At 43.4% G+C, this 118,335-nt stretch overlaps 4 protein-coding genes across 5 annotated transcripts; 2 read left to right on the forward strand and 2 right to left on the reverse strand.

Annotated features, from left to right (window-relative positions):
• Window positions 1-41,496: 41,496 nt before the first annotated feature.
• On the forward strand, window positions 41,497-52,914 carry Araf (A-Raf proto-oncogene, serine/threonine kinase). Its single transcript, XM_077107714.1, has 16 exons — window positions 41,497-41,541; window positions 43,260-43,414; window positions 43,586-43,689; window positions 44,601-44,703; window positions 44,792-44,946; window positions 45,058-45,156; window positions 46,403-46,544; window positions 46,646-46,673; window positions 46,770-46,915; window positions 47,018-47,220; window positions 49,705-49,881; window positions 49,981-50,027; window positions 50,532-50,650; window positions 50,876-51,007; window positions 51,964-52,098; window positions 52,325-52,914. Exons 2-16 carry the CDS (start codon window positions 43,319-43,321, stop codon window positions 52,457-52,459), a joined length of 1,821 nt encoding a protein of 606 aa, XP_076963829.1. The 5' UTR covers window positions 41,497-41,541; window positions 43,260-43,318; the 3' UTR covers window positions 52,460-52,914.
• A 372-nt stretch (window positions 52,915-53,286) lies between these two features.
• Syn1 (synapsin I) lies at window positions 53,287-104,854 on the reverse strand. Of its 2 annotated transcripts, none has more exons than XM_077107712.1 (13): window positions 104,481-104,854; window positions 95,219-95,276; window positions 94,831-94,922; window positions 93,757-93,913; window positions 93,190-93,279; window positions 58,744-58,806; window positions 57,846-57,988; window positions 57,679-57,753; window positions 57,463-57,565; window positions 56,132-56,278; window positions 55,624-55,711; window positions 54,935-55,526; window positions 53,287-53,990 (listed from the first exon to the last, which is right to left on the reverse strand). In XM_077107712.1, exons 1-13 carry the CDS (start codon window positions 104,852-104,854, stop codon window positions 53,855-53,857), a joined length of 2,118 nt encoding a protein of 705 aa, XP_076963827.1. In that variant the 3' UTR covers window positions 53,287-53,854. The 2 variants fall into 2 exon arrangements, with proteins under 2 accessions (XP_076963827.1, XP_076963828.1); XM_077107713.1 differs by having other exon boundaries at window positions 53,925-53,952.
• Timp1 (TIMP metallopeptidase inhibitor 1) lies at window positions 63,680-67,828 on the forward strand. Its single transcript, XM_077107265.1, has 6 exons — window positions 63,680-63,766; window positions 64,683-64,811; window positions 65,981-66,060; window positions 66,245-66,371; window positions 66,622-66,746; window positions 67,555-67,828. Exons 2-6 carry the CDS (start codon window positions 64,691-64,693, stop codon window positions 67,723-67,725), a joined length of 624 nt encoding a protein of 207 aa, XP_076963380.1. The 5' UTR covers window positions 63,680-63,766; window positions 64,683-64,690; the 3' UTR covers window positions 67,726-67,828.
• A 4,551-nt stretch (window positions 104,855-109,405) lies between the features above and the next one.
• Window positions 109,406-115,309, reverse strand: Cfp (complement factor properdin). The gene is made up of 9 exons (XM_077107217.1): window positions 115,191-115,309; window positions 114,954-115,104; window positions 113,259-113,434; window positions 112,635-112,805; window positions 112,312-112,503; window positions 111,936-112,109; window positions 111,493-111,684; window positions 111,224-111,335; window positions 109,406-109,647 (listed from the first exon to the last, which is right to left on the reverse strand). The coding sequence occupies exons 1-9, from the start codon at window positions 115,252-115,254 to the stop codon at window positions 109,491-109,493; spliced, it is 1,389 nt and encodes a 462-aa protein (XP_076963332.1). The 5' UTR covers window positions 115,255-115,309; the 3' UTR covers window positions 109,406-109,490.
• Between the last annotated feature and the right edge of the window lie 3,026 nt (window positions 115,310-118,335).

Below are 118,335 nucleotides of genomic sequence, written 5' to 3' on the forward strand. Positions count from 1 at the left end.
AAATACCTTTGGAAACTGGGGTTTGGATTTAGGGTGTAGCTCAGTGGTAGAGCACCTCCCTAGCAAACAGGAGACCCTGAGTTTAATTTCATTTACTTGTTCTTATAATTCAAATAATAAAATGTGATATCTAATCATTGTAAAAGATTAGAAAGGAGAAAAGATCATCTTACAGTCCAATCTCCAAGACTTTTATCACTCTTGATGTTTTTGTGTATATATTTATAGTTGTGAATTCATCTAAAAACCCAACATTGTTCCAAAAATCTCTAGTGTTATTTTGAAGCCTACTTTTAGAAGTGTTTAATTTTAGCGGGGCATGGTGGCACATGCCTGTAGTTCCAGAAACTCAGAAGGCTGAGACAGAAAGATCACAAGTTTGAGGCTAGCCTAAGCAACTTAGTGAGACTCTGTCTCAAAATTTTTAAAAAGGGCTGGGGTGGTACCTCAGTAGTAGAATACCCCTGGGTTCAATTCGGGGGGGGGCAAAAAAAGAGGGGAAAAAAGAAAAATATCAAGAAATCAATGGGAGCCAGGTGCCATAGTTCATGCCTGTAATCCCAGGGACTCAGGAGGCTGAAGCAGGAGGATTCCATGTTCAAGGCCAGCCTGGGCAGTTTAGCAAGATCCTTAGCACTTTAGCAACACCCTGTCTCAGAATGAAAAATAAAAGGGCTGGGGATGTGGCTCAGTGGTAGACCACCCCTAGGTTTAATCCCCAGTACCAAAAAAAGAAACAAATAAATGTGGAAGAGCATAACAATGATCAGATATTAGATTCCTTCATTTAAGTAGATGGGCCTCATAAATACCATTTCTTTCTTATTTTTGACAGAGAAATACCATGTGTTCCTCGTTCTTAAACACTTATTTCATATCCTAATATATTCTGGATCAGAACTTGATGTACAGTGAAATGGAGTGGAGAGAGAAGTGTTGGAGAGGACTGGGTCAGTGGGGTCAATTATCAGGGTGGCCTGCGACATAGGGCACACATAGCCACAGACAATTACAGAAAGGAGGGAAAGTGGCAAATGTTGCTCCTTGGTCACCACGTTTCCCTCTTCCCAACCACCAGTCTAATTGCTGAAGGCGGGGATCTGACAAGTCTCCTGCCCCGCTGCCAGGAACAGGAAGTAGTAGAGACCCAGCCCCTCCCTTTGGTCCCTGAGTCACTGCCAGATCCTGACTCATCCCTCCACTTAATCTAGTCACTGTGACCAGTGGAAAGAGAAAGGACACGCCAGATGAAGAGAACACAAGAGGACAGCACTTTCCTGGGGAGAAGAAGAGTGGGGGGAATTGAATCAGGAAGGGTAGCTTCCATTTCTGACCTATGCTCTCCCAGTTTATTTTTCTGCCAGGTCCATCCCATCCCCCAGGGAGCCCAGGTCTCTTCTGATCTCGGGTCCAGCAAGCAAGTGGGGGAAAAGGCTGCTTTCCCACCACCTTCAATGGGGTCAGCCCTGCTGTAGCCAAAGCTGGCTAAATCAAGTTCCTGGCAGAACAAGAGAGCACTCTTTCCCTTCCTCAGTCAGTTAGAAGGGTAGAATCAGTGTACACTTCACATTTGGACTGGAGAGGCCACATCTTCCTCCTTATGATGCTGTCTGCCAAGTTTTTTGTTCTGCACCCCTGTGGGAAGCATAAGAAAGCAGATCCCTCAATTGCCACTCTGGGCCCAATATAATCAAGTGGAAGTTACCTTCAGAGGCTGTAGCCTGGGTAGTGCCTAAAAGTGACTATAGAGTGTGCTATACACTTCAAAATTAATTGTGCAATTTAAAACTTTCTCTGTCAGTTTGCCAATATTTTCACTTAAACCGGTTGCTTTTTTTGTGGGGAGGGGTACTGGGAATTGAACCCAGGGCCATTGAGCCACATCTCCAGTCCCCTTTTTATATTTTATGTAAAGACAGGGTCTCACTGAGTTGCTTAGAGCCTCTCTAAATTACAGAGGCTGGCTTTGAACTTGCTATCCTCCTGCCTCAGCCTCCTGAGTAGCTGGGACTCCAGGCATATGACACCAGGCCCAGCTAGATGGCAATTTAATGATTATTTCACAAAGATATATTGAGTACCAGACATGTTCATAGCACATGTTATCTGTGTGTCTCTTTATTTAAGTTCCATCTGCAATAACAAAAGCCTCTATCACATGGGTGTTCTTTGCTCCCCATTAGGGCACTTGAACTCCCCTGAGGTACCCAGTAGGATTTGGGAATGGAAAGTTGCCTTGTTTTTCTGATACATATACATTAGGGAAAACTGTAGTTGCTAGGAAATTACTGAGAAATTAGAGCCAAAATTTGCATGTTTCTAATGCATTTATCAATTCATTAAGATATCCAGAGATTCATAATTATTTTGAGTACAGAAATGTCAGTAGGAGACTATTTCAAGAGGAGTACAGAGTAAGATTTTAGGTTTGGGGTGTTGGGGGGTAAGGGGTGGGGCTGATTAAGGATAAGGGATTGCTGGACACAAGCAGAAGGGGAGCAGAGATGTATAGGTGTAGGCTAGTGACAGCTGAACATGGCTTTAGTGGGGAGCCCTCTTCAAGGCCTGCCCAGACTCCCCTTCCCACCTGCCACAGCCCAGATTGCAGGTTGCTTCCCTTTATTTGTAAAAAAGAAAAGCTTCACTTTAGTTTAGTATGAATTCATCCACACTCTATAAATTCAAAAGATCTGGAAAAGCATTTCCATACCTATAGAAAACTATTGTTCATATTTGGGGGGAGTTTTATTGTCATCCTTTTGTATATGCAGTTGACATTTTTATATGGAGCTCCATGTGTAGCCTGTATTTTCCCCTTTTTAATAGTATATGAAATTCATTTTCCCATGATGTGACAGGGTTGATAAACAATATTTTAAACCGTTTCATTAAATTTTTAGGGAGACTATCTGGGTTTTCTTAATTTCTTAGTTCAGACATTTCTCTTTGTACAAACAACACTTGGATTCAAATGTTTCCCTTTTTTTAAACAAATAATGGTTAGATAAACATCTTTAAACATCTATCTAGGGGCTGGGGTTGTGGATCAGAAGTAGAGCTGTCGCCTACCATGCATGAGGCACTGGGTTCGATATTCAGCACCACATAAAAATAAAATAAAGATATTGTGTTCACCTATAACTAAAAAATAAATATTAAAAAAGATCTATCTATCTATCTATCTACCTATCTATCTATCTATCTATCATCTATCTCTCTATCAAGAAAAGTTGAGAATGGAGAACATGGAGGAGACTAGGAAAGACAAGGGAAGGCTACTCCGTCCTGTAGCAAACCCAGTCCCCGGTTGCGCAAATCAGCGACAACCACTGGGACTGTGGAGGAGGTGCGAGCCTGGAAGGGGCCCCGCCCTCGGACTGCGGACCTTGCGGAGGCGCCCTTGCCGCATTGGCGCTTGCCCTTGGCCTCCGGCGGTCTTTGGCGCCCCCTGCCGTTCATGCTGTAAACTGAGCCGATCCGCTCTGCCGCCGCCTGCTCCATTTTGCTTCGCCCTTCCTCTCCCCTTGCACCTCCCTCCCTTTCTTTTTTCCAGTCCTTCACGTTTTAATTCAGGTGTCCCAGCTCGAGGAGCTCCTTGCAGAACTAGCTGCTGTCGTTAGATTCAGGGGGAATAAGCAGGCGGAGAGGGGCCCCCAGCGGGCGGGGACAACAGGAAATAGAGGGCCAGCTGGGCTCCAGGCTCATCTAGGCGCTGTTGGGGGAGAGGAGCTGTCGCCCCGCCCCGGCCGAACCTTTTTATTGGAGTTTCTGGTGTCATCCCCTGTGGTCCTAGGAGGAAGGGCCAGAAACGATAGAACCTGGGTGCCGGAGGGTCGTGGACCCACAGTTCCCTTTGGGTAGAGGAAGTGGAACACTCCTCCCCCACCCCCCGCCAGAAACGGGGACTTATGTTTCCCGACCCAAGACCCCAGAAATGCCCCAGAATGGCGCAGTGAAATGGCAGGACAACCGTTCAGGAGCAGAGAGAGCCTTGTTGGAACAGGAAGCAGCCACCTCCCCAAGTCCTTTGCACCCTTTAGAGGTCTCTAGAGCTTGGGCTGCCTTGGACAGACACCCTGCACTCTCACCTACTTTCCATTGCTTTCCTCCTCTTCAGAATAAACTAAAATCCTATCAGGGTTTCTAGTCCCATAGCCTTCTCTTTGTCCAGTTCCCAGGCAGGATAAATCCAGGAAGCACCTCAGTGATCCTCCACAAACTGGTGCAAGGTCACCACAGGTAGGATCCACTTAGCATTCGACTCACCCACCCCATTTACCGTGCCTCTGTGTACTTCTATTTGCTTGGATCAGCCTCTCTACTCCTGCTGTCCCAGACTAAGAGCTGTCACCAGGGGTATTTTGAAGAAGTCTTAGGGCAACAGGGTATTTGACAAAGAATTTCTAGATGTTTCAGGTATTGAGATACAGATATTTATTTAGGAAACAGAGGAATACACATCCAAGAGAGAATGTGGGTCACCTCAAGAGCAAGAGACATTTTGGAGGTGCTTGGGTTCTTTTAAAGGAAACTTGATGAAAGGTGGGTATAGGAAAGTATGTGGGGATGATATCAGTCTGATGGTCACAAGAAGGTTATGGTGGTCTGGCAATTCTCAGGATCTTTAGATTGATCTGATCAATAGATAACTTTGGGAGAGTGCCCTACATTATACTTTTCTGGGGAAGTACCCTATAATATAGAGTATCACCCTTTGCTCAATCTATTCTAAAAATGCATGTATTCGTAGGCCAATTAACAGTACTCATGGCAATTTTCATCGGTGTATGAATTTCTAGTAACTTTAAGATGGTGAGTGAAGATCTGTAGGTTTTCCAGAAAGTTGGAATGACAGGCGTGAGAGAGAACTGGCTTAGGGGTGAAGTTATGAGGAGCTTTAGCACAAGGCTTTCTGATTAAAGTTAAGATTCTCCTTGTCCTTCCTTTTATATTTTTAACTTATTTTTTGTTTCTTTTTTTGCTTCCTATATCAGGACTGAATGGCCTGACCCAAGACTTCCAGGAATGGTTTTCAGGCAGGTGATGACCTCAACAGCCAGAAGTGAAAGCTAATTCCAGAATCCACCCAGCTGCTGCCCCTGAGACTCTACAGACCTCCAAGTAAAGCCAGTTCACCTGGAGGGCTTCCTGGAGGAGAAGAGAAGCTGGAAACACTGGAGCTAGTGATCCCCATGGGGACACTAATTCATTTACATAGCTTTTATCTTAGAACCTAGACCACTGACTGAAGCTCTCAAAGTCTCAGGATCCACACATATTTTTCCCATTTATTCTTCTGTGTACATATCCACCATGCATGAGCAGAGCTCCCTAGCAGTTGAGATGCAAAAGCTCAGGGGTATTATGGTTTGGATATGAGGTGTCCCCCACATACTGTTTTTTTTTTTTTATTAATTTTTATTGTTGGTTGTTCAAAACATTACATAGTTCTTGATATATCATATTTCCCACATACTGTTAATGCAGGCATATTCAGAGGTAATTGGATTGTAAGAGCTGTAACCTAATCAGTCCATTCTAGTTTAAATGGACTGGGTAATAACTGTGGGCAAGTAGGATGTGTCTGAAGGAGGTGGGTCACTGGGGATGTGCCCTGGAAGAGTTCATCTTCCCTGCAGTCCCTTCCCCTCTCTGCTTCCTGGTGCAGTGAGTAGGACAGCTTCCCTCTGCCACACTCTTCCACCATGATGTCCTGCCTCATCTTAGACCCAGAGCAATGGAGTTGGCCATCTATGGACTGAGAAACCATGAGCCCCAAATAAACTTTCCCTCCTCTAAGTTGTTTTTATAAGGCATTTTGGTCACAGCAAAATTGGAGGAAAGAAGGAAGATTTTATTATAGCCAAATGCAGTTAGGGATGACAGGGGGAGGGGATTGCTGGAATGAACCCTTTTCTACCCATCATAAAGGATTCTGGCCAACATTCCTATAACCAAAGACAGGTTATTAAGATAAAAGCATAACAGGGCTGAGGATATAGCTCAGTTGGTAGAGTACTTGCCTTGCATGCATAAAGCCCTGGATTAAATCCTCAGCGCGCACACACACACACACACACACACACACACACACAACAGAGAGAGAGAGAGAGAGAAGCATAACAGATTTCTTTGATCGTAGTTTTACATGACATGGGAGCCTTTGGATTAAACCAATGACTCAGGGTAAATAATTCATTTTTATGCTTAGGTTTGATGAAACATGAACAACCATCCATATAGAAAAGTGATTGGACAGGGGGCTGGGGTTGTGGCTCAGTGTTAGAGTGTGCACTTTGTGTGTGTGTGAGGCACTGGGTTTGATCCTCAGCACCACATAAAAATAAATAAAGGTATTGTATCTGTCTACAACTAAAAAATATTTTTAAAAAGAAAGGTTTTGGGACAAAAAAAGATATAAGCTAATGATAATAGACTGATGGGAAACCCCAGCAAAGTTTATTCAAATTTTTCTTCGCTCCTCAGTTGTAGCATGGCTTCCTTCTGGGTATGGGGTAGACTCCCTCTTGGATGAAAGTCTTAGTTTCTTTTTGGCCAGCTCCCCAGAAAGGTGAGATGAAATTAAAGTAATAACTCTAGTTTTTGTAGCTGGCTTTGAATAAAAGTGTCTTTAGTTCTTTTTACATTTTTTTTAATTTTATTATTTTTTTTAGTTACACATAACAGTAGAATCCTTTTTGATATAATTATACAAGCATGGAATATATCTTATTCTAATTAGGACCCCAGTCTTGTGGATGTACACAATGGTGAGATTTACTGTGGTGTATTCATATATGTATGGTTAAACACCCCTGGGTTCAATCCCTGGTACCAAAAATAAAAATAAAAACAAATAAAGCTAAGGGGAGAGTTAAGACTACTGTTGGTTGTTGATCCCTGGAACAGAAAGTGATGATCTTTCTGCCTTTAGATGTCTTTCACCATGTTTCTCCCATACTTCAATTCCATGATAATTTTTTTGTACATTTGGCAGTTCTGGGGCTGCAAGCATTCTAACACTGAGATTAACCACAGTCCCATGAAATTCCTAAATATTCTAGTGCTCCATTAATCTGAGGACGACTCATTTCTTCAAAAGTGTTTGTGGTACTGGGGATTAAACCTAGGGGTGCTTTACCACTAATTTACATCCTCAGCCCTTCTTTTTTAAATTTTTTTTTAGTTGTAGTTGGATACAATACCTTTATTTTATTTATTTTTATGTGGTGCTGAGGATCAAACCTAGCGCCTCGCACGTGCTAGGTGAGCATTCTACTGCTGAGCCCCAGCCCCAGCCCCCTCAGCCTTTCTTATATTTTGTTTTTCCTTGATTTGGGCATCTGCAGGCGGGGGTAGCTCAGTGGTAGAGTGCTTGCCGAGCATAAGCAAGAGCCTGGGTTTAATTTCCAGAACTACAATACAATATAACAACTATTTACATAGTATTTATGTTGTATCAGGTATTATAAGTCATCAAGAGATAATTTAAAGTATACAGGGATGCTTGCGGATTCTATGCAAATGCTATGCATTTTATATAAGGGATTTGAGCTTCAGAGAACTTTGGCATCTGCAGGTAGGGGAAGATACCAAGGGATAACTGTACCCCCTTGCAAATTTCTTGTGAACTTTGAATGAGATAAGCTAGAGAGAAGCAGCCACAAGGGAGCTGGCCTAGAATAGGCATCAAATAAGTGTTAGGTTGCCACCCTTCCCCTCTCTGAGGCAAGTTTGGTGAAAAAGCAGGCACGTGGGTGTTCTCTATGGAGTTAGGCCAAGATGAAGGCCTTGTTTCAGCTCCTAAGACTAAGGCAGAACTGAGTTCATAGCCTAGTGTGTGGCTCAGAGAAGCCAAGAGGGTTTGACCCCTCTGTCTGCCAGGAACTCCATCATTATAACTCACTCTGGGCCTCCCTGAGCACATTGTGAAAGACCAAAGCCTGGGGTAGGCTGGCACTTGAGGCCCTCCTTTCCTCTCACTGTAAAAAATCAGTCTGAAGTTGGGCCAGTGTAGCAATGAGAATGGCTTCATTCTTGCCATCTGTCCTTGGTTCTTCCCTATTCACCACTCCCCAACCAAAAAGGAAGACCCTCTGCACTCACCCCTTGTATATTCCCTGTCCCACTATCTCACATACAAGGATGTATGGACATTAATGTGACAATTTAGGTGCTCTAGGTGCTCTCCTAGCTCACAGATGAGACAATTTCACCCCCACACCATCAGCTTTGCAATAGTCACCCTGAATTCCTGTCACTCTCTTGCCCCCAGGTCCAGGGTCTCATTGTCCCAGGGCTCAGTCTTCTGGAGCTCTAGAATCAGAGGGAGGGAACAGCATGCTGCTCTGTGCCTGAGGGCTGGGTGGCCCAGGCCCAGGCCAAGACATGAATATCCAGTGAAACATGATTTTGGAGTTGGGCTGGGGGTATGGCTTGGTGATAGAGTGTTTGCCCAGCATAGCAGGGCGCGGGTTCTATCCCAACACTTGAAAAAAATTTTTTTTAATGTTAAAAGATTTCTCTATATTTTCTCCCCCATTCCCAACTTGGCTACATGGCTACAGCAGATGGATTACTGGGCCCAAGGGTATGGCTCTCCTTAGGGTTTTGTTGTTGTTTAACTGATAAATTTCTTTCCAAGTAAGTCAGTTGTTGTATGCTCCCAATCTGCATTACACTCCATCTTTAGCGCTGAGTGTCATTATTTTAAAAAATATAGCATTGAAGGAATAAGAATTACTCAGTAGAAGAAAATGCAGGGGAGTTTTACAGCAAGAAAGAACAGCAGGAATCAAGGCCCTAGGACATGAATCAGCACCAGCTACAACAGATCCATGAAAAGGCTGAAAAGGAGTGTATGGCAATGGCACATGGTTGTAATGCCAGCTACTCTGGAGGTTAAGTCAGGAAGATCACAAGTTCCAGGTCAGCCTGAGCAACTTAGTGAGACCCTGTCTCAAAAATGAAAAATATAAAAATGAAAAGGGCTGGTAATGCAGCTCAGTGATAGAATGCCATTGAGTTAAATTTACAGTACTGAAAAAGAAAGAAAAAGAAAAAGCTAAAATGCAGAGGGTGAGGCTCAAAAGATTGCCAGTTCAGAGAGGCCAGGAAAGGAACAGCATCAAATTCCACTTAAAGGGCTGGGATATGGCTCAGTTGGTAGAGTGCCTGCCTCATGCACAAGGTCCTGGGTTCAATCCCCAGCACCACCAAAATAAATAAATAATTAAAACACTTCACTTAAAGAAGTTTAGAACAAAGCTGGGCGTGATGGCACATTCATAGAATCCCAGCAACTCTGGAGCCTAAGGCAGAAGGATTCCCAAGTTTTACCAATTTAGTGAGACCTAGTCTCAAATTTTTTTAAAAAAGTGCTGAGGATGTAGCTCAGTGATAGGACCCCTCTGGGTTCAATCCTCAGTACAAAAAAAAAAAAAAAAGGGCTGGGGATGTGGCTCAAGCTGTAGCGTGCTCGCCTGGCATGCGTGCGGCCTGGGTTCGATCCTCAGCACCACATACAAACAAAGATGTTGTGTCCGCCAAAAACTAAAAAATAAATATTAAAAAAAGCAGGAAAATCTATTTTGACACCCAGCCTAGAGGTCAGAGGTTACAGTCCGTGGTTGCTTGGCCCTGTTGCTTTGGGCCTGTGGCAATACTACATCATGGTAGGAGCATGTGGCCAAGGAGGCTGCTTGCTTCATGGAGGCTGGGAAGCAAAAGAGAGAGGAAAGGACCAGCATGCCAATATCCCCTTCATGGGCATACCTCCAGTGACCTAACTTCCTCCCAGTGACCCTCACCTCTTAAAGGTTTCACCACCTCTCAATAACACCAAAGACTAGGAACCAGAACTTTAACACATTGGCCTTTGGGGGACACTTCCAAAACTTATCAGCAAGCATGTAGGTAGAAGTTTAGAATACTGAGCAAGGGGGTAGTTGCATAAGGAAAGAAAGTAGAGAGAAGACAGAAGTCCGGGGAACCCCACATGTAAGGACTGTGCTAATATGATAAATTCTTCCAAAGAGAACCAGGTGCAGTGGCACACGCCTGTAATACCAGCGGCTCAGGAGGCTGAGGCAAAGGGATCATGAGTTCAGAGCCAGCCTTAGGAACTTAGTGAGGCCCTAAGCAACTCAATGACACCCTGTCCGTAAATCAAATACAAAAAGGGGTGGAGATGTGGCTCAGTGATTGGGTGCCCCTGAGTTCAATCCTCAATACTACCCCCCAAAAAAATTCCAAGGAGGAGCTACATTCCATAGAAATGCTGGACCTATGAGTACAGGAACTCTGTCTAATTTGTTCACTGCTATGTACTCAACCATCTAGAACAGTACCTGGCACAGGCTAATGGTTTAATAACTCTGATGAATAAAGCGTCAAATGAGTTACTCGGACAGGAGTGTGGAAACACAGGAACTAAATATCTAAGGAACCATGGGAGTGATTCTATCACCTTTACCATGCCTCACATCAAAGATATCATTCTTGGGGCTGGGGGTGTGCCTCAGGGTCAGAGTTCTTTCCTTGCTTGTCCAAGGCCCTGTGTTTGATTGTCAGCACCACAAAACAACAAAAGCAACAAAATATATACACATATGTGTGTGTGTCACTCTTATAAACATATAAGAAAACATGTACAGAAAGTCTGTATTTAATAAATGAGCTATTTCACCAGAGGACACAGGAGACAAGAAGAAGGGATGGCAAAGGGACAGGAGGGAAATTTTTGGAGTGAAATATATGCTATCTTGACTGTGGTGATGCCATCACTGAGGCATACATCAAACTTATAAAATAGCACATTTTACTTTTATTTTTTATTTTTTAATTTTTTTTGAGAGAGAGAGGGAGAGAGAGAGAGAGAGAGAGAGAGAGAGAGAGAGAGAGAGAGAGAATTTTATTATTTATTTTTTTAGTTTTCAGCAGACACAGCATCTTTGTTTGTATGTGGTGCTGAGGATCGAACCCAGGCCACACGCACACCAGGCGAGCACGCTACCGTTTGAGCCACATCCCCAGCCCCATTATTTTTATTTTTTAAATTTTTTTATAACTTTATCTTGTTTATTGAATTGTTTATGTGGTGCTAAGGATCAAACCCAGTGCCTCACATATGCAAGGCAAATACTCTACTGCTAAGCCCCAGCCCCAGCCCCACATTTTATTTTATTTATTTATTTTTAAATTTTTTTTTCTTAGTTGTTGACAGATCTTTATTTTATTTATTTATACATGGTGCTGAGAATCAAACCCAGTGCCTCACACATGCCAGGCAAATGCATTACCACTGAGCCACAGCCCCAGCCCCCCCAACATTTTAAATATAAAGTAGTTCCCCATTATCTGCAGTTTAGCTTTCTATTGTCCTATACACACAAAATCTGGTAAGATTGACTTCTTTCACTTAGCAATATGCATCTAAGAATCCTTCATATCTTTCCATGGATCAATAGCTCATTTCTTTCTAGTATTGAATAATATTCCATTGTCCAATTATTTGACATTCTGGGAATTGAAAAAAATTGGAGACAGTAAAAAAGATCAGTGGTTGCCAGTGGTTGGGGAGGAGGGAGGGCTAAATAGGAGGGGCACAGAGAATTTTAAGACATTGATACTGCTTTGAGTGGTACTATAATGGTGAATACATATCATTATACATTTATCCAAACACCGAGAGCAACTCCTAATGTAAACTGTGGACTTTGAGGGATAATGATGTGCCCATATAAGTTCATCAATTTTAAAAAAAATGCACCACTCTGGTGGGGGACATTGGCAATGGGGAAGGCTATGCATGAACAGGGGGTAGGTTGTTCTAAGTCAAGGCTGCCCCTCATGTTTCCTCTCTCTGCACACACCTGCTTGCTCTTCTGTACTCTTCCATGAATTGAGGCAGCACAAGGCCCTCACCAGATATGATTGTCATATCTTGGACTTCCCAGCCTCCAGAACCATGAGCCAAAATAAACATATTTTTAAAATAAATTACCCAGTCTCAGGTATTCTGTTATCGCAGATCTGGGGGTCTCCTTTGAGTCAGATGGCTGAAAACCCCAGTGCTGGCAGCCTCTGATTCCTTGAGAATTTTGTCACTGAAATCCCAGGAGGATCCAGGGGCAATGTGAAGCCATGATAATCTTGCTGGGAACAAAAGGCCTCAGCAACCCAAGCAGGTGCTTTTCTCCCTCCTTCTCTCCCTCAATACCTCCCATTGAGCCAGAGTACCACCTGCTGCATCTTCCAGGTATCCAAGAAAAATCAAAGCTGGACAGAGATTGAAGGGAAAAAGAAATTTTTATCCCTTTATTTTATTTATTTATTTTTATGTGGTGCTGAGAATCGAACCCAGGGCCTCACACATGCAAGGCAAGCGTTCTACCACTGAGCCACAACCCCAGCCCCAGGAAAAAGCATTTTATTCAGGACTACTGCAATAGGAGGAAAGAAACCTCAGTATAGAACTAGATTAAATTTCAAGTACAACATGAGCAAGTGGGAATTTAGAGTATCAGAGCCCAGAACACAGCACCCCAAAAGTATAGTGCTTGGCACACTGGGTACTTGGAACTAAAGGCAGGGGGTTCAGAAGCAAGGTCTTTCTGACCTTCTCCTGCCCTTCTCTCTCTTGCTCCCCTTTCTCCCCAAAATTAGGTCATAGAAATGAGAAGCCCTGTCCTTCAAAGCCAGCCATAAAACCTAGAAACATCATTGGAATCTTCCTCCATCTTTCTGTATGGGAGCTGGCCATAAATTCTCTGACCTACCTTTGAAAGATAATAAGACCCTCATTCCAGAGGGGTCCTGCCTCATAGTATAGAGAAAGGAGTGCCACAGAATGCCAAGACCAGCCTGAACAGACAGGCCTTGCTGAATTCTCTTCTCAGGCCATGACATGAGATCATTCCTCTTTTTTGTACAACCCTATTTGTACAAGACTGTTCATGCTACATCTAACCTATTCATAAAAATGGACAGTTTTCCCTCAGTCTTTGGGTCTTCATTATGGAGGCTCCTATGTCATATAAAATTTTGATCAATCTTGGGAGACTGAGGCAGGAGGATTGCAAAGTTCAAAGCCAGCTTCAGCAACTTAGCGAGGCCCTAAGCAACCAAGCAAGATCCTGTCTCTAAATAAAAAAAATATATAAAAGGGCTGGAATATAGCTAAACACCCCTGGCAAGTTTTGCTAAAACTTTGATCAAATAAATTAGTATGCTTTCTCCTGTTATTCTGTCTTTGTCACTTTTATTTCAGACTTTATCGGCCCTCCTAGGAGTGTTGAGAAAACTCTTCCTCCTCTAAATTAGCCAAGGAGCAGGGTAGGGTGCCTAGAGATAGAAAAATTCTAGAAGGAAACATGAGGAGGTAGGAGGGATTTTGACTAAATGAACCTAACAGGAGTCTTGCTGATGACAGGCCAAGGTGATCACACATCATCTGGGGGATGGTGGAGGATGAAGAACCTGATCAGAAATGGAGTGTTAGCTTTTTGTTGCTGCAACAAAATATCTAAGAAAATTAACTTAAAGGAGGAAAGATTTATATTGGCTCATAGTTTCCAAGATTTTAATCCACAGTTTGGTCAGTCACTTTGGGGTCTGCGGTGAGGCAGTACATCATGGCAGTGGGAGCATGTGGTGGAGGACACTGGTCACCTCATGGAGGCCAGGAAGCAAAGTGAAATGGGGGCGAGGGCCTGGGGTCCCAGTATCTCCTTCAAAGGCACTCCCTCAATGACCTAACTCCCTTCCACTGGGCCCCACCTCCTAAAGGTTCTACCACTTCTCAACAGTGCCACAGACTGGCAACCAAGCCTTTATCATTGGGGCCTCTTTGGTAACATTTAAGATCAAAACCACATGTGGGAATCAGATATAAAGGATGGAGCATTTTTGCTAGATGAACTAAGCAGGAGTCTTTATAAAGAAGTGTACAGATGGACTTTAGGAGAAGGTTCAGGAGCCTGACTTTGGTCAAGGGAAGAATCTTTGTCAGGGGCACACCCTGTACACACCCAGATCACTCTCCTGAGCTGAGCTTTGCCAGGAATTGCAACTCCTTTAGCCTGTCTCCTCATTTCCAAAATATAGATGATTGTATGAGACCTCATGAGGTCTTAAAGGACAGGGCATAGATCCACTGCTCAGATGGTGGCTGGCATTTTCTAAGACTTCAGTACTGTCCTGTTCATGAACTATGAGGTAAGGGCTGACCGGCCCTCCTTGCAGCTCCCCTGATGCTCCAGACAAGCCCAACACCTGTCCCCAAGGGCAAAAGGACCAAGAAGGAAGGCTGTGCTGCCAGATGCACCCCAGGTCTTTCTCTAGGGACAGGTGGCACAAAAAAGAAGCACCCTTTGACTCGATAGGATGGGGACCCAGAGAGAAAGAGTCTGCTAGGGTGCTGGAAGAAAAGGGCGAGGCTGCAAGAGAAAGGGGCTGGGATGACGGGGGGGGGCAAGACAGGAAGGTGGTGGAGGAAAGGAAATTGGTGCCCAGGATGGGTGCAGGTGACCGCAGACCAGCAGGGTTGAGGTGGTGAGGGATCTTGGCTGTTCTAGGACACATCCCTCGGTTCTCCACACCAGGCAGTGACTTGACAGAATAGGAGAGTGTGACCTGTCACAGCAATCACACAAGCAGGCTCCTTGCTCATTAACAGAACTTATGCCTGCCCTGCAGAGCAAACTCAGATGCTCATTTGTTCAGCTCTGAAATCTTTCACAAACTCTCCCACTAGGTCAGCAGTTGGTCAAGTGTAAGCTTACTCCCCCTGGGGTGGGGCACAGGTGCTACAGAGAAGAGTTTGCTGTGACTAGAGGTGTATCCAACTGTGTCTTTTATACACTGTCTATTAGGAAAAGTTGTGCTGCTTCCTGTGGGGCATGGAGAGAGTATCTGCTAACCCACATTATGATTTTTAAATACTAGGAAAGGATACAAGGCTCTTCAGAGAAATGACTGACTCCAGGGTTAGGGTAGGGAAAGATAAAAATGAGCCTCAAACTTTTGTGCCAGAAAAGGATGTGCTCTAAAAACCACAGGGACATGTCAAAATGATTGAGGAGCCAGCTGCAAGAGCCTCACCCTGAGCCAAATCTGGAAAGTTCAAGCATCAAAATAAACAATACCAAGAATCTGCCTGAACTGTGGCACACACTTGTAATCCCAGAGACTTGGGAGGCTAAGGCAGGAAGATCACAAGTTTGAGGCCAGCCCAGGCAACCTATCAAGACCCTTATCTCTAAAAACAAAAAGAACTGTGGCTGTAGCTCAGGGGTAGAGTACCACTGGGTTCAATCCCCAGTACCAACAAATAAACAAACAGAACTTCCCGCCTGGTCAGGATGGAGTAATCCATCTTCCAGACTCCTTCCTCTTACAATGAAAAATCCCTGGGGGCTGGGGATGTAGCTCAGTGGTAGAGCACTTGCCTAGCGCGTGTGAAGCACTGGGTTCAATCCTCAGCACCACATACAAATAAATAAATAAAGGTATTGTGTTCATCTACAATACACACATACATATATATGTTGGAACATATATATATATATATATATATATATATATATATATATATATAAAATGTGGAAACATATACATAAATATGTACATATGTGTGTGTGTGTGTATATATATATATATAAATCCCTGTATAGAACATAACTAACAAACATAAGAAGACTCTGAAAGGTGGGAAGGAGGAGACCTGGGAACTTCAGGACTTGAGGAACAGCACAGCAATGAGTTCCTCAGCTCTGATTGCTTCCCTTATATCCTGGAAAAGGGGCTACAGAAGCCTCCAATCTAGAAATGCCAACAGGCACAGAGCAAGGGGGTGAGGAAAAGGTCCAAGGAATGCCTGTTCCATTTAGCCAAAGGGTCAGGAAAAGGGTGGCCTAACAGAAAACCTTTGGGATAATAACAGCTCTACATTAGCCAAATGCCAATGGACAAATCAAACCCAAACTCACCACTCCCATGTTTTTGAGTGGGGGCACAGAGAGCTGTGAGCTGAACATCCACCCCCATCAGACATCAACAGACAACAAGGCAGTGTGAGTGTGTCTAATCAGGTTCCACATTCCTCTCACTTCCATGTTCATGGATTGGAAGACAACATAGAAAACATGTTAGTTCTCCCCCCAGATTAATCTATAGGTTTAAATGCAATTCATGTGTGTGTGAGTGTGTGTGTGTGCACTTGCGCAGCTGGAAATTGAATCCATTACCTTATAATGAGGCTAAGTACATAGCTTACCACTGAGCTGCACATCCCCAACCCTAATGAAATTCTTATTAAAATCCCTGTGAAATATTTTGCATATTGGCTTTTTCTAAACTTCATATGGAAAGGCACAGGTCCTAGAATAACTAAAACAATCTTAATTAAAAAAAACAAAAGGAGTTGCTGAGCTTAATATTAAGGCTGACTACATAGCTACAATAATCAAGACAGTGTGGTATGTTGTGGTGTGGAAGAAGGGATGGACAAATGGGTCAGTGGAATAAAATAAAGACCTAAAAATTTTTCCTATATGAATGTGACCAATTGATTTTTGGTAAAGATGCAAAAGCAATTCAATGGAAGAAGGAGAATTTTTTTTAACAAATGATGTCAGAGCCTTATGATGTCCTTCAGCAAGGAGAAACAAAAAAGGAACCTGGACCCAAATCACACTTTATATAAAAATTAACTCAAATGGACCATGGACTTAATTGTAAATAATAAAACAATTGCCAGGTATGGTGGCACCCACCTGTAATCCCAGCATTTGGGAGGCTGAGGCAGGAGGATCACCAGTTCAAAGCCATCCCCAGAAACTTAGCAAGGCCCTACGCAACTCAGCAAGATCCTGTCTCTAAATAAAAACAAATAAAAAGGGTTCGGATGTGACTCAGTGGTTAAATTCCCCTAGTTCAATCCCTCATACCAAAAAAAAAAAAAGTCAAAAAGTGGAAACAACCTGTCTTCGGCAGGTGAATGAGTAAACTGTGGGACATCTGTGCAGTGGAATATACTCAACAATACAAAGGAACAAAATGTTGATACATGCAACAACTTGGATAAATCTCCAGAGAATTAAATTGAGTGGAAAAAGTCAAACCAAAAAGGTCATATGCTGTATTTTTTCCATTTAGACAACTGTCTTGAAATGACAAAATTCTAGAGACAGCACAGATTGGTGTCTTGGGTTAGGGGCATGGAAGCGGAGGGGAGGTAAGGATAATAAGCATGGTCATAATAAGGGCAACAGGAGAAATTCTGGGGACTGTATCCATGGCACTATCTTGGCTGTGACATTTTACTGCAGTTCTGAAAACTGTCACTTTTGGATGAAATTGGGGAAAGGTCACATAGGATTTCTCTGTGTTGTCTCTTACAGCTGGTGAGGCAGAGGGTGCTGGGGATTAAACCCAGGGCCTCAACCTGCTAAGCACATACCACTGAGCTACACCTCCAACTTCCAAATTTTATTTTTTACAAATTCACAGTTTTCCCAGGATGATTGTGCATCTGCTTTAGATCATGGTTACACAGTGCTAACCAGAGGGTGATGAGCATAATGTGGGGTAGGATGGAATCTTCTGGAGACAGAAGAGAAGAACAATCAAGAGGGATTGGTGAGAGCTATGTGGCCTGGGGTAGAATCTTGCTTGCCACATGCTTATGGCAACTGCAACCCTGGCTAACTAAGTTCCTTCCTCCCTCCTTCTGTGCCTCAGCTTCCTCACCTGGAAAATGTGGGTGAGTTAATCTATGTATGTCACTTACTGCAGCACCTGACAAAAGTCAGTGCCCAAGGCTTCGCTATCACAGTGATTCTTTTATTTCCCCCAGGAAGGAGTGCTCAACTGGAAATGCTAGGTTGGCATCTTCAAGTTATCTGTGAAGCCACATGACATGAGGACTTACCTCATGAGAATAAATAAACTCGTGAGAATAAATAAATAAACAACTAATTTATGCACAGTATTATGTACAATCATTTGTATGACTATTTAGAGTACCATTTTCTTCTTGTATTAATTCTTTCTTCATCTTTATCCTAATTTGTGTAATGAAGATAATATTACAAAATTAAAATTGAAATATAATAACTATAAAAATTTTAACCCACAGAATGAAGTAGGGGACCATGAATTCATACTGATATATATATATATATATATATATATATGAGTAAATTGAAAATATAATGAGTAAGAGGATATTTACCTGACCTCAAAGCCTCTCCGCAAACTACTTGTGAATTACAAAGGGAAAAAGACCAACTTAATGGTAGAGAAGCCTAGCAGACCGGCTTTCATCAGGTGACCACAGTGAATGTCATTGCTAGTGGGACAAACTGAGATCAGAGGCCACCTGACCAGATGCACTGAGGACACAGCATGGCTTCTGTGACATCTCTGATAAACATAAATACCCAGAATCTAATCCTGAGGAAGCACCAGGCATGTCCAAATTAAGGGACATTGTATAAAATAACTGCCCTGTAATCTCCAAAAAGTTACAAAAGACCAAGAATGACAGAGGAACTCTAGCTATTGAGGAACACTAACGTGATGCCTGCTGAAGGCTAAATGGAATCCTGACCAGGATCCTTAGCTATACTGGACTCTAGTGGAACCACAGGTGAAACCTGACTGGGTTCTGGCTGGTAGTCATGTGGGTTTCTTGATTTTGCTGGTGTCCTGGAGTTATGCAGAAGGTCTTTGCACATAGAAAACACTGAAGCATTCAGAAAGATGGGGCAGCAGGCTGCCAACTTACTTTCAAGTGGCTCAGAAAAAAAATGGTGTTTTTACTACAGTTGCAACTTTTCTGTAAGCTTGACATAGTTTATTAAAATGAAACAAAAGAGGCAAGGGGTACAGCTCAGTGGTAGAGCACTTGCCTAATATGTGTGAAGCCCTGGGTTTAATCCTTAGCACTGCAAAAGACAATAAATTAAATTAATTTTAAACTAAAAAAGCAAAATGAAACAAAATTCTTTCACCAAATGACACAATCAAAACAGTAAATGAAATTCTTAAAGGAGTCTTAGGGAACATCTTGGAGAAGATATTTTATGCATATAATAGAGAAAGGATTAGTAACCAGAATATAAATATTATTAAGAGGAAAGATGGGCAAGAAATTTAAAGAAGCAATTGAAAAAAGGAGCAAATAATCACATAAAGATTCTCAGCCTCATAATAAAAACTCATGGCTGGGAGTTTAGCTCAGTGGTAGGGCACTTGCCTAGCATGTGCAAGGGACTAGGTTCAATCCCCAGTACTGTAAAATCAAAAGAACAAAATAAGAAAACCTCACGAAGAACCGATAGTAGTATTCCTTATGTTATATGTCCATTACTGAAGATTTTCCAATACTTTGAAGTCTATTTGATGTGGAAGGATTATTTTCCTCAGCATATATGCATCTATACACACATATGATTTATTATTAATAAATTCAATGTCATATATGATTAGATGTAGCTGAAGTATCTAAGAATATCTTAATCTTCCTAATGATTCAAAACTGTTCAGCAATATTTTCCTGCCCAACAATTTTACCCAACAAATGGATAAATACACTACAGTTAGCTGCCTTCCATTGTGTTGGCTCAAAGTCAAAGAGCAAAATTTACTTTCCTTGTGATGATGACATGATGATGACAACAATGATGAAGAAAAGATATGTTTCCCAAGGTGGTCTTGAACTCCTGGGCTCAAGCCATCCTCCTGCCTCAGCCTCCCAAATAGCTGGAGCTACAGGTGCATGCCACTACACCCAGCTATACTATTGTTTTAAATGGCTCTTACCAACTTACAAGGAGGCAATGAAAGGATTTTTTTGCTTACCCACTTGGAGCTTTTTTCTTTTCATTTGTGGTACTAGGGATTGAACTTGGGTGATGCTCTCCCACTGAACTCTATCTCCAGCCCTTTTTATTTTTGAGCCATGGTCTTGCTAAATTGCCCAGGCTGGCCTCAAACTTTTGATTATCCTGCCTCAGCCTCCCAAGTCACTGGGATTGTAAGTATGTTCCATTGCACCAGATGATGGAGAGCTTTTGATACCAAAATAGCATGTATCAGAATGTCAAGTTGCTGCACCTTTTCCCTATTCAAGTAATGTCCTGACATCATTCTATTTTTGATACTAATTAGATTAATTACCTGTTCTATGACCTTTTCTTCCACCTGTCACCACTTACAAAACTGCAGATATTTAAAGGGTTCTAAAATTGTTCTTCCATTAAAAGTTTCAACTTCTCCCATATGTGCTATTTTCTTCAGAAATTCAAATAAATTTCAAATATTTCTACTGTACCCTAGCTGATACTTGGGGGGAAAAATAGAAAAACAAAACTTCATATTTATCTTACTTCTCACACCAAAAAATATTCCACCTGGGTAGAAGCTTAAAATGTAAAACAAAAACCAAAATCTAAATTAAAAATAACATAATTTGGAAATATTAAAGCAAAGGCAGGGGCTGGGGCTGGGGGCTCAGTGGTAGCGCATTTGCCAAGCACATGTAGGGCCCTGGGTTCAATCCTCAGCACCACATAAAAATAAATTAATAAAATAAAGGTATTGTGTCCAATTACAGCTAAAAAAATAAATATTAAAAAAGGCAAATATTTTTATAATTGAAAAATTAGAAGTCATGAAAGAAAGGTAATTGTTGAACTAGGCCTGCTAAAAATTTAAGTATATCTAGGCATGGTGGTGCAGGCCTGTAATCCCAGTGACTCTTGAGGCTGTATCAGGAGAAATCTTTGAAGCCAGCCTCAGCAACTTAGGGAGACCCTGTCACAAATTTTAAAAACAAAAATTAATTTTAAAAAATTTAATTGCTACCAGGTACAATAGTGCATGCCTATAATCCCAGAGACTCAGGAGGCTGAGGCAGGAGGATTGCAAGTTTGAGGACAGCCTTGGCAATTTGGTGAAACCCTAAACAACTTAGCAAGAACTTGTCTCAAAATAAAACATAAAAAAGGGCTGGGGATGTGACTCAGCACTCCCCCTCAGATTCAGTCCCCTGTACCCAAAAATATTGTTTGCATATGCTTATATGCAAGATATAAGTAATATACCAAGATAAGTTTTTTTTAATGATGATATTAGTGAGTACTTATTCACTTGGCCACAAAATAATGGCATTCTCCCAAGTTTGTGCATTCCTTTTAATGAATGTATTAGTATCTCATTATATAGAAGTCTATACTGCGATATATTTAGTTACTACTCTCTTGTCTTTTACTAGTATCTTAAATAAATAGGTTTTATGAGGAGCAAATAATGAACCTACATCAACATTAGTATTGTCTTAAAATTCTTATCCAAGAATTTCAAGCTCCCAATCCAATGGCTTTATGACATTTTCTGCTCCAACATGTAGCTGGAGACAAGTGACTCAGAGAAGAAATGTGCCAAGTCACAGAACATATTTTACTCTACCCCAGATAGATACAAAGTTTAATATTTTAAAAATTCAGAGACTGGGGATGTGGCTCAGTGGTAGTGTGCTTGCTCTCCATTTATGAGGCCCTGGTTTCCTTCCCCAACACCTCAAAAAAACAAAACAAAACAAAAATTCAGCCTGGTGCTCTGACATACACCCACTATCCCAGCAACTTGGGAGGCTGAGGCAGGATGATCTAAGTTCAAGGCAAGTCTGGGCAATTTAGGGAGAACCTGTATCAAAATAAAAAATAAAAAGGACTGTGGATGTAGCTCAGTGGTAAAGTGCACCCTGGGTCCAATTCCTAGTACCCATAAAAAATAATCCACAGGAGTTTATTAAGATTCTGAAGATAACAAAGTTATGGATGTTGAAAATTACATAGTTAGCCTTCCAGAGTGATGGGGAAATACACCATTTTAGTCAGACACTTTTCAAAATAAACTTACATTCAGTACATCTCAGGTATTGCAAAAAAAGGAGAGGGAAATGAGATTTCTAATTTGATGGGCTAAAGATATCTTCCAAGCTGTTTCCAACTTGCATAGGAACTCAAATGAATACTTAGCTGTTTTCTTTGTTTCTCAGAATTTTGCCTTCCCCACAGCATTTTTCTTTCCAGAAAATTCCCTGGATGGAGTTTTGCACAGAGCCCAGCAGAGGGCCATTTATTCTGAGCCATAGTCATACATAGGAGACACTGTGGACAGCAATCAGCAAATCAGGAATGAAGACTTCTCTCCTCCCACACTCCACCCACAGGGCTATCAGGTTCCAGTTCCAGCTGGTCTGCTAAGGACAGATGGTGTCTGCACTTCCTTTTAGTCATAGAGGCGGTAGAAGTGGTTTCTAAGAATAACCAGTGGCTCAGGAAAAGATTCCCATTATGTGAATTAGCATGCAAGTATTTTATATTACAGCCTTTATTCCCCTGAGATTCCTATTCTCATTTTAAAATGTATTAAAAAAAGAGATATATAAATGCTTAGAGAAAATATATCAAAAAGAAACACATCAGAATGGTAAACAATAATGATTACTAGAGAGACGCTGGCTAAATTTGTTACAGTTTTTATTTCCCAGAATTTTACACAGTTAGCATGTTCTTTTGTTTTGCCTATCCTATTTTCAAGAAAATAAAGTATAGAGGTTTTTTTTAAAAAGGGGATTCCAAGTAAATACATGTTTAAATAGTGGCAGAAAGATGTTATCCCTTTTCTCACTCATCATACGGATCATGAAAACACCCCCATAACAAGACAGGTTAACAAGAGAAAAGAATAATAAATGCATTTAATCAAAATCTTACATAATATAGGAGCCTTGGGATTGAAAAACCCAGTGACCCGGAGAAAACTCTGTTTTCGTGCCTAGGCACAATGAAGAATGGACAACTGTGTAGAAATTTAATTGTACAAAAGAATATGATCTAATTATAATTGCTCTAATTTGAATTTGTGTGTATGTGTGTGTGTGTGATATTGAACCATCTCTGGCACTGAGATACATTCACAGCCCTTTTTAAAAATTTTTATTTTGAGACTGGGTCTCACTAAGTTGTCCAGGCTGGCCTTGAACTTGTAATACTTGTGCCTCAGCCTCCTGAGTACCTGGGATTATAGGAATGCATCACCATGCCCAGTTTATAGTTTGGATTGTAAGTGTCCCACAAAGGCCCATGTGTTAAAGGCTTGGTCCCTACCTTAGTGTTATTGCAATATGGTAGAAACTTTAAGAAGTGGGCTCTAGTAGGAGTTTTTCCAGAAATTGGGGGGCATACCCTTGAAGGATATAGTATGACCTTGTTGCTTCATCTTTCTCTCTTTGCTCCCTGGCCACCAGGAAGGGAGGGCTTCCTGTGCCAAGTGCTCTTACCATGATGTGCTGACTTGCCACATGTCCAAAAGCTTCCAAAGCTGTGAGTCAAAGAAACCTTTCCTCTTTTTCAGTTGATTATCTCAAGTATATTTATTACAATAACAGAAAGCTGACTAATATGTACACCAAATGGGGAAACCCAGCAAGGCTTCTCTGTTCAGATTCTTTCTGGCTTCTCCATGCAACATTATTGCCTCCCAGATACAGGACCCCTGAGGAATGAGGGTTTTATAATCCACTTTTAGGTAAGGTAGGTCAGAGAATTTGTGGCCAGCTCCTACATAGAAAGGCAGCAGAAGGTTAGAGTAATATTTCTAGGTTTTACAGTTTGCTTAGAGGAAGAAGAGTTCTAGTTTTCATGATTTGAGAGAAAGAGATGCCAGAAATTTAGAGTAAGAAAAGGTCAGCAAGATCTTGCTTCTGAAATCTTTTCAAATTCATTCAGCTCAAAGCACTCAGCATACCAGTGTACTATACTTTGTGATACTATGTTCCTAGCTGGGACAGTAGTAAGAAATTTCTTTTTAAGCAAACCCACACCAGGCACAGTGGTGCATACCTCTAATATCAGCAACTTGGGAAGTTGAGGCAGGAGGATCGCTAGTTCCAGGCTATCCTGGGTGATGTAACAAGACCCTGTCTCAAAGTAAAAAAGACCAGGAATGTAGCTCAGTGGTACAGTACCACTGTGTTCAATCACCGATGACACAAAACAAGACAAAAATAAAAACTTAACATTGCACATATTAAATAAAAATGCTATTTATTTTACTATATTAAGAGTTTTATTCTAGAATAAAGAGACAAGCCAAAGAATGTGAAAAATGAAGCTATTCTTATCCATAATGTAAAACTGCAAGTCAATATAAAATCAAGAATCCAATGAAAAAAGGGTGTATCAGTAACTCATAATTGAAGAAATGGAAATGGTTTATTGCTGTGGTTTGGATGAAGTTTGTGTGTGTCCCTCAAGCCTTCTCGTGCTGAAATTTAATCGCCATTGTGAGGTATGAAGAAGATAGATACGATGTGACTATGATGTTTAGAGGTAGGGTTTGGGGATTATGATTCGATTAAGTGATCAAGGTAGAGCCCCCATGATTGAATACTCATGGCTGTTATAATAAGATGGAAAGAGACCAGAAGAGATACACACACATTACCTGTCTCTGGCCATGTGATGCTACTTGATACTCTGGGAATTTACCAGCAGAAAATCCTCACCAGATGTGGCCTCTTGGCCTGCACCTCCAGAACCACAAACCAAAATAAATCATTTTTTCTTATTAACTACCCAGTGTCAGATATTTCATTATCCTAATGAAAACAAACAAATACAGCTAAATATATAATATGCAGCTAATATTATATATTTAGATCACATCTCAAGTTGTAAAACTTTAAACTGGGCACAGTGGCACACATCTATAATCCCAGCAGCTCAGGAGGCTGAGGTAGGAGGAACACATTTTTGAGGTCAGCCTCAGCAACTTAGTAAGACCCTTTCTCAAATTAAAAATAAAATAAAATAAAAAGTACTGTGGATGTAGTTTTGTGGTAAAGCACCCTTGGGTTCAATCTCCAGTACAAAAAAACAAAGCAAAATAGAAATTTTGGCTTACTGTGAAATACATGCCTTTTGAATGAAGGAATAAATTTAAAAAAATATTTTAGTTGTAGATGGACACAATAACTTTATTTTATTTATTTATTTTTATGTGGTGCTGAGGATTGAACCCAGGGCCTCACACATATTAGGCAAGTGCTCTACCACTGAGCCACAACCCCAGCACCGAGGAACAAATTCTTTAATTCAGCTGAGATTTCTGTTAGACTGTACAAATTCTAAAGCACTCAGACTGTTGGATTGCACCTGAAAATATAGACACTGATTGTAAAAAAAAAAAAATGGTGCCCTAAAAATGTACAGATTTTTATCTGAATTAATCCCATATTGAGCATAGTGGTGCACTCCTATATTTCCAGCTACTCAAAAGGCTGAGGTAAAATAACAAATTTGATGTTGATCTAGGCAAAATAGGGAGATATTGTCTCAAAACAAAATAAAAAGGGCTGGAGGTGTAGCTCAGGGGTAGAGAACTTGCCTAGCACTTGTCAGGCCCTGGATGTAGCACCCAGTACTACAAAACAAAACAAAACAAAACTCACACTTAGAAAAAAAATAGTTTTCTTTATCTTAGTCTTTTTGTTTCTTATACTTTTATATGACTCAAATTTTAAGATTTATCTGTATATAAACATTTGATAACAAAGTAAAGAATCTTTCTGAAATAGAAATGATTAGGGCAATATAAATGACTAAATCTCTATTGAGATCTTTCAATAATGCCACTAGAAGGCCTGAACCTTAGGGGATTTGGGGGTAAAGTAAAGGCTTCTAGGTTTAATAATTGCTGATTTTAAGAGCCTTGAAAAGTTTAAGATAGAAAATAACTTGCAAGACTAGGTAGGGTAGCACATGCCCGTGACTCTGGAGGCTGAGGCAGGAGGATCTCAAGTTTGAGGCCAGCCTCAGCAATTTAGTGAGGCCCTAGGCAACTTAGCAAGACCCTTTCTCAAAATAAAAAGTGTATGGGGTGGATTGGGGATGTTGCTCAGTAGTTAAGCACCCCTGGGTTCAATCCCCAGTACAAAAAAAAAAAAAAAAAAAAGAAAGAAAGAAAATGAAAAAGTGAGAGAGCTATAGAGATGGACAGTCACAATGAAGATCAATTGTGCAATGCATAATGTTTCAAAGACAGACCACATATATGACAGGGGTCCTAGAAGACATAATGAAGCTGAAAAATTCCTACGGCCTAGTGATGTAGCTGTCAAAATGTCCTAGTGCAATGTTTTACTCGTGCTTTTGGTTATATTGATATAAACAAATCTACTACACTGCCAGTTGGAAAAAAGTATAGGACACACAATTATGTATAGTACATAAGGCTTACTAATGAAAATCAATGACTCTATTCCTAGTTTATGTATTTACCATACTGTAGTGAACTATTTGCCATTAGTTTAGAGCGTTGGCCTAATTACACTAAACAATTTCCTGTAAAGCATTGTACATTGGCAGAAGCCTCAGACATCTCAAGTTTACTGCTTCCTTCGATTGCAACATTTTCTCTTGTGCTTAATTTAATCTCATGTTTTTTTTTCACTGTGGCTCAAGGAATGACAGGCTATTCTACACACACACACACACACACACACACACACACATACACACACACATACACACACACACACATCATATAACCTAGGTGTGTAGTAGGCTATAGCTAGGTTTGTGTATATGTACCCTATGGTGTTCATACAGTGATGACCCCCTCTTAATGACATATTTTCTCAGAACTTCTCCCTGTCGTTAATCAAAGAGTAATTGTTACTAGGTAATGATGGGCTACACAGAAAGGATCTTAAAAGTCAAAGATCTAGCTAGGCTTGGTGGTTCATACCTGTAATCCCAGCAACTTGGGATGCTGAGGCAGGGTGATAACAACTTCAAGGCCAGCCTGGGCACCTTGGCAAGATCCAAAATAAAAAAGATCAGGGTTGTGTAGCTTAGTGGCAGAGCGCTTGCCTAGCATGGGTGAGGTCCTGGATTCAATCCCTAGTACTGCAAAAAAGAAAAAAATATATAGGGCTCCCATGAGAATTGACATTTCCTGAAGGGCAATATTAGTACTGTTAGGCTCCTAGACTGTTTTTTTTTTCCCCCCCAGTACTGGGGATTGAACCCAGGGCTTCACCATGCTAGGCAAGTGCTCTACCACTGAGCTATAGCCTAGCCTATGGGTACCCTAACTTTTGGGTTTTCTTTTTTGTACCGGGGATTGAACCCAGGGCCTCTTAACTGCTGAGCCACATCCCCAGCCCTTTTAAATATTTTATTAAGACACAGGGTCTCACAGAGTTGCTTAATGCCTTGCTAAGTTGCTGAGGCTGGCTTTGAACTCACAATCCTCCTGTCTCAGCCTCCTGAGTCACTGAAACAAAAATTTTGAAAAGAAATTCACCCTTCTGTGGCATTTTTTAAAAGGAGTCTCACTTTGTTGCCCAGGCTGGCCCCAGACTGCTGAGCTCTAGTGATACTCTGCCTCAGCCTCCTGAGTAACTGGGACTCCAGGCCTCTATCGCTTCTGACTCTGCAGAATTCTTAATAGTTTCAGCAACATATATATTTTAGTATCAAAGTTATTCTAATACTATAATATAAATGACAGTATTTTAGAAACAAGATTGAGAATAAAGGAGAAGACACAAATTTCAGAAGCTAACATAGGTCCTGCTGGGAAAGATGGATCTAGATCCCTTCATTCTGTCCCTGGAAATTTTGGTCCCTTCATCCTTGGTGTCAGTAAGTGAAGGGGATTTCTTTATCCTTGCCTTCTCAACCTCATCTTTTCTAGCTTGTGCCTGTACTGACACTAACTTTGAACACTCCGCTCTACATTATTACCACAAAGCATCTCTTTTTCCTTCTGTATTAAAAAAAGGAGCTAGGCACAGAGGTACATGCCTGTAATCTCAGCAGCACAAGAGGCTGAGGCAGAAGAATCACAAGTTCAAAGCCAGCCTCGCAATTAAGTGAAGCCTTAAGCACCTTAGCAAGATCCTATATCAAAATAAAAATTAGGGCTGGGGATGTGGCTCAGTAGTTAAGTGCCCCTGGGTTCAATTCCTGGTACCTGTCCCCCCGCCAAAAAAAAAAAAGTGCTCATGAGCTGGAATATTTACACTTCAAAATTAAACATCATCTGTAAAACATAAAGGTTTGCAAGTAAGTATGTATTTTTTTAAGAGATTTCCCAAATCTCTTTAAAAAATCACTGGGGGGAAAAAAGACATTTTGAATATTGTCCATCCATTCCCCTCACTTTTTAGTCTGTTTTGCATTGCTATAAAAAAATACCCTAGGCTGGGTACTTTATAAATAAAAGGGGTTTGTGTGGCTCATGATTCTGGTGGCTGGAAAATTCAAACAATGTGGTATCAGCATCTCAGTCAATTCTCCCTGGCTTTGTCACAATATGGTAAAGAAGTAGAGAGGAAAATACCCAGGTATAGAAGAAGCCAGGCATGTAGGGTGCCTTTGCTTTATTGATGTCTCACTCTTGGGATAAATAACACAGTCCTTCAAGAATATTAGTCGCTTGGGGCTGGGGCTGTAGCTCAGCAGCAGAGGCACTGGGTTCCATCCTTAGCACCACATAAAAATAAACAAATAAGATAAAGCCATGAGGCACTGGGTTCCATCCTTAGCACCACATAAAAATAAACAAATAAGATAAAGCCATTCTGTCTATCCACAACTACAAAAAAAGTTTTTTTAAAAAAATATTAGTCCCATGTATAACCACAAAAATAGGATTTTTAATTAGAACAAGTTATATTCCATGTATGTATAATATGACAAAATACACTATATTGGGCTGGGGTTGTAGCTCAGTGGTAGAGCACTTGCCTAGCACATGTGAGGCACTGGGTTCAGTCCTCAGCGCCACATAAAAATAAATAAATAGGGCTGGGGATGTGGCTCAAGCAATAGCGCGCTCACCTGGCATGCATGCAGCCGGGGTTCGATCCTCAGCACCACATACAAACAAAGATGTTGTGTCCGCCGAAAACTTAAAAATAATATTTTAATAAATATTAAAAAAAATCAATCTCTCTCTCTCTCTCTCTCTCTCTCTCTCTCTCTCTCTCTCAAAAAATAAATAAAAATAAACGTATGTGGGCTGGGGGTATAGCTCAGTTGGTAGAGTGTTTGCCTCACAGGTACAAAGCCCTGGGTTCAGTCCCCAGGACCACACACTAAAAGATAAATAAATAAAGGCATTGTGTTCATCTACAACTACAAAAAAATTAAAAATGCTCTCTACTGTCATATATATATATACATATATACACACACAGTAGATATATATTTGTATATAATATATATTAGTATATATATATATATTAGTATGTGTGTATATATATATATATATATATATATATATATATATATATATATATATATTAGTTCTTTCTGAGAGTTGAGCCCCCATAACCTAAACACCTTCCACCAGACTCTTTATTTCCTAAAGATCTATCATGTCAATACTGTTACATTAGAGACCAAGCTTCTGCCACATGAACCTTTAGGAGACAAACCATAGTTCAAACAGTAGCACTAATACCATCTTTGATCATGGAGTTACTGAGTATATGAATCTGAGAGCAAATGGTTGTGTACTCTAGAGGCAAGAAATGTTTCCAGATCCAATCCTTGAATGAGAAATGTGGTATATTCGTCAGCTAGGGCTACCATAATGAAATGCACAGACTGGATGGCTTAAACATCTCAAGTTGATTTTCTAACCATTCTGGAGGCAAGAAGTCCAAGATCAAAGTGCTAGTGAGGTGGATGTCATTCTGAAGCCTCGCCTCTTAGATTTTAGGCAGCCACCACCCTGTTGTATGCTCATCTAACCTTTTTGTGTGTATGCTGAGAGTAGGAGCTCTCTGATGTCTGTCCTTCTGAGGACACTAATCCATTTGATCAGTACCCCACCTTAATTGCCTCTTTAGAGCACTCATTTCCAAACATAGCTATACTGCAAGTTAGAGCTTCCACATTTTGGTTCTCTCTCTCTCTCTCTCTCTCTCTGAATCTAGGGGTATTTTACCATTGAACTACATACACAGCCTTTTTAAAATTTTCAGACAGGGTCTCACTAAGTTGCTTAGGACAATTTCCTTCCTTCCTTCCCTCCTTCCTACCTTCCTTCCTTCCATATTGGGGATTGAACCCAGGGCCTCACACAAGCTAGGCAAACTCTCTACCACTGAGCTACCTCCCTAGCCTTTTTAATTTTGAGACAAGTTCTCACTAAGTTGATCAGACTGGCCTCAAACTTGCCATCCTCTTGCCTCAGCCTCCTGAGTAGCTGGGATTACAAGCAAGTGCCACTACATCTGGTTGGCTAAATTTCCTTACCTCTCTCCAAGGCCTCTCTTCCTGTTTTACACATGGCCACCTTCTCATTATATCCTCACATGGACCTTTTTTCTGCATGCACATATTTTGGGTGTTTCTTCCTTTTCTAAAGAGGACATCAATCTTATTGGATTAGAGGCCCACCATTATGACCTCAATTAACTTGAATTAACTTTTAAAGGTCCTATCTTCAAATATAGTCACTGGGGATTAGGACCTCAATATATGGTTTTTAGGGGAACACAATTTAGTCCACAACAAACACTACTAACCAATGCTGGCTGAGTTGGGTAACTCAGGCCACCAGGATTGCTAAAACATCTGTCAGTTTTTTAGCTTTCCAAAATGAAACTAGATTTAATATTGGATTCTTTGGGGGTGTTTAATCTCTTGCAATTCCATTAACGTCCTTGAACTTGGATCATACAACAAGTTCTGCCAAGGGATATAGATTTTTGCTTTGATACTTTAATAATATCAATGGTGATCATGGTCATAGCTGGAATAGCAATGCTTCAGGCATTGTGCAAAGTTTAATATAGATTAGTCCTATGAGAGTGGAAAGTTATGATCCTTTCCCTGCCCATTATAAAGGGTCATGGCTTGGGGCTGGGGATGTAGCTCAGTGGTATATCACCATTACATGAGTGAGGCCCTGAGTTCAATCCCCACAACACACACACATGATTTTAAAAAGGGATCATGGCAAACAGCCCTTTAGCAAAATAAAACAATTTCTAAAAATAAGACAGATTAACAAGAGCAAATCACAACAAATTAATCTGATGTTAGTTTTACATGACCCAGGACCCTTCAGGCTGAAAACCCAATGACTCAGGGTAAGCGATTCATTTTTTTAAAAGATATTTATTTTTTAGTTGTAGTTGTCAATACCTTTATTTTATTTATTTTTATGTGGTGCTAAGAATTGAACCCAGGGCCTCGCATGTGCTAGGCGAGCGCTCTACTACTGAGCCACAACCCCAGCCCCAAGCAATCCATTTTAATGATTAGGTTTGATGAAGCATGGACAGTTGTATAGAAACATGATTGGACAAAAAGGATGGATGGATGGGGAAAACTCAGTAAGACCTGATATTCCTTTGTGGCCTCTCTGTGTAGTGTATCTTCCTCCCAGGTACAGGGCATGAACCCTGTGGAATAAAGGTCTTATGATAAAGTAGGTCAGAGAATTTCTTCATGGCCAAATCTTTCACAAATGCAGGTGAAGGTAGACAATTTCTGGGTTTTATGGATTTGAGGGTTTTAGTTTCTATGCCTTGCCTTAGTAGAGAATGAGGGTGGGAGATAAGAGGATAAAAGAAGATCAGAGGGGCTGGGGATGTGGCTCAAGTGGTAGCGCGCTCGCCTGGCATGCGTGCAGCCCGGGTTCGATTCTCAGCACCACATACCAACAAAGATGTTGTGTCCGTCGAGAACTAAAAAATAAATATTAAAAAAATTCTCTCTCTCTCTCTCTCTCTCTCTCTCTCTCTCTCTCTCTCTCTCTCTCTCCTCTCTCACTCTCTCTTTAAAAAAAAAAAAAAAAGAAGATCAGAGAGAAACTTTGTGAGACCTTCACTTTGGGGCATCATTTTCTTACCCCCAACAGTTCATACAAATTTATAACCCTATAGTGAAAGTATTCTTAAAAATATTAAAGATGATGGGGTTGGAGATATGGCTCAGTGGTAGAGCATTTGCCTAGCATGTTCAAGGCCCTGATTTTGATCCCCATCAACACACACACACACACACACACACACACACACACACACACACACAATTAAAAATAAAGTAACTGAGACACTGAGAGGGTAGGCAACTTGTCCAGGGTCATACATGACAAAACACACTCTTCCTAAATGAATGCTCAAGTATTAAGGTATTCTGGGTAACTGCAGAATAGATTTTCATGTACCACAAGATGTATACAACATTTATATAGGTGGCACAAAAAAAAACTGTTAGAAATTACTTTCATATGGAAAATATTATAAATAGATACTGTATCAATAACAATATAGAAAAGACCTCATGTAGTTCATTTATCCAGAAAATTATCTGGAGTATGTTTGTCTGAAATCCCACTTGCAATCATTTTAGAAGTCGAATAGGTATTTGTTAAATATGTGAGATGAAAACCAACAGATGTTAAACTATTTTTTTTCAGCTAAGACAGGTGGTGAAACCCACTGTGGGTTGGTGTATGCATACTTGAAATAAATGTGTTAACCTCAAGAAATTTGTTACAAAAATGCATTTCTAATCAAAACCAAAAGTACACATTTCAGAATCACTTGCTTTGGGGAAATTAATTTTTGGTTCCTTGTTTAATTGATTAATTATGATTTTAAAATAATGGCTCAGTGTACTGAATTGCAATCTCTATCAAGGGAGTTACCAGAAAGAACCAGAGGTCTCTGTCGATGGTCAAATCCTCTCAAAGATTGTCTCCACTGCTCCGTGTTTGTAGGTTTACATTGATCTCTTTGCTTGACTATTAAATGTTTTTATAATTCAAATTTTTCTCGTGGGTGGGGTATGCATCTCAGTGGTAGAGCACATGTTTTTCTTATGCAAGGTCCTGGGCTCCATCCCTAGGACCAGAGTTAAAAAGTAAAAATAAGCTGGGGTATGGTGGCACTTGCCTGTAATCTCAGGGGCTCAGGAGACTGAGGCCAGAGGATTCCAAGTTCAAAGCCAGCCTCAGAAACTTAGTAAGGCCCTAAGCAACTCAGTGAGACCCTGTCTCCAAATAAAATAAATAAAGATATTGTGTTCATAAAATAATAAAAAATATAAAAAGGGGCTGGGGATATGACTCAGTTGTTAAGCAACCCTGGATTCAATACCAGTACCAAATTCATCATCATCATCATACCAAATTATGTGCTCACAGAGTAAGTTTGTTTTTTTTTTTTTTTTTTTGGTACCAGGAATTGAACTCAGGGGCACATCACCACTGAGCCATATCTGCAGCCCTATTTTGTATTTTATTTGGAGACATGGTCTCACTGAATTGCTTAGTGCCTCACTGTTGCTGAGGCTAGCTTTGAACTCTTGATCCTCCTGCCTCAGCCTCCCGAGCCTCTCTGCAACTGGCAGAGAGAGTAAACTTTTAATAATAAAATTATAAGGCTGTTATTTGTTTTAATTATTTTTTCCACTCATCTGATCCTTGGGTTTGGAAATTGAACATATAAAACCTGCATTTCGGGGGCTAGGGTTGTAGCTTATTAGTAGAGCACTTGCCTAGCACGTTTGGGGCACTGGGTTCAATCCTCAGCACCACATAAAAATTAATAAAATAAAGCTATATAAAATACAAATAAAAAAACTCTACACCCTTGTTTAATTTTGTGAAAATATGAAGGTTCTGTATATAACATGCAATGAACTTTTGAAACTTTTAAAACAAAAGAACCCTCTCTGTTGGTTTAATGGTTCAATTTGGAACACAGCAAATTCAAAATACTAATCAATGAATTTCGTTAAGACTTTAGCCTGTTGACTGGAGAGCTGAGGCAGGGGCAAGGCTCTAAGCAAATTAGCAAGACCCTGTCTCAAAATAAAATAAATAAATAAATAAATAAATAAAAAGGTTCCAGGATGTGACTCAGTGGCTAAGCACTCCTGTCAATTCCCAGTACCAAAAGAAAAAAAAAAGACCTCTTTAATAAGGAAAATTAAAAAGTCATTGTTAGGTTCATTTGTAAATGTTCTACACTTCAAGCCCCAGGGTCGCATATTTTAAAAATCTCTTCAAGGAATATCCAGAAGTGGAAAATTCCATACCCTCTCTTCATTAAGGCTTTAGACAGAGCAGTTACAGTTGCCTTACCACTAATTAAAAAGTAACATTAACTCGCTGGTTTGTAGCAAGGCTCAGGCTTGCAGCACTGCCCATTGGCTGGGACGGTCCCAACGCTCACCTCCTGTGCATAGTTATTCGTCTGTCAGTGGACTCAGAGCTCAAGTACAGCCTATCAATGTCCGTGATATCCCAAGCCTGCCTTCCATTGTGCTGTCATTGGTTGATCTAGCTGCCAATCAGGGACCTGGCGCGGAGACAGGCTACCTGAATGGCTGCGTTGGTCCAGTGCAGATTGTTCGGGTCGCCGAGTCAGGCCTGTGGTTTGTGCCTCAGGGAAATGTGTATGCGCAGTTATCCTCTCTGAAATGAATAGGGAGAAGACAGGAGGCGATGCTGTGGGGTCTGGGAAATGGCGCTCTTGGAAGAAGTCCTCTAGCATGCAGGACTGCTGAGGTTGATCCGAGTTTCCTTAAGGAGGTGCCCTTGGGCTGCTCCATTTAAAAACACTTATCAAACTTGAATTCCTGGAGCACTCTCTTCGTCCCTTTATTTGGGGCAGCCTGAACCTCAGTTTTCTTCAACTGTCAAATGGGTTGCTTTACAACAGCAGTTGGTGGACATTTCGGATTTAAAATTTCTTTCAGACATGTTTCTGAGAATTTCAAATTAACAATAATTAAAAAAAAAAAAACAGAAATTATCTGGGCGTGGTGGCTCATGCCTGTAATCCCAGCAGCTCCTGAGGCTGAGGCTGAGGCAGGAGGACCATGAGTTTGAACCCAGCCTCAGCAACTTAGTGAGGCCCTGAGCAGCTCAGTAAGACCCTGTCTCCAAATAAAATACAAAAAAGGGCTGGGGATGTGGCTCAGTGGTTGAGTGCCATTAAATTCAATCCCTAGTTTAAAAAAAAGCAACCACTTCTTTTAAATATTTGAAAAGTTTTAGGTGGATAATTAGGAGGGAGAGATTGGAAAACCAGTCAGCCTGTTTGGGTTTTCATTTTTGTTTTAATACAGATGGCCTCCAACTTAGATGGTTCAATTTAAGAGTTTTCATCTTTAAGACGGTGCAAAAGAGATATGCATTCAGTAGAAACTGAACTTCATTTCTTTTCATTTATTTTTTAGTATTTTGTTGTTTTTGTTGGTACTGGGGATTGAACCCGTGGGGCATTTTACCACTGAGCTACATCCCCGGCCCTTTTTAATTTTTAAAATTTGGAGACAGGGTCTCTCTAAGTTGCTGAGGCTGGCCTGAAACTTGTAATCCTCCTGCCTCACCCTCCTGAGTTGCTGGGATCACAGGCATGCACCAGTATGCTTGGTGTAAGGGTTTTAATGTGATGATGAAGATGCTGATGATAAAACCCATGTCACCTTAAAAGGCCTTCATGTCTTGACAGGTACTTGCAGGGTCCTTGGCTGATGTCTTGCCATTGTGAGGGGGTTGGAGTGAATCTATGAGATAAAGGACTGCCCCTGAGTCAGCTGTGCCCCCCAACCCTTCCATCCTATCTCTACCTTCCCTCCCTTTTTTAATTTTTTTTTTTGAGAGAGAGAGAGAATTTTTTAATATTTATTGTTTACTTTTCGGCGGACACAACATCTTTGTTTGTATGTGGTGCTGAGGATCAAACCCCGGCCGCACGCATGCCAGGCGAGCGCACTACCGCTTGAGCCACATCCCCAGCCCCTACCTCCCCTCCCTTTACCCCGCCTCTACAGCACATGGGTAGTGAGCTTCAGAGAGGATTTTACTCATCTTTTTGTAAATATTGGGCAAGAGTCAGAAGTCTATCTTCAAATACTGCCTCAAAGCAGCGCGGGCTGCTTTGTTCTAAGTTGCCACTAAGTCGCCGCCAAGTCGCTGCCACCAACCTAACACTGCCTAGAAATTAAAATTTTAAAACAAATTCAGTCATATTTAAGTGATTTAAAGTTAGAAATATACTCCCCCTCCCACTTGGAGCCCCTCACTGAACTCCAACAGCAGTTGTTTCCTAACCTTGAATGATACTGAGGTGGCCCTGCACTGGGACATGGGAATTCATGGGTCTGGGCATTCAATTTCAGAAAAAATATTTTTATGAAAGTTTCTAACCTATAAGAATTTTCCAGAAATCAAAATGTTTAGAATTATGTTTGAAGCCACTTTTTACCATGCATTTTTATTGAGGTATATTTTACATACAATAAAAACGTATACCCATGGGGCTGGGGATGTGGCTCAAGCGGTAGCGCGCTCGCCTGGCATGCGTGCAGCCAGGGTTCGATCCTCAGCACCACATACAAACAAAGATGTTGTGTCCGCCGAGAACTAAAAAAAAAAATATTAAAAATCCTCTCTCTCTCACTCTCTCTTTAAAAATAATGTATACCCATTTTCAGCATAGAGTTCAATGAGTTTTGATAAATACATATAGAACATTCCACTCAACTCCAAAAATTCCTTCATGTCTTAGTCTGTTCTCTGTTACTAAAATAGTACACCTAGGGCTGGGTAATTTATAAAGTAGTTTATTTTGGCTCATGGTTCTGAAGGTCAGGAAGTTCAAGAGCACTGTGCTGGCATCTGCTTGGCTTCTGGTGAGGGCCTTATGGTCCACAGCAGAGGGGAGGAAGGTAGGTGGAGAAGAAGGGAGGCGAAAAGGGGGCCAGGTGCTTTATAACAACTGATTCTCAAGATCAAGAAAGACATTCATCCCTCTTACAGGCTCCACATCCCAACACCCCTACATGGAAAACCAAATTTCACCATTGGTGAAGGCGATCCCCCACTCACTGTCTTGACAGGGTCACAGTGAGAAAAAGTGCTGGCAAAGCCACTCTCCCACTGTCTTGACAGGGTCACAGTGAGGATGAATGCTGGCAAAGCCGTGCTGGTTGGTGGGAAACCGAAACCATGAGACCCTTTTTTATGTAAATGGGACTTTTCATTTTCATGCTCATGTTCCTGACAGGAGGCATGAGCATGTTAAATGCCAAACAAATTAAATTTCAGATGGCTAGAACATAACAGGTAGTTCATGCCTTGAAGGCTGTTCTACTACCCCTCAACATATCAAGGACAAAGTAGAAGGCTGTTCTTCTATCTCAGTACATTGAGAACAAATCTGATAATGGACAACAATCATCCTCTGAAAGGTCATGAGAATTTTAGGCACCACATTGATTATATCAACTAGAACCCAAGCCCATATTTCCGGCCTCTTAGAAAACCTAATCATTATGCTTATTTTACAAATTTTACCACATGCAGTCTCATTTTTGATTAAGGAAAGTTATATTATACACCTAGAAAAGTTAAAACATATAAAGATATATTCTTCTCTTTTTATAAACCCCTTTTTTACTTTACATAGGGATATATGATGAGCATAGTTAATATTGGTGGAAAGTGGATTGATGTTTAGAACTTACTTTCTATTGAGAAAGATTATAAAGATATGAGAGCTAGTGCACCTTGACTGAGAAACAAAGAAACTCTTTGAGAAAGCAGCTCAACCAGTTTTATGAGAATAAATTTAGGAATTAATTAAAATAGCTTTATAAGACACTGTTTTAGAATAATGTTAGAAATATTATTTTATTTAGATTCTTAAGTTTAGAAATTCTTAAGTTTTTAGTTGTATGGGTTTCTGATATGTTTTAAGAATGATTTATAAACTTTAGGATGTTTTAAGTATAAGATTTAAGGGGACTTTTTTAGATGGGAATTTTAGATTAGAAATAAAGTACAAATGTACTTTAAACTTAAAGGTTAATGATTGGTTAGGAGACTTAGAGTCTGGTTACGTAGTTTGGCATTAGTTAATAAGAAAATAGCATATCTTGGGGAAAATAGTAAATCTTGGGAAAATCTGAAAAATGTAAATTAGTGACGTATTTTATTAATGATTCTGTACTTTTAATAATTAAATAACTAAAGGTCATATCCTGGAAAAATGTAAATTAATGTTACATTTTTTTGTACCCCCAATCATGGTTAAGGAAATGTCATGTCTTGGCAAAGTTTTAAATTATATAATCAATGACATATTCTGAATCTATAATGATGAGAAAAATTGTAATAAAAGATGACCCAGAGAAAGCTGCATTAGAGCTCTCTCTCTGGAGAGTGCTCCAACGAAACGACTCCTGTCTCATCTTTTCGCCAATGCCACTCATCCTTCAGGACTCCCTGGACCCCGCTAGGGCAGGACCCCAGCACAGCATGATTTTGGGTGGCGAAAAACCACATCCAGACCACACCAATGTTCTTCATATTCTCCCCCAAGACAGAAAGTAATCTGATTCCCTTCTCTTTAGATTCGTTTTGTCTGGTGTAGAATTTCATACAGCAGAATTTCTCTTTTGTGTCTGGCTTCTTTCCCTCCACATTAGGTCTAAGAGATTCATCTACACTGTTCCATAGTTCGTTCCCTTTCATTGCTGAGCAGTATTCCTTTATCTCTGTCAGTTCTTTTGTTAGATACCTAGGCTGTTTCCAGTTTTTTTTTCCTAATATGAAGAAAGCTAACTGAACATTTATGTAGAAGCTTTGGTGCAAACATTTTGCAGCAGCATCCTGTGGCTAGCTCATCAGAACCTACTTTGTGCACCTCTTTTCGACTCTGGTTCAGTGATGTCATATTGGTTGCTTGAAATAGCCACGGTGGGAATCTAAATGCCACAACTAAAAAATGCTACAAGGAAGAGCTCTTTTTCTTTCCTGCTAACATCAGCATACCACTGGACATATGTTTTCAATTTTCTGAATTAAATACCTAGAAGCCATATTGCTGGGTTACATGGTAGGTTTATATTGAACTTTATACAAAGGTGACAAACTGTTTCCTAAGAGGTTGTACCATTTTACATTCCTGATATATGAAATGCTTCAGTTGCTCCACATTCTCTTCAATCCATGGTATTGTCATTCTTTTTAATTTTAGACATTAAATGGTGAAGATCTGAACAAAAGGGGGGAGGTGGGAAATGGAAATTATACGAAGGCCTGGTAAGTAGAACTTCTAAACTTCTATTTGTTTCTTTTTTTTTTTGGCTTGGGATTGAAACCAGGGGAACTTACCCACTGAGCCACATCCCCAGCCCTTTTATAGTTTATTTAGAGACAGAGTCTCACTGAGTTATTTAGGGCCTCACTAAGTTGTGAGGCTGGCTTGGAACTCAAAATCCTCCTGCCTAAGTCTCCTGAGCCACTGGGATTACAGATGTGTGCCACCGCACCTGGTTTCTATTTCTTTTAATAGAAAAAGTACTCAGTGAAGCAAGTTGAGGCCTGCTTACCGATTGACCTTTCTCTCTTCTTTCTCATCTGGAGCCAGGCACATGGATGAAACTCCTAAGGAGACAAGGAGATAGGGATATTGTTTATATTATTTGCATTTCAAAGAGATGGCTCCAATGTTCTTAAGGAATCAAAAAGGGATGCTAAATCTTTAAACAGGACAATGTTATCACTTCAAAGACAAAAGGCCATTCAAATCATTGGGGAAATAATTAAAAAGAAAATCTCCTGCCAACCCAGTAAAGACTCTCCACAAAGATAGAAAAAAAATGAAAAATTTCATTAATGTATAAGCATTAAACTAGGCTGTGATTTGTATCACAAGAAATCTGATAAGACATTTCTTTTTTTGGGGGGTGGGGTGGGGGACTACTGGGGATAGAAGTCAGAGGCACTTGACCACTGAGCTACATCCCCAGTCCTATTTTGTATTATACTTAGAGACAGATTCTCACTGAGTTGCTTAGGACCTCGCTAAATTGCTGAGGCTGGCTTTGAACTCACAATTCTCCTGTGTTGGCCTCCTGAGTCACTGGGATCACAGGCATGTGCCACTGTGCCAGGCTTGCTAAGACATTTCAAAGACAGAAAGAAATGTCATGCTTTTATGTAGACAGGCAGATATACATGTTTTCAAAATAACTAATAACTTGTCCTCAAGTAAGAAACTTGACAGCACCATTTGGGACACAGAGTTCATCCCAAATTCAATTGGGATTGCAACCTGTTAATTAATTTCCTTTATCCAAAGGAAAACTAAGACTCTTATCTCTGTGACATTTGGATAACAACTTGGAGTTAGGCATGGAGGCTGAAATTCCCTCAGAGGCAGGGAGATAGGGATGTTACTTTCATTGTTTACATTTCAAGTGGATGCCTCCAAGGCTCTTACGAAAACACAATTGTCTTTATCCAAAGGAAGACTAAGATTTATATCTCTATGACAAGCCCGTTAACAACTTGGAGGCAGGAATACCGAACAAAATTCCCAGAGAGAAGGAGATAGGGATGTTATTTTCATTCTAAACCTTTCAAAGAAATGGCTACAAGGCCCTTAAGGAAAACACTCTGCAACTGTAAAACTGGCAAGACATCTACTTAGCTTTTAAAATGATTTACATACGTCTCAAACCGTCAGAGAAAAATTTATAATTTTTTTCTGAAGTAAATGATCGAAGAAAAGATGGCCTGGGGAGGGGTCTTTTTAAAATTTTTCTTTCAGTTGTTGATGGACCTTTATTTTATTTATTTACATGCGGTGCTAAGGATCAAACCCAGTATCTCATACATACTAGGCAAGTGCTCTACCACTGAGCCACAACCCCAGCCTGGTCTTTCTTTTTTGATACCAGGAAATAGTTAACTTTCATTTTTTTTAATTTATCCTACAATACGGCCACACATTGACTGCTACAGTGCTCTATTCCAGATCCACGTTTCCCTCTTCACCTATCTTTCAAAATCCTCATCAATCCCTTTACTAAAGGAAGCATCCCAGAACTACTGTTCTGGTCACCTCTCCAAGGGCCAGACCCCCAGCCCCCAGTCACTCCAGAGGAACCACTGTTATCAAAGGCTATGACTAGTTTCCTAGAGCTGCTAAACATTGCACATCATTTTGGTCTGATTTCAACCCATTTCAAAAACAGTAAAACTGAGACACAGGAAAATCCTAAAAGGATGCTCCCCAAATTGCATTTAAGGATTTCAACGCTTAGACTCCCAACCGCTAAGGGCAGCCTCAAATGACCAGGGTGTGTGTGGAGGAGAAACCTTCATTATTCCAGGGCACAATCGAGGGTGAAAACCCTTCGCACGCAGTTCTCGCCCGACTGCGCCTGCGCGAGTCAGAGCGTGCGAGTTTGCCCCAGACACTGACGTTACTGGCCGCCCCTCCTAATCCGGAACACGACCAACATTCCGCTGGTCCTGCCTTGACAGGCGTGGCCGTAATCCAATAAAAATGGAGGGCTGAGTCCCTCTGAGCCAATGGCAAAAGTTTGAGGGGAGGTGGAGGCGGAATGTGAGAGGAAACAAGAAGACAGGCCCAAGATGGAGGCGGTGGCGGCAGTAGCGGCGTGACAGGTGAGGGCGGGCCCGGTAGATTTCGTTTCTGGAGCGGCCGCCAGGCACAGGCACGGAGCCCGGACCAAAAGCTCAGCTCCAGGATGGCTGCGCCTGTACTCAGGCGCCCCCCGCCCGGAACTGGAGGAGTGGTTTGACCCAGGGCGAGACCATCATCAACAGCGGGGGCGGGGTGGGTAGACAGGAATAGGCGGGCAAGGCTGTGGGATGGTTTCGCCTGCAGCGAGTGCCCGCGCGCCTGCGCAGAGCCCGAAAACCTTCGGGAGGCGGGACCAGGCCAGAATGGGGTCTGGATCGTGAGTGTGTGGTTTCCAGATTCAGTCTTGAACTCCTTAGAGTGTCTGATAATTTTCTTACTAACTCCAGAGACTTGGTGGAGATGCCCCCTCGCTCCTTGGCTTCCTTATTCTGGATCAATGTTTATACTCCTAGGGAAATATCTGAGTATTCCATTACCCCTCTTTCACCTTCCCAAACTCCTCCCGTGATCCACCACAGAATTTACGCCAGTAATCTGTTTGTGACCCCTCATTTGTTGTCAGGGGGAATTTTGGAGACTCCTCACCCTCACCTTACCTCCATTTTCTCAAATCTACACCATTATCTTCCTTTTCTTTTCCCTATGCCAAATGTCTGGTGAGCCACCATTACCAACCCCGTTTGGCCCAATGTGTGGTGACTCCCATTATCCACCCTTCTCCCCATTACAGTCCCTAGTGACTCCTATTACATACTGTCTGGTGACCTCCATTAAGCACCTATCACAATGTTTGTGATCCTGCCATCAACTTTATACCCCAGGGCTTAGGGACACCCATGATACCTTTATTTTCCCAAATTAAGGGCAATATCTGATAATCCTCCCATTTCCTTTCCTCCCCCTGTGACTGCTCCTTCACCACAGTGGTCACCCCCTTCTCCATTAAAAGGCCAGGACAGCCTGTTCATGCCCATTATGTAACTGACACCCCCAGTGCAGTGCGTGCTGACTTCCCCATTAGTCCCTGGCACAAAGTCTTGTATACTCCTGTATCTTCCAGGACAGTGTGTGCTGCTTCTCATTGTGTCCCTGCTGCCTCTCTGCTGCAGTGAGTTTGGAGATCTTGTCACCCAAGAATGAGACAAACAGCAGGAGAGTCTAAGCAGAAGAGGGACTGAGTAGACTTCAGATGTTAACAGGATCCTTAGGCTGTTGTATGGAAATTAGGCTGCAGAGGACAGTGGGAATCTGGAGATGGAATTTTTTTTATGGTACTGGGAATTAAACCTAGGGACACTTTACCACTGAATTGCCTCCCTAGTTTTTTTGCTTTATATTTTGGGGTCTCACTAAGTTGTTGAGGCTAGCATCAAACTTGAGATACCCCTGCCTCAGCCTTCTGAGTCATGGAAATTGCAGGCATACACCACCATGCCAGGCTAGAGGTGAAATTTTTATGTATTTATTTGCAGTGCTAGGGATTGAAACCCAGGACACTCTGCCACTGAGACATATCCCTAGCCCTTTATTAATTTTTAAATTTGAGACATGGTCTTGCTAAATTGCTGAGTCTGATCTTAAACTTGCAGTTTCCCTGTCTCAGCCTCCTGGTTCACTGGGATTATAGGCATGAACCACCGTACTGGACTGGAGATGGAATTTTATTTTATTCCCTGACACTTTGCTTGTAGAATCATTGTTTGACCTCTGAAATTCTCCTCTGTTTATTCTCTCCTAGGAGCCTCATGGCACCTGCCCAGCCTCATCTCAGACCGTCTTGACAAAGTCTTAGGCTCCATGGAGCCGCCACGGGGCCCCCCTGCCAACGGGGCTGAGCCGTCCCGGGCAGTGGGCACTGTCAAAGTGTACCTGCCCAACAAGCAACGCACAGTGGTGAGTCACAGAGGTGAAATTCTTAGGGATTGTGGATGGACCCAGTTATAAGTTTTAAGATTGGCAGGGTGACAAGGGCTTGGGAGTGGCCATTGCAGAGGAATGGGATTATCAGCTGGGGCTGTTTCTGTTGGGCGCTGAGGGCCTCTACCTCTGCATACACACATACAGGTGACTGTCCGGGATGGCATGAGTGTCTACGACTCGCTAGACAAGGCCCTCAAGGTGCGAGGCCTCAATCAGGATTGCTGCGTGGTCTACAGACTCATCAAAGGGTAAGTGTGACAGTAATAATAAGTAAGTGTGGGTGAGCATAGTGGCACACACATGTAACCTCAGTGACTCAGAAGGCCAAGGCAGAAGGATCACAAGTTTGAGGCCAACCTGGGCAACTTAGCAAGACCCTATCTTATAATAAAAATTTAAAAGGGCTGGCATGGTACCTTAGTGACAGAGTTACTTGCCTAGCGTGTGCAAGACCCAAAGTGTGATGCTCAGTACCACAAAAAAAGTGACTCCCATGCCACCTACTTGTTCTCCCCAGAGTCATCCCTTTCCTTCTTCACTTTGTTGTGAAGCTTTGCATTAGTTCACTTAACCTATAAGCTTATCCATCTTTTGTGTCATTACTTCATTAGTTCATTGACTTGGAAAGTCTGCAACTCATTATCTTCTTGGCCCCAAGTCCTCACCCTGCAGTCACCTCCTTGCAGAGTTCATCTATTTTACTTTTTCACGATTTCATGAACTCATGAGCTTTCTCCTTCCTCAGCTTCTCCATTTGCTGCTGAGTTGGGCTTTATTGACTTTCCATAAATTCCCCTGTTCTGGGGTTTCTTAATTTTTTATCCTGTTCATACATTGCATTTTATATTTTTAACTCCTTATCAGCCCCTTTCCCAGGCTGGCTTGGCACTTCTTAGATAGTCTCATTTGCCTCTTACCTTGTAATTAAGACAATAGACCCTTCACACAATCTCCTGGTGGCCCCTGGCAAGTCACTTTCTCCCTCTAATCCTATGTCCCTATCTGTAAAATGAGGACAAGGATAGTGACTAATTTAATGAGAATTAAACATGCCAGATATTAGTCCATGGATCTGGAGCTTGGAGGGACTTTGGGGGCTTCTCTGCCTCCCATGATCCCTACCCACCTTCCTACTCATTGCTCTCCATGTCCCCTGCAGGCGAAAGACAGTCACTGCCTGGGACACAGCCATTGCTCCCCTGGATGGTGAGGAACTCATTGTGGAGGTCCTCGAGGATGTGCCGCTGACCATGCACAATTTTGTGAGTGAAGCGTGGACAGAAGCAGCAGGCCATGGGGGTGGGAAGGGCCCTTGACCGGGCCTCAACCTTCCCTGCTGTGTGGAAACAGGTACGGAAGACATTCTTCAGCCTGGCGTTCTGTGACTTCTGCCTTAAGTTTCTGTTCCATGGCTTCCGCTGCCAAACCTGTGGCTACAAGTTCCACCAGCATTGTTCCTCCAAGGTTCCCACAGTCTGTGTTGACATGAGTACCAACCGCCGACCGTGAGCCTGGCCTGGGGTGGTTGGGGGAATGGGGAGGGCAGAGACCAGCCATAAGGCCCTTGTAGACAGCTTATCCGTGTTTTCTTGTTTTACACCCTGAATGCCCTCAAGGATCTACCACAGTGTCCAAGATTTGTCTGGAGGCTCCAGGCAGCATGAGGCTCCCTCAAACTGCCCCCCGAATGAGCTGCTAACCCCCCAGGGTCCCAGGTAGGAATACCTTAGGAGCACTGGGGGAGAAAAAAATCTGGGGGTCCCTGCAGACCACAGACCATTCTTTTATTCATTTATTTACTTGACAAATATTTATTGAGCATCTACAAGAGTAAAGGTATGGAGCTATGGGATCTTGGGCAATTCAGCTAATCTCTCTAGGTGTCAGTTTTCCCATCTGTTAAAAGGGAATGATACTTTTTACCACGCAAGGCTCTAGTGAGGATTCAGTGAGGTAAAATGTGTAGAGTGTTTAGAGAATTACCTGGTATAGAATAAATAATCATTTATTATTATTAATTATGAACATATAAGCAGCTAACTACTACATTCATTCTTCTAGCATAACCTTGTGCAAACCTTTCCATTTTGAAATACATATTACTTACCATAAATTACTTTCCTTTATTTTTTTTATATTAAGTATTAAAATGATATATATATATATAGATGTATATAATATATAGATATGTATTTTATAATGTTCATACTTAATATGGTTTATTTTTATTATGTGTTGTATTATGGAATATTTTTCTATATATCAAACACCATATATTTTTTATAATACATAAAAGGGTAAGTTTAATTTGGGATATATGTGGATTAATCACCTCTGAATTTCAGAATAGTGAAAGAAACATTAGAAAATCTTTTCATAACATTATAATTTGTATAATCCACATATGGTATATGACATGTTACATGATGATATGTTTTACAACATTACCGTTGTAATACAAGGTATATTATACAATACATGTTTGAATATTATATGTCATTGTAATATATAATTATGAAATTCATATCTTACCTTTTTCCCCACATCTTTGTCCCTCACTGTCCCTCCTTTAGGCCTTCAGTGTCACCTTCTTTGAGAAGCCTCCCCTGACACCCCCGGGACACTTTCTGTCCTCTTATTTTGTTCTCTTTTTCCCATTCTTGCTCCTATCACCAGCGAACTCATTATATATTTCTTTATCTTGATTCCTCTCTTCCTCTGCTGGAATATTGGCTCCACAAGGGCATTTATTTGTTCTGTTCACAGTTTTATCACTTATACCTAGAATGGTTATCTGGTACATGGCAGGCACTCAATAGGTGTTTCTTGAACAAACAAATGCCAGTATAACCAGTTGGCATTTGCTCTGAATGAGCCAAAGGCATGTTTGGGGTGGCAGGGGTGGGCTCCCTGGGTTTTCTGCTTCATTCCATAGCAACTTCACAGCCTTTTTCTTGTCAGCCCCTGCACTCAGCACCATGACCGGGAGCACTTCCCCTTCCCTGCCTCAGCCAACGCCCCCCTGCAGCGCATCCGCTCCACATCTACTCCCAACGTCCATATGGTCAGCACCACAGCTCCCATGGACTCCAGCCTCATGCAGGTGGGTAGCAAGGGGGGCACTGGAGGAGCATGGTGCAGGGGCGAGAGCCATTTCTATTGGCCTCCACATGCTCACCTTGATTTCTGTCCCCCATCTTTCAGCTCACTGGCCAGAGTTTCGGCACCAATGGTGAGAGCCCACCCACCCCACTCCATGCTTACACCCTGTGCCTTCTCTGCCCTGCTACCCCACTTGCCTCCACTCACATCCTCTCCACAACTGCAGCTGCTGGTAGTAGAGGTGGTGGTGATGGAGGCCCGCGGGGGAGCCCCAACCCAGCCAGTGTGTCCTCGGGGAGGAAGTCCCCACATTCCAAGTCACCTTCAGAGCAGCGGGAGCGGAAGTCCTTGGCTGATGAAAAGAAGAAAGTGGTACACTCAAGGGGGAATCTTGGGAAGAGGGCACTGCAGGCTGAGTGACATGGGCTGAAGGGTGTGGGCAGGCCCCTCAGATGATGCCCATCTGGCCCACAGAAGAACCTCGGGTACCGGGACTCGGGCTATTACTGGGAGGTGCCACCCAGTGAGGTGCAGCTGCTGAAGAGAATTGGGACGGGCTCGTTTGGAACCGTGTTTCGCGGGAGGTGGCATGGCGATGTGGCCGTGAAGGTGCTCAAGGTAGCCCAACCCACTGCTGAGCAGGCCCAGGCCTTCAAGAACGAGATGCAGGTGCTCAGGTGAGGTCGCATGTTTGTGTGGATAGGGTGGTGGTAGGGGGCATGGCAGGTATGGCCTTGGTTCGTCTCTGGGAAAAAGCCATGCTTGGGGTACTTCTTGGATGTCATCTACATTTATGTCATATTGGAACCATAGTCAGAAGTCATTTCTCTCTGAAGGATGTCCCTTTTCCCTTTGGTAAATGGGCATGTTTAGATGGCCTCCATATTAGAAAAAAAAAAACATATACCTTTAGATGACCTCTGATGATGCTGATATCAGCATGGATATTAATTAATGGCTCTGCTTTCAAATTTGAGTCTTCTCATTTGCCTACCTTGAACTGGGCCTGGGATAGGCTTTCATTGCCATGGTCATGGGCATGGAGGTGAAGAGCATAATGTTAAGTAACAGTAGCTCCAGGAAAGCTCATGGCTTTCCTTCCTCACTGTTGTACAGAACCATTCATGTTATATTTATTGTGTTGCAGGCTTGGTTTTGTTTTTATTTTGTATTTTTTCGTACCTGGATTGAACCCAGGGGCACTTAACCACTGAGCCACATCCCCAGCCCTTTTTATTTTTTGAGACAGGGACTTGCTAAGTTACTGAGCCTGGTTTTGAACTTGCCATCTTCCTGCCTCAGCCTCCTGATCCGCTGGGATTACAGGCGTGTGCACCCAGCCACAGGCTTGCTATTAATTATCATAATGCCTTGATGCAAAGAACAATATTGTTAATTATAATCATAACCATAATTTAATCATTAAGATTATAATTGCTATGATTAATGCCTATTAACATATTTAATTTATGCTGAGAAACTCAGGTGTTCTCTTTTTGTGCTACAGTTATTACATAGCATAGTACTATATGCCTCTGTATAAGCAGAATGGTATACATTTGTGTGTGTGTGTGTGTGTGTGTGTGTGTGTATGTGTGTGTGTGGTGCTGTTGATGGAATGCCAGATATACACCCTGTCATTGAGCTACACCTCCAGCCCCCAGGACTACATAGTTTCTGCTGCTCCTCAGGATGTCAGCATGGGCTCTTCCCCTCTGTCAAATGGACACAATTATGTTATAGAGTTGATATTTTCATAATTACTTGTTCTGTATTAATATTTATGCTGACAATGGATGGCACAGTAAGAAAACTTTTATTCTTATTTCCTCTCTGTGAAATGGCAGTGATTGGAGCATGTGGTAATTTCCATAGACTTACCACTATTAAGAATTGTCAGCTGGACTGGGGATGTAGTTCAGTTGGGTTCTACCCCAGGACCACACAAAAAAATAAATTAATTAATTTAATTAAATGCAGTACTGTTTTAAAAAAAAAGAATCCTCATCTGGGCACAGTGATGCACACCTGTAATCCCAGCAGCTCAGCAGGCTGAGGCAGGAGGATCTCAAGTTCAAAACCAGTGTCAGCAACTTAGTGAGGCCCTGAGCAACTCAGTGAGACCCTGTTTCTAAATAAAATGTAAAAAAGGGCTGGGGACATGGCTCAGGGGTTATGTGCCCCTGGGTTCAATCCCCAGTACCAAAAAGAATCTTTTTGTGCTCTATTTTTCTCCCTGTCATGATCAAAATTTCAGAGCATCATCAAAGTTATTTGTGTTTGTTTTGCCATTTTTAGTTAGTACTTTGATAAGGAATGAAACTTTTCTCATAAATTAGGGTAAAATGATTTGTGCCTGGTAGAGTTTCTGTGAGATAGACCCAGGTATACAGGAACAATGACAACAAGGACAGTAATGTTTTTAGAGTGCTTACTATGTGGTCAGCCCTGTTCTAAAGCACCTTACAGGTTGTTTACTCACTCATCTATCCCCATGTCCCTATAAGTTAGCCACTGTAATGATCTCAGTTTTACAGTTAAGGAATGTGAGGACCAGAGAGGTTAAATGTCTTCCCCAAGGTTGCACAGCGAGGAACTGGTGAAGCCTAGATTTGAACTCAGGACATGAATCTATACTCCAAGCTCTACCTCTAAGCCTCTCACAGTGATTAATCACTTTCACAGTGATTAGATACTATTAATCTAATAGTATCTGCCTGTCTGTGGGCTGGGATTGGGGTGGGACATTACACAGGGGAAGGCTATAAGCATTACATGATACCCATATTTTACCCCTGCATTGTCAATATAATGATGTCATGTCAATGAGGAAGGTTGGTATTCCACTTTTTCATTTGTAAAATGATCACAGTAGTCCCAGTCTGAGGTGTGGAGGGTGTTAATGATCAGAGGTGCTGCTGGTAGGCAGAGGGGTAGGGGCATTAATCCCTCCCTCTAGCTTTGGTTGGGAGACTCTCATGAAGCAACTCAGGATATAGGGCCCCAGCAGAGGACCATAGCCCAGTAAACATCTTACAAATTCATGGACTCTGGCAACAGTCTGGCCCTGAGCACCCGAAAAGCCTGGGGAGTGGGCCAGGCGGAGTATGACAGTTGTTGTTTGTCTTCCCAACCCCTGAAACTCCCCTTTCTACCTGCAGGAAGACACGGCATGTCAATATCTTGCTGTTCATGGGCTTCATGACCCGGCCAGGATTTGCCATCATCACACAGTGGTGTGAGGGCTCCAGCCTCTACCACCACCTGCATGTGGCTGACACACGCTTTGACATGGTCCAGCTAATTGACGTCGCCAGGCAGACTGCCCAGGGCATGGAGTGAGCCTTTTGCCTTGGGGACTGAGGAGGGGCAGTGGGGAGAAGGGTGAAGGAGGTAAGTAGCCTTCAGCTAACTCACTGCCTACCTCTACCGCACAGCTACCTCCATGCCAAGAACATCATCCACCGAGACCTCAAGTCTAATAGTATCTGCCTGTCTGTGGGCTGGGATTGGGGTGGGACATTACACAGGGGGAAGGCTTTAGGGGATGGCTTTTGTGTGGGGATTTCTGAGGATGAATGGGGAAGGGTACACGTTGCCTGGCTCCTTGTTGGATACCAGAACTGTGGCTGGTAAGGGGGCCTTAATGGGGTGCCCTTGGTTAGGAGTCAGAAGTGTGGCTGGTTTTGGTACTATTCTTGGGGACCGTGGTCAGGTTGTGAGATGTAGCAGTTGTGAGCATTATAGGGGAATTTCTGACCAGGGTTATAGATATGATGGGTTTAGGTGCCATTCAAGGGGCTTTTTGGTTAAGAGTCGAAGTGGGACCAAGTGTGGAGGGCATTAATTATGCATAGTTTTATGATATTGGGGGCTTCTGGTCAGGGTCAGAAACATCACTAATACCAGACGTTAATGATAACCTTCCAGTCAGGGTGATTGATAGGCTTGACTATTAGAAATCTATAGTGGCCCTTGACCCCAGTGGACATCTTCCTGCATGAGGGGCTCACAGTGAAGATAGGCGACTTTGGCCTGGCCACAGTGAAGACACGATGGAGTGGGGCCCAACCCTTGGAGCAGCCCTCAGGCTCCGTGCTTTGGATGGTGAGTTGGGTCAGGCTGGATGGGGAAGGGCATAGGGAGACACGTGTTCCTAGATTGGGACATACGGACCCAAACAGAGACAGGGATGCCTGTGACAGTTGTGGGTGTTATGTTTCACCTTGTGGGGGTAGCTCCAAGTTGTGCCAGTGTGGCCAGCCAGATGTGGAACTGTGGGCCACATCTGCTGTCCCTCATGCTTTCCCTGCCCCATCTGGCCTATGGAAGGCGGCTGAGGTGATCCGTATGCAGGACCCAAACCCCTACAGTTTCCAGTCGGACGTCTATGCCTACGGGGTTGTGCTCTATGAGCTCATGACAGGCTCACTGCCTTACAGTCACATTGGCAGCCGTGACCAGGTAAGCCCTACACATTACCCATGGTTTCCCTCTGTCCTTCACACCCCATATCCCTTGCTCTGCACAAAGAATGGTACACCTCACCCAGAAACCTAGAATTTTCTGGAATGAGAACTCCAAGAGTTAATCCCATAAGGAATCCTATGCCAACTTCCCTCCTTCCCCTACATCCACAACTTCTGGGACAAAAGCCTTGAAGCCCAGAGTCCTCTGAATCTTGTACCCAGAATGCTCTAGACCCCAAAATACTCAGAAGTCTTCCAGAGATTTCCTAGGCATCTACAGTCTTCTCTGGGTACTCAAAATACTACAGGTTCCCAAAACCCAGAATTCCATTTCTCTGAGAAATAGAATCCCCCATGCTTCCAGAATATTCACAAGTACTCAAAATCACCCAGACTTTGAGTATCTGTCAGGCTCTGGGACCCTGGTACCCATAATTTTGTAGGCCCCAGGATCTCATAGTTCTTTGGGTTCAGGGCCTAGAACCTCCCAGGCCCTCAGGAACCCAGAATCCTCTGACTAACCAAGGGCACCCCATTAAGGCCCCCTTACCAGCCAAGTGTCTGGGTGAAGGCTTAAGGGGAACACTCAGAGTCCTGCAGAAAATGTGGACTCAGACATTTAGGTCCCAGATTTCCATGGAAATACAAGTTTCCCCAGATTCAGAACTGCTTGTTTCCCCAAGACTCAGTACTTTCTAGATTCCAAGCCCCCTAGACAACTGTGGACTTAGTCCTATATACCTATAATCCTCAACAACCCCAAACTTAAATTCTTCTATTTTGTAGGCAGAGAAACCTCCCAAGTCTTCAGAGACTCATAATTTTCTGGGCCTTAATACTTGGAGCCCCCCTGTTCCCCAAAAATGAGCTTTCCACATCACTCAAGACCCCAAATTCTCTGCATCTAACAGCTCAAACCCTAAAACTACCCCATTCCTGCCCCTCCCTCAGATCATCTTCATGGTAGGCCGTGGCTATCTGTCTCCGGACCTCAGCAAAATCTCCAGTAACTGCCCCAAGGCCATGCGGCGCCTGCTGTCTGACTGCCTCAAGTTCCAGCGGGAGGAGCGGCCCCTCTTCCCCCAGGTGAGCTGGGTAGGAGGGCTGGATACCTTGATAGGGGAACTCCAAGGCAGAAGGAGAGTGGGGATGGAGGCAGATGTGAATGTGAATTGTGTCAAAGGCTCAGATACACTGTGTGTGTGTGTGTGTGTGTGTATGTGTATGTGTGTTTCCCCATTAGGCTGGGGCCTGGGGTGTTGGGGTGCCCATGGAGCTCTAGACACTCCTCCTCATCCCCACCTGCCCCCAGATCCTGGCCACGATTGAGCTGCTGCAACGGTCACTCCCCAAGATTGAGCGGAGTGCCTCTGAACCCTCCTTGCACCGCACCCAGGCTGATGAGTTGCCTGCCTGCCTCCTCAGCGCAGCCCGCCTTGTGCCTTAGGCCCTGCCCCCAGCCACCGGGGAGCCCACCTCAGTCTGCCACGCCATGGAATCCTGCCCACCAGTCAGTGTTCCATCTCTGTCTTGATACTGCCTCAGGATCCCCCATCTCTCACCCTGGGAGATGGTGGTGATCCCCTTGAGCTCTTCAGTTCCTCTGGAATTGGGGGACCCCCCCAAAGACTGAGACCCCTGCCTCTTCCATAATTTGGTTTACTCTTGGCTTTGGGGAATACTTCTAAATTTGGGGTGCACCGCCATCTCCACTAGCTGGAATTTGTGGCAGGGATTCCACATAGAACCTCTCTGGAATTTGTGCCTAATGTGCCTTCACTGGATTTTGGGGTCCCCAGCACCCCATATGGATTTGGGGGTCTTCTGTGTCTCCCCTGCCAGTCAAGGACTCCCCTCTTTCTTCACCAAGAAGCACAGAATTCTGCTGGGCCTTTGCTTGTTTATTTTGCTTCCCGACTCTTCTCTGGGGTTCAGAGCCGCTGAGGGGAGGGAGTCCAGGCAAGGAGTGGAGGTTGGGGGGAGGTGCAGACCACACAAACAGCGTCACTGCACGCATCACCACAGGCGGCACGATGAACGAGGACCACATATGCCAAGCACGGCACAAGAGGAGGCCACGTCAGTCACAGACACAGACATCACGGCAAAGGTGGGGAAGTGGGAGACCATTGGCCTTCCCTGTGCAAAGGTTTCTGGGTGGATGGGTGGAGTTTGCATATTTAAAGACAGCTGTCAGAGGCAGGAAACTCGGGAGTGGGGTCCCTGGGGGAACCGAGGGGTCCTAGAAGTGGGAGGAGCTCCCAGTGTGTCCAATGGTGTTGAGGGGAAGAGGGTGAAGGGAGATTTTTATGGAACTGTGGTGGGTGGCATTTGAAGATATGGGTCTCCAGAGAGATGGGAGATCCATGGAGAGGGTTTTAAAGGTAGGGGTTTCTCGGAATTGGAAAATTTTGATGAGGAACAAGGTGTGCTGGAGAGATTTAGGACCAGGAATAGGTTTTTCCAGGAGTTTCTGGACTCAAGGAGGGCATTCAGTGGTGTTAGGGCCAGAAACAGGTTGCCTGGTATTTGGGAGCTTCCAGGAAGGAAATATCCTTTGGGTTACTGGGAGTGGAGGTCTTAAGGAATTTGGAGGTTCTAAAACAGTAGATCTTGAGGTGACCAGGAGCAGGATTCTAATAGGACTTGGGGATCCCAAACGTGAGAACTGGATTTAGGACCAGGTGTCACAAGGGACTTGGGCATCTTGAGGAATGGTAAGTGGGATGTTGGAGAACCAGGAGAGGAGTTCTGAAGGAATTTGGAGATTCCAAAAGTGAATAATGGATTCAGGGCCCAGAGAGGGTTTGCCCAGGGATTTGGGGATTCTCAGGGTGGGGTGTCAGTCGGAGAAGAGGCTGGCGAAAGACTTCCTCAGGCTGCGGATGGTCTCAGCTTTCACCTCGTCCTGGCTAAGGCTGGGCCTGGGCGGGGCTGGCTCTGGAAGGTTGAAGGCATTGGTCAGAGACTGGGATTTGCTAGAGAGAGACAAGGTGGAGGCGTGGGAGGAAGGGGGGGAAGAGGAAGGGGAGGAGGGGAGAGAAACACAACGTTACCCCAGGCCCGGCCCCAGCCCTGCCCCTCTGATCCTGGGGCTGTACCTCTGATCTTGGGGCTATTCCTCTGACCTTCCCCCCCACCACCTCGGGCCTGAACCCTGATGGATTCTTGAGGCTGGGAGGACTTGTGGGGTGGGCGGAGCCCAGGGCCAGGGAGTTGGGATGTGGGGCCAGCTGGGAAGACTTAGATGTAAGGTGTGGAAGTGTGGGATTGGTGAGAAGAATCATTGGCTGAATCATATCTTTGAATTCTAGGCTACTTTGATATGAAAGGGGAGATGAGGTTTTAAGGCTAGGGGGAGGGGTTTGGATTGGACCAGAAGCAAAGAGAATGGTGTGATGATTTGGGAGGATACTGAGGTAGGCCAAAAGGATTTGTGGTGGACCAGAAACGAGCCCATACTTTAGGGGAAAGCATGAGGCTCTACTGCTGAGTGAAATGATACAAGGACTATGAGTCAGCCACGAGGTGTTTTAGGGATGGGTTGGGGGGAAGAGGCAGGGAGTTTGGCAGGGAAGTCTGAGTTGAGCTGGAAAGAGATTCGCTAAGCAGGGAAGTGCTCAAAATGGGTCTGCCAGGCGCCTGGGTTGGGCCAAGGACCTGGAATGGGGACTTTCCCAGGGCCTGTTGGGAGGAATCTGAACTGAAAGAATTTCTCTGGGATTCTGGCACCAAATCCCTGGAATGGAGACAAAAGGATCTGGGATGGAGGGGAGGAGTGAAAGCCCGGGGGAGGGGTTTGGCTTCAGCTCCCACTGAATAGGTCCACGGTCTGAGGAGCATGGGAACTAGGGCTGCCCTAATGGGGCCAGAGCCCGCTTTGTGAGCAGCAAGGCGAAGGCTGCTGTAGGAGTCCCCTTACTTGAGCTGGGGGTGAGGGGGTCCCCCGGCAGCGGCGGTGGCAGGTGGCGGCACGTCCTGGCTGGGTTTCTGGGCCAGCTGTGGTTTGGCAGGACGTCCAGCGGGACCTGGGCCGCTAGGCCTGGGCTGCTGCGTGGTGGGTGGCCCAGTGCGGGGTCCGGGACCTGCCTGGCTGGCCTGGCGTGTAGGACCAGCAGGGCCTGGGGGTTTCTGGGGAGGGCCTTGGCGCTGTGGCCCACCCGGTGGGGCCCCTGAGGCCTTTGGTGGAGCTGGACCAGAGACAGATGTTTGGCGGGTAGCCTGTGGGGGGCCTGCCTGGCGCTGGGGAGATGGGGAGGCAGGTGGGCGGGCTGCTGGAGGCGCCCCAGGGCCTCCTGCCACTGGCCGGGATTGGCGGCCTTGACCCTGGGTCATCTGTGCGGCCTGGGACGCGGGCTGCTGGGGTGCGGATGTGGGACTTGGTAGGCGCTGAGGCAGAGGGCTGCCAGCTGGGGGTCCAAGGCCTGAAAGGTGCTGCTGGCCCTGTGGTGGAGGGCGCTGTTGCAGTGGGGGTCCCTGGCGCTGGGGCCCTGGGCCAGGCTGTGGAGGGCCACCTGGGGGACAGAGAGAGAAGGCACATATGAGAGGGAGCCAGTGAAAATTGGGGTCTACTTGAGACCAGAGAGGCTGAGAAAGCCTGCCCTCACTTACCCTGGGGCGGAGGTCGCTGCTGAGCTGGAGGCCCTGCAGGCTGCTGGGAGGTCTGGCGGCCCAAGGGCAGGGCCCCTGGGGATGGAGTCTATGGCAGAGGAATGGAGAAGACAGGTTCAACATAGTTACCAACCTATGGAGCACCAGCCAAATCAGGGTGACATGGGTTCCCTCTTTGCTGGGTGTTGCCCCATTTGTGGCCAGATCAGGAGATATGGGGTTTTGAGGCTCCCACCCCATACTCAGGGGTAGAGAAGCACTCAGAGAAGTCAGGGTAGCAGTGATTTATCATTTTTTAAACAACTGGCAGTTGTAGCCACATGTGCATTAAGGTGATGCTAGTTGAACCTCTGGTTATAAAGTTTTAATTCCTATACAATTGCCAGCCTCTGCCATCTTAACAAAACTGATTATGCTCTGCCATCTTAGCCTACTGATTATGGGCTCAATGGGGTATCTTGACCAAGGGCTGGCCTCCCTGCCAGTAGCTCAATGCCAAGGGCCTTACCTGGCTGTGGGAGCCCCTGCCAGGGGAGGCATCCCTCTGCCGCTGCCGGGGCAGGGCCTGAGCCATCTTGTTGACCACGAGTTCCACGATGAGCTGCTTATCTTCATCCTGGTGGTCACCTATAAGAGGCATGGAGGATCCTACCACCTGGGGGATGAAAAGGGATCCAGTGAGTGGTGAGGCAGAAAGTGCATGTGAGGTGACAGTGAGAATACTTTTGCTTGGCAAAAGCAAGGCACTGCAAGGAAGTGAGCTCCAGTTTCTAAGTGGCCTTGATTATTCCCTGTGAGGAGGGCTTGTCTGTTATGAGGCACCTGACAGCTTCCTAGGTACATTAGAGCAGGGTCTGCAAATCAGGGCCCTTGGGCCAAATCTGGCTTGGTGTGCTGCCTGTTTTTGTATGGGCTGTGAGCCAAGGATGGTACCAGGGATTGAAGCCAGGGGCACTTAACCACTGAGCCACACCCCCCAGCCCTTTTTTAGAGACAGGATCTCCCCAAGTTAATTAGGGTCTCGCAAAGTTGCTGAGGCTGGTTTTGAACACGCTCGCGATCCTCCTGCCTCAGCCTCCCGAGCCGCTAGAATTATAGGTGTGTGCCACCGCACCCGGCCTGATATCTTTTAATGGTTGAAAAAAATGAAAAGATTTGATGACATGTAAAAAATAAGAAATTTAAATTTCAGTGTCCATAAACAAATTTTGGACACAAATACATACATTGTATCCCCATCACACTTAAGGTGTTTACATATTGTCTTTAGCTGCTTTTGCAGAGTTGAGTCACTGCAATAGACCGTATGGCCAACAAAGTCCAAAATATATACTGTCTGGTTCTTTATAGAAAATGTTTGCCAGTCCCCACTTTATAGTTTGCTAGGTGCTTTGTCTTTTACAACATGCTTCACCATTGGTCCAGTTTCACAGAACAATTTCAAGGTAACTAAGTGCTTTGCCATTCATCAAGATGTCTTGATTCACTGAGCACTTTCTAGTTTAATATGTTTTACCATTCACCAAGGATGTCCAAGTTCACAGAGCAGGTTAGTTTGGGGGTTTTTTGGTTGGTTTTATGGTGCTGGGGATGGCCCATGACCTTGTGCATGCTCCACAAGCACTCCAACACTGACCTACAAACCCCGACCCCAGCTTAGAGTTTAAGTGTTTTGACTTTTGCTAGGGATGTCCCAGTTCACAAGATATTTTACAGTTTACCAAACACATTGTCATTTGCTGAGGACTTTCAGAGCTGAAGAATGCTTCACAGTTCTGTGTGTTGATGCTATGGATGTGTTCCTCACTCTGTGCCCCACTGATCTCTGGGTGCTCCCACCTCAATGATGTGATCCCTTCCGTCCTTTCCATGCAGTGCTTCCACCGCGCAGATGTCCAGTCCCCCAAAGATCTCCGAGCATGTGTCCACCCACAGCTTGTACCTGCCAAGAAGAGGGGCAGGGCAGCCTGTCAGTGCTTTGCTCAGGTGGCCACACTCCTGCCCTCCCTCCCCTCCCCCACCCCACCCCCCCTCCTCTGAGTTCAGGTGCCCCACCTGTCAGACATGGCGATCTGCTCAAGCATCGCAGAGCCTGTGTTGGTCTTCCAGTTCCCTGACACTGACGTCCTCCTGGAAGACAAGAGAAGAGAGAGTCAGGGGGTCTCTGGGCTGCATGGGACAGAGCAGGGGACCCCTTCCTGAGCGCCCATCTCTCCACTCACATGTAAGCTTTGTAGTTCTGCCCAATCTTCTGGACACGCACATCATATTTGGCATCAATGAAGGGCTCAGCAGTGGCATATGTCTTGGTCAGCGCCACAACACTTGCAATGTCCTGAAAGTCATGCTGATTGTCCACTTTGACCTATGGGCATAGGAGTGGGGATCAGGACAGCAGTGGGGAATGGGTGCTCCTGGAATGGTGTGTACACATGACACACAGTACATAAAAACTAGGTGGGCACTCTAAGGCACTCAAGCATGCATAATTGTGGATCTCCTGTTTTGTCCATGGGCACAAACACAGAGTTGGGTATATACAAATCTATAAGCATGCTTTAAAAACCCACTAAATTGACCATTTTAAATGGGTAAGTTCTAAGGCATGTGAATTCTCAATAAAGATGTAAAAAAATCCTTTGTGTCCATACAGTATGCACAAATGGGCAGCCAGACACAGACCTGGTTGTATACACAATATACAAACATAGAAGCGGGACACACTCAAACTTACAAATTACAAGTCTGCTTATACACACACAGACAAAATCAGCTGGATGGCAAGCATACTGGACCCCAAGACCCTGGAACATAAAAAATGACATGGTGCATGTTCAGCACAGAGACATGCATATCCACACAGATACAGTGCTGGAGATGCTAGCATGGTAACAGGACGTACAAAATTGGCTGAACACACATTAAAAAAATAGGCTGACAAAATAGTTGAATATGAGAAAGCAAAAATCTAAATAGATGAAGACATCCCAGGACACACTGTCAAACTTACTGGTGTGCACCGAGCTCACAAAGACACATACCTACAAGACCACAGTGCCAGGAGCATTCCCACGGCAGATACGTGCACACCACGAGCACACACCCCAGCTGGAGACTCACCTTGCCCATTCCCGAGTGTGCATGCCCCATCTTCACAACCACAGGGTACGTTGTGCTGCTAAGCTGGAGGGGACAAAGGCAGAAGAGGCATGGTCAGGGAAGGAGTGCCAACCACCAAGAGTGAGTTGGTGTTCAGCAACCCCATCCAGCATGAGCCACAGTATGAGCATTTTGCAGAAAAGGTGGATTAGACCCAGTCGGGCAGCAGCTGGGAGTCACACAGCATCTCCAAGCCCAGATTCAAACCCAGTCCTGCCTGCCTGTCCCTCCCTCCACCCACTAAGTCCCACACTTCCTGCCCCTGGTTTCCCAGGGCAAGGCATGGGATGAGGGTGGGGGACTTTCCCAGAAAAGAGAAAGTTTGTTTTTATAGTGGATGGATGACAGTGAGGTGAGTGTGCATGTGTGTATGGGGGTGTGGTGGTTAGCATGTAGCAATCGGACTTCTCAGCCAAGCATTGTATGTAAGCCTCATCCACACACGTACACAACTTATGAGACACAAACCCTCAGACTTGATCTACCCAGCCAAACCCAGAGATGCTCAAGCACGTTGAGAAGACCAACCAACGTATGCCCAAAGCACACCTAACTCCGGGGCTGCAGAGACCCACACAGTCATTCCCCACAAGGTCATTCTGCCATCCAGGGGCTCAAAACATGGACAGAAGCCAGTACTCCTGAACTCAAATACACATTGGCGCCCTTGCCCAAACCTGACAGAGAGATGCACAGATCCTTTGGGTCACTCATACAATATAGAGGCTCACACAATTTTTCAGGCACATGCAACAGAACTGGGGGTGTGGTGGTTAGCATGTAGCAACACTTACAGGCACACATGGAACACTCCTAGTCACATGCATAACCAATAGAAGGATCTACACAACAAACAGGAGGAGCATACACTTCTAGGTCTTCACATAACCAGAGCTCCATAACATAGACCCATGCCACACTCTGGGGCACACAAAAAGTATATCAAGACACACACACACACAGCATGCCTTGCCATATGTGAAACACAGATATATGCACAATCAGAGATATCCACAACTCTCCTAAGTTTACAGACAACACTGCTGGGCATTCACACACACATTTAGGCACCCCAGCACATGGGCGCTTGTGCAGGGCCCCTGCCTCTTGCTGACAGGGTAGAGATGGCATTCCCGGAGGGGCTGCTGGGGCGGTGGTGGTTCCCAGTTCCCGACAGGCACAGGAAGCTGGCAGACTCAGGGTGACCAATTGACCTTCAGGCTTTGCCCTCCCTCTGCACCCCTCCTTCCTCATTTCTCAAATGACTGGCGTCACTGGAGGGGGGGCAGGGGGACTCAGGCATGGTGTTGAGACTGCGGATGGGGGGTGGGGTGAGAGGAATCCTCCAGGCATCATGCCAGAGAAACAATCAGACGCATGTGTGACATTCTACTCAGGCAGACGCATAGCACACACCAGTGGACGATGCATTCGTGATTGCATATGTGACCTACAACTCCCAGAAGCAAACAGCAAAAAATAATTAGGCATACCTGACTCTTAGGGATGGACTTACAACACACAGAGGGGAACACATGCAACTCCCAGCAGCAGAAACATAGCAGAGAGCTGTGTGTGCACATGCGTAACCAGCTCGGCTTGCCGAGGTTTCTAGGTCTTTTTCATAAACCGTCCTTGCTTCCCCTGGACCTGAGCCTGAAAACAATGCTGTGGATATGTGTAAGTATGTGCCCTTCCAGGTACACACTGCAGGGGACTTTGGATCCCTAGATTTGAATCTTTCTTTCTTTTTTTTTTTTTTTGTACCAGGCATTGAACCCAAGGGTGCTTTATCATGGAAACACATCCTCTGCCCTTTGTAAATATTTTATTTTATTTTAGAAACAGAGTCTCACTGAGTTGCTAATTTCCTTGCTAAGTTGTTGAGGCTGGCTTTGAAATCGTGACCCTCCTGCCTCAGCCTCCCATGCCACTGGGATTACAGGCATGTGCCACTTAGAGTCTTGCTCTGTTGCTCAGGCTGGTCTTGAACTCCCGGACTCGTTTGATCCTCCTAGCTGGGTGCAGTGGTACACAACTGTAAACCCAGCTACTCAGAAGAATGAGGCAGAAGGATGGCAAGTTCAAGGCCAGCCTCAACAATTTAGGGAGATCCTGTCTCAAGATGAAACAGAAGAGTTGGGGCTGTAGATCAGTGGTAGAGCACCCCTGTGTTAAATCCCCAGTAATACAAAAACCAAAAACAAAAAAAATCAAGGGATCCTCCTTTCTACCTTAGCCTCCCCAGTAGCTGGGACTTTCAGGCAGGCACCAATGGGCCCAGCTTCCATACTTGAATCTTGGCCTCTCCTCTGCCTAAGGCCATTTGACATCCCAGATAGTTTGGTTAACCCTTCTGGGACTCAGTTTCTTGTTGTGTACAATGGGCACAATCAGACCAAGCACTTGGTACATTGTGGGGATCATCCCTTGTATACATGACAACTGGTCCCTTTGGGCCACCACACCTCTCCAACTCCCCAGATGGTCACAGATTCAGACACCCCTCTGTGAAACCCACATCCACTCCATTTCAAACCTGTGCAATAAGCCAGATCCATACAACTCCTCAGAAGTAAATAGTCGGCAAAACTGAGTGCTGACTCAGATTTCAGAGATAAAGAGTTGGCGTCAGAAGCAGGGTCAGTGAGGAACCAAGACAGGACTTTCCCTGTCTTCACTTCTCCCTCAATCCTGCCATGGAGTTACTCAGACCCCTGTCTCATTTACTCTCACTCCCCGACTTTCACAATCAGCTTCTACAAATTTTTGGTTTTCTTTCCTTCCTCCTTTTATTGTCCCTCCAATGCAGTCATTTCTTCACCCTCATTCCCGGGCAGATGGCTTGACCCCTATTGTGTCTCAGTTTCATCATTGTGTAGTGAGTATATGAACCTTATCTAGGGATGTCGGGAAGAGTATCAGCTAGCATTAATGAACAAGGAGGTGGGTCACCGGGACTGATTGAAAGAGATAATGTACATACAATGGCTTCAGAGCAGCGCTCATGCACGGTAAACACTCCGTAAGTGCTGATAGTGTTTTGCATTGTGTTGTTGTGGTTATTGAACTAACCTCCCTAAGTTAACCAAACTTAATTAGCAAGGAGGTGGCAGACACTGAATGAGATAATTTACACTAAGTCCAAAGCCCACAGTACACAGTAAGTACTCTATAAGTGGCTGCTGTCATCATCCTCTCATCATTATTGGTCTATCCTCCCTAAATTGACCAAGAATGTTCATCAGCCCTCAGAACCCTCCCCAGGACACCCGGGAATATTCCTGCATCATTGGGAAGCTGGTGGGCAGGGGTTGCCTCATTCCACCCCGCCACCAGGGGTGTGGAACAGTTAGTGGGGTAGGCGCAGGGCAGGATGGGGTGGGGAACGGGTTTTTACTGACTCATTAACTTCTTTCACCACCATTCACTCAACCCCCCTCTTAATGCTCTCTGATGCTCACCAGCACCATTCCCTGCCTTCCAGTAGTACTGTGCCATACTTGGGTTGGGATCCCAGAGTCACTGAGCCTAGATTCAAACCCAGCCATGCCCTGTCTCCACTACCTTTATGTCTCATATTTCCTCATTTGTAAAAAGGGAATCCTACTTGTTTCCACCTTCAAGGCTTGTTGTGAGCTTGAAGTGAGATAAATATGCTGATTGCCTGGTACAGAGTCAGTGCTATATAAATACTATTTGCCTGAGAATGTGCTTTTATTTGTTTTTGTGTTTTTTATTTGATTTGCGGCACTGGGGATGCAACATAGGGATTCATGTGTGCTAAAACAGTGTTTTGCCACTGAGCTACACCCTGTCTTGTCTTGTTCATGTGTTTTTTGAGAAAGGTTCTAACCCAGGCTGTGGCTCCATGCCGCCCCTGGTTCCAGTCTCAGTTCTACCACGTATTAACTCTATGTTCTTGTATAAGTCACATAAACCTTTTTAAAATTTTATTTATTTATTTTTGTTGGTGGTGGTGGTTCTAGGGATTGAACCCAGAGATGCTTTAACACTGAGCTACGTCTACTTTTTTAAAAATATTTTTTTTTTAGTTATAGATGGACACAATACCTTTATTTTTATGTGGTGCTAAGGATGGAACCTAGTGCCTCACACGTTTGGGCCAGGCAGGTACTCTACCACTGAGCTACAGCCCCAAACTCTCCACGTCCTTTTTATTTATTTTATTTTTTAAAATGTTTTTATTAGTTATTGATGGACCTTTATTTATTTATATGTGGTGCTGAGACTCAAACCCAGTGTCTTGCACATGCTAAGCAAGTGCTCTACCACTGAGCCACAACCCCAGCCCCTTATTTATTTATTTATTTTATTTTGAGCCAGGACCTTGCTTGTTCGAGCCTCTATCTTAAGATCCTCGTGCTCCAGGATCACTGGAATTACAAGCATATGCTACCATGCCTGGGAAGTCACGTAACCTCTTGGTGCCTCACTTTCCTCACTTTGTGTTTCTCCCCATTTGCTTGCCTTACCTCCCTCCACCGCTTCTGCTTAATTTGTCCCCTGTCCACCCCCTCACCAGAACGTCAGACACACCAGGAATGGAAGGGGGTTTTATGGGCTCGGTACACAGTTGATGCACGATGTTGAAAGAATGAAATAAGTCGGGCTTCGGCCGTGGGGAATTTGGGAGATGTGGGTGATTGGAGAGAACTGGGCGATTTCAGGGACTTGGCGGACTGTCGCCTCTCCTAGGAGGCCGCTAGGCAGGAATGCTCACGACGTGGAGCTGGGGGAGGGGTGCGGCGGGCGTGGCGGGCGGGAGGAGCAGGCGGGCAGAGGAGGGTGGCTCTTTGGGCTGCCCTGCTCTGATGGTGGGCGGATGAGTAATAACATCCAGGAAGCCTGCAGGCCTGTGATTTCCTCGCCAACCCCGCCCCTCGCGTGGTGGACATTTATCCTCTACCGCTCAGGCCCTGCCGCCATCGCTGCAGACCCAGCGCCTAGAGATACAGCAGAGGTAAGCGGAGATCCGTGTGTCCTGGTGGGGCTGGGGCTGGGCCCGACTGGATCCTGTCCGTGTGCTGGCTGCTGACCTTTCTACTCGGGTGCCAGATACTCTGCCTGGCCTGCGAGTACCAGGACCCTGTGCTGGTTGGGGATGAGAGGGGGCATGGAAAGGGGGCGTCTGGAATTCTGCCCCCCAAACCGGCACTCCAAACTCCCTTGAACCCCTGGCATCCACCCCCAGCTTCCCCAAACCCATGACCCCCTAATACCACAAAGGCTCCCCAGCCTTCCAACTCCCTGGGATCCACTCATTGCCCCACTAAGTCCCCCACTCCAAACCCCTGCATTCCCTAAGCTCTCCCTATCCCCAAACTCCTCCTTCCCCAAACACCTAAATCTCAAAACTTCCTCTGCCCTCACATCCCCCAAGTACCTCCATCACCTTTAGCCCCCCACCACTTCCCCTAACCCATTGGACTCCCAAATTCCCCCAGCTCCCTAAAACCCAACCTCCTCCCAATTCAACTCTTTAAAATCCCCAGTCACCTATATCTCAATATGCATAACCCCTGACCTCCCCTAAACTCTTCTAGACCACAATATCCAAATTTCTCACCCCCAAACTTTTCAGCTTCCAGACTTTCCCAACCCCCTTAAATCCTCAAACTTCCCAGGCCTCTTATTCACCAAATGACAACCTCAAAATTCCCCAACTCAGTCCCCTAAATCACTTGAACTCCACAAATTCCTAAACTCTCCCAACTCTAAATCCCCACACTCCTCTGTGCTCCCCAACTCTCTTAAGATCCCCAAACTTCCCAACATCTCAGGCCCAAATCCCAGGCCCATAATTCTCCCTCCCCAGGCTGCCAGGGGTCAGCAGATCAGCTGGGCTGGGGGCCACCTGACATTTCTCTCCCCTACAGAAACTACCATGGCCCCTTTTGTACCGCTGGCCTCTGGCATCCTGTTGTTGCTGTCACTGATAGCCCCCAGCTGGGCCTGCACCTGTGCCCCACCCCACCCACAGACAGCTTTCTGCAACTCCGATGTTGGTGAGTTTGACCCCTTCTCTACCCACATACTCTGCTTAGCTTTCCCTCTCAGTTCAGAGGGTCTCACAATGGTGGTTAACTCTAGAACAATTCAGCTCACCCCTGCATATCTCTGTTGTGGCTACAATAGCATCCTGATTTCCATGGATGTGCTGGAAATCAGGATGCTATTGTATTTTGTGCTGGCTGCTCCTTCCACTGGTACACCCTTCCCCTCAAGTATCCAAATGGATGACTGCCCCAAAAGTCACCTTCTGGGGTGGATTTACCTGAACATCCTGATTAAAATGTTAGCTCTTGCCCCCTAGTCCTGATCCTCTGTTAAGGACAGATTATTCAGGACCATCCCAGTAGGTAAGGGACCATGGCAAGGGAATTTTGCAGAAGGGAAATAGATTGGGTTCAACTCCTAATATAGCATGGGTAAATGGGAATCTATAGCCAATGATCAATTTAGAGGTCAGTTAATGGAACATCACTAAGAGAAAACATCAGGAGTAAGGGAGTGAACTTCTGACCTAACAATGTTCTTGCTAAAGACAGGCCAGTGTGATCAGACATCATGGGGGGATGGGGGAAGAATGAGGAACCCCCACAGATATTGAGGGGAGTTAAATGAAGGTGGGGTAAACTGACCTAGCAGGGTTCTTTCCTTAAACTGAATTTTACAAGAAACTGAACAGATGGGCCTGGGAGAACATTCAGGAACCTGACTCAAGTTTGGTCAAGCAAAGAATCTTTGTCGTCTCTTTACCCAGCTCTGTAATTCCCAATTGCCCTTAACATCTTCTAATTCCACAAATTTATTTATTTATTTTTTCTTTTAAATCTGTCTCCTAGCTAGAATGTGAAAGGACTTCAGTGTTTTGTTCACTGTTGTACCTTTGAAGCCCTGAACAGTGCCTGACATGCAGTAGGCAATCTGAAATATTTGTTGGGTGCATGAACAGATGAATGTACAAATGAAAAAGGCTTAAAGTAGTGCCTGATGAAGATTAGAACTTCAATACATAGATGAATCAATTAACAGATGTATAAATCACTTAGCATGCTGTCTGGCACTCATTAATCCCTATTTGTATCTGTGCTTTACTGGTATTAATATGATGATGATTTTTATTGGTTAATGCTGTTCCTTTGACTCCTTTCCTTCCCCTCCTCTCCTGCAGTCATAAGAGCCAAGTTTATGGGGCTCCCAGAAGTCAATCAGGACATGGCTTACCAGCGTTATGAGATCAAGATGACAAAGGTATCCCCCTGCCCCCTCCCTAGCAGTCCCCAACATCTTCCTCCTCCTCAAAACAGAAGCCTCCTGCCACAGCGGGTTGGTGAGGAAATTGTGATCTGGGGAATTAGGTAGATGACTTCAGGGAAGAACGAGGAGTGGGAGGATTATGTCAGTAAAAGAGACTCTTCCCCTCATCCATCAACAGATGTTCAAAGGCTTCCAGGCCTTGGGGCCTGCCGCTGACATCCGGTTCCTCTACACCCCCGCTATGGAGAGCGTCTGCGGATACTTCCACAACTCCCAGAACCGCAGCGAGGAGTTTCTCATCGCGGGTGAGGCTCCACCCCTTAGCCCTGGGCCACACCAACCCGTTCTCAGAAGCTGCCCAGCAACCGGGTGGGGGTGAGGCTTTGAAAGGAATGGTCTCAGTTGAAATTGGGACCGCCCCAATTTCAGCCTATCAGAAGGCTGAGACTTTGCCTAGTTGGGGGTCTGTATGCCCAGGGCGCCAATCAGATGTCGTCCTGTCTCCTGACCGAGCCAATCAAAAGCTGCCTGTTGGTCCCCCTCCCTCCCTCCCAGGACAACTGCAGAATAAGCTCTTGCACATCACCACCTGCAGTTTCGTGGCTCCCTGGACCAGTCTGAGCCCAGCTCAGCGCAAGGGCTTCACCAAGATCTACAGTGCTGGCTGCGAGGCATGCACAGTGAGTGCTGAGCTCTGCCTTCCACCTGGACATTGTTCTTGGGGTTCTTTCCCAAACCGTGGGCTCATTTCTTGCCCCCTCCACTGGCTATTCCTTGTCCTTGTATCTGCTTCCCAAACCCATGAGCTGTCCCTGCTCTCTCTTGCTATTTTCCCAAACCTGAGATTGCTCCCTTGGAAATTCTGGTTTATCCTCTGCCCTGTGTCTGATAACCTTGGGATTGCCTGCTCCTTGTCGTCTTTACCTGCCCCTCTAACTCTCCCTGGTGACTATTCTGTAATCCCACTTCCAGTTCCTGACCCCTGGGATGGATATATATATATTTACTTCCCTAGAACATCTCCAACAACCCAAAGTGTTGTTCTCCATACCTACCAACTCTCCCCCAGTGCATCTCATTCTTGCCTTGCAGTTGACTGATCTACTCGCCAGGTGCATTACATTGACCTGGCTATTCTAAGACTGTTCCCTGATACCCCCAATGTCCTGTGATCCCAACGACTGAGAGGCCCTACTACCTATCTTATGCTTAAATTCCCTGCACACCTGCTCTTACCTACTACTGCCAATTGTTCCTTGCCCCATGGGAAAATTCCCCAGTCTGCCTGACTGATACCAAGGGACTATTTCCTAACTACTTTTCTAGTACAATGATCCTTTCACTGGCTTCCTGTTCCCCCAAGGGGAGGGTCTCTTCCTGGGTCTCTCCAGCAGCTCAAGGTTGCAAGGCAAAGAGGGGAATGTTCTCCACAGGAGGGAGGAGGAGAAGGAGAAGCCCTCAAAGGTGAACCTCTCTCCTTTCTTTCAGGTGTTGGCCTGTTCATCCATTCCCTGCAAACTGGAGAAAGACACTCAGTGCTTGTGGACAGACCAGCTCCTCGATGGCTCTGAGAAAGGATTCCAGAGCCGTAACCTGGCGTGCCTGCCCCGGGAGCCAGGGGTGTGTACCTGGCAGTCCCTACGAGTCCGGATGGCCTGAAGCCTGCCTCCAGTGGAAGCTGAAGCCCACATGGTGTTTGCCCCCTTCCAACTCCCAACTTTTTTTTCTCCAAGATGATGAAATAAAGAGCTACCACCCAGCAGACACTGTCTCTGTAGTGCTTGGGAACAAACCCATGTTAGTGATGAACTGGTGGGGGTACCTTGGGACCAATGAGGCAGGGAGGGATGCAAGATGTTGGGTTTGGGGCTGGAGGTGTAGCTCAGGGGAAGGATGCTTGCTTAACACACACAGGCCCTGGATTCCATACTTAGCAAAAAAAAAAAATGTTGGGGTTTTATATTTTACATAAAAGTTTATGTATTGGTAATATTTTTTTTTTGGTACTGGGGATTAAACCCTGGGGCTCTTAACCACTGAGCCACATCTTCAACCCTTTTATATTTTATTTTGAGACAGGGTCTCACTACATTGTTTAGGGCCTCACTAAGTTGATGAGGCTGGCTTTGAACACGGCAATCCTCCTACCCCAGCCTCCTAAATCACTGGGATTATAGGCATGTGACAGCTCCTGGCAATAATCTCAACATTGGCCTTAGAACTGCTGATCTGCAATATCAGTAATAGTTATTTAATATGCATAAACAATTCCAACTTAATAAATAGTTTCTCTACTCAACACTTTAAAATATTTTACTATAATGTTTTCTAATTCCTATTTGCCCAGGACTCTCTAGTTAATAAATTATCCCACAGCTGTAAATTCCCCTATTCACAAATCTCAGCAGTTCACAAACTCCTTGACAAAAGCCCAATCAATTGGAAAAAGCTCTCAGGCATTCTCCTGATGTTTGTTCAGTAGGATTCCCCACCCAAACCTTTGTCATGTCCCCACCCTTAGGCTTTGTAGTATAAATCTGTCTTGAGTAAAAGGGTTCCCCACTGTAACCCAGCCAGGGAAGAAGGGGTAGCCCTGGCCCTCCATCCATGGCCTGCAGAAGATTGCTTACTTAGGGGTTATTTGGGGTATAGAAGAGGTTGGATGGAGAGAAGGTATGATCCTGAAATCCCCAAGCTTTGTCCTAATCTCCCCTCCCTTTTCCTCCTCTCTATACTCTTCTGACCAACTCTGGAGGAAACTGTGACAGCAATTTAGTGCAGGCAGAGTTCACAATCTGGAACAACCAGATATATCAGCCCATAACCTCTACACTCCTTCCCCATGCAGCTGTCTCCTCATATAAACAGGTCTCTGGACCTGACCCTCACTTTTCTGGCTCATCTTCCTACATAGAACCTGGGTCTTGGTGGTGCATGCTTGTAATCCCAGTGACTCAGGAAGCAGAAGCAGGAGGATCTAATTTTGAGCAGCATCAGCAATTTAGCAAGACCCTATCTAAAAAGGGGTGAGGATATAGCTCAGTTGTGCCCTTGGGTTCAATCCCTAGCACTGCAAAAAAATGAAACAAATCAAAAAACTGAGTGAGAGAACCTCCAAAAACTCCCTTCCTAGGTCTCCTTGATCCTGCAGTTGGGCCTAGGCTCTGCTAAGCCTTCCCAGTGCCTGCATCCCACCTCTAGTATCCAAAGGTGCTGATTCAAGGGAGGCCGTAGGAGTCAGAATTTCAGATTGGGGCAAACACTCAGTGGAACACCCAAGTTGTCCCTTGAAAAAGGTGATAAGTTATCCCACAGCTGTGAATTCCTCTATTCACAAATCTCAGCAGTTGATAAACTCATTGACAATGGACTATCAATTGGCAAACAGCTCTCAGGCACTGTCCTGATGCTTGTCCAGTGAGGATTCCTGACCAAAACCTTTGTTACTGTCCCCAACCTTAGGTGAATGGGGAAAATATGTCTTCTTTGGTGAAGAAAAAATCCCCCCCAAATTCTCTCCCATCCAACTACGTGTTGCTCCTACCGATAAGAATGTGAGTCTTGGGCTGGGGGCATGCAGCTCAGTGGTACAGTACTTGCTTAGGATGCTCAAGACCCTGTATTCAATCACCAGCAGTGAAAAAAAAAAGGTCTCCTCTAGGGTATCCTGAGTCACCAAGCATGGGCCCCTCTGTCCTCTGTGGTCCTGGTGCAGAGCTTTCTACACTCCTAGGTGGTTACCTAGGCCCAAATTATGCACTGGATGAGGATGGGCAGATTTTAAATACCCACTTGCTTCAGGAGGGAACATCCATTGCAGTAACAATATCTGTGTCAATATCTGTGTCTCCCCAGGGGATTGGCCCCCAGTCTACTAAAAGGAGCAAACAGCAGCCTTTGCTGATTGATGTAGCTCCAAGGGAAAGGCCTGGGTCCTGTCTTGGCCCTAGTGACCTTGTTGCTGACAGTGAGACTTCAATTGTTCCTGATAATTCACTAAACCTTAGTACCAATTCCCTGCACTTTTGAGTTGCTCTATGATTTCAGGGCTCATTCTTTGAGCCCTCAGCTATCCTAGCCCTGGGGAGGAAGGTGCAGTAGAAGGTGGCAGGGGAAGGATAGAACCCAGTGTGGTGATCATTCTGATAACCAGTTTACCCCACAGATGGGTCCTGTACCCAGACCCAGTCCAGCATGGACACGGCTGACTAGTACTTCAGTGTACATGGAGACCAGAACAGCATACAAGGCTACCTCCTCAAGAGAACTGGCACAAGCTCCTGGCAGGATCTGCAGTCTTGGGATAATCACACCCCCACCATCCTTCTAGAAAATCCATTAAAGTGAACAGCCCCCAAGCATTCAGTGTGTCTCTGTGTGAATCTTTTTGGAGACTATGATGGCCAAGAGGAAGCATATGGAGGAGTCACAGTAATATGAGGTGTGCAGCATGAGATCTAACTTGGGGACTGGCCCTTCCCTTACCTGAGCCTCAGTCTTCCTGCTTAAAAAATGGGAATCACAGCCCAGTGCAGTGGCACATGCCTGTAATCCCAGTGGCTTGGGAGGCTGAGGCAGGAAGATCTCAAGTTCAAAGCCAGCCTCAGCAAAAGCAAGGCTCTAAGTAGCTCAGTGAGACCCTGTCTCTAAATAAAATAAAAAATAGGGCTGGGGATGTGGCTCCGTGGTAAGTGCCCCTGAGTTCAATCTCTCTGGAACCAAAACAAAAAGGGTATCACCAATCCCCAAAAAACCAAAGGCCAAATGTTCTCTCTGATATGGAGATACTAATACCCAATAAGGGGGTGGAGGGAAGAATACAAGTTCATTGGATTAAACAAAGGGGAATGAACAGAAGGGAGGGGGGATGGGAATAGGAAAGACAGTAGAATGAATCAGACATAACTTTCCTATATTCATATATGAATACACGACCAGTGTAACTCCACATCATGTACAACCACAAGAATGGGAAGTGATACTCCATGTATGTATGTCAAAATACATTCTATTGTCATGCATATCTAAAAAAGAACAAATAAAAATGGGCATCACATCTCTACCCAGAGTCCTTCAGAGGTTGAAAGATGATTATGAGGAGTATTTGTCCTTGAATATTTTTCAGGGTTCCATCCTGAGCACCACACATGTACAAACAATAGACAAACAAACAATCTCTCATAACAATAACTTAATGTGCAATATTACTGACAGTGACTTAATTTCTAGACAGACAGTGTAGTATACTGATTAAGACCATGAACCCTGGGCTAGGGATGTAGCTCAGTTGGTAGAGTGCTTGTCTCACATGCACAAGGCCCTGGTTCAATCCCCAGCACCACAAACAACAACAAAAAGCCATGAACCCAGGAGGTAGGTCATCTGCACTTAAATCCTGTCCCTGCCACGTCCTAGCTCCACGTCCTTGGGGAAACCATATTGCCATTCTATGCCTCAGTTACCACATCTGTAAAATAGGGATAAAGAGTGTGTCCAACTCATAGTGACAATGTGCTTATTAAATGAGATCATATAGCAGTTATAAGTAGTATTTATAGTAAGTATAAATTAATGTGTAACTTTAGTAGTGATAATTTTTTTTTGTGGTGGTGGGTATTGAGCCTAAGGGCACTCTACTCTGAGCTATAGCCACAGCCCCATTTTTACACTTTTTTTTTTCTTTTTTGGTACCAGGGATTGAACCCAGGAACACTTAAACACTGAGCCATATCCCCAGACCTTTTTCACATTTTATTTAGAGACAGGGTCTCACTGAGTTGCTAAGTGCCTTGTTAAATTGCTGAGGCTGGCTTTGAACTTGTAATCTTCCTACTTCAGCCTCCCAAGTTGCTGGGATTACATGCATGTGCCACCACAACCAGCTCCTTTCTTACTTTTATTTTGAGACAAGATCTCCTACATTGCTGAGGCTGGCCTCAAACTTACAATCTCCTACCTTAATTTACCAAGTCACTGGGATTACAGATGTGTGCCCCAATGATAATTCTTATCAGTACTGCTTATTACAATATTACAAATAATATTTGATATTAGAAATAGGGGCTGGGGATGTGGCTCAAGCAGTAGCGCGCTCCCTTGGCATGTGCGGGGCGCTGGGTTTGATCCTCAGCACCACATACAAATAAAATAAAGATGTTGTGTTCACCGAAAACTAAAAAATAAATATTAAAAAATTCTCTCTCTCTCAAAAAAAATAGTATATAAAACTGAAAATAAGGTATATTAGTAGCAACAATTTAATGCACTCTAGAAATCTTAGTTTAACTTTCAATCATGATAATCTTGAGATGTTACAAATATTTAATATGCTCATTTGAAATATTATTATTCTTATTACAATAGTTGCATAATGCTTTCCAGGGTGCATTTCCCTCCACCGACAAATATCAACATTTTCAAAGACATCTGAGAAAACCTATCTCCCACCCTATGATAATGTTCCCCACTATGCTGTCCTCATTGTGGACAAATCCCTCCTTTTATAAATCTCTACTGTTGTCAAGACTACAGATAACAAATCTCTAAGCCCTTGGTAAATCCTTCCTTTGATTAGTCCCCTCTCCTCACTGAGACAAATTCCCTCTTCACAAATACCCCACTAAGAAATATCTTCTTATTCATAAATATTGCATTGCCATCTCCCCATTGATCTCCCCTACTGACAAATCTTCTCATTCACAGCTACCCAGCAGGAATCTATTGCCTGCTGATGACCCCAGCCACAAATACCTCTGTTCATAACTATCCACCCATCGGCATTGCACCAGTTGAAAAATCTCTCTACTCGTGAATATTTTTTTTCATGAATATTTTTCTATGAAATAATTCCCACTGAAAGGCTCTACTGGCAAATCTTCCCATTCACCCATTTTGACCCACGACATGTCTCTCCATTGTCCAGTAGGAATGATAAACTCCCCCATTCATACCTGCCCAGCAAAAGGCTCCACTGATGAGCCCTCTCATCAGTGTCAAGTCTTTCCATTTAGAAATTTTCATTATTGATATTTGTATCATTGATAAGCCTGTTTTAAAAAATCTATTCAGCCTATCACAGTGGTGCTTGCCTATAATCCCAGCGATTTGGGAGACTGAGGCAGGAGGATTACAAGTTTGAGGCCAGATCAGGCTATTTATCAAGGACTTAAGAAACTCTGAGTGACCCTGACTCAAAAATTAAAGCATAAAATAAAAATAGCTGGTGATGTGGCTCAGTGGTAAAATGCCCCTGGGTTCAATTCCTAGTGTCAAAATAATAATAAATATAAAATAAACCTTTTTCTATTCCGAAAAACCTGCCTATCCATATATTCTTTATCAATTGCCCCTTCATCCTTAAATAATTTCATTTGGAAAACATTCCTGCTAGAAGAGCTCCCAACACACTACCCCATATGGTGAGCCATCTCTGGCCACTACCCAGTGACAGATGGAGAGGTCAATTTATATAAGACCTGCCTTTCCTTTTCATTAATTGTGAATGACACCAATATCTCACTATTCAGCTCTGGATACCTTCTATGCCAGTAGACGTGGTAAAAATCAGAGAACCAACCCTGATTACACGTAGAACCTCAACTAAAGAAATGGATAGGGCACAAGTTCCTTCTGGATGTGGGGGTGAAGCCTTAGCATTTTGTTTTTGTTTTGGTATGGAGGGTTGACCTCAGGAGAGTTTTACCACTTTCCGTTTCCAGCCCATTTTTTCAAATATTTTTTTTTAGTTGTAGATGGACATAATACTTTTATTCCACTTATGCATTTTTATGTGGTGCTAAGGATCAAACCTAGGGCCTCACTCACACGTGCGAGGCAAGCGCTCTACCACTGAGCCACAACCCAGCCCCTCCAGCCCATTTTTGAAAAATATTTTTTAGATGTAAATGAACCTTTATTTTATTCATTTATCTGTGTGTGGTGCTGAGAATCAAACCCCGTGCCTCACACATGTTAGGCAAGTGCTCTACCACTGAGCCACAACCACAGCTTAAATCCAGCCCATTTTTTATTTTTAATTTTGAGACAGGGTCTCACTAAGTTGCTGAGGTTGGCCTTGAACTTGCAACCCTCCTGCCTCAGCCTCTTTAGTCACTGGGATTATAGGCATGTGCCAATGTACCTGACTAAGCCTGAGGTTTTAAAAATTTATTTATTTATTTATTTATTTTTCAAAAAGGAAGATTGATTGAAAGTCGGTTTGAGAAGCTGTTAGAGCCCAGATATATTCCCAATTACCAATTCCCTGCTCCAGTAGAAGGCTAGAGCTACTATTCCCTGAGAGGGTAAAAGGGGGCTGGTTCATGTGGGCAGGAATGCCTTAGCTGTACCTCCCAATGTTGACTATTTATCGACCACTGAGCTTGGACCTCCTGCTAAGCCTTTGTGGAGAGCTACACCTCTGACCTAAGGAGGTGAGTCTCCAGACTCAGTGTGCTTTCTCCCCAACACACCCTGGGGGCCTTCCCCTAACCCTAGGAGAGCAATATTGTTAGATAGATGCTCCCAAAATACTCTCATGACTGGGGGTGACATGGACCATGGACATGTCTTTCTTCAATCCCCCATCCTCATGCCCTGCATGCCCCTGCTATGAATCCTATTTTCCTTCTGGCTCCTGCTTTGTTCCTGACTCTAAGACCACTCTTGGGAAGTGTAAAGTGCAATTCTTGTGAAGTGCAGGTTTTCAACCCTTGAAGAGCCTGGAGGGGATAGAGGTGGTCATGCCTCACTGACACCACACAGCATTATGAGTTCAAAATCACCAGGGTTGGGGGATAGCTCAGTGGTAGAGTGCTTGCCTAGCACGCCTGAGGCCCTGGGTTCCATTCCTAGCACTAAAACCCAAACCAAACAAAACCAAAAGCTACTGATAGGACTCAGACCCTAACCCTTAAAACCATAAATGCTCCTCAGTCCCAGTGTCCTCCCCTGTTGTTTCCCCCTCACAGTCTCTAATCAAGATCTGAATCTCTTATTGATAGAAGCACCCCCAAATAAAGAGCAATATTGTTTTATATGTGTTTGTGCGTGTGTGTGTGTGTGTGTGTGTGTGTGTGAATATCTACCAAGAACAACTGCAATAACACCCATGAAGAGAGGTTCCTTTAGGAATTTCTCACTGCCAGTCACTCAACCTATCCCCACCCTGTATGAACTCCCTCTGAACCAGCGCAGAAAAAAAGAATTTCCATCTCTGGAGGATTCTTGTCACCAGGTGCCCCAGTGAAGGTTACTGTACCTCCAATTTCAGTGGACCATAGCTAATTCCGTTCCCAACCAACAATGTCCTGAATCTTTGAGATTGGCCCCTTCGGGATCACAGTGTGTCCTAGTCAAGGGATATCTGGTCACATCTTAACTGACCCTCAGGGTATGACCTCTGTCTCCTGCAGACTCTTCAGGGGATGAACACCTGACCTTTACAAGATGCAAGAATGTGTCCTTGGAAGGGTCTCAAGGAGAAGCATAAAGAGGGCTTCCTGAATAGCCACAGGAAAGGAAGCAACTGGGCCTCAGTGGGTCCCTCAATGTTCCTGCAGTCACAGGTATCCCCTGGCTGCTCCAGCTCATCCCCGTTCTTTCTACTGCCTGCTTCCATTTGCTGTTCCCTGCTTCCTCTTCGCTTTCCTGGCTCCCTGTACCCTGCTTCTCCTGCAGGGTCCCTACCCTGTTCCTGCTCCAGTTCTCTATTCCCCACTCCTTGTTCCATCTCCATTTGTGATTCCCCTTTATTATTCCCTGTGTGGTTTCACTGTTCCCTGGCCCCTCTGCTTGGCCTTAGTGCCTGATGCCCTTATGACGACAGCATGTGAAGCAGTGCCATGCCTAAATTGCTTCCAGGGGCTTGGCCATTTCCCAGAATCCCAGTCTTGCACAGTGCCCAGAGCGGCATGTGCTTCTCTGAGCACTGGCAAAAAGCACATGAGGGACTGGGCTGTAGCTCAGCGATTGAGCGCTTGCCTCACATGTGTGAAGCACTGAGTTCAATCTTCAGAGCCACATTTTAAAAAAAAGAAATAAAATAAATATACTGTGTCCATCTACAACTAAAAAAATATTTAAAAAAAAAAAGAGGGCTGAGGTTGTGGCTCAGTGGTAGAGCACTCACTTAACACGTGTGAGGCCCTGGGTTCGACCCTCAGCACCACATAAAAATAAATACACAAAATAAAGGTATTGTGTACAACTAAAAAATAAACATTAAAAAAAAGAACATGAAACCATGAACTTGGCTGCCTTCCTTCGTGATCCGACGTCTGCTACTGAGCTTTCACATGCAATGACTTCCTGCTTTGGACATAGACTTCTATTTAACCACAGTGAGCTCGAGACTCTCCACCTTCCTCAGACTTAAATCTCTCTGATGCCATCAACCACACAACTGATGCACCACTGGGAGTCTCCTGAAGACCATCAGCTTCTAACTGTGCTGCAACTATGTTCAAGTACTGTTTCTTGATCTGGGTACAGGTGACAGAGTGTGTTCATGATGAAAATTCAACAAGCTGTACACTTAGGATATGTCCCCTTTTCTGAATTTGTCATATTTCAATAAAACTAGCCACTCAAAAGAAATTTCCAGGGCTGGGGTGTGGCTCAGTGATGGAGTGCTTGCCTAGTATGTACAAGGCCCTGAGTTCCATCTCCAGTATTGCAAAAGTAATTAATTAATTAATTAATTAGTTAATTGTTTTCCCAACTTATGAAAAACTATTCAAAAAATTGCCAGGCGTGGTGCCCTTGCTTTAATACCAGCTACTTGTAAGGCTGAGGCAGAAGGATTGCAAGCTCAAGGCAAACCTCAGCAGCCCCTCAAAATTAAATTTTTGAAAAAGGGCTGGGGGTATAGCTCAGTGGTAGAACACTCTTGAGTTCCATCCCCAATATGGTGCGTGTGCATGCGCATGAACACACATATACACACACACACAGAAAAAAGAAAAAAGTAACATCCCACCCCATTGACAGATCTCCCATGTGCCTCTTTCTAGCTCTTTACTCACTCCTTCCCTGTCCCCTTCACACAATTTTCCCATCCTTGACCCTGGTGATTCTCACCTTTGGTCAATGGATGCTTTCCTTTCTTTATTTCTTTTCTTTTCTTTTTTTTCTTTTGTTTTTGTTTTTTGTACCAGGGATTGAACCCAGGGGTGCTTAACTGCTAAGCTACATCCACAGTCCTTTTTTATTGTTTTATTTTGGGACAGGCTCCCACCAGGTTGTTAAGGCTGGCTTTGAACTTGACATCCTCCTACCTCAGTCTCCTGAGTCATGATAAATACAGGTGTGTGTCACCGCAACTGGCTGCATCTTTTCTTTCTTTCCTCCACAGGAAGCAGGACTCCTGGGTCCAGAGAAGGGACTGGAACCAGAGAGGCCTTGGAATTGGATACCATCTGCTACATTGTGAGCCCTCCGTAAATATTGCCTGCACCATAAATCACCTGATTTGAGATGGCAAGGGAAGGGGATTCCCTATTCCCAGAGAAGCCCCCACCCCTGGTCTGCATGACAAGGTTGATTTGAGCAGATCACTATGCTAAGGGACTTGTGGTAAAGAGAAGTTAACCTGTGTTTAACAGGATTGTTCCACATCTCCCCTGTTCATTGGTGACTATTTAGACACAACAGAGCTGAGCACCCCCCAGAGGATTCCTAGTAGCCTGCAACCTGGATAGAAATAGATGGACTATCAGAGTCCCAATATGTGACTCTCATCACAAGATGGAGACTGGGTGACCTTCCCAACAAAGCTTCAAAGTACAGGATGGAGGAAGACTGCTTCTACAAATTCAGACCCAGATTTCGTCCCTCCATGACTCATTGTAGGGCAGGACATGAAAGGGGAGAGGTGGTGGCAAGCTGGCTTGCAGGGAGTATAACATCCTTGCCATTTCCTACCATTAACTTTGTCCTTTTTTCCCAGACTCAGAAGTCCTGCTCTCTCTGTCCCTGACAAAAATAGCCTGTTCATAAGTATAGAACAGCCAAGAGGTATAACTGCCCTATCAGATTCAAGACTTAATGAGAAAATGTTATCAGGATGGTGTCGCATTAGTATAGGTATGGAAAAAGTGACCAGTGGAACAGAAAAGAAAGTACAGAGCCTTCCATACGCATATTTGAATTTTTTTATATAACAGAGGTGGCATACATGCTCAGTAAAGAAAAAAGGATTACCTATAAGGAAAAATATGAAGAGGATTCGTACTTAGCTGCTCTGGTTTAGATATGATTTGAGTGTATCCCCAAAGTTTCAAGCTTCCAAGCTTGGTCACAGTGTGGCAATGTTACAGTGTGGAACCTTTAAGATGTGGGGCATTGTGAAAGGTGGTTAGGTGACTGGGGATGCAACCCTTAGAAGGGATTAAAGTTGTTCTAATGGGACTCCAGCTAACTCTCTCAAGAGTGAGTTGTTATAAAAAGAGTGCTCCTGGCTAGGGAAGTAGTTCAGTTGGTAGAGTGTTTGCCTCACATGCACAAGGCCCTGGGTTAAATCCTCAGCAACACACACACACACACGTGATCCTCGTCCCCAAATCCCTCTGGCTTCCTGACTTTCGTGTGATCTCTCCCTCATGCAAGCATTGTTACCATGATGACATCTACCATGTTGTGATATAGCCAGAAGACCCTCACCAGAGCTGGTGCCATGCTCTTGAATCTCCAGAACAGTAAGATAAATAAACCTCTTTTCTTTATAAAATACCCAGTCTCAGTTATTTTGGTATGCCACACAAAACAGACTAAGTCACAACCTTATACCGTATGTGAAAATCAATTTCATATGAATGAAGAATTTAAATGTCACATATAAATCTTTACTAAAACATTCCTCTTTTCCCTAATAACTTGAGTTGACACTTTAATCATATAGTAAATTTCCAAATGTTACATAGATCTATATCTGGACATCAAAATTTTGTCCCTTACATCTGTCAGTCTGTTTATGTGTTAGCATCATACTGATTAAATTATAAAGGCTTCATGATGTGCTTGGTGACAGAACTGTTAGACTCCCTGTAGATTGGTAGGGTTAGTTTCCTCCCATTGCTCATCTTTCTCAGGGTTTTCCTGATTATTCTGACATGGTGGCTTTTCTATATGAATCTTACTATTAACCTTTCTAACTCCAGATAAAAGTAGTATGTGTATATTGGGGAATCATATTACATTTTAAATTAAATAAAGATCTGAGGAGGTGAACTGACATCTTTATGATGTCAATTCCTTCTAGCCAGGAATACAGAATGTCTTTCCATTTCCTTTTCTTTTTGTGGGTACAGGTAATGGGGATTGAATATAGGGTTGTTTAGCCACTGAACTATGCCCCAGTCCTTTTTTATTTTTAATTTTGAGACACAGTCTCACTACATTGCTTAAGGCCTCGCTAGATTGCTGAGGCTAGCTTTGAACTTTCAATCCTTCTGGCTCAGCCTCCAAAGTGGCTGGGATTATAGGCATGTACCACTATACCCATTCCATTTTATTAAATCTTCCTTTACATCTTTCAGAAGTGTTTAAAACTTTTCCTCATATAATTTTGCACATTCCTTGGGAATTTATACTGAAATATTGGGGGTAGATACTGCGGAGTGAATGCAGGGGCACTTAACCACTGAGCTACATCCCCAACCTTTTTTATTTTTTATTTTAACACAAGGTTTCCTTAAGTTGCTTAGGGCCTCACTAAGTTACTGAGACTGGCCTTGAACTTGCTGGGATTACAAGCTTGAGCCACCATACCTGGCATACTAAAATATTTTATGCTGGGATCAATCCCAGGAGCATTCTGTCACTGAGCTACATCCCAAGCCCTTTTTATTTTTTTATTTTTTATTTTTTTTAAACTATGAAGCCTTTTTAATTTTTTTTTTAAAGAGAGAGTGAGAGAGATAGAGAGAGAGAATTTCAACATTTATTTTTTAGTTTTCAGCGGACACAACATCTTTGTTTGTATGTGGTGCTGAGGATTGAACCCGGGCCGCACGCATGCCAGGCGAGCTCGCCACCGCTTGAGCCACATCCCCAGCCCCAAGCCCTTTTTATTTTATTTTTAGAACGGGTCTTGCTAGCTGGGCACAGTGGAGTATGCCCGTAATCCCAGTGGCTTAGGAAGTTGAGGCAGGAGGATCGCAAGTTCAAAGCCAGCCTCAGCAAAAGCAAGGTGCTAATCAACTCAGTGAGACCCTGTCTCTAAATAAAATACAAAATAGGGCTGGGGATGTGGCTCAGTGGTCGAGTGCCGCTGAGTTCAATTCCTGGTACCCCCCCAAAAAAAAAGAAAGAAAGAAAGAAAGGAAGGAAGGAAGGAAGGAAGGAAGGAAGGAAGAAAGAAAAAATAAAAGAAAAGGTCTTGCTAAATTGCCTGGGTTGGCCTCAAACTTCTGATCCTCCCACTCCAACCTTCCAAGTTGCTAGGATTATAGCACTATGCCCAGCTTTTGTTGTTATTGTAAAAATGTTTTCTCTTCCATTATATCTTCGATCTGGCTATTTGTGTATTTGAAAACTACTGATTTGTCTATGTTGATTTTTATAATTTTTTGATTGTTTGAATTAGCTTTTTTATTGGTTCTCTGGGGGATTTCTAGGTATACTATTGTATCATCTATAAGTGCAGACATTTTATGTCCTCTTTATCCATTCTTATGCGTATAATTATTTTTCCTAGTTTAACTGCATTGGCTCAATACCTCCAGGACAATATTAAAAAAGGAAATGCCTTTAGTCTTATCTAAAGTCTTATTTTCGAGTTGAGATATACAAATTTATCATGTTAATGTGGTATCAATTGATTTCTAGTTTTGAATGCTTATATCAGAATGAATGTTGAATTTTAGCCAAGTGTGACGGCACGTGCCTATAATCCCAGCTACTCAGGAGGCGGAGGCAGAAAGATTGCAAATGCAAGGCCAACCTGAGCAGCTCAGTGAGATCTTGTCTTAAAATAAAATTTAAAGAGGGGCTGGGGATGAAATTCAGTGATAAGATTGCTTGCCTAGGATGTACAAGGTCCTGTGTTCAATCCTTAGTACTGGGGGGGGAGGATGGATACTGAATTTTGTCACTTTTCAAATATCTATAGAAATAACCATATGATTTTCCTCTTAGATCTATAAATATGTTGTATTATATTAATGCATTATCTAGAATGAACCATTTCTGTATTTTCAAAAGTAAATTCTCTTGGTCATGCTATATTATTTTCTCCATCTTAAAAATAACTATATTATTTTCTTAATGTGGTTTTGAATTTGTTTGCTAATATTTTATTTAGGATTTTTGCATTAATATTCATGGGTGAAATGGTCCATGTTTTTCTGTTACAATTGCTCCAGAAAATAACATGTAAGTTTCTCTTCATTTTCTATTCTTTGGAACAATTTATATGGCATTGAAATAAAGGGGTCTTTAACCAGTGAATATATTGATCATGATGGAGGGTAGGGTTTGGTAGAATTCCCTTGTGAAACTATTTGGGCCTGATGGGTTTTTTATGGGGCAGTTCCTTAATAACTTACTCTATTTCCATTTTTTTCAGTGCTGAGGATTGAGCTATAGCCCCACACATGCTAGGCAAATGTTCTACTACTGAACTAAATCTCGAGCTCTCCATACCTTTGCAAGAAGCTTAATAAACAACAGTCCTGCAATTCTGGTGAAAACCAGCAGCCTAGTGTTAAATAAAAATGATAGGTGGCAATTGTTTTGAACTAAGCTCTTGCACTAGGCTCCAATAGACTAGGTTGAAAAATCAAAATGGCGTCACTCATACTAAAGCTTCCCATCATCAAACCAACACTAAGATGCTAGCTGATCTTCCAAGAAATCAGGAATGAGAACCAAATTTCACATAGACAGGTCTCAGTTGACATAATGATGAAGTTCCCTTTGTATTTTGTACAGGAGATTTAACCCATGGATGCTTTACTACTCAGCTACAGCCCCAGCCCTTTAAAAAAATTTTTTTTGTAGTTGAAATGGACAGCATGCCTTTATTTTTTTTTTTGTTTATTTTTTTATGTGGTGCTAAGGATTGAACCCAGTGCCTCATGTGCTAGGCAAGCACTCTGTCACTGACCTCAGTCCCACCCAGCTCTTTTTATTTTTATGTGTGTGCCATCACACCCAGCCCCCTCTGTTTTAATCTCTACAAAAAGTAACCTGAAGTAACCTGATATTAACCAACTAGTTATTTTTCTATTGTTCTGTGTACCTTTTAAACTAAAGTAATTTTGGAATGACCTATCCAAATTTTTTCTTTGTTTCTGCTTTCTTTAGCCTTTCATGATCTATAAGACTAATCTTCTCTGCACAGCTCATCAGAACACTTACTCTACTGTATAGGAAGAAGCTGACTGCTTCTAGAATTACAAATAAAGCCAATTGCAGATCTTTAGACTAAATTGCTGCAATTTTGTCTTTTGATACTAGAAACCACTGGATGCGATAGAACAGGGTTGGATTTCCTCCAAAGCCTCATTCCAAGAGAAGTGTCTGACCTTGAAGCTCTGCACAAGGAGAGAGTGAAGGCTAATACAAAGTTGTAAATAGCCTGACTGAGAATTAAAGGCATGCCTTAACATGCACACCAAGCTCATTAACAAAGGCTGGTGTTCCAGATATTTAAAGAAATGTCTCACCAATCATTAGCTAACCACTAAGCTAATGGAGCTGAGCCTTCAATGGCCACACAAAGAATACAGACTTTAAAGAATTAATTCAGGAAAATCACTGAAAAAGGGAAGCAAAAACAAACCCTGGGGAGGAAAGAGAATCTTTGCCTTATTATTATTATTATTATTATTATTATTATTATCATTATTATATTTTTAGTTGTAGGTGCACAAAATACCTTTATTTTATGTTTATACAGTGCTGAGGACTGAAGCCAGTGCCTCATGAATGCTAGGCAAGTGCTCTACCACTGAGCCACAACCCTAGCCCCCACATTATATTATTAAAAGGTCTAGTTTTAAACAAGAACTTTTTTTTGATCCAGGGATTGAACCTGAGTGCTTACCACTAAGCCACATCCCCGGCACTTTTTATATTTTATTGAGAGACAGGGTCTCACTGAGTTGCTTAGGGCCTAAGCCAAGTTGCTGATGCTGGCTTAGAACTTGCAATCCCCCTGCCTCAGCCTCCCAAGTCAGTGGGATTACAGGCATCAACATCACGCCCAGCTAAACAAAAAATTTTGAGACACGCAAAGAAACAAAGTATGGCCCAAACAGAGGGGAAAATTTAATCAATAGTAACTACCACTGAAGAAGCTCAGATGTTGGACTTAATAAATGGACTATAAATCAGTGATTTTAAATATTTTCAAAGAAATAAAAGAAAGTGTGTCCAATGAACTAAAGGAATGTGTGACTGTTGTCCTAATAAATAAAACAATATCAATAAATAGATGCAAGTTATGTGAAAAACTCACTAGAGGAATTCAACAGTGGATTTGAGGTGTCTGAGAAAAGAATCAATGAACCTGAAGAAAGGTCAGTTGAGATTATCCAATCTGAGGAACAGAAAAAAATAAACAAAATGAAAGAGCCTGAGGAGCCTGTGGAATACCATAAAGCATATCACCAAGCACATAATGGGAGTCCCAAAAGGAGAGGTGGGAGAGAAAGAAAGGTACAAGAAAGAATATTTGAAGGAATAGTGGCTTGAAACCTCCAAACTTGATGAAAACAATGATCCATGCATTCAAGAACCTCTCTGAACTCCAACTAGGATAAATTCAAAGAAACATCACCTAGACACATCATGAACAAACTAATGAAAGACAAAGACAAAAAGCGAATCTTCGAAATAGTAAGAAAGTAGTTACTCATTGTGCTCTCATCATTATTAGCAGCTGATATCTCATCAGAAACTTTGAGCTGGGTCCTGTAATCCTTGCTACTCGGGAGGCTGATGCAGGAGTACTACAAGTTCAAGGCCAGTCTCAGCTGCTTGGTGAGACCTTGTCTAAAATTAAAAGAAAAAGGACTGTGGTAAAGTACCTCTGGGTTCATTGCCAAGTATTGCAAAACAAACAAAAACAAAAAAGGGTTGGGGATATAGCTTAGTGGTACAATGCTTCCCCAGCATGTATGAGGTCCTGGGTTCAAGATAGGGTCTTGCTAATTTGCAGAGGCTGGCCTTAAACTTGCAATCCTTCTGCCTCAGCCTCTCAAGTAGCTGGAATTTCAGGTGTGTGCCAACATACTTAAACTTTTTCCTGATTTAAAAGACAACTACATAAGTTGCAATTACATTATGTGTTCATGAGCACACAATGTGTAAAAATGTCATTTGTATGATGGTAGTAGCAAACAAAGGGACATGAGAATAAAGCTATGTAAGAGCAACATGTTTTTTTTTATTATTGAAATTAATTTCGTATTAATTCTAACTACAGTGGTATAAATTTGAATGTCAATTATAATTTCCAGGGAAACTACTAAAAATAATTTACTATTTATTTACTTGTAGTGCTGGGACTAAACTCAGGACCTTGCACATGAGAGGCTTAAAAATAACTAAGAAGAAAAACAGAAAAGTGTCGCGTGTGGTGGTACACACCTGTAATCCCAGAAGCTCAGGAGGCTGAGACAGGAGTATGGCAAGTTGAGGCCAGCCTCATCAATTTAGCAAGACCTTAAGCAATTGAGTGAAACCCTGTCTCAAAATTAAAAAAAAAATAATAAAATAAAAAGGGGCTGGAGATGTAGTCCAGAGGTAAAGTGTTCCTTGGTTAAATCTCTACTAGCAAAATAATAATAATGGCAATAATAATAAGAAAGAAATTATTAAAATTATACTAGAAAAAAACTTATTTTACACAAAAGAAGGCATTAATGAAGGAATAAAGAAATACAAAATACATAGGAAACAAAGAGAAATATCAAAATGGAAAACATGATCATCAAACATAAAGCTGAAGGGTGTAGGTCAGTGGTATATTGCTTGCTTACCTAGCATGTGCAAGTCCTTGGGTTCAATACCCAGTACCACAAAAGAAAAAAAATGTTTGTAAACATAAATTCTACCATATCAGCAATTACATTAAATGTAAATAAATTAAGCATTCCAATTAAAAAAGCAGAGACATGCAGAATGGATGAAAGACATGACCCAACTATATGCTATCAATAGGAGACTCTTTTTTAAAAAATTTATTTTTCAGTTTTCGGTGGACACAACATCTTTATTTTATTTTTATGTGGTGCTGAGGATAGAACCCAGCGCCCTGCGCATGCCAGGCGAATGTGCTTGAGCCACATCCCCAGCCCAATAGGAGACTCTTTTTAGATTCAAAGACACAAATAAGTTCAAAGGGAATGGATGGTAAACGATTTACCATTCAAAGAGTAACCAAAAGATAGCTAGAATGCTCATACTAATGTCAGATCAAATAGACTTTAAATCAGAAATTTTTACTAGAGATAGAAAAGGGTATTTTATAACAATAAAAGTGTAAATCCACTGAGAAGCCATGACAATAAACGCAATGCACCTAACAAGAGAGACCTCAAATACATTAAATCAAATACATTAATCCAATAACAATAGAGACTTCAATGCCCCACTTTAAAAAAATATGTGAAAGAACTAGACATAAGATTAACAAAGAAAGACTTGAACATGCTATAAACCAACTAGATGTAACAAACATCTATAGAGCACCTTACAACAGCAGAGTATACATTCTCTTCACATGAATATGAAACATTCTCCAGACAGTCTATATGTTAAGCCAGAAAACAAATCTCAATATATGTAAAATAACGGATTTCTGCACAGCAAAGGAAACAATCAACAAAATAAAATGGTGCTGAGTGTGGTGATTGTATGCCTGTAAATCCAGCAACTTGGGAGGTTGGGGCAGGAAGATCACATATTTGAGGCCAGTCTCAGCAACTTAGTGAGACCCTGTCTCTGGGGATATAGTTGGGGGGTAAAGGACCTGAAAATAATAGTAAAATAAAATAACATAGAGACCTATGGATTGAGAAAAAAACCATTTGCAAACCAAATATATGAAAAAGGGCCAATGTCCAAAATTTATAAAGAACTCATACAATCCAATAAATAGAAAAGCAAATAACCCAGTTAAAAACATGAGCATGGCTGGGGCTGTAGCTCAGTGGCAGAGTGCTTGCCTAGCATGTGTGAGGCACTGGGTTCAAGTCTCAGCACCACAATAAGTAAATAAAGGTACTGTGTCCATCTACAACTAAAAAAATTTTTTAAAAGATGGGCAAAGGACATAAATTGACATTTTTCCAAAGAAAACATAAGTATATGTAAATATGTTCAAAATCATTAATTATCAGAGAATGCAAATCAAAATCACTAGGAGATATTACCTTACACCCACTAGGATGGCTGTTAACAAAAAGTCAATAACAAATTTTGATAAGGTTTGGAGAAAAGCGTTTGTGCACTGTTGGTGGGAGTGTACATTGGTATAGCCATTATGAAAAACAGTATAGAAGACCCTAAAGAAATTCAAAATAGAATGACTATATTATTCAGTAATTCATCTTCTGGATATTTACAAAAAGGAAATGAAATCACTACCTCATAAATCTATTTTCACTCCCATATACATTGCAGCATTATTCAAAATAGCCAAGATACAGAAATAAGCTCCCAACAACAAATGAATGGACAAAGAAAATGTGGTATACACTATAAAAAGAATATTATGTGGCATTGAGAAGGACATTTGCCAAAACATGGGTGAACCTGGAGAAACTTAAGTGAAATAAATCAGACACAAAAAGAAAAATATGGTGTAATATCACTTATATGTGGGATTTTTTTTATGTGGGATTTTAAAAGTCAAATATACAGAGATGGAGAATAAAAGAGTGGCTACCGAGGGTCAGGGTGGCAGGAGGAAATGGAGATATAACTCAGAGGCTATAATATAGCAGATACATAGGATGGACAACTCTAGAGATCTAATATATAATATGAGAATTATTGTTGTTAAAACTATACCATATTTGGAATTTTGGCTAAAGGAATAGACATCAGGTAGTCTCCCTAAAAAAAGAGTAAATATGTGAAATGGGATACATTACTTTGTGTAACTTAGGGATGATTTTTCTTTCTTTGTATCTATCTATCTATCTATCTATCTATCTATATCATTAAATATCATGTTGTATACTTTAAACATGCATAATGAAACTTATTTTTAAAAATGTGGCCAGGCATGGTGGCACATGCCTGGAATCCCAGTGGCTCAGGAGGCTGAGGTAGGAAGATCTCAAGTTCAAAGCCAGCCTCTGTATCTTAGTGAGGCCCTAAGCAACTCAGCAAGTCCCTGTCTCTAAATAAAAGATAAAAAAGGGCTGGGGGGGGGTGGGCATTGGGATTGTGGCTCAGTGGTAGAGCTCTTGCCTAGCATGTGGGAGGCACTGGGTTCAATTCTCAGCACTACATATAAATTTTTTAAAAAAGAGGTAACATTTGTCTTAACGAAACAAAGGGTCTGGGGATATGTTCAGTGGTTCAATGTGAAAGCACTGAAATTATACAGAATATTTGTGACCAAATGAAATGAAATTACAAATCAATAACAGAAGAAAATGTGGGAATCCACAAATATGTAGAAAACAACCACCACACTCCTAAATATCAATGGATCAAAGAAAAAAATCACAAGGAAAATTAAAAGATATTTGAAATGAATGAAAACACAACCAACTAAAACTTACAGGATGCAGCTAACCTGGTGTTTAGGGGAGATTCATAATTATGGACTTATGAAGGATTTATGATGATTCATCTTATAATTTTTCAACTTTACAATATGAAAGTGACAAACATTCAGTAGAAACTTTATTTCAAATCTTGAATTTTGATTTTTTCTCTGGGCTAACAATATGTGGGCAGCAGCAGTGAGCCACAGCTCCCAGTCAGTTATGTAATCAAAAGGATAAATACCTGGTACTCTACAGTGAACTACATTGCCAGCATTTTTTGATATTGTGTTTTGTGTTTTTGCATCTTATCATACCTACATACAAGATACACATGAGATATCCAATACTTTCTTATAAAATAAGCTTTGTGTTAGATGATAGTACCCATCTGTAGGCTAAGGTAAGTATTCTGAGTGTGTGTAAGGTAGGCTAGGTTACCTATGGTGTCAGGTAGGCAAGGTGTGTTGTATGTATTTTTGACTTATTATATTTTCAAATTACAATGGGTTTATTGGTAGGTAACCCTGTATGTATTAAGGGGGATCACCTGTATTTAAAAAGAAGAAAAATATCAAATAAATAACCTAATCTTTCATCTTAAGAAATGAGGGAAAGAAGAGCAAACTAAATCCAAAACAAACAGAAGGAAACAATGAAGATTAGGATGGAAAAAAATGAAAGAGAGAACAGAAAAACGATAGAGAAAATTATTAAAACAAAAATTGGTTGTTTGAAAAGATCAACAAAATTTACAAATTTCTAGACTAGAAAAATGATTGAAAATTCTACTAAAATAAAAAATAAGAGGGGCCGTGGTTGTAATTCAGTGGTAGAGCACTTGCCTGGCATGTGTGAGGAACTGGGTTTGATCCTCAGCACTACATAAAAATAAATAAATGAGATAAACACATTGTACCCATACAACTAAAAATTAAAAAAAAGAATAAAGGAGGATATTACTACTGACCTTATAGGGGAAAAAAAGGATTATAAGAGTATACTGTGAACAATTGTATGCCAACAAATAAAGAAAACCTATTTCGAAATAGACAAATTCCTAGGAAGACACAAACTACCAAAAGTGACTGAAGAAGAATGGAAAATCTGAATAGATTTGTAACAAGTGATGAGACTGAATTAGAGTAGAATAGAAAAGGAAGAAACTCTGTATTTAAAAAGAAGAAAAATATCAATAAATAACCTAATCTTTCATCTAAAAAATGAGGGAAAGAAGAGAAAACTAAATCCAAATTCTTTCTTTGAGAATAATATTATCCAGATAACAAAACCAAAGATATTATTAGAAAAGAAAATTACAGGTCAATATCATATATGAATATGGATACACATGATCCTTAACAAAAAGTATTACTAACTGAATCCCACAACACATAAAAAGGATTTATACCATGAACAAGTGAGATTTAGTCTAGAAATGCTAATGTCTACACTCAGACACATGATTAACAAGCTCATGAAACTATCAACTTCCATGAAAATCAATTAACATAATCCATCATATTAAAAAAAGACAAAATAACATGATCATGTCAACAAACACAATTTGACAAAGTCCTCATGTTAAAAACAACCAAGTAGGAATAGAAGAGGGACTTCATCAACATTTACCAATTACTATATGCCAGATTCACTGTTCTTAGCACTTTACATTAATTTTGTAATTTAATTTTTACATCAATTCTTTGAGGCAGGAATGATTATGACATACATTTACTAGACAGGTAAACTGAGGCATCAGGTGTTTAATTAACTTTTTCTATGTTAAGTAGCTAATAAATTGTGGAGGAAACATTTCCAAATCTGGCTACAGAGTCTATGCTATTAACCACATTCTGCTGTACTGTCTCTAAGAGAATGATAAATGATAATAATGATATACAATTTGAATTTTCTTACAATAAATGATTTAATTCTTATTGTAAGTAAATTTAATTCATAACACTGTTAATATGTATCAACAACCATAACATGCATTAGAGACAAAGATTGTAATATTAGTAGCAATGTGGGTAATGTTAAGTTAATGTTGATTATTTACTTGCAATTTAAGTCAGAAAATTGGTAATAATTATTTACAGAAGTAAACACAATTTATCACATTGGTAAAACCTTGCAAATTAGTTGTAAACTTTTATGGTATTAGTAACAATGGTTCAATTTTTATTTGTTACTACAATTTAATTTATAACTACAGTACTCATAATTTATAATATTAATCAGACTTTAATATTAGTAATTATTTATAATAGCAATTGGATGTTAACATTCTTATTAGGAAGATGATATAATTCAAAATATAGATAATCATGATTTGTTTATTTATTTATTTATTTTTGATGGTACTGCAGGTTTCATCCTGGGGTTCTTTACCACTGAGCAATATTCCAAACCCTTTCTATTTTGAGACAGGGTTTTATTACGTTGCAGAGGCTGGTCTTGAACTTGGGATCCTTCTGCCTCAACCTCCCATGTATTTGGAATTACAGGCATGTGCCATGACACACAGCCTCATGGTATTTATTAGAAATCTTTCTTTTTGCACTGTCAGAAATCGAACCCAGGGCCTCATAATTGCTATTCAAGGGCTCTACCCTAAATTACATCTTCAGCCCTTATGTTAGTAATCTTAATTTGTAACATTAGCAATAATCTGTATCTTACAAATATGATCTGTATTTTACATTGTTTGTACTAATTGTTTGACTTATTTTAGTAATTATAGCTTAATTTACAACACAAGAACTAATAATTTATACTGATAAACTTAATTGGTAATACTAGTAATAAATTATAAGATCAGATGTTAGATTTGATATTAGTAATGATAATTCACTTTATATTACTCAGCAAAGAATACTACAAAACTGGTGCTTGTAAATTTTTTTTTTTATTTGTACCAGGGATTGAATCCATGGGCGCCTAACCACTGAGCAACATCTCCAGTCCTTTTTTTGTAGGGGTGGGGTACCAGGGATTGAACTCAAGGGCACTCAACCACGGAGCCACATCCCCAGTCCTATTTTGTATTTTGTTTAGAGACAGGGTCTCACTGAGTTACTAAATTACTCAGTTCCTCACCATTGCTGAGGCTGGCTTTGAACTTACAATCCTCCTGCTTCAGCCTCCAAGTGGATTCCAGGCATGCACCACTGGCTCCTTTTATTTTTTTTAATCCACTTTGAGTTTATTTTTGTGCATGGTGAGAGATAGAGGTTTAGTTTCATTTTGCTGCATATGGATTTCCAGTTCTCCCAGCACCATTTGTTGAAGAGGCTATCTTTTCTCCAATGTGTGTTTTTGGTGCCTTTGTCTAGTATGAGATAAACTGTATTTATGTAGGTTTGTCTCTGTGTCTTCTATTATGTACCATTGGTCTACATGTATATTTTAGTGCCAATACCATGCTGTTTTGTAACTATAGCATTGTAGTATAGTTTAAGATTTGGTATTGTGATGTTTCCTGCTTCATTCTTCTTGCTGAGGATTGCTTTGGCTATTCTGGGTCTCTTATTTTTCCAGATGAATTTCATGACTGCTTTTTCTATATCTATAAGGAATGACATTGGGATTTTAATTGGAATTGCATTGAGTCTGTATAGCACTTTGGGTAGTATGGCCATTTTGAAAATATTAATTCTGCCTATCCTGGAGCATGAGAGATCTTTCCATTGTGAAGTTGCTTAGGGCCTCACTATGTTGTTGAGGCTGGCTTTGAATTTGTGATTTTCCTGCCTCAGCCTCCATAGTCGCTGGAATTATAGGTATGCACCACCATACCTGGCTATAATTTGTATTAGAACATAATTTGTACACACACACACACACACAAACACACACACATTTTGAACTACTGGGGATTGAAATCAGGGACACTCTATCACTGAGCTATATCCCCAGGCCTTTCTACTTTTGGGGACAGGGTCTTGCTAAGTTACCCAGGCTGGACTTGAACTTGCAATCCTCCTGCTTCAGCCTCCTGAGTCACTGAGATTAAAAGCATCCATCACTGTGCCTCCATATCATAATTTATATTATTATTAATAATCTTTAGTAAAACCAATAATTTCTGGTGATACTTGTAATTATGATGCTATGAATATTTAACGAGTTATAATTTAATTCTTCAGATTCATACACAAAATTTATATTGGTAAGAAAAATTCATAATGTAATGATAATTTATAATATTAGTCATTATAATTTATGATATTAATAGCCAACAATTTATTTCTATTTGTAAATAATTTAATTTTTTAAAATTTTTTTTAGTTGTAGATGAACACAATATCTTTATTTTATTTATTTTTTTTATGTGGTGCTGAGGATAGAACCCAGTGCCTCACACATGTGAGGCAAGTGCTCAACCACTGAGTTACATCCCAGCCCCTAAACAATTTAATTTATAATATTGTTGCTGATTTTTTTACAATCTTTTTAAAAAATATTTTTAGTTGTTGACAGACCTTGTTTTTTAATTATTTATTTATATATTTATTTATTTTTATGTGGTGCTGAGAATCGAACCCAGTGCCTCACACATGCTATGTAAGTGCTCTTCCACTGAGTTACAATCCCAGCCCACTTTTTTTTACAATCTGAATTTGAAATATGGGTAAAATTTTTATCAAGAGGGACCCCTGATAATGTTAGTAATAATTACTTGATTTCTGTATGTGATGTAATCTGAGTTCATTACATTAATTCTGTTAATTTACCTTAGAAATCAATTTTTAATACTGACAAGAATAGATAATGTGAGCATCAGGATTTGATAAATATTGGAATTAATGATTTATTTCACATTTGTACCATTAGGAAATTCATGGGTCAGGTTGAGCATCCCTAACCCACAAATCTGAAATCTGAAATGCTTCAAAATCTAAATCTTTCTGAGCTCTCATATGATACCACAAGTGAAATATTCCATACCACAAGTGAATATTTCCATGAAATATTCCATATTCCGAACCTCATGTGATGGGTTTCAGTCAAAAAACAGGCTCATGAAAAATATTGTATAAAATTCCTTCAAACTGTGTGGATAAGATATATTTGAAATATAAATGAATTTTGTATTTAGACTTGGGCCCCATCCCCAAGATATCTCATTATGCATATATAAATATTTCAAAATTCAAAAATAATCTGAAACACTTCTGGTTCCAAGCATTTGATAAGTGACACTCAGCCTGCATTAACAGACCTATCACAAAGGAACTTCACACCTCTTATCACAAAGGAATTTCACACTTCCACATACTTGCAATAGTGGCTCTCTCTGATATCATACCATTGATAATTCACCCATTGATAATATTGCAGTAGCTCTGGATCTTTTCCTTCTTGCCCATTCTACTTCCCCTTGACTTACCATTTCTTTGTGATTGGGGTAGAAGGTCTGATCTATCAGAGGAAACTCCTCTGTTCCCAGTTTCTTGTGCAGTCGAACCATCTGGGCAAACTATGAGAATCAGGAGATATGAGTCAGAAACATGGATCCTTCACCGGAAGGGTGTCTCCAAGCTGGAACCCCAAGTACTACAGTCTGGATCTGCAATGTAATCTAGAGGCTCACACTATTGGGAAGTGGTGGTAACTTTGATAGACAAGGCCTTGAGGAAGATTTTAAGTCACTGGGCGCATATTTAAGGGAACAGCTTAGTTCTGCCATGCTCTTCCTTCATGATGTGCTCCCCCACTACAGGATGAAAGCAACAGGATCAATCCATCATGAACTGAAGCCTCCAAAACTGGTAGCTAAAACAAACCTTTTGACTTCATAAGTTGATTCTCTCAGGAATTTGTTATAGTAATGGAAAGATGACTAACACTAAGCTTCTAAATGTCCTCAATTCCCATAAGCCATAGAGTGGCTTCAAGTTCCCATATCCATGCATGAGCTATTCTCTCTGCCAGTAGCATCCTTCCTGTCACTTACCACCCAGGGCTTGTCACAGAAGTTGTAGACAGAATGCAAAGAATTAACGCTGGGTATTCCAGCATACTGCAGCCCAATGACCAAACTGCGGTAGTCTCCATTGCGTGCCATGCTGAAGGCATGCTGGCGGATCAGTACAAAGTCTGGCTTCAGAGACCTGTGAGAGGGGCAGTGGAAGGAGAATCATGGTCCATTAAGAAGCTCCCTACAACCCTTGAGACTGAATTTCTAAATCTTTACAACTGCCAGAAATTGTAAAGTGGTTTCTTACCTCTGCACACATGCACAAGCTGTTTCTTCTGCCTGGAGCAGAGTTTCTACCTTTTTCCCATCTGTGATCCTTTTCTACCTGCTGCCCTCCCCAAGGTCAGCTTGCAGCTTACCCATTCAGCTTTGGTACCCCCTGGTCACAGTCTCTCTCTATACCAGCTGTCCTCAAAGTATACTGCCCAGAATAGATTCCAGCCTCAGGGACTGTGCTGTGCCTGAAACATTACCTCCCCCTACCCAGATATCTGCATGAATCACTCCTTTACCTCCTCAGGTCTTTCCTCAACTGCCTTTATATGCCACTGGGCCACCCTATCCAAACTGAAAACCCCACCCCCATTCAACAATCCCTATTTGTGTTTTACTGCTCTGTTTTTTTCTTAGCACTACATTTTCTTATTTCTTTGTTTATTGTGTCTGTCACATAGTAGACTGAAAATATCACGAGGGCAGAGGATTTTTGTCTTTTTTTTTCATTCTCTGCTAGGTCCACAGCATGTAGAACAACTCTTGGCACACAGAAGTTGCTCCATAAATATTTGCCAAATGTAAAGACCTGAGAATGGCACCTGGCAGGCAATAGATGCTTAACAAATTTTTGTTGGATGCATATTTGAAAAATTTGGCATGTAGCCTGCTAGGATTCTTGGCTCTTTTTCAGAAGAAAAGAAAAGCTAACTCCCCACATTTCATGCCTAAATTCTTGCTCACAGAAGAATGGGTAGGGAGATGGGTTTTTTTCCCTCAACACTAAGGGAGTCCATATACCTCTCCCATGACACCAAGGTCCCTTTTAATACTCACCGCACAACTTTTACCCCATTTCGCAGAACTTCCATGTCCACAGAGAATCCACCATTAGCATGAGCCACAAGGTTGAGATCAGAGAATTCAGCCTGGAAAGGAAAGAAAATTGGTGATTCACCCACATCATACAAAAATGACTACACATGCAGGGTGCAGTGGCACATGTCTGTAATCCCAGACTCAGGAGGCTGAAACTCATCACAAACTTAAGGCCAGCCTCAGCAACTTGCAAGATCCTGTCTCAAAATTAAAAAAAAAAAAAAATGTCTGGGGATGTAGCTTAGTGGTAGAGTGATCCTAGGTTCAATCTCCAGTGCAAAAAGAAAAAAAACACTCAGTTCACAGTATAGATAGTTGAACTCCAAGTCTATCTGCCCCAACTTACCTGTTCTACTTTTATGTCAATTTCTCCATGGATCTTTTTCCCTTTGAAGTATTTTGCCCTAAGAGGAAAACAGAAGAGCACATCTGTTAATGCTCAAATCTTTGAAAGAAAGACATGACCCAGGCTTGTCCCTTGACCCCTTTGCCCCTTGAGTGTCACTACAGAAACCATAAAGTGCTTGAAATACTTTGAAAAAATTAGCAGTGCTTTGTGAACAATAAAGTCTCCTATTATCCTTACGGAGGTGTTTAAATGTCAAAGGATGTTTCAAATTGTAAAATACATTCTTAAACCATAAGAGAACAGGTATTTTCCAAAATATCATCTGCTCATCACACTGCTATTGTAAATGTTCTTGAGAAGTTTTGCAAAATGAATAGTGCTATGCCAATTATAACAGTCTTTGAATTTGGATTGAGGTTTTTATAAGTGGCAAAGAACCTCAGAGAGTATATCTATATAAAGTGTGCCTATGGTTGTTTATATTTCAGTCTGAGTATGTCTCAGTGCCTATGTTTGCTTGTGAGGCCTGAAGCATCTCTCTGTTCTCTGGCCCTTTCCCAAGGAGGAGCACCTTGACCATGGATGTTATGTGCTGTGAAGGACACAACAGCCATGGATGTACAGCTGCGTCTGAAAAGGAGCAGCAGATTGAGTGGTGCAGGCTGGGGGTGGTTCTAAAGAAGCTGTAGCCAGCAATGATGGTGGGTAGGGAGAAATGCAGCTGAGGATGAGGGGAAGTCATGGGAAGGAGGAGGAGCAGCAGCAGCAGAGGCACATCACAAACTGCTATGTCATTGTCACCAGCCCCATCCCAGCTGAGCCCAGTTTCTAGTGGCTTCTTTCCCTACACCAAAGATTCCTACCTGACAGGCCTCTCCACAGATGAAAGCTCATCTGCAAATAGGTTTCTCATAGAAGGGGGATGAGGAGAGGAGGCACACTCAGGACCACTGGTCACTGGCATGTGTACAGTCAGGTCTCTGACACATATACACTTGCATAAATGAGAACTGACATTCACTAGAGACCCCAAGTACAGCTATTTCCTTTTCCTTTCTGTGTCTCTGTATCTTTCTGTTTCCTTCAGTCTGTTTCTGTCTCATACACACATCTTCACCAACACTCTCCCCTTCACAAGTATTGAAAATAATTTCTCTCAGATCTGCATATCTTTCATCTATAAATTGATGGCTAGTGTAAACAATAAGTGTATATCATTGGTTTTCAAGCTTTTCTGACCATACGTGTGCTGGATATTGTGGTGTTCTGCTCAGGCCTCTCTTCAGGGCCAAGATATCTTGAATATCAGTTGCTGACAGCTCGTGGCTTTGTCCTCACAGGGAACAGTCTTCTGTCACAGGGTGTGTTGGTTAAGCTTAGACCTATTTCTGAGGGCAGCTCTTAGCCAATTTCTGGTCTCTGAGGGGGTACAAAGCCTAGCCTTCTTGCCTCATTTTGGACCAGTTCCGAAGGGCCATTCTGGCTCCAGAGCCCCTTCTCTGCCAGGGATCAGCTGAAGCCTCTGATTCAATCACATGGTGGCTCAGTCTTAAGTTTCACTGAATTCTATGTTTCTCACAGATGCAGAGCCCAAAGCACCACATGCAAATCTCCACCTCAGGGTCTATTTCCAGGAATCCAATCTAAAACAGTGGGCCAGAGAAGTCAAACTCCAAAGAAAACTCTAATAGGATTCTGGAGCTGGGTCAGCATAAATGGGAACTGACATATACTAGAGACGTTAGTGATGGGAGGTGGATCACAGATAGCCCCTGATATGATATAGTCACACAAATACTTTGCAGCAGGTCTAATCCGCATTCCAAGTCAGATGCCATTTAGGCCATAAGTAGATCTTCTGAGATTAGAAATATTAGTAATGGGAAGAGAGGCGGTGTAACCTATTCTTCTATGATGAGGGTGATAGCACAGGACCCTAAGGTTTGGAAGCAGCAGTGACTTTTCCTGATGATGGTCTGTAATAGGAATCTGATGGAAAGTAGAGAACCAATTGGTGAAATATCCCTGGTACTTGAGAGATATGAGGGAAATTAACCAGATTGGGATGACTGATAAATACCATTGATTAGCTGCAGAAATATCTGATATGCTCACGATGAATAATCACCAATTCAAGGCAAAAATGTGAAAGCTGGAGGATCTCTCTGGCTACATTTAAGGAAACCTTAATCTGTTGCCAGAGTAGACAGAGGAGAGGACCAGGCTCAAGATTTAATTCTAGGGCTGGGGTTGTGGCTCAGTGGTAGAGCGCTCACCTAGCATATGTGAGCACCACATATAAATAAATAAATAAAATAAAGGTATCATGTCCATCTACAACTAAAAATTAATTTTTTTTAAAAATATTTAATTCTAAGTGTGGAAGACCTTCAGAGAAGGTTAAATTTTCATACTTCGCAATCTCAGGACAGGAGTGGGACCCTGAGGCTTGGGATGGAGATATCTGAGCAGCTAAAGTTAAACACCTTGAACTCATAGACTCACCTGAACTCATTGTGCCTGGAGAAGCAGCTCACACCCCTATGTGAGAATATGGACCTTCTCTCAGTTTAAACATGCCTTATAAGTCATTGCAATCCCTCTTGGAATCTACCCCCACTTCCCTTCCTGCAAAAAAGACCAATAATAAGGTCCTGCTCAAAGTGGGTCACCTGGATTCAGGGACCCATCCTGTGGTCACTTCCCCAGTTCACAAATGCATAATTGGAATGACATGTTTAATAGTTGCTGGAACCCCTACATGGGTTACTTGGCCTGTGGGGTAAGAACAATTGTAGTAAGTAAGTGCAAATGGAAGTTTCTGAAATGGGACACACCTGCATGCCCCAATCAAATCAGAAAATTGGGGCTGTAACTCAATGGTAAAGTACTTGTCTAGCGTGCATGAGACCCTGAGTTTGATCCTCAGCACCATCAAAAAATAAATAAATAAATAAAATAAACAGTAAATCAAATGCAAAGCTATATGCATCTAGGGATGGTGACCACTCAGAAAGATCTAGGCAATGCAGGAGTGGTGGTTCCATCTTATCTACCTTAACCAGTTTGATCCTAGAGGAGGCTGGATGGATGTGAAGACTGCTGCAAGTACATCCAAGTAATATCTCTGATTGTAGTTGCTGTACTGGACATGCTATCATTGCTACAGCAGATAAGTAAGACCTCAGGTATGCCACTGATTTGCTGAATGCATTCTTTTCAATTCTAATTAGAGGATCAGAAATAGTTCACATGTGGGACTGACAAAAATATTCACTGATGGTCTTGCCATAGGGCTATGTTATCTTTCTCACCCTATGTCACAATATAGGCAAAAGAACCTGGACCATCTGGACGTCCCACAGACTATCACACTGGACAATTATATCAATTACATCATAGTGATTATGCAAGATGAGCAATATATGGTTAGAATATTATCGTGATAAGACACATGTGCCCCAGATTGCAGGAGAAAAACCTTACAAAGTATCATTAGTAAAATTTTTGTGGATACACCAGTCCAAAGCATGCCAGGGTAATCCCTTCAAAGGATAGGACACATCATTTAATCTTGCAACTTCCACCATGAAGAGCAAAGCAAAATACCCAGTATACCTTCATCAGTTCTGGAAGCAGCACATTCCATACCTGAAAATAAATATTACTCTTTCCTATGTTTCTGGTGAAATGTAAGGTTGCCAGCTATGAGTGGGGGCCAGAACACAAAAGGGATCTGCAGCAGGTGCAGTCTATGGTGCAAGAAGTCCTGCCACTTAGGCCATATGATCTGGCAGATCTTACAATACTGGAGGTGTCACTAGTGAGGAAAAATGGTGTGGAGACTATGAGAAACCCAAATGGGAGGCCCTTGGGGTTCTGGAGCTAGGCCATACCATCTGCAGCAAAGAATTATATACCTTTGAGAAAAAATCCTACTGCAGAACTGAGCTCTAATAGATAATGCTTGACCATGGGGCACCAAGTGACTATGCATCAGGAGCCCATTATGGGCTGGGTTCTTCTAGGCACACCATGTAAAAAGGTCAAATGGGCCCAGCAGCTAGGATTGACCCCATGCAAGACCAAGAAATCTGCATGAGCAGGGAACCCAGATCCCCACCTCTTCCACAATTGTTATGCTGGTGCCTCCCTCAGCTAAGGGACTCCTTACAACAAGCTAATGAATGATGGAAAAGCTTATGCTTGGTCTTCAAATGGATTGTCTCAGTCTGATGGTGGAAGCCCCACTTTGAATGAAAGACAATGGCAGTGATCCTAATGGCAGATCTTTGGGCTGCCCACTTGTCACTTTTTGTGAAAAGAGAAATGGCTCAAGATTAGAATACATATATTTGTTTTTGTGCAATGGTGAATGGCTTAGCTGGTTGCTCAGAGGCCTGAAAGGAAAAGGTTGGAAGATCAGGACAAGGAAGTATGGGGCATAGAAATGTGGGTGGACATATGGAAGTGGGCAAAAAGGGAGGAGAGAAGATCTTTTTATTGTGTGTTAACACCCACCAGGCAGAATCCACCATGGAAGTAGCACTAGGCAACCAGGTAGACAGGATGAGTCAGCCAGATGATGTCAGCCAGCCTCTCTCATCAGCCGCCCCAGTGCTAGCAGATGGGCACACAAATGAAGTGGCAATAGCAGCAGAGAAGTAAGCTATGTGTGGGACCAACAGCATTACAGCTGAGTGTCCAATCTGCCAGCAACAGAGATCAACACTGAGTCTCTGATATGACACCATCCCTCAAGAAGACCAACCAGATACCTGGGGGAAAACTGACTACATTAAGCCCCTTCCACCCTGGAAAGAATAGTGATCTATTTTTGACTGGAATATTCTATGTATGGTTTGCCTGTTCTGACTAAAGGACTTCAGCCAGCATCACTGTCCAAGGGCTTACACAATGTTTGACCCAGCAGCATGGGATCCCACATAACATTGCATCAAACCAAAGGACACATATTACAGCAAAGTAAAGAAATGCAAAAGTGGCCTGTGATGCCAGGCATGGTGTCACATGCCTGTAATTTCAACTACTTGGGAGGGTGAGGCAGGAGGATTGCAAGTTCTGAGGCCAGCTGGGGCAACTTGGTGAGACCGTGTCTCAAAATAAAAAATAAAAAAGGGCTGGGGATGTAGCTCAGTGGTAGAATACTTTGCTACCATGTTTGAAGGTCTGGGTTCCACTCCCAGTACTGCAAAAAGAAAAATTAAAAAGTGGACTGTGACCATGGAATCAACTGATGAGCTTATATACCAACCACCCAGAAGCCACTGGCCTGATAGAATGACATTGCTTGTTGCAGTCATAGCTAACATAGCTAAGACCCTATCTTGGGGTTGGTACCATGCAAGAGTCGGTACCATCCTCCCAAACACAGTAAACTCGAAATCAGTGTCCACTATATGTGCTGTGTTCCTAATAGATAGAGTACATGAGTCTGGGAACTCGAGGTTAAAGTAGGAGTGGCCCAGCTTACCATTAATCCCAGTGATCCACTTTTGGAATTTGTGCTTCCTGTTCCCTCAGTGCTCTGCAAGGTTAGAGGTCCTGCTTCTCCAAGGGGGAACACTGCTACCAGGGGACACAGCAAGAATCCCATTAAACTCTAAGTTATAATTACCACCTGGGCACTTCAGGTTTCTCATGTTGAGTGAAGAGACGTCACTCTCTGGCAGAGTGACATGACCTTGATTGTTATGAGGAGATAGGGCTTCTGGTACATATTGGGGATAGGGAGGAGAATGTTTGGCACCCAGGTGATGCACTTGGGTATCTGTTAGTACTCCTTGCTCAACTTTAATGATAAGCGGACAAATAGAGCAGCCAGAGCCTTAGAAGTGGGTGAGGACACAAGGCTCAGGTATCCCTCAAAGATGAGAGAATGGATCACCGATCAAATGAGCCTCTGAGACCAACAGAGATGCTAAGTGAAGGGTCTGCTTCCAGGGAAGTCTATCTAAGAAAAGAAGCCACAATAAGAAATATAGTTTATATAACTCACTATATACACATTTACATAATAATCCAGGAAATACACACATATATATTATATAAGACATATGTTACACAGAAAATAGAACTTGGGCTATGTCTTATATAATTTATAACACACAAAATGTTGTATATTATATTTTATGTGTATATGTCTCTAGAATGTATAGTAGAATGAATATGAGTATACATATATAATTCAAATAAAATTTCAGTAAAGAATTACCTTACCATGTGCAATGCAGTTTTATATCTCCTATTCTGTTTTATTCCATTTCGTGAAGAAAAATATACACATATAGATGTATTATACACCATAAAGTCATTATATAACACGTGCATTATATAGTATATGTCATATATCTTATTGGAATAATAGTTTTATTAAACAGCTCCACTTATTATGTGCAACATACTCTGTTATTTTCTACCTTCGTTTATCCTCCTTCATGAAGAAAGTGACATTCTGCTCTTAAGCCAGTATGTGACCCACAGTTTGAAAAATACTGGACTAAATTGTCTCTAAAAGGGAGAGATGTCTCAACTTAGATGTTGCAATTTTAAACCATGCAGGAATTGAGACTCAGGAAGAAACAAGATTGGTGAAGTTTCGGGGGAGGTGTCAGACTGTACTGAGGTGTGCATTTGTTATAAAGTTTGCAAAGCTCCTCCTTTTCCAGGTTGAAATCCCCGAAGCTTTCACAGTTCTGAAAGTCTGCAAGTTGGTGTTTCAGGGCTCTGTTCCCACGCTGAGCATCTAGTAGACACTAAATAAATATTTGCTAGACGACTGGAAGAAAATATTGGAGGAACTGTTAGGATAAAGAGGGGCTTCTGGGATGCAGAATAGAAAGGAAGGCTCTTGCACTGAATTCAGCAGGTGCTGGCTGGACAAATTAGAAGAAAAAATAGAAAACATTGGAGTTGTTATGGAAAGGGGAAAGGACTTGTCAGTATTTAGTAGATAATAAATGTTTGATGGAATGCAGGAAAAAGCAATAAGGAACCTGTCTGGAAGGTCAAAGAGGAGAAAGGAAGTCTAAAGAAGGGGGTTACCAGAATCCAACAGGGGCCTCATTAATGTTTGTTGACTTCAATGGAGCAAATTTAGCCAGGAGGATAGCACCTTGGGGAACGGACGTTTGTGAAGGAATTGTCTCATGTGTTCAATAAATGCTTTATAATGTAGATGGAGAAAAGAGTGAAGCAGTCTGCTGCAGGATGGACATGCGTTTATTTGAACAGAATACAGAAAGAGATTAATAAGTGCTTTCTGGGTTAATAGGAGGGGAGCACAGCTGGGAAGATGGCTAGGTGGGGGAGGGAATATAGTCAGAACAGATGGGAAATAATACACATCACGAGCTTTCAGGACTGTGTAGTGTGAAAGGCAGCATAGAGATTGTTAAAGGGGTGATTAGGACCACAAGAGGGGGAGGAGAATATGGGGCTCTTCTGAGTATCCAATAAGTGCTCATTAAATGATTGTGGGGTTGAATGCAGGAAAAGCTATAGTGAAGCCAACAAGTGGTTGGGATTAGAAGTAAGGGGAACTGAAGGAGGGTTCTTCCTAGAATACAGCAGTGCTTAATAAGTGCTTCTTGCATTTTGACACATGGAAAGTATGCAATAAATATCTGTAGAACAAATAAGAAAGGCTGTAGGGTAAGGGGTCCTAGGGGGAAGGGTGATCTAAATAGTAAACAGATGGTACTCAATAAATTTAGGCTGAAGTAGATACTTGGAGAATGCGCTCTTGAGGTAGGGGCAGAAAATTCCAGAGACTTGGAAAAAAGATATTGAGAATGACTCATAGAGTAGGTGCTCCAGTAAATGTTTACTGGCTTACATTGACTAAAAGCCCCTTTGGTTTGGACTTAAGACTGGGAGGGGGAATTCTAGGGGTATTGAAGGGAATGGGAAGATGTAACCCTTATAAAATGGGCTCTGGATTTACTGAAGGAAAATACCTCGGGGAGAAGGCTTATGATTGGGGCAGGTTCTCCTAGTGGTAATGGAGGGGAATATACTCCCTGTATGCCATAGGCATTGCATATGTGCTCCCTGGCTCCACTGCAAGAAAAAAGACTCTGTGGAAGAGGCATGAACATACAGAAGGCACCTCATGAATGCTCATGGGAGCCATTGGCCTGTGTGGAGAGGTCTAAGGCTGGGTCATGCAAAAGGTGTTCAACGCATGCTGTGAGAAACCACTGAAGGAAAAGGCATTGGGTAAAGGATTTGGAGATGGGGCTCACACTGCAGCAGGTAGTTGATCAAAGCTAGATGTATTCACCAAAGGAAAGTCCTCTAAAGAAGTAGTTTGCTAATGAGGGTGGGGATACAGGAAGCACTCAATAAATACTTTCTAGATTAATTGTAGGAAAAGATGTTTTAGGAAAGAATCTGATGATGAGTCATATAGAGAAGGCTCAAAAATGCTCATGGAATTCACTGGAAGAAAGTGATTTGTTTGAGAGAGGCCTTGGGGGATGGGACATACATCAGGCACTTAATAAATGTTTTCTAGATCCTTTGGAGAAAATATGTCCCCTTGGAGAGAGGCCCTGGAGTTGGGGCATACAGAAGGCATTCAATCAAGGTTCACAGGATCCATTAAAGGCAAAGTCTTGGTGAAGAGCTGGAGTGGAATAAACAGCAGGCACATCCATCAGTGTTTACCAAATGGTTTAAAAGGTCTCTGAGGAGGGGCCAGGGGAGACACATTGCGTTGACTGTATACATGCTCATAAGACCTGTTAGAAAGAAGGTCTGAGGGCAAGGGTTGAGAAAACAGTGTATGGTAATAGGCTCTCAAAAAATGCTCACAAAATTCATTGAGGTCAAAGGCCTTAGCGAAGGACTCTTGGGTGAGGCATACTGCAGGTACTCCATAAATACTTACAAGATTCATTAGAGGACTCGGCCTTTGGGGCAAAAGTGGGGCAGGGGTGGCAGGGCACATTTGGCTCTTGAAGTCTCACAGGATCTACTGAAGTCAAAGACTTTTGGGAGAAGGATTGAGGAAGACGTACACGACAGGCAAAGATAATTGCCCCCTGAATCCATCGAGAAGATTTTGGGAAGGCAAGGGCAGGACACACAGGAAGCGCCCAGCATAGAAATTTACAGGAAAATAATTTGGGTGAGGGGTCAGGTGCCAGGCACATAAGCGGCGCTCGATAATTGCTCGTTCACCGTGGAACTATCTGGGGACCCAGGCCCACGGGGAGGCGCGGCAGTGGCTTACCAGTCTGTGTGCGGCTCGTCGATGACCAGCAGCACCCTGGCGGCGGCGCCCCCGCGACCTGCGCCCCCAGAGCCGCCGCCCACCTGCTCGCTGAAGGTGGCGGCCGCAGCTGCTGTGGTCTGCTTGACCGCGTTGGACAGCGATGAGAAGAAGCCACCGCCCCCCGAGGACCCGGGACTAGGGGCTGCCGGAGAGGCCACAGGGGCAGCTGTGGAGGACCTTTCGGCGGTGGCAGTCGCGGAACCGGGCGTGGTTCCCGGGCTAGCGGCAGAGGGCGGCGGGGGCGGCTGCGGGCGCTGCAGGTCTGTCATGTACCCATTCGGCAGATTGGCCATGAAGTTGCTGTCCGACAGGCGGCGCCGCAGGTAGTTCATGGCTGCGGCTTGGGGCAGGGGGTCCTAGGGGCAGTCTGATCAGGACCCGCGGGGGCGGACCTCACGGGGCCCAGGAGCTGCTGCGCTCTCAGGCACGACGCGACTCCTCTGCTGCCCGCCGCAGACTGAGGCAGCGCTGAGTCGCCGCCGCCGCAGCGCGGATGGTCGCGCCCGTGACTCCCTATCTCGCGCCTCGCGTGGTGCAGTCCGGCTGGACCCACGGCGGCGCGGACGGGACCAAAACGACTGGGAAGGGGAGTTTGTAGCGGAGCGGCGACTGACGTCAGCGCGCCTTCAGTGCTGGGGCGGTGGTGGAGCGCGCCGGCAGGCGGGGGCGAAGGCGCTGTCCGCGGTGCTGAAGCTGGCATTGCGCACGCGCCACGCCGCATCCTGTTTCCCCTCCCCCTTCCAGTAGGGGATGCGCAATTTGGGGAGTGGGGGTGGGGTACTTGTCCGGAGGGTCGGGGTCGTCCGGCACGCACACCCCCAACCACCTCATCCTGTTTCTTGCATCCACTTGCACTCATATACAAGAACCTCACCCCACCCCAAATACTGGGCTTTTCCAGTGTTGATATTCACGAGGTAAGGTATTTGGGGGGTGGGTGTGGAGTCACACTCAGAGGTATAAAAGTAGAGATATAACCCCCTCAGCGAGGAGTGAGGTCACACGCAGTGTCCCGCGCCGAGATCAATCTCCCATGTCCATACAGTCTTAGCTATGCAGAGAGAAGGGCATGGGGGCAGTGTAGACAGCACCAGACAAGTGGAGGTGGAGACTTGGGCAGTGTACATACCCTTGCCTCCAGTGGCCGAAGGTCTGGAGTCACACAGGAATGACACACACAAAAGTAAAGGAACACGGGGACATGTTCAGACAGAGAACACACACCCATTTAAGTATACAGACATAAACTCAGTGTAACTAACACATGAGCATGTTGAGTACACACATGCATACATACATGGACAACATGCTGACACACAGAGACCTGGAAAAGCTCACACAAGCGTGGACACCCAGACAAAACATGTACCCACAGATGATCATGGAGACACCAAAATATGCAACACAGACATATTCCTTGTAGCACTAGCCTTGATGCATGTTTGCTCTCCCATTCCCACATACAACACTCAAGTCTACATGCCCCATCTCTCTTCTCTGGACACAGCTCAAACCTGGTGTCATTAGTGTCCATGATTGTCTTCCCCTGCACTTGAAAAGTTTCCACAGAGGCAGGATGCCAAATAATATCTGCACATGAACAAATGAGATTTAGGAGCCCTTCTGTCAAACCTGTAAGATCCTGACTTCAATAAAAACAAATGTTTGTTGACTGACTGTATCCAAACCTCACAACAATCCTATGGTGGATAATATAATTTCCATTTTACAGATAAGGGAATCCAAGAACTCCAGGTTATTCCCAAAGGGTCATGTTCAGTTTACCATCTCTATATATTTTTAAATATTTTTTTGTTATAATTGGACACAATATCTATTTTTTTTATTAATTTACTTTTATGTGGTACTGAGGATTGAACTCAGGGTCTCACATGTGCTAGGTGAGCACTCTACCGCTGAACCACAACCCCAGCCCTCATCTATATATATTTTTTAAAGAATGTGCCAGGAAGCTGGGCATTGTGGAGCTTGTCTGTAATCCAAGAGACTCAGGAGGCTGAAGCAGGAGGATTGCAAGTTTAAAGCCAGCCTCAGCAATTTAGTGAGACCCTGTCTCAAAAATAAAAGGGCTTAGGGATGTAGCTCAGTGGTAGAGTGCCCTTGGGGTCAATTCCCAGTATGGGTGGGGGGGAGTGGAGGAAGATAGAACAGCCAATGTCTGTATGACTAGAACAAAATGAGGGGGTTTATGGTAGGGGACAAGATCAGAGAGGTTAGCAGGGACCACATTGTATAGGGCCTTAACTTACTGAGGAATGATAACAGATCAGATGAGGTGGTAGAAGATAATCCAAGTAGGCAGATTTGGAGTCTTTTGCCTGGGGGGTTTTCAGGTTAATCATTCATTTATTCATTTGTTTATTCTGCTTCATCCATCACTGACCTAAGTGGGAACTGGAGTCACAGTGCTTGAGTTCAAGACAGACTTTCACCAGATGGTTGGGAAAGTGACTAAATCCCTGACATTTTTTTTCTATCATAAAAGGTGATGATCACCTGCAATCTCTGTACTTTAGCATGTGCTGTAACCTCTGCTAGGAATGCCCTTTCCCTTTCTCCCTCTCTCAGGGGACTGCTTTTGGCCAGTTTCCAGGAACCACCCACTCAGATTCCATCTCTTCTTCCCTAGGCTCCCACAGTCCCCAAGTTAGACATCACCTAAATCATCCTTTTTACTGTCTCTGACGTCCCACCCATCTTCAGTCCCATTTCCAGGCCTTTTCTTTGGCTGGTCTTCCCTCCTCCCTGCAGGATGCACTCTTGGCATTCCAAATGGGAACTGCCCACAAATTGGTTTCTTTGAATATTTTGAAATATGTGCTTCCACTGCTAATCAAAAAAAAAAAGCTGTGTAGGGCCTGTGATGACCTCTCTGGGGAACAGGAGCAGTTGCAGGTCTCTAGATCTCTCTGGCTCCTTTAGGCCTAAATTTTGGCTCCTTAGGACTGTCTTCAAGCTATGCCTCTTCCTAGGGACCTGGTTCCCAGGTTCCTGGTATTTGTAGCCTCCAGGTGATTTGATTGCTAGTAATATTTTGTAGACTGTTTTGTGGGAGATGTAGATCCCCCCCAGGAGTATTTCAACTCCTAGAGGCAGAGAGGTAAGGCTTCTCTACATTGTCTCCATCTTCTTCAGCAGGAATGTGCATACGGAAAGGCCAAGAATGATTTTCCTCGTTGTTAATTAGGAACACATCTATACATATATATCTATGCCACCTTAGTGTGCGCGCACACACACACCCTCTATTTCACAGTTAAGACACATGCACAGTTGTAACCTCACACTGTTCACATATATTCAATACATTCTTAATTCTTGCACAACTCCATAGGTCTATAGCATATAGACACACAAAGATATATACCTCATAATGCACACAAAGAGCTGCCATTTTCTTATATACACATCTCTCTCACACCTTGTAGTAGCCACCAGAAACCCTCACTTTGACTTAGTCTTGCCAAAATGACCAAGCGCTCACTGACTTGTCTTCACTTCAACCCATCCATTAGCCCATTTTACACAATGGGAAGTCCATCCAGAGAAGTCAGATAAGGGTGCTGACAAAGACTCCAGGTGTCTCAAATCTCTCACCTGATACTTCACACACAGAGGGGTCCTCTCTACCCACTGCACAGTTTTGAACTCTGCTTCTGATATTTAAGGCTGCACCACAATCCATGGTGCTTCAAAAATGTCCAGCCCACTACCTTTCTGTGGCTGGTTTCTCCTTTGCAAAATGAGGATTTTTCTCCTTTGCAAAATGAGAAAAATAATGACCCTCATGGGTTTGTTGTGGATTAAATGAGTTTATGCTTATGGAAAGCCTTAAGACACTACTGGGCACACAGTAAGTACTTTCTAAGTATTGGCTATTGCCATAATTATTGTAATGATTCCTATGTGGGTCATCAGGAGGGGCTCAGCATTCAGTGAGTGGTAAATTAATAAGCAAATGCTAAGAGCACTGGGGTCTGGGTTTTTTCTCTTCATTGTGCAGGCACGTGCTGCTCTGATTCCTCTTTTTTTTCCTATGTCCCCTGATGTCCAGCACTATTGTTAGTATACAGTAGGCGTTAAGTGTTGAATAGATGTTCGAATGAAAGGAATGCCTATTCTGAGTCTGTTCCCTGGTTCAGATGTCCTCTCCTTCTACCAGCCCTCCTCCACCCCAGATGCCCAAACTTAGCTTTAGCATACAGCAGACGCTTAAGTGTTGATTGAAATGAACAACTGCTTGAGGAATATGTGTCTGGGTTTGTCCTAGGGGCTCCTCCAGACAGATGCTGACTCTAACTTCTCTATACCCTCACCTCAGCTCAAAGCACATCATACCCACTTCCTCAGCCCGCCCCCAGCCTCCCGAAGCTGTTTGTCACTGGTAATTGTGGTGTTGGAACTGGGCTGCTGGGGAGTGGGTGGGTGCAGGTGCTAGCTCGGCAGGGCGCCAACACCGGCCACGCCTCTGCCGCTGTTCATGGTAGATTGACATGGAATTGGACAGCGGAGAGGATCTGGTGGGTGGGAACCTAGGGAGCTTCAGGAGGCAGGGAGATAACAACTAGCCAGAATTCTGGCCAATCAAGAAGTACTTGCCAGAGGGAATAGCCAATCATGAAATCCACAAAGCAGAGCTCTGCAGAGAGACGTGCTGAGCGGTCCTCGGGTACTAGAGGGTCCAAGATAGCATTAGGGCAGTGGCAAAGGGAAGTTGGGGTTTGACACTTACTTTCACACCTTCTAAGAAGCAGCCACAGTGGAAAATACTGTTTTCCATAATAGGCTGCTGTGACTTTCCTCCAGAAGATGCTATTGCCTCACTTTGGGGGAGGGGGTCAGGTTGCTTTTCCTCCTTTAAGGAATCTTAGAAGAGCCCCAAGAGGCTGATTTATTGAAGTCTGAGAGGTAAGGGGAGCAGAGTAGAAGTGATAGATATTAGGATTTCTATTCCTCAGGGTCTTTGCAGGCAGGCGCATGTAGACATGGCCTTTGCTCCTTCACCACCAGCTTTTGCCCCTGCAGCTCCTCGCACATTGGCCGTGGATTCCCCCAGAAGGTCACATTCTTCTCATCCTGACCTTCGACCGTGGAAACAGTGGGCCTGGGATGATAAGGGGAATGGAAGAAAGAAGTTCAGGGAAGGCAAGAATGCATTCAGTAAATTCTTAATAAGTAGCTGGGCATGGTGGCGCATGCCTGTAATCCCAGTGGCTCGAGAGGCTGAGACAGGAGAATCATGAGTTCAAAGCCAGCCTCAGCAACAGTGAGGTGCTAAGCAACTCAGTGAGACCGTGTCTCTAATAAAATACAAAACAGGGTTGGGGATGTGACTCAGTGGCCGAGTACCCCTGAGTTCAATCTCCAGTACCCCCCCAAAAAAAAAAATTCTTAATGAGTGCCCACTGTGTGCCCAACTCTACATTTTAGATATGATATTGAGCTATTTCTTTAGCTTTCCTGTGCCTGTTTCCCTTATCTACAAAATGGTAATAATAGGAATAATAATATCAATACACACTTCACCAGGCAGAGTGAGGATACATGAATTAACTCAGGTAAAGTGTTCAGAGTGGTGCCTGGCACAGAGTAAGTGCTCAATAAATGCTGGTGGCTGTTAATTGTTGATAGGAGCTACCTTCTCTTACCTCTAAAATCCTTTATCTCTTCCCATTCCCCACCTGAAAAAACCCAAATGTTTTGTCCTGATATTCAAAGCCTTGATGCTAGGCCCAAATCCCTGCCCCAAGCCAATGTCTCTGCTTCCTCCACTTTATATAAACTCAGTCCCATGTCCAGAAAGACCTTTGCCTGGAATAATTTTCCCACTAAGCAAGCCATCCATTCACTTCCATCCCAAATTCTTTCAGCTAGTCCTTCATTCATTCAGCCTCTTACTTATTCAAGTCCTCTGCACCTCCATTCAACACCTCTAATTCATCTTTGGGACCTACTCTGAACCCCAGAGCTAGAAGATCATGTCCCAGATGCCAGGCCTTCCAAGAGCTGAAAGAGCCTGCTTAACAAGTAGCTTGATGTACCTGAAAATAAGGAAGGGATAGGTATTTTAGCCTTCTCCCACATCTGGGCCACTCTAGTCACCAGTGATCACTTAGTGTGGCCACTCACTTGTGTTTTAGACCATGCTCACTGTCTTAATGCCAGCAATGTCTTTTTTGACCCCTGTCTTCCCAGGAAGCCCTGATCAACTTCCTGGACTCAGGATATGGTGTCAGTCCCTTTGCCATGCACCAGTTGTTCCGTGTATGCATTCTGTCAGGGCTCTGCTCACCTGGGTCCCTGGAGGAATTCATGGATCTGGGTTCTGTAACTATGGCCCAAAAGGACAGTGAGATGCTAAAGGAGTGACTGGAGTCATGGGTGACTGGGCAATCCAAAGAATGGTAACCCAGTACACAGAAGGAATGGACACATGAAGGACTGAGTGAATGGGAGAACAGCTGAGTGACTGTGTGAGGGACTAAAGGGCACAGAGGCTGTGAATTCTCCCCAAGTATCTTCTTTCTCCTCTTAATTTCTTGCTTCTTCCTGTGGCTGGGAGATGGCACTCAGTAAGGTAGGCACCTTAGACCCTGTGGTGGAAACCCTAGTTGGGGGCCTGACTCTCCCACCTTCAACATCATGATTCCCTCCCAGGCACCCATTGCCCCCTCACTCACGAGAACTTGGGGAGCAAGGCTGTGCACTGGCGCTGGCGGACGCGGATGGGGTTGGGTCCACATGGGGGTGTACACAATCCCCAGGTACTCCACTGTGACCACTGGCCTTTCACTGTAACAAGGGGAGGGGATCACAGAGTGAGAACTGGAGGTCTCAGTGGGAAGACAAGAGGGAGACTGCAGGGACATGGTGGTCCACAGCACAGGTGGAAGTCTTTGCCCCTGTGTGGGCTGCCTACCCTCACAGTGTTGTCTATAGGGGAACTCACAGAGGCAGTTCTGGATATTGTAGCAGTGTCGGATATCCTGATAGTTCCCAGCACATCGCTGTCCATTAAACTTGCGGCCCACACAGGTCCTTGCGCGTGTCTGCTGGCCTGGGATTTCCTCACAGCTGATAGACTTCAAGTTGAGGCGGGAGCAGATGCTCCACTTTCCCCAGGTTTCCCACTGTCCATCCACTGCATAGACAGATTAACAGGGGCTTGTATCAAACTAGGGAGTGAATAAGGGAGCTCAGGGGAAGGAAAGAAAGCTGTTGGAGAGAGTGGGGGTGATCAGATGTGAGAATGGGGGACCACAGGTGAAACTAAGGCATGAGGATGGAGAAAAGAGGAATTAGAGGCAGGAAAGCCTCAGTAATAGGAATTGGGCAACAGATGGGCAGGAGGTGGGGACCTGAAGCATGGACATGGTACCTCCTAGTACTGACCAGGGCAGGGGATGGCTGTGTTGCAGATGTGGGTCCGGGTAGCATCACCAACACAGGCGGGGCCCCCATGCTGGGGCACAGGGTGATCACATGTCCTTCGTTCCAGGGTCTGGCCCAGGCCACAGGTCACAGGGCAAGGAGTCACAGGGCTCCATGGCCCCCAGCCTCCAGCCACTGTTGGAGGAGTAAAGGGAGTAAAGAGAAAGGCCACCCCAATCCCCCCAGCCCCTAGACTCTGAGACAGACTGTCCCCATAGGAAAGCCTCCATTATCACATGGTATAAGAACTCTATTCCCTGAAATGACAGACCATCTGTGCCCTGACTCAAAAGGCTTGTTGGAGGAGGCCCATGTCAGCAGCCTCATCCCCGCATACCTGGACAGGGTGGCAGGCCAGTGCAGCCCCGTTGCTCATAGGCTGTTCCTGGGCAGGGCTTCCCAGGAGGCTGCTTGGAGGGCTCAGGTGCAGAGCATGTGCGGCTTCGTGTTTCCGTAGGCTTGTGGGATCCACCATGGCAGGTGCCTGAACAGGGGCTCCAAGGGCCCCAGGCAGCCCAGGCCCCATGTGCTGTGGTAGGAGTGGGAGGATGTACACATGGTCAGGCTTGCTGAATCCTCTCTACCTGGCAGTTCCTGGCTGAAACTCCACATACCCACCCTGGGTGCCCCCATCAGTGTCCTGTGGCTGCCTTCACTCACTGGGGCAGACCTTCTGGGTGTCGCAGGGCTTTGACTCCTGTGCCTCTCCTGGGCAGTGGCCCCCACACTTGGGGGCAGGGCGATCACATAGTCGCTTGCGGGTCTGGATTCCTTTGGAGCAGGTGACAGAGCAAGGCCCCCAGGGTGCCCATTCAGACCAGCCACCCATCTCTGTCGGAGAGGAGAAGGGCAGATGGTATAGAGGCAGAGATGTCAATCAGTGTTCCTGGCTTTCTTGTGTGCCCCATATCAGCTAATCCTGTCCCTACATCTCATGACCCCAGACTTGGCCCACCATTACTGTTCATCTGGACTACAGCAGCACCTTTCATCCTGGTTCCTCTGCTTGACCCCTGTCGTACAGTTGGTCATCTTCCCAAAGCCAGTAAGATTGAGTTTCTACCCTGCCCACAATCCAAATCACTGACTAAAGTCAATGTCCTCACCGTAGCTTCCCTCACCTTTCTAGCCTCACCTCCCACCACTCTCCTCCAGTCACCAGAATGCCCTCAGCTCCTTGCAGCATCAGGCACAGGCTCATCCTCAGGGCCTCTGCACTGATTCTTTTGGTGCTGGAGCCAGGTGATGGGGGGATTGCTTGCCCGCCTTGTTGATCCTCCTCACCAGGACAGCAGGGCTGGTCTTCACAAGCCTGTAGCTGCCACTCAAGGGTCCCAGGAGCCACCTTTTCAGGGCAGTGACCACCTCTGCCCGTACAGCGCCGATGTCGCAGCTGGGAGCCTTCAGAGCATGTCACTGAGCAGGGGGCCCATGAGGACCATGGTGACCATCGTGGGAGCCTGTGGAGAAGTGCACATGTCCTATCCTGGTGCAAACTGACAGGATGGCATGTGGAACTCTAGAAGCAGGCCCATAAGTGGATGCTGTGTAAATGTGCAGCATGGATCCAAGAGTACCTACCACTTAGGGATACTGCAGAATTGAATGAGAATAGGTGGGCACATAGTTAGGTGCTTGATAAATGTCACTTTCCTTCATAACCAGGGCCTTAAAGTTACCACTGGAAATCCTCAAGGACAAAGCCAGGGATACAGTAAGCAAACTTAAGGACTAGAAGTCAAACTGCTGCCAGAAACCCAAGTGGCCATTGCCCTGCACAGTAGCAGGCAGACAGGAAATATTTAATAGGAGTCATTGTGCCAATGAGTTCACACATCCCCTTAGAAATACCCTGGATCATCAGGTGCCATAATGCATACCTGTAATACCGGTAATTTAGGATGCTGAGGCAAGAGGATTCCAACTTTGAGGCTAGTTTCAGAAAACTAGTGAAACCCTATCTCAAAATAAAACTTTAAAAAAAGGACTGGGATGTAGCTAAGTGGTAGAGCACCCCTGAGTCCCCACTCTAAAAAAAAAAATACCCTGGATCTATTCCCATCCCCTTCATAGTAAGGGTATGCTCTCAAATGCTATATATGACCTGCCAACAAGACTAGATACCAAGCAAGAGCTGCTCTCCAAAATACCCAACCTTGCCAGGCATGGTGGTGCACACCTGTAATCCCAGAAACCTGGGAGGCCAAGGCAGGAGGATCTCAAATTTGAGACCAGCCTTGGCAACTTAGTAAGACCCTGTCTCAAATAAAATAAAAAAGGGCTGAGGATGTGGCTCAGTGGTAGAACACCTCTGGGATAATCCCCAGGAAACCGCCCCCACCCCTGAATAACAACCTCCTCATCCCTGTAGTGTATCTGAAATATATGGTAAGGAGTTAGGAAATAACAGGAAATACATCTGGAATATAGTAAGGCTCCGTACACGTAAGCTACAGGAAATCATGATTAGGAGACTAGAACTATTCTAGAAATCCCTGCATTGCATTTAGTATGGAGAAAATGCTCAAGGAATGTGAGGTATCATCATAATTAGGGGCCTGGAGCTACCCTCAGAATTCCCCCAAACTCCTCCCCTTCCATGTATAGATGTGTCTATATACAGTAAGCCCTAGATAAATACGAGCTGTCATCACAATTAGGGAACTGGAGTTGCCCTCAGAAAATTTGGCTATGTCTAGAGACAGTTTTGGTTTTCTCAACTGGTAGGTGTTGTTCCTAGAGTCTAGTGGAAGGCCAGCATTGTTCCAAAATAACTTACAAGGAACAGGTCAGCACTCGCCCCCCACCCCCAACAAAGAAGTTTCCAGTTCCATATGTCAATGGTGCCAAGGTTGATATACCCTGAGCTGGTTATGATCATGGCCTTCAGGGTCACCATTGGAGGTCCCAGAGAAAGGATGAGCTTAGTTCTGAGTCATGGACCTTTTTGCCCCCTGCCAACCCCAGGTTCCTACGGACCTGCATGCCCGACAAAGCCCACTGCCACTCTCCTGGAAGGCATAGGCAGCATTGAGACAGCAGTCCTCCACACTGACGCCTCCCCCTAGGAGGCCCTTGCACCTGCCAGAGTCTTCTTCATATTGGCTGAAGCAGAGCACAGGGTCTGAGCCTGTAACAGGACCAGCGGGAGGGAATGGTCAGGAGCATGGTGGATCTGAGCCCCCCAGGGGGACAGCTGGGCTCCCACTCACTCACCTGTGGTTGGCAGGGTGAGCAGTAACAGCAACAGTGACTGAGGGGCCTGCACTCGGGTAGTCATGTTGAGCGTGGCGCCCCTGTGCCCTCACCAGTGAGGAGGTCTGGCTTTATCTGGGCTGACCTGCTTCTGGAAAGAGGAACCTGCGACAGGAGGAACTAGGAGGATATCATGCAGGCCTCTTGAGCTCTGACCTCTGTTTTGTCCCCTCAGACTCCTCCTCTTCTCTCTCCTCCCCATTTCCTGTGTTACCCTTGGTTCTGTTTTGTCACCCAATCCCCAGCACCTCACGCTGTTTCTCTGCTCCACTCAGCAACCTTAGTGTTCAGTCCTCACTTCTTGGACAAGTTCTTAATGAAAGGCAATGGAGCTTCAACGTTTAGAGCAAGATGAATCTTATCGGTGTGCGACCTTGGACAAGTCACTTCAACCTCTCTGTTTCCCTATATGTAAAATAGGGAAAGCTCATGGGGTGTTAAAACAAGGGTAAAATGACAACGGCCCTCCTCAGGGGTGGCAATTGCTTCATCTTCCATCCTGACTTAACCCCACCCTCCTCTTTCCTAAAAGTGAGGTTCCCTGTGGTCAGCATATGGGAGGAGGTTACAACAAGGGAAGTGAGAAGGGGAAGTGGCAGGGTGTGGGGAAGGATTCAGAAAGGGTGGAATTGGGGATATCCACTGCCCTGGGGGCCCAGCTAAGGACACCTTCAGGGGTTGGGGTGGATAGGAGGAAATCAGCTGAGCCATGTTTAATCAGAGTACCCTTGGGCAGTTACCACTCCTCCTGCCTGCTTCCTCCTCTGTAAAATGTATACACAGAAAGCACCTATGACATAGTTGTGTGGGTTTGTTGAGAAGATTGGGAGTTAAGATATTTAGAAATCCTTAAAACAGTGCCTAGCATATAGTAGTTGTCCTGTGTTTGCTGTGTTGATTCACTGAACATTTATTGAACACCTACTGGAAGCCAGATATAGTTCTTAGCATTATATGGAACAGAGGGCAGGACAGAAAAAAAATCCTCATCCATGAGTGATTTCTACTCTAAAAGGAGAGACGGACAATAAATACTATCTCCTTCACAGTGGCTGTTTCCAGGTACCCTTCCTGGATGATATCCCTGTTACTCTCCAGTCCAGTGACTCTCAAACTTCAGTGTGCATCTGAATCACCCAAAGGGCTTGATAAAGTTTCAGATCACTGTGTTCCATCCTAGTTTCTGATTCCACAGGTGTGGAGTAGGGCTCAAGAATGGCCATTTTAAATGGGTGCTGTGGTGCACACCTGTAATCACAGAGACTTGGGAGGCTGAGGCAGGAGGATCACTAATTTAAAACCAGCCTCAGGAATTTAGCAAGGCCCTAAGCAACTTAGTGAGATCCTGTCTCTAAATAAAATATAAAAAGGGCTGGTGACTGGACTGGGGTTGTGGCTCAGTGGTAGAGCGCCTAGTGCGTGTGAGGCCTGGGTTCCATCCTCAGCACCACACAAAAATAAATAAATAAATAAATAAATAAGATATTGTGTTAAACTACAACTAAAAAATATTGAAAAAAAAAGGGCTGGTGATGTGGCTCAGTCATTAAGTGCCCATGAGTTCAATCCCTGGTACCAAAAAATAAAAAAAAATAAAAATGCACATTTCACATTAGGTGACCCTGGGGGCCATACTTTGAGAACCAGCACACTGGTCCCTTGGCCTTCTTTATTTTTGTGGGTCTCATTTAGAGAAAACAATTCTACATGCTTTCTTTTTTTTTTTTAAAGAGAGTGAGAGAGTGAGTGTGTGTGTGTGTGTGTGTGTGAGAGAGAGAGAGAGAGAGAGAGAGAGAGAGAGAGAGAGAATTTTTAAATATTTATTTTCTAGTTTTCGGCGGACACAGCATCTTTGTTTGTATGTGGTGCTACTGCTTGAGCCACATCCCCAGCCCCTACATGCTTTCTTTTACTGTTAATAATGAACTTCTTTTCAGCCCATTTTCCTTGCAGGTAAAACTGTGCCCCTCAGACCTACTTTCGTTTTTAATAAGCCCTAACAAGTCAAATTCCAGAGCCTACTTCAAAAACAACAATCTTGTGGGATGGGGATATAGCTCAGCAGTATAGCACTTGCCTAGTGTATGCAAGGCCTTGGGTTTCATCTCCAGCACTACAAAATGTATAAAAATAAAAACAATCTTTTTAACAAGAAAGGAACTTAAGGGGCTGGGGATGTGGCTCAAGCGGTAGCGCGCTCGCCTGGCATGCGTGTGGCCCGGGTTCGATCCTCAGTACCACATACAAACAAAGATGTTGTGTCCGCCGAAAACTAAAAAATAAAAATATTAAAAATATTCTCTCTCTCTCTCTTCCCCTCTCTCTTAAAAAAAAAAAAGAAAGGAACTTAAGATAGCAAGGCAGGGGCTGGGCTTGTAGCTCAGTAGTAGAGTTTGTCTAGCATGTGTGAGGGACTGGGTTTGATCCTCAGCACCACAGAAAAATTAAAAAAAAAAGTATTGTGTCCATCTACAACTTATCTATATATAAAAAGACAGCAAGGATATGGATGGATGGAGATTATATATATATATATATATATATATATATATATATGTGTGTGTGTGTGTGTGTGTGTGTGTGTGTGTGTGTGTATGTATACGTTTATGTATATGCATAAAGATAGCAAGGCAATGCCTAATTTCTATTGCATTCATGGAGAAAGAATACCGTTCCACAAATTAAAACAAGATAAAAGAATTTGGTCAGGTGTTGAAAACAAGTTCCTCAAGAATACTGCTCTTGTTTTCTGGGTGATAAGGTGTGTGTGAATATTTGTATCCATTACAGATGTACTCTGTTCTCTGAGAATATAAGCCTGTCTCTGAATGTTTGCTTTGAACAATAGGTCTTGTTAAGATTCTAAGACTTCAACTGTCAGTTCTGTGTTACCCAGTGAAAACAAACTCCCCAAGAAACCTGCAATTCTGCCTGGCTGCTTTATTTAATCACCTGTTGCCCTGGTAATAATGTTATAATCGATATTTCCTTTGTTCCTAAACTGCATAAATACTTAGGATTCCCTGTGGATGAGAACTGTCGGCACTTTCATTTTCTCCCACACACGTTTAGGCATTGAAATGACTCGGCAGATTCCTTATTTAAG

The sequence above is a fragment of the Callospermophilus lateralis genome, chromosome X, assembly GCF_048772815.1.
Source record: "Callospermophilus lateralis isolate mCalLat2 chromosome X, mCalLat2.hap1, whole genome shotgun sequence".
NCBI classification, from domain to species: Eukaryota; Metazoa; Chordata; class Mammalia; order Rodentia; family Sciuridae; genus Callospermophilus; species Callospermophilus lateralis.

What these genes read in the sequence shown, in the direction of transcription:
- Araf (XM_077107714.1), top strand. Translation starts at nt 43,319, where the DNA reads ATGGAGCCGCCACGGGGCCCCCCTGCCAACGGGGCTGAGCCGTCCCGG. An exon ending in CTAACCCCCCAGGGTCCCAG is followed by an intron (nt 45,157 to 46,402) that starts GTAGGAATACCT and finishes TTTTCTTGTCAG; the next exon opens with CCCCTGCACTCAGCACCATG. An exon ending in AACGAGATGCAGGTGCTCAG is followed by an intron (nt 47,221 to 49,704) that starts GTGAGGTCGCAT and finishes TTCTACCTGCAG; the next exon opens with GAAGACACGGCATGTCAATA.
- Timp1 (XM_077107265.1), top strand. Translation starts at nt 64,691, where the DNA reads ATGGCCCCTTTTGTACCGCTGGCCTCTGGCATCCTGTTGTTGCTGTCA. An exon ending in TTTCTGCAACTCCGATGTTG is followed by an intron (nt 64,812 to 65,980) that starts GTGAGTTTGACC and finishes CCTCTCCTGCAG; the next exon opens with TCATAAGAGCCAAGTTTATG. An exon ending in ATGAGATCAAGATGACAAAG is followed by an intron (nt 66,061 to 66,244) that starts GTATCCCCCTGC and finishes ATCCATCAACAG; the next exon opens with ATGTTCAAAGGCTTCCAGGC.
- Syn1 (XM_077107712.1), bottom strand. Translation starts at nt 104,854, where the DNA reads ATGAACTACCTGCGGCGCCGCCTGTCGGACAGCAACTTCATGGCCAAT. An exon ending in TCTGTGACAAGCCCTGGGTG is followed by an intron (nt 93,280 to 93,756) that starts GTAAGTGACAGG and finishes TGATTCTCATAG; the next exon opens with TTTGCCCAGATGGTTCGACT. An exon ending in CACACTCGGGAATGGGCAAG is followed by an intron (nt 57,989 to 58,743) that starts GTGAGTCTCCAG and finishes CTATGCCCATAG; the next exon opens with GTCAAAGTGGACAATCAGCA.
- Cfp (XM_077107217.1), bottom strand. Translation starts at nt 115,254, where the DNA reads ATGACTACCCGAGTGCAGGCCCCTCAGTCACTGTTGCTGTTACTGCTC. An exon ending in GGGCTTTGTCGGGCATGCAG is followed by an intron (nt 113,435 to 114,953) that starts GTCCGTAGGAAC and finishes ACTTCTCCACAG; the next exon opens with GCTCCCACGATGGTCACCAT. An exon ending in CAATATCCAGAACTGCCTCT is followed by an intron (nt 111,336 to 111,492) that starts GTGAGTTCCCCT and finishes CCCTTGTTACAG; the next exon opens with TGAAAGGCCAGTGGTCACAG.